This window comes from Rosa chinensis, chromosome 7 (assembly GCF_002994745.2).
Source record: "Rosa chinensis cultivar Old Blush chromosome 7, RchiOBHm-V2, whole genome shotgun sequence".
NCBI classification, from domain to species: domain Eukaryota; kingdom Viridiplantae; phylum Streptophyta; class Magnoliopsida; order Rosales; family Rosaceae; genus Rosa; species Rosa chinensis.
The window spans coordinates 67,062,642-67,195,820 of NC_037094.1; the positions used below are offsets into that span (position 1 = coordinate 67,062,642).

The 133,179-nt window shown below is 39.8% G+C and overlaps 9 protein-coding genes and 1 long non-coding RNA gene across 18 annotated transcripts; 6 read left to right on the forward strand and 4 right to left on the reverse strand.

Moving 5' to 3' along the window:
• Window positions 1-7,889: 7,889 nt before the first annotated feature.
• On the forward strand, window positions 7,890-13,649 carry LOC112175799. 3 transcript variants are annotated; one of them, XR_005802776.1, is made up of 4 exons: window positions 7,890-8,267; window positions 11,665-11,752; window positions 11,874-12,155; window positions 12,474-13,649. It is a non-coding gene; the product is annotated as an uncharacterized LOC112175799 (long non-coding RNA). The 3 variants fall into 3 exon arrangements; XR_005802777.1 differs by having other exon boundaries at window positions 11,670-11,752; XR_002926647.2 differs by lacking the exon at window positions 11,665-11,752 and having other exon boundaries at window positions 7,892-8,267; window positions 12,474-13,648.
• Window positions 13,650-17,285: 3,636 nt separating this feature from the next.
• Window positions 17,286-19,342, forward strand: LOC112180199 (DELLA protein RGL1). The gene has a single exon (XM_024318717.2). The coding sequence runs from the start codon at window positions 17,286-17,288 to the stop codon at window positions 19,245-19,247; it is 1,962 nt and encodes a 653-aa protein (XP_024174485.1). The 3' UTR covers window positions 19,248-19,342.
• Window positions 19,343-35,853: 16,511 nt separating this feature from the next.
• Window positions 35,854-42,960, forward strand: LOC112175251 (histone-lysine N-methyltransferase EZA1). Of its 3 annotated transcripts, XM_024312910.2 has the most exons (16): window positions 35,854-36,010; window positions 36,342-36,703; window positions 36,809-36,973; window positions 37,061-37,145; window positions 37,245-37,394; window positions 37,487-37,534; window positions 37,713-37,784; window positions 38,417-39,132; window positions 39,555-39,705; window positions 40,340-40,560; window positions 41,196-41,327; window positions 41,623-41,710; window positions 41,827-41,874; window positions 41,987-42,115; window positions 42,216-42,293; window positions 42,364-42,960. In XM_024312910.2, the coding sequence occupies exons 1-16, from the start codon at window positions 35,948-35,950 to the stop codon at window positions 42,550-42,552; spliced, it is 2,697 nt and encodes an 898-aa protein (XP_024168678.1). In that variant the 5' UTR covers window positions 35,854-35,947; the 3' UTR covers window positions 42,553-42,960. The 3 variants fall into 3 exon arrangements, 2 of the variants coding, with proteins under 2 accessions (XP_024168678.1, XP_024168680.1); XM_024312912.2 differs by lacking the exon at window positions 35,854-36,010 and having other exon boundaries at window positions 36,545-36,703; window positions 36,804-36,973; XR_002926375.2 differs by lacking the exons at window positions 42,216-42,293; window positions 42,364-42,960 and having other exon boundaries at window positions 41,571-41,710; window positions 41,987-42,080.
• Window positions 42,961-43,059: 99 nt separating this feature from the next.
• On the reverse strand, window positions 43,060-46,966 carry LOC112175252 (protein trichome birefringence-like 6). Of its 2 annotated transcripts, XM_040512223.1 has the most exons (6): window positions 46,885-46,966; window positions 44,453-45,752; window positions 44,137-44,329; window positions 43,860-44,050; window positions 43,614-43,772; window positions 43,060-43,516 (listed from the first exon to the last, which is right to left on the reverse strand). In XM_040512223.1, the coding sequence occupies exons 2-6, from the start codon at window positions 45,163-45,165 to the stop codon at window positions 43,231-43,233; spliced, it is 1,542 nt and encodes a 513-aa protein (XP_040368157.1). In that variant the 5' UTR covers window positions 45,166-45,752; window positions 46,885-46,966; the 3' UTR covers window positions 43,060-43,230. The 2 variants fall into 2 exon arrangements, with proteins under 2 accessions (XP_040368157.1, XP_024168682.1); XM_024312914.2 differs by lacking the exon at window positions 46,885-46,966 and having other exon boundaries at window positions 44,453-45,842.
• Window positions 46,967-46,993: 27 nt separating this feature from the next.
• Window positions 46,994-49,420, reverse strand: LOC112175253. The gene is made up of 2 exons (XM_024312915.2): window positions 48,851-49,420; window positions 46,994-47,681 (listed from the first exon to the last, which is right to left on the reverse strand). The coding sequence occupies exons 1-2, from the start codon at window positions 49,287-49,289 to the stop codon at window positions 47,134-47,136; spliced, it is 987 nt and encodes a 328-aa protein (XP_024168683.1). The 5' UTR covers window positions 49,290-49,420; the 3' UTR covers window positions 46,994-47,133.
• A 3,307-nt stretch (window positions 49,421-52,727) lies between these two features.
• Window positions 52,728-57,662, reverse strand: LOC112175290 (histidinol dehydrogenase, chloroplastic). The gene is made up of 15 exons (XM_024312966.2): window positions 57,489-57,662; window positions 57,240-57,375; window positions 56,698-56,819; window positions 56,548-56,600; window positions 56,312-56,384; window positions 56,073-56,174; window positions 55,903-56,004; window positions 55,708-55,779; window positions 55,563-55,625; window positions 55,441-55,482; window positions 55,111-55,170; window positions 54,881-54,991; window positions 54,389-54,559; window positions 54,024-54,114; window positions 52,728-53,376 (listed from the first exon to the last, which is right to left on the reverse strand). The coding sequence occupies exons 2-15, from the start codon at window positions 57,367-57,369 to the stop codon at window positions 53,093-53,095; spliced, it is 1,476 nt and encodes a 491-aa protein (XP_024168734.1). The 5' UTR covers window positions 57,370-57,375; window positions 57,489-57,662; the 3' UTR covers window positions 52,728-53,092.
• Window positions 57,663-60,704: 3,042 nt separating this feature from the next.
• LOC112176470 (non-lysosomal glucosylceramidase) lies at window positions 60,705-71,046 on the reverse strand. Of its 3 annotated transcripts, none has more exons than XM_024314405.2 (20): window positions 70,848-71,046; window positions 69,840-69,919; window positions 69,084-69,188; window positions 68,614-68,670; window positions 68,427-68,497; window positions 67,886-67,985; window positions 67,267-67,334; window positions 67,077-67,177; window positions 66,897-67,000; window positions 66,768-66,821; window positions 66,477-66,532; window positions 66,273-66,311; window positions 66,015-66,159; window positions 65,108-65,286; window positions 64,951-65,018; window positions 64,320-64,392; window positions 64,190-64,251; window positions 63,166-64,093; window positions 62,241-62,531; window positions 60,705-61,234 (listed from the first exon to the last, which is right to left on the reverse strand). In XM_024314405.2, the coding sequence occupies exons 2-20, from the start codon at window positions 69,912-69,914 to the stop codon at window positions 60,961-60,963; spliced, it is 2,850 nt and encodes a 949-aa protein (XP_024170173.1). In that variant the 5' UTR covers window positions 69,915-69,919; window positions 70,848-71,046; the 3' UTR covers window positions 60,705-60,960. The 3 variants fall into 3 exon arrangements, with proteins under 3 accessions (XP_024170173.1, XP_040366372.1, XP_040366373.1); XM_040510438.1 differs by lacking the exon at window positions 70,848-71,046 and adding an exon at window positions 70,654-70,703; XM_040510439.1 differs by lacking the exon at window positions 70,848-71,046 and adding an exon at window positions 70,172-70,193.
• Window positions 71,047-91,867: 20,821 nt separating this feature from the next.
• Window positions 91,868-93,442, forward strand: LOC112175593 (cytochrome c oxidase subunit 5C-2). 2 transcript variants are annotated; one of them, XM_024313285.2, is made up of 2 exons: window positions 91,868-92,022; window positions 93,053-93,442. In XM_024313285.2, the coding sequence occupies exon 2, from the start codon at window positions 93,063-93,065 to the stop codon at window positions 93,252-93,254; it is 192 nt and encodes a 63-aa protein (XP_024169053.1). In that variant the 5' UTR covers window positions 91,868-92,022; window positions 93,053-93,062; the 3' UTR covers window positions 93,255-93,442. The 2 variants fall into 2 exon arrangements, with proteins under 2 accessions (XP_024169053.1, XP_024169052.2); XM_024313284.2 differs by lacking the exon at window positions 91,868-92,022 and adding an exon at window positions 92,802-92,885.
• A 9,087-nt stretch (window positions 93,443-102,529) lies between these two features.
• On the forward strand, window positions 102,530-105,389 carry LOC121048898 (disease resistance protein RPV1-like). Its single transcript, XM_040511956.1, has 4 exons — window positions 102,530-103,238; window positions 103,498-104,611; window positions 104,728-105,003; window positions 105,203-105,389. The coding sequence occupies exons 1-4, from the start codon at window positions 102,610-102,612 to the stop codon at window positions 105,215-105,217; spliced, it is 2,034 nt and encodes a 677-aa protein (XP_040367890.1). The 5' UTR covers window positions 102,530-102,609; the 3' UTR covers window positions 105,218-105,389.
• Window positions 105,223-106,958, forward strand: LOC112178452 (disease resistance protein RPP2B). The gene is made up of 2 exons (XM_024316595.2): window positions 105,223-106,693; window positions 106,852-106,958. Exons 1-2 carry the CDS (start codon window positions 105,223-105,225, stop codon window positions 106,956-106,958), a joined length of 1,578 nt encoding a protein of 525 aa, XP_024172363.2.
• The last annotated feature ends 26,221 nt before the right edge of the window (window positions 106,959-133,179 follow it).

A 133,179-nucleotide genomic window follows, 5' to 3' on the forward strand; every position in this document is an offset into this window, starting at 1 on the left:
AACTCATGTAACAAGACTCGTCTCAGCAACTCCCAGAACAGATGTTCTTAGGGTACTAAGCATAATAAGGATGAATCATGGAGAGAGTCTCGAGTAGTTGTCTACATTATTTCATGTATGTACATAGATCACTCACCAACTCGTTTCTTGCCAACCTTGGAAAGTTCACCACAACTAAGGTTTGATTACTTCGAGTGATGGGATACAATTATCCAGTCTCGTTTCTTACAAATCCTAGAAAGTTCACCACAACTAGGACCTGATTACTTTGAGACGAGGAAGCATCTGAGCATTTTAAGTTGTTCTTCTACTTCACTGAATCTCGGTTGACAGTAAACAAAGAACATGCCACTACATAGGCTAAGTGAAAGTGCATAAGGGATTTAACTGAATAAGATACTGAATATGAGTACACAATTGTTTTGTCCAGAATAAGGCATTGCAACACTGGACACAACTGAATATATGTACAATTTACTAATGACAGTGGTCAAAGTACACTAAGATCACAAAGTTCTCCCCTACCAGTGGACAAACATTATAGTGCCTTAACACTTAGAACATATTCCCAGAGCATTTCTCAATTTCTCAAACCTAGTAGTGTCAAGAGGCTTAGTGAACAGATCAGCAAGTTGACTTTCAGTGGGCACAAAGCTTAACTCAAGTATATTTTGCTCAACCAAATCCCTAATCAAGTGATACCGAAGATCAATGTGCTTTGTTCTAGAGTGTTGAACATGATTTTTTGTGATGTTGATGGCACTTGTGTTATCATAGAAGATGGATAACTTACCTTGAGAAAAGCCGTAATCCTTGAGCATTTGTTTCATCCAGAGCATTTGAGTGCAGCAGCTCCCAGCAGCGACATATTCATCTTCAACAGTAGATAGAGAAATGCAATTTTGTTTCTTGCTGTGCCAAGCAACAAGATTGTTCCCAACGAAGAAGCAGCCTCCAGAAGTACTTTTTCTATCCTTTAAGTTTCCTCCCCAGTTAGCATCAGAATACCCTGCAACTTCCACGTTAGTGTCAAAGGTATAGAAGATGCCACAGTTAACTGTACCTGAAATATATCAGATGATTCTCTTGACAGCTTCCAAGTGTGATTCTTTGAGATTTGCTTGAAATCGAGCACACACTCCCACACTGTATGAAATATCAGGTCGACTGGCAGTGAGATACAACAAGCTGCCAATCATGCTTCTATAGAGAGTGGAATCGATTGATTTTCCATTTGAATCTTCACTCAGTTTTGTAGTGGTGCTCATGGGATTGTTAACCACTTTCTTGGATGCAAGGCCAAATTTCTTGATGAGATTTTCAGCATATTTGGTTTGAGAGAGAAAAATACCTGCATCAAGTTGCTTTACTTGCAGTCCAAGGAAAAAGGTTAGCTCACCACACATGCTCATTTCAAATTCACTTTCCATGACAGATTGAAATTCATTGACAAGATCTTTAGATGTAGAGCCAAAGACAATGTCATCAACATACACTTGAGCTATGATAAGATCATTTTTCACTTGTTTTACAAATAATGTTTTATCAATTGATCCTCTTGTGTACCCTTTTCCCACCAGATGAGTGGAAAGTCTTTCATACCAGGCTCGTGGAGCCTGCTTTAAACCATACAATGCTTTCTTGAGTCTATAAACATGATTCAGATTATGTGGATCTTTGAAACCTTGAGGTTGTTCCACATATACTTCTTCCTGCAACACCCCATTCAGAAAGGCAGTTTTGACAACCATTTGGAACAATTTGAACCTTAAGTGACAAGCTACAGACAAAAGTAATCTCATTGATTCTAATCTTGCAACAGGGGCAAAGGTTTCATCAAAATCAAGACCTTTAACCTGTGAATAACCCTGTGCCACTAATCTAGCTTTGTTCCTGATTACATTCCCTTTCTCATCATTTTTATTTCTGAAGATCCACTTAGTGCCTATTACATTACAGTTTCTAGGTCTTGGTACCAAGTACCACACATTATTCCTAGTGAACTGATTTAATTCTTCCTGCATAGCACTAATCCAGTCATCATCTAGTAGGGCTTCCTTGGTATTCTTTGGTTCAATTAGAGAAACAAACCCACACTGAGATATGACATTCATTGTGATTTGATTTTCTGTGATAAAACAAAGTAAGGCATTACCTCGACTTACCTCCTCTACACTTACCTGTGAAGCAGCTTGGCTTCTTGTTTTGAGGCCATCCGAGATTTGTCCAATAATATCTTGACGAGAGTGATCTTTTTGGACTTGCTTGAACCCTCTTTTCATTTGAGGAGCTGGCTTGAAGATGTTGTCATCATTCTCTTTCTGGTCATTAGTAGCTGATGTGTCGTCTGATTCTGAGCTGAGAGTAGATGATGTATCTGTAAAGGCTTCCTCCTGTCTAATGTAGTAATCATCAATAGACACGTTAATAGATTCCATAAAAATCCTAGTTCGTTTGTTATAAACTCTATATGCCTGACTATTAATAGAATATCCAAGGAAGATACCATCATCACTTCGTGCATCAAATTTTCCGAGTTGCTCTCGATCTCTCAATATATAGCAAGGGCTTCCAAACACACGAAGGTGGCCTATGTTTGGTTTCTTACCTTTCCACAGCTCATAAGCTGTTTGGTCAGTCCAGGTCTCAAAAAGACTTTATTGATGGTGTAACATGCACTATTGATTGCCTCAGCCCAGAAATTCGAGCTTAGACCAGCAGAATGCAGCATCGCTCTTGCCATATCTAACAGCACTCTATTTTTGCGCTCAACAATTCCATTTTGTTGTGGAGTGATAGGGGCTGAAAATTCATGGGAAACACCTAACTCATGGAAATAGTTAGCAAAAGCAACATTTTTAAATTCAGTTCCATTATCAGACCTTACTCTTACCAAGCACATATTCGTGGACTGTTTTTCAATTATCATTCTCTGGTTTAAACCCTTAAAAGATTCAAAAGTTTTAGCTTTGTCTTTTAGGAAATTAATCCAAGTGTACCTGGAGAAGTCATCAACTATCACAAGCATGTATTTCTTACCTCCAATGCTCTCTATTTGAGCTGGTCCCATAAGGTCCATGTGCAGCAGTTCCAACACTCTTGTGGTAGTAGCAGAGTTTATTGTTTTATGAGGAGATTTGGTTTGCTTCCCAGTTTTGCATCCACCACACATCTTGTCGGTCTTACCACTTAGTGCTGGTAGACCTCTAACACACTGCTTGGTGGATAATTTGAGTAGATCCTGATAGTTCACATGTCCCAATATTCTGTGCCATATTTCGAAGGTCTCTTCGGCAGATCTCACAGACAAGCAAGCCTGTGCATTTAGTGATTCATTAGCTTGAATGTGATAACAATTATCTAATGATCTCTTACCTCCCATAATATTTTCACCCTTTTTATCAAGGACCACACATCTTTGCTTGTTGAACCAAACATCCTCATAATCATCAGCCAAGTGACTGACACTTATTAGATTGGCAGTTAAACCCTCAACATACAAGACATTTTTTAGATTTGGAATTCCAGGAGTATTGACTGTTCCTCGTGCAAGAATTTTAGCTTTCCTTCCATCACCAAAGGTAACTGAACCAGTAGTGCTTTCATCTTCGAATGAGGTGAACCAAGCTTTATCCCCAGTCATGTGTCTGGAGCAGTCGCTGTCCACATACCAGAAATCCTTTCGCTTATCTGCCAATGCAGTGAGTGCTACCAGGCAGGTTGTCTCAATATGTGTTGGAGGAATATCTGTACTTACATTTCCCATGAGACAGATATCATTAATAGAGTCAATAGAATTAGTGTGATTAGAGTAATGATTATTCAAATTCTTTCTAATCCAGACAAGTTTATCTCTAGTTTGCATGTTTGCCTTAGTGATCAAGTCAGTCAATTTATTGATAAGCTCTTTCTGCTCTTCAAGTTCACAATGCAAAGATTTTATAGACAACTCTTCCTTACCAGATGGAATTGATTTAAATCTCTCATTACATCTAGGTCTAATATGTCCCAGTTTACCACAGTAATGACATGTAGGAATAAAGGACTTAAAAGTTGAGTACCTGTTATGATTAGTAGGAATCCTCTTATTCATCCTTACCTGAGTGACATTCTGAGAAGGTTTTGGTTCCTTGCTAACTCTTGTGATAGTGTCCTTGATGACCATGGTGATTGGATCACTTTTCTCCACTCCTGGATTAGACTCTTTCACAAAGCGTGTACCTTTGGAGCTTTCTCCAGAATATCCAAGTTCGAATGTATCATGGTGGGCTTTTCCTGAACTGAATAACTTTGATGCAGTTCCAGAACTTATCTCAAACTTTGTGAACTTCTCTTGAGTGGACTTCAGTTCTTCCTGCAATGATTCATTTTCAGTTAGCAGGTTTAAGTTTAAAGCATGTTGTCCTTTTACCTCAAGTTCAAGGATCTTGATTTTGTTTTTCAGTTCAGCACATTCTATTTTCCAAGTCTGAGGACTTTTGTTACTCTGTGAGTTATGTAGCTCGTCTGTGAGCTTGTTTCTTTCTTGTTGCCAAGTGTTTTGAGAAGTCCTCCACATATCCTCCAACTTCTCATTCTTAGCCTTCAGCATCATAATTTCATCTTCCAAGCCTGCATTTTTGAGTAATGTGGCTTTTGATGCTTTATAGAGTTATTTGCAGCGGACATTTGTCTCGTCATCTAAGAATCCTTCATCACTTTCAGACTCGAGTGAAAAAGATGACACGAAGGCTACATTTTCGACCTCTTGATGTTCATCATCACTCCATGTCAAGAGAAGGGATTTGTTGTTGCTATTTCCATGCTTCCTGTTACCACAATCAGTAGAAATATGGCCATAGCCACCACATTGATAGCATTTTATTCTTCCAGACTTATTTGTTCTAAAGTTCCCTTTACCATTGTTATCATTGTTAACAAAATTTTTCTTGGGAGCATTGACATTTTGAGAAGAGGACTTATATCTAAGGAACTTTTTGAACTCTTTAGTTAGAAGAGCAAGATCAAGTGATTCATCTTCCTCTTCTGTCCCTTTCACAGCCTTGAAGGCCACACCTTTGGATTTCTTTTCAGGTTTTAGCCTTAGTTCATAAGTTTTTAGATTTCCAATTAGTTCATCCAAAGGGTATTCATCAATGTCAAAAGAATCCTCAATACTAGTGACTTTAGAGTGAAACTTTTCGGGTAAGGCTCTAAGAATTTTCTTGACAACTTTATCTTCATCAAAAGGGGTACCTAGACTACGACATTGACCTATAATTTTTAGAATTCTACCATGGAAGTCATCTACCGTTTCATCATCTCCCATGGTCATAGTTTCAAATTCATAGATCAGACCTTGTAGCTTTTGTGCACGTACCTTTTTGTTTCCTTCATATGTAGTCTGCAACAGATCCCAAGCTTGTTTTGTAGTGTCGCAGTGACTAATCCTCAGCTTTTCATGTTCAGAGTCGAGCAGTGAAAATGCTATTTTTTGCTTTGAAATCTGCATGAAGATCGCGTACCTCCACATTAGTCCAGTCCTTCCGTGGCTTAGGAATGGAGACTGATGAGCCCTCACCTTTTGCTGGAATTATAGGCGTCTTCCAGCCATTTTCCACAATGTTCCATACATGTTCATCTTGCGCATACAAGTATGATTTCATGTATATCTTCCATTGAGTGTACTTTTCACATCCTCCATCAAACCATGGAGGACTATTAACAGATCCACCAGCAGCCCTATCTCGATATTGTTCCATCGTCCCTGCGAACTACTAGAAAATTCTAGAACCCGCTTTGATGCCAATTGAAAATACCGAACAGAACAATATTGTACTATAATCAATAAGGACACAGAAATTGCTAACGCAGTGTAAACCTCTCCACTGAGGAAACTTCACTGCGTGGCTTTTAACATAGCCAACACGAAAAATCAATCCAATATGAAGCAAATGAGTTTACAGTATACAAGTAGTGTTGTTCAGAACAAACACTTTCATTTAGCAACAAATGCTAACTTGATTGATAACTGATCTAACTTTTTACTTAATCATCACTCTATCAATAAGAACCAATCTGCCAAACTTCCTTGATCTCAACGTCTCACTGATCTTGACAATGAGTGATAGAATATGCAAGAAAACATAACATGTAAAGAGAGTTTTATTCAGAAGAACATTCATATAAACATGTGATACAAAGGCAAAACAATTTTGATATCGAAAAACTCTGCAAAGGAATGTAGATTCAAAACCTTTTATATGGGAGCAAAGCTCCCCCTCACTCAAATCTTTTCTTAATTACCAAATAAGATAAATATGGAAAGAGGTTAAAACTGAAATCAACACTTCCTATTTATCTGCTATGCATGTCAAAAATCTTTAATGCAAATGTGTATACCAAATCAATTTAATCGACATGTATATCAATTTAAATCATCTAGCATGATATGTAATGAATATCACTTATACTCAAGATCAGTGAGAGAGATCCTCCTTGATTTCCTCTTGACGATTCGATCGCATCATCTTTTATTGTCTTGAATCACCGGTAAGTTTGAAGAACTTGTTCTCCTAATAGCTTTGGGAAAGTATGTGTTGAAGGGCAATAGCACAATATGCTTATAGCAAGAGGTGGAAATTGTAATTAGCTACATTTGTAACTTGTCGCGTGATTGAAGTGTGTTGTCACAAACAAAAATAGGAGGTGCCATAAAGGAGTTTGTTAACCCAAAGTAAATATTCTCTGTATTACAACCTTAAATATTTTCAGCTATCGGGGCATGTATTTTGGTTTAATAAATTCAGTTTATTTGCTATCAAGAAATTAGGGATTCTGTAACTTAAAATTCTTGCTTATTTCAATTTTTTTCTCATTTGCTTCTCCAAATCATTTAATCACTTTAGTCTATAATGTTGACTCAAAGTACTTGTGCTACCTACTCTTCATTCTTTTATTCTTAGTGCATGCTAGATTGGTGGTAGATGAGATAATGGGCTTGAGATTTCCTTTACTTTTTATTATACATCACCTGACCTAGTATTTTTCATCCTACTGCAGATACAAAGATGCTAGTAAGACTTCATTCAAGTCCTCAACTCGGTTAGTATATGATGCAAGACTACCCAAAAACTTAGGAAGATTAGAGATGCTCAAGATTCAATCAAGTTTTGTACAAGTATTTTCACTTTTTGTTAGACTAGTCTGTAGCACTTAAATGTAGATATGAAACCATCTAAACAATGGATATGTTAATTCCTGTGTTGGAATGAAATAGTTTTTGGAATTAATGGATGAGTTTCTGGAATCAAGGATGTGTTGTTTTTATTGTGCAGAATGTATGTTTTTCTCTTCTATAGTTGACAATTTAATACCAACAGCAAACCATTGTCTAACAAATGAACATAACAAAAAGAGAAACAAAAAACTATTGTGTGAACCATCCATCTACAATAGTTTTCAAACCTATTTAATTGTCCAACTTGATATAACACAACAAAAAATTAAAATAATTTGTTTTCTGAAGTTAAGGAAGACCACAGAGAATAGGAAAGCTATTATTGTTTGACTTGATTTCAGACAATAGTTTATTACAAGATGCTATATTATGAAACAGTGATCACTACAACAAATTTGGGCATTAGTGACCAAATCCTAGGGGCCAACTTGTAATTGGTCATTTTTTTTTGAAAGGTGTAATTGGTCATTAATATAATAGAATTAGTGATCAATATTAGTCATTGGTCACTAAAACAGTTGGCGCAAAAATTTTCAGATTCCCGCCTAATCATTTGAATATTAGTGACCAAATGTATAATTAATAGTGACCAAGCTAGATCTGGCCACTACATGTTTAATTACATTTGAACAAATACGCTGTTGTTTTAGGGTTAGTGACCAATTTTTTTTTTTTTCCAATGAATTTTCAGGCGGCAAACTTTTAGAGTAGGTTTGATATATAACTCGCATACCTCGAGGTGAACGAATCGAAAGTTGGACTCCATCGCGTTCTTCCCTCGGCAACGACTCTGACTCCGTCAGATTGAATCTTCGCAAGGTTTTAGTCTGTCGTTTGTTTCGCTCATCCCTAATTTCTTCATCCCAAGATCTATGAGTTTTCATTCTTTTTTTAATTTCTGAAATTTGAGGAAGCTTGGTGTACGAATCTGAGGACAATTCGAGAACCGGAGAATCACAATCAGCGGTTGCAGGTTTTGATAATCTGAGTGCTTTGGTCACTAGCAATGGATTCGAAGCTTTGGCACCGAATTTTGATTGCGATTCAGGTACGATTCCATGTAAAATTGTAATCCGAAGCTTTCTTGTGCCTGTTCTGTTGCTCAGAAAACGATACAAAATTAAACGAACTTGAAATTTGAACCGCTGGTTGTTTATTTTGCTCTCAATGAACTTGAAGATTTTGTTTTCCGTAGAGATGAGCCAAAAGTGTAATTCCTCTTTGGCATAATTGGTTATAACTCATAACTATTCCAAAAAATGTACAGGGATTCCATTTTTGTAGCTGTTGTTTCAAACTTGCATCTGCATAAATTAAAGAACACTTTTGTGTGTGGTGATTATGGAATTGTTATCTTTCTGGCTGCATTTCAATTAGTTTTATTGTGACAAAATGGTATCAGAGAGGGAAGTAGATTCCCAGGAATAATAACCTGTGGGAAGGAAGGAATTTTTGGAACAATGGTTGATAATGAAATGGTTTCACACTTCAGTGGTATCAAAGATTTTATCCTGGATGTGTTAAAGCTTTAAATAATCAGAAGTTAAGTATATTGATTTCTGTCATTCCAATGTGATTCTATTTTTAGTGCTCCAAGTGACCTTATAGTTTGTTTCCAGTTCTCATGTATGGATATTGATTTATTTTGTTGGTGTGTTCCTTCCATTTACTTGTTATGGAAAACTAAACTCCCTTTAAGCCTCCTATATCTGTTGTTTTCTTTATATTGTGAATATGTTGAGATTTACTTTGTTGGCATTGATCGTACTTGTTGAACTCATTATAATTATTGCTGTTGAATTGGGTTCTTGGTGAATCTCTGAGAGGCTAGTCTAGTGTCATTGCCTCTGTTTGGCAGTGGATAATGGGATTTTTGATGTGTTTTCAAGAAGAACATGGATGTATTCAGTGTTCTGTGTTTGTAAGCATATCACCTTTTGCATCAGCAAAATTCTGCTCTGATCTGGGTTGGTTAGAATATTAGTAATAAAAAGAATATGGTGTTAGAAAATCTTAGATCATGATTTCAAAGCTTTAATAATTATTATGCCATAGATCAATGCCTTCATGCTTTAAGTGTTCTGTGAAACATTATTGAGAGATCTTATGTAGAGGTACGGGTCTTCACCTAGTTGGAATCTGCAAAATATGGAATTAAAAATTAATTCCATAGTAGCATTGCAATTTCAACAAGGAAGTGTTCTATGTAGATGTAATACCATGATCATAAAATTTGTCTAACCATGTGGTTTACTTACCTTTTGTGCAAGTAGGCAATCCATGCCAAATCTTATAATAGTGTTTTGTTTTTTTGTTGAACTGTTGGAACAACATTATGTCTTTCCCCAGAAACCTATTCTTATGGATGGTAAATATATATTTCATTATAAATTTAGTGGAGCTGTTGACTGACTGAGCAGGCAGACCAAAATGGTGTCATCAGTTTAAAGGTCAACCCCCTAGGATCACCTAATATGCTCATTAAATTATCACCACCTTGAAGCTAAGAAAGTTATCTCTCTGTGCCACCAGAAACTAAGGTATCTTCTGAGTCTTAAGTCCTGTTTTATGTAGAACTATGAAATTCAGTTCTGCATAGACTTCTATATGGACTTTGACTTCAATGAAAAAAAAAAAAAACAAAGCTTTCTTTACATTCAAGATTCTAGATATATCCTGTGGCTGTATGCTCTCGTGACAAATGACTGTTATGATATTTTAATGTATTGAAGACTGCTTTTATCTGGACATTTGATTATATGGAAGGATATCTGTTGTGCCAACTCTAATCATGTCTTAATTTTTGTAGTGATTACTGAAAAAAAAAAAAAAAAAAAAAAAAAAAGGGATGTTGTGAGTGGTTAGACCTCAGTATTTTCACTCAATTTGATATCAGGGTTAATGTAGGTACAGACTTTTAAGTTTTGCTGGAATGTTTGTGCATTTCATAGTATAAAATCACTGTAAGGCCATGACTTCGAGTTTACGTGGCATGGATCACTTGAACCTATCTTTTATTCATTATAGATTGAATTCCAGGCTTTGACATTTGTTTGGACCCTCTAAGCATGAGTGATGAATTTGATAAGAAATACTATTTTGCTTCGTACTGTTCTATTTTTCTCTGCAGCGATGTGTATGATAGATGATTTCATCTCAGTTTTCTAATCCTTTCGAAAGCATATATAGACTAGCTATTTTGTCTGGGATTGTAATTGATTGTGCAATATATACAATGATATAAATGTTTCCATCTTTGAATAAGCATCATGGTGGTTTTGTTGACTGTGAATCCATGGTAGACAATAGGCTAACTGAAACACTAGCTAGGCATCCTAAATGTTTGAGCCAACTGAGGTGTATTTCAAGATGTTCCTTTGGGTTATCAAGTTTTCAGAAGTTCCTGGGTATTCTAGTTACTTGTCCTTAATTGTCAGATGGCATAAATAGATTTATAGCTTACAAATTTAAAAGAGAAATAGTTCTATTGGGTTCCCTAGGCGTTGGAAAGCTGGAGGTGAAGTTCTGATATCGTTGGCCAAACATAGTTGTGTTCTTCATTTGGTTTTGCAATCTGGGGAGTTTAGAGGGGATAGACTTGCTAGTGTATTAAAGTGATGTGATCCAATTTGTTTATTTAACCTCATTTTGTAAAGGCTGATTGGTTTTGAATTCTAAAGACTAGGGGTGTGGAAAACACGGTACAAACCGGCCAAACCGGTCAAAACCGACCGGTAAATATGGTTTGGTTAAGGTTTTTCAACTTTAAAAATTGAAAGCCGGTTCAATACCGAACCAAACCATGTATGAATTGGGTTGGTTTGGTTTCTCTTTTGCTTAAACCGTGGAACCCGAACCGACAGGTATGTTTGAAATATAATAAGAAAAAGCGTTAAATATAAATATATACATATATTTATATATATATATATATATATTCATTTGTCCAGTCGTTGTAAGTAAGTTCTAAATATCTAATTATAACTTTATTCTCAAATAATATACTACCATATCAAATCTAATGCCCAAAGGCCTAGAAGTCTAATAAATAATCGCTAAAATTAATTTGATCCTCTCATATGACATATCTCAATCTCTCATTCTCTAACCTTATTAATACTACCCTATTAAGCTAGTATTTATAGCTAAGCCATCAAATAGTTCAATCACCTTGGATCTATTCTAGATTTTGGTTTTTGAATATTAGTTTTGGATTTGATTATTGTATTTTAAATTTAGATTATGCTTATTTAATATAATTTTTATTATTTAGATTGAATTTTACTAGAATTTTTTTTTATATATAAATAGTATGTTAATATAATATAGGTTAAAACCGCCTAACTGACCGAACCAAACCATCTTTAATTGGATTGGATTGGATCGGGTTAAGCTTTTTTTTTTTAATGATCGGTTGTCCAAGATGCTTAAACCGCTCACTTTAGTATAGAGACGGTTTAGAGTCAAAACCGAACCAGCTCAATCCGTGTGCAGCCCTACTAAAGACATTTAGACGAGACATTATATGCAAAGGTCCATTTTTTTCACTCTTCTTGCCTCTCTTCCCCTCACTTTCCCTTGTTTTATGTGATTTTAATGCAGACCACAAAGTTGTTGTAAAGCTCTTAACTTTCTTCTTTTTCATTTGTATTAGGATTTGGAAAGTGAGGGAGGCGAATCAAAGGGCAGATGAAGCGGAAAAAAGAGCAATGCAGCTTGCAGATGAATTGATGGCTGTAAAGTCTACTGCAACTCAGCAAAATGAGGAGGTAGAGACGGTCAAAGCTGGTGCAGCTCAACAAAATGAAGAGTTAGAGGCAGTGAAGGTTAAAGCCGCTCAACAAAATGAAGAGTTGGAGGCACTAAAGGCAAGACAAAATCAGACTGACACACTTTTACTCAAATTGATGGCACAGTTGTCCTCCCAAAAATAAAGGTATGCATACATATTCACTTGTGCTATTGCAATTGCATAATATCATAGAGACATAATTTTACTGTAATATACTAAATACTGGGCATTTCTTTTAATTTGTCTCTGTTATGATATTATCTTGTTTAAGCTTCCATCAATATCTCAGTTCCATTGCCTACATGTTGTTGCAAAATCAAGATTGATAGGTTTTAGTGAAGTTGTTACATAGAGGATTAATTGTATATGGATATGACTGATGGATATTTTGCCATTGCTACCTTCAGATTGTGTTTTGCCCATGTGCTCTTGTTAATTAATCTAGATATACACTATGTACAGGGGTAGCATTGAAAAAATCAGCAGATGAAAAGGGCATCAAGCAACATACATATCATTAAAGGCTTTTGAACTTCTAGGAAAACTTGTATGTACTTCCTTTTATTTTGAAATGGCTATCAAGGATGGATATTGGCATTTGTATATGGATTAATTTCAGTTTACCTATCTGAACTTTCACTCATTCTTCATGTTAGTCCCTGAACTTCTAATTTCATCAAGATTACCCCTGAACTCCCAATTTTAATCACCCGTGTCCAATTTTCAAAGCTCCGTCCAATTTGAACGTTAAATCTGACGTTGGGGCCCACTATAAAGGCTAAAATGGTCATTTTAAGACCAAAAAAAAATCATAACAAAAAAATATATCTTCTTCTTCCTTCAAACTTCTCTCTCACTCTGACGTCTTCTCTCTCATCTCTGACCTAATCTAACCTCTCCATTCCACAAATTCTCCACTTCCTCACCGAAAAACTCCAAACCCAAAATGGCGTGGCTGCTGACATCAGGTCGAAGCCCAGATCGAGTCTCCACTAACCCAGATACCCGTGATGGAGACCGGGCCATTTCTCCTTCCTTCGGCCACGAATCGGCGGCAGACTGGTGGCGTTAGCTTTGTCTTGACGTCACCGTCCTCTCTGTGTTCTCTATTTCTTCATACAATTTCCGGTGAGAGAGAATTGAAGCCCAAAACATTTCTGGGTTCGCCGATGGGTTTTCCGATTCCGGTCAAATCGTGGCGGTTTACCGGTGTCGAAGCTTTCTCTCGTCCTTGACGACTTATCCGTGGCGTTCGTTGTCTAGATAACAAGTTTTGAGGGAGAATCGAAGAAGATAACTTTTCTAAGTTTTCCGGTGATGCTAGGCTTCGAACCCGGTATCAAACTTCATCTCCTTGTCGAGCTCTACAAGATGGTATAATCAATTTACAGTTTTGTTTAGGATTCAAGGAATTGCAATTTTGGGATATTCTGTTCTTTCGAGTTTCACTGTTCATGGTGATTATCCGACTTTGCTTGGTTAATTTTCGATGACTTATGGATCACAGAACATGATTTTGGCTCTTAGATACTAGATTTGCAGAAAAAAATATTTTTCTGTGTGTTGGAGCACTATGCTCTGATGAAATGTGGTGATTTTGAAGTTCTGTTGCCAATTTTCGAGCAATTATCTCTACTGTTGTTTAAATGCAGAATTTGTGGTGACAATAAGAATTGGGTGGAATTCCAGAATCTGGCCATCGAGAATTTGTGTTATGAAACTATGGTTGTTTGGATTGAGTCTACATGAGGCAGCGGACCATGAGGGAGTGGACTCCAAATTGAAGGTTGTGCAATTGTATATGCAGATGAGGATGTACGGCTTGGACATGGTTGGTGAAACAAAGAAAATTGAAGATTTTTTTTTTTTTTTTTTTCTGTTTTCTTCTCATTTAGGTTTGACAAGGGGTATTTTAGAAATTTAACAATTCCATCTCTTGCCACGTCATCACTTAAAGTCCAAATTGGACGGAGCTTTGAAAATTAGACACGGCTGATGAAAATTGGGAGTTCAGGGGTAATCTTGATGAAATTAGAAGTTCAGGGACTAACATGAAGAATGAGTGAAAGTTCAGGTAGGTAAACTGAAATTAATCCTTTGTATATTTAGAAAGTTGGTATTTCAAGATGGAGGTTGATGTTTATTATTGGATTGATATAATCAATCCTTGTTAACCAGCAATTTTACAGTACATTTTCATATGGTGGTTTTGGAATATTGAAGGCTACTATTGAGCCGTTTATTGCATAAAGAATTGACCATTGCTCACATATTTGATTTGTAGTGACATTGAATGACCAGATTTGTTATAGTTAATAATGCCAATAGAACAGCCAAGAATAATGTTACCAAATTACCAGTGACCTACAAATATGGTCACTAGAACCATGCAAGGGCATGGCTTTAAATGAGCAGATTTTGTAATTTAGTGACTATTGGTAATAGAATTTAGTGATGAATATGTAGGTCACTAAAGCCATTATTATTTGTGACCATAACATCGTGGTCACTAAAGACATGTTGAATTAGTGACTATAAAATTGTGGTCACTAAAGACATTTTGATTTAATGACCATAAAATCTTGGTCACTAAAGACATTTTAAATTAGTGACCAACTTACAATGTTGGTCACTGAATAGAACCAGTGAGGGACTTACAGTGACCACCCATTAGTGACCAAATTTCCTAGTTTTAGTGATCACTGTCATGGCCACTAATGCCCAGATTTGTTGTGTTGATATACAATGGCTACACGCTTATTCTATCGTCTTGTTTGAATTCAATCAATAGTAAACAGCTAGTCAAATGATGTACAACCTTCATTCAGACAACAGTTTATTTACAAGCTAATGTTTTCTGATTGTTCTTCAGAAATTTCTCTCTTCTAGCATCTGTTGTCTGAAATTGATTTGAACAAGGGTTAAGATACTCATCGCTGTTGTTCTTTCTGGTGTTCAGACAATAGTCATGTAAGTCGTTGCTGTTGTGAAAATTTCCTCGGACGACAGTTACCTCCTATTGTCTGATTCACCCATCAGACGACATTGGGATAGACAACAGTAACGTGTCTTATCAGACGACAGTGAAAAATTGTCATCTAATTCATTTTTTGGCCTAGTATATCCTCATAAATGCACATGGGTTCATCTGTGGTAGACTTCAAACCACATGTTCTTCGAATGTGTGCAATTATGGACCTTAATCATATGCATTCATGAATTGTTTCAGAAAAGCAATAATCTATGCATGATTCGAAGAAGTAGCGACAATGGTCTGTCTTGTAGACCTCCAAGATATCGTAGTGCTTCCCATGGTAAAGACATAACCAGTTTGAGAACGACCTTTGTGAGGGTCAGTGATATACCCTGCATTAGCAAAGCCTATCAAAACGTCACCATCATTGTGATGGAGAGAGGGAGGACGCCAGCCACCTACGGCGCTCCCCGATCTCTAGCCGGTGGCACATGGTGTTAACAACGGCCTTCAGGCCAGTGGTGTCTGATTCCATTCTGATGTAGAACGAATGGCAGTTCGAATTGAAGAACAGCTTGATCGTGCAAAAGGAGGAAAACCCAAGTTACTATTGCAACTTTGGCATTCGGTGTCCGATTTGCGATTGCTATAGATATCCGCAAAGGGAACAACGCCAGGAGCAAAACCTGTCGCTTTGCCACGACGTGTGGGTTTTTTTGGGCTTTCAAGGTCGTTTAGGGCCTTAAAACTGCAATTTACTATTTTTCAAAATTTTCGGTTTCCTAATTTGTTTTGGATTTGTTTTATTTTTATCCGTGAGCTTTAGAGTTTCATTGTTAGTCGCCCTAGGGTTTCTTTTCTTATATATATGCAACCTTAAACAGCTGCAGAACCTATATTTTATCTTTTTATCAATCAAATTGAGAATTTTCTCTTTTATCTCTGGTGGACTCCAAAACCTTTGTTTTAGGTTTATTGTTTGTAAAGCTAGGTGATCTTTCCGACTGCGTCACATTCTTTTGTCCTTTCTTTTCTCTCTGTAGGAATAGAACAAGTCCATATCTATTGTATATTTTGTCTGTGAACTTTCTGATTTACAGCTAGCATTGTAGTGATGAATTATGCTGCTACGATGCATAATCCAAAAAGTTTGAGGCTGACTGGCTAAAACCGTTTCTAAATGGAGTCTGGGCATAGTTCTTTTTCAACATTCTACTTTATATAGGGTGTATTTGTCACAACCCCGATGATTCGTATGATCCATATATTGTTTGAGTTTTTGCCACAGTTCACTATATTCTCTACAGCCAAACAAGTAAATCTTGTTTAGATGCTTTTTTTAGAATTGCACCAGAATTAGAATTCGTCACGATCAAAAGCTATGAAAATTTATCTTTTGAATTCCAAATCCATTCAGGTATGTGGTTAAAAAATGTTTAGTAGACAGTGACATGCTTCAATTGACTGAGTTACATATGGTAATTAAGCTGATAGCTGAGTTACAGACGGACTAATTACTGCTTCACTTTTGTACTTTCCCATAGTAATATTCCTCCTGTTACCACATATCTGCTCAGTTGTAAGATTAAATTACTACTAATAATCGGGCTACGGACGGACTAATTACTGCTTCATTTTTGTACTTTTCTACTGTAATATTCATCATCTTACCGCTAAGTTCATGCAATTGTATGATTAAGAAACTGATAATAATTGAGTTACAGCTGGTAATCTGATAATAACTGAGTTACCGACGGACAAATTACTGCCTCAAATTGGTGTTTTCCTTTCAACCTTTTTATCTGTCTTTTTGCTGAGCTTGTCTTCTTTACTTGACTCATTCAAGGCAGTCACATCTCCCATCTTTATTTAATCCTTCATTTCCTACTCCTATCTTGTTTGATTGATTAACTTTGTAAATTTATGTTGAATATCATCATTATATATGCTAATTGGTAATTACATTTCCTTGTCTTTTTGTCTAAGAAGGACTAAAAGGGTCTTTTTTAAGATTAATCTTTGGCATTTCATGGCTGGGCATTGTGTTGATCGACATTATCGGAGATGTCACAAACATTAGTTGCATTTCTCGCCTGATTTTTCTAATAATTTTCCTAGTTAACGAGTAAAGGTATTTGAATTGAACCATACTTGTACTGATGGTTATTACCAATCAAACTTACACATGCACAAGTTGATGCAGATATACATTCTTGGATATTAATCCGAAACAGCAATTCATTTGAGTAGCATATTCTGTGGTTTGTGTAGTTTTTGATCCGCAGAATATAATCTTTGAGATGGCAAATGCATTATTCTCGTTCACACCATTTGATTTCGAAATCCAAGGCGGTTTGAGTCCCCCCCAGCTTGAAGATTATGACAAAGAAGAAACAGTAATGTTCAATGTTGGCAAGCGAGACCATTTGTTTGGACTAGAAGATCAGTTGGGAGGAATGAATACTCTTTCTTCTGAACATGGTTTCTACCAAGACAACGATGCCAAGACAGGAGTAGTAGTATGCCATTTGTCCAAAGATCAAAACCAACAAAGTGATCTTGAAAACCAACAGCAATCCAAGACAGAATTTTTGATTCTGGATAACTTCGACTTCGAGACTGTTTCTTCTCAACATGGTTTTTATCATGCCAATAAGGCGGGGAAGGATCACCAACACCACCATTACCAACAACAGTCCAAGTCAAGTTTTTCAATTTTGGAGAATTTCAGTAACTTTGATTTTTACTTCCCCTCCGGACAAGTTACAGAACCAGTTGAGAATGATGCTCGGTTTACACACAGCCAGATCAGAGGCTCAGACATTTTCGAAATGAACACGCAATTGCTGCCTCCTCAATCTTCTCTAGGAACACTGGAGCTCCTAAACAGTTATGGAAGCGCGTTCAAGAAGTTGAAGGGAGAAAGACAAAGCAGTAGCAGGGCAGTTAAGGGTAATGAAATTGATCAAAACAGCAGGTACGTTGTTAATGGTAAACAGAAACTGTCCACCGAAGAGGTCATGAGGGTTGCTGGAGCAAGGTATGTGCAATTCTCTAGTCAGGGGTATGAAAATTTGTACATGTCTATGCACCCTTTTGGCTATGCGCTTTCAGGTCTCTGCGAAGAAGAAACAAAAGATGTAGAACTTGTTCACTTACTGTTAGCTGCAGCAGAGAAAGTAGGGTACCAACAATTTGAAAGAGCAAGCAGATTGCTTCTGCAGTGTGAATGGATTCCATCCTTCAAAGGTACTCCTGTTCAGAAAGTTGTGTGCTACTTCGCAGAGGCACTCCGTGAGAGGATCGAAAAAGAAACAGGACAGTATACTTCTAAGGGACATGAAGAATTGTCTCAATATGCACATGGTTTGGGGACAAACCTTGCATACATCGCATGCCACCGAGAAGTCCCTTTCCATCCCGTACTGCAGTTCGCGGCAATCCAAGCCATGATAGAAAATGTTGCAAATGAGAGTAGGATCCATTTGATTGATCTGGAAATCAGGAGTGGTGTGCAATGGACAGGGTGGATGGAAGCAATTGCAGAACGAGAGGAATGCCCGGTTAAGCTTCTTACTATTACTGCTGTGGGAGTTGGAGGCAAACAGAATATAAAGGAGACAGGGGAGAGGTTGGCAAGTGTTGCAATGTCCTTGAACCTACCCTTTAAATTTAAGGAAGTTATTGTATCAGACATGCAAGACATTAATAACCAGTTATTCGAAGACATTGAAGATGATGAAGCTGTGGTTGTGTACGCACCATTAATACTGAGGACAATGATAGCAAGGCCTAGGTGCTTGGAGAACTTGATGAGGGTGATGAGAAATATCAACCCTTCTTTGATGGTGGTCATTGAAGTGGAAGCTAACCATAACTCCCCATCATTTGTGCACCGTTTCATTGATACATTGTTTTTTTATAGTGCATTTTTCGACTGCCTTGAAACCTGTATGAAACAGGAGAAGTACAGGGTGATCATAGAAGGCTTGTTGCGTGAGGGAATCCGGAACATAGTGGCGGCGGAAGGGAGTGAAAGGGTTGTTCGAAGTGTGAAGATGGATGTGTGGAGGGCCTTCTTTGCAAGGTTTAGCATGGTGGAAATGAGCTTTAGTAACTCATCATTTTATCAAGCTAGTCTAGTGGCTAAAAAGTTCTGTTGCACCACACTAGATAGGAATGGAAAATGTCTCACTGTTGGGTGGAAGGGAACCCCAATTCATTCTCTTTCCGCTTGGAAGTTCCGTCTTGAAAAAATGTAGCATAGGCTTGTTCTAAATACTGAAAGCAGAAAACTTTTTTATCCTTATGACATGTAAATAACAAGTTTTCTGCGTTATTGTGGTATGTATGTATACCCAAAACAACCGTGTTAAGATTGAAGGTTCAATTATTTCTGTAGTATGAATGATATTGAAAGAGACAAGACTAATTTGGCAAGGCAAATTACACCTCCTGTTATTTGGGGGCCTCTGAATCTATGCACATCAAACTTGTCTTCAGTGGTTAAGTTAGACATGCATCTGCTAGCTTTTAATTATGGTTGCAGTGCATCTCTCCCCAGCAAATCAGCAAGCTTATCTAAAACTATGAACGTTGCTCACTTGCTCACATCATTGAGAGGTCAATGTAGCTGCGTATGGCATGGCAAATTTGGGGCATGGCAATCAGGCAGCTTCTCTGAGTCATTTCGACCATTCTTACTCATTCTGTTTTCTATTTTATCATTTTATGGCAAGGTTGTTGTAGTAGGGGTTACCGTTCGTAATTAATCTAGTTTTCTCCAATAAAAATACAGCAAGCCAAGGTCTCATGCAAAAGTATTAGCTAAAATTTACCTGGACAGCAAAAGAAAGGGAGGCCAGCCCCGGTAGGAGTCTCATCGGCGTAACCAAACTTGCTTCCCACCGAAGGCCAGGAGCTGGCTATTCTCTCTTACTATTTGTGACGAGTCGTGCCTTTTCAAAAATGCTAGCCCAAATTGTTTTTAAATTGCTAGACTTATTACATTTTGTTAAAGTAAAATGACAATTGGAATTGGTCTACTCATTTCATTTCATAGTCCCTTTATATAGGGATAGAATTACAACGGAAATATCGATTACATTAATGATACTAAATGTTGATTGATCCGTAATTGCGCTGATTGATGGTAATCACTGATTCATTGATTCCCTCTTCGTCATTTGCTTTGACTACGGCACACAATATGTTTTTCCTTTAACACTCCCCCTTGTACCAAGTCAAAGACAAAATGGTGCATGAGTTGTTGCCTCACTAAAAACCTTGCCAAGTAACAATAAAAACCCTGTGGGACAAAAAATACTCCTTGGTCGAAGGAAAAGAGCACAACGTACCTTTTACATTTGAGGATGACGTGTGTGTTAGACTCCCCCTGACGTCTACACCTCCCCCTGATACTTTCATTAATCAAGGAAGTTTGGAAAGACTTCGCATTCCTATGTTTTTCACATGTTTCTCAAATGTGGCCTTGGGCAATGATTTGGTGAACAAATCTGCCACATTCTCCTCAGACCTTACTTGATTCACTTGAATCTTGAAGAGAGTCTGTTGTTGCTGATTGTAGAACAACTTTGGCGATATGTGTTTTGTGTTATCACCCTTAATATGACCTAGCTTCATTTGTTCGATGCATGCTGCATTGTGTTCATAAATGCAAGTAGGCTCTTCAGTGGTAGAACTCAAACCACTAGTCCCTCGAATATGTGCAATGATAGTTCTTAATCATACACACTCACGAACCGCCTCATGTAGAACACCGATCTCTGAGTGGTTCGAGGAGGTAGCCACAAGGGTTTGCTTGGTTGATCTCCAAGATATCACCGTGTTCCCATTGGTAAATACATAACCAGTTTGGGAACGATCTTTATGTGGGTCAGAGACGTATCCAGCATCAGCAAAACCGACCAAAACGTCATTTAGTGTTTTAGTGTAGTGAGTGGCGGTTTCACCATCAACATTTCCTTTAGGGATTGCAGTTTCATCTGCGGTCCCTCTTGTCTCTCTGTAGGGAAAGAACAGTCCCAAGTCAATGGTTCCTTTTAGGTATCGAAAAATGTTCTTGATACCATTCTAGTGACGCTGCGTTGGTGTTGAGCTAAATCTAGCTAACAAGTTCACTGAGAATGCAATGTCTGGTCGAGTACATTGGGCTAAGTACAATAATGCGCCTATTGCACTTAGATAGGGAATTTCAGCTCCCAACACCTCTTCGTCATCTTCCTTTGGACTAAATGGATCTTTCTTTGCATCCAATCTTCGACCGATCATGGGAGTGCTAGCAGGATGCGCTTTGTCCATGTTAAATTGCCTGACTTTTGGACATACGTAGACTGGTGGATTAGTATTCCACAAACTCGGTGTTCTAGTTCAAGGCCTAGATAGAATCGAGTTTTCCCAAGATGCTTCATCTCAAATTCGGATTTCAAGTAGATCACGGTTTCTCTTATTTCATCAAGAGTACCTATTATGTTCATATCATCGACATATACAGCTACAATTGCAAATCCGGAACTTGTTTTCTTTATGAATACGCAGGGGCATACTTCATCGTTCTTATATCCCTTCCCAATCAAGTAGTCACTTAGACGGGTATACCACATCCGCCCCGATTGTTTCATTCCGTAAAGTGAGCGTTTCAACTTAATTGCAAACGCACTCCGTGGTTTAGAGTCACTTGACTTGGGTAATGTAAGGCCATCAGGCACTTTCATATATATCTCTGAATCTAGATCCTATAGAGATATGTACATAGTAACCACATCCATCAACTGCATTTCCAGTCCTTCAGAAATTACTAAGCTAACTAAGTAGCGGAATGTTATAACGTCCATTATGGGAGAGTATGTCTCCTCGTAGTCAATTCCAGGGCGTTGTGAGAAACCTTGCGCCACAAGGCGAGCCTTGTAATTCCAGGACTTCATTCTTCTCATTATGCTTTCTAACAAAGACCCATTTATGTCCTACAGGCTTTACACTTGGTGGGGTTAGCACTACTGGACCAAATACCTGTCTCTTTGTTAGAGAATCTAATTCTACCTGGATTGATTCTTTCCATTTAGGCCAATCTGCTCTTTATTGACATTTTACAACAGAGCGTGGTTCGATATCATCGTGCTCTATGATTCCTTGAGCAACAGTATATATCATCAATGTGTATGGAAGATCTTTCTATCAACTCATACGCACTCTCATAATCCTTTTAGATTTCTTTGTTCTCTGGAATTATTTTAAACATCGGAGCGTCCTCAGTATTGATTCATGGACATAACTATAATCAGAGACAATCTCATGAGAGGGATTCTATACATTGATGATTGGTTTGTGCCTTACTCGCCCTCTTCTTCCTTGGGTGAGTGTCAATCGAACCAAGTGGCCTCCCCCTCTTCCTTTGGGGAGCCACGGCCTCAACCACACTTCCACTAAGTGTGGTTGCAGTGCCTCTATCTATAGCACCGTGCCCCTTTTTGGGGACTTCTAACCTTGCAGGCATATTTGCAGCTGGTATATGTGATCTCGTCACTTTTGCGATATCAGTAAACGCATCAGGCATCGATTCTGCTACGTTCTGAAGATTGATTATTCTTTTCACTTCATTTTCACTTTGTGAAGTGCGGGGATCAAAATGAGATAGAGTGGGGACAAACCACTACAGGAATATCTCCCCCTAACGACGGGAAGACTGTCTCATCAAAGTGACAATCCGCAAATCTAGCGGTAAAGAAATCGCCTGTCAAGGGTTCCAAATAGAGGATAATTGTTGGGGATTCGTATCCAACATAAATACTTAATCGTCTCTGAGGACCCATTTTAGTGCGCCGTGGGGGCGCAATAGGCATATATACTGCGCAACCAAATATGCCTAAGTGTGAAATGTCAGGCTCATATCCAGTTACCAACTGGTACACAGAAAATGGTTGGCTAGCAGTGGGTCTGAAACGAATGAGTAAAGCTGTGTGCAATATTACATAACCCCATACAGATATAGGCAGGTTGGTGCGCATAACCAATGCCCTAACCACCATCTGTAGCCTTTTGATGGTGGCTTCTGTGAGACCATTTTGTGTATGTACATGGGGTACAGGATGCTCTACATCGATCCCGATAGACATGCAATAATCATCAAATGCTTTTGATGTAAACTCTCCAGCTTTATCAAGCCTTATAGACTTGATAGGGTGATCAGGGTGGTGAGCCCTTAAACGTATAATCTGTGCTAGGAGTTTTGTAAATGCAGCATTTCTTGTGGACAATAAAACGACATGTGACCAAATTGTCGAAGCATCCACCAGAACCATAAAGTACTTGAATGGTCCGCATTCTGGATGGATAGATCCACGGATATCTCTTTGTATCCTTTGTAAGAATGGAATGTTTTGTTTTGTATCTTTAGCATAGGAAGGTCTCAATCCTATTTTTGCTAAAGAGCAGGCTTTGTAAAACGAGTGATGTGCCTTTGAAATAGTCAATGAGGCATAATGAGAGGGAGGTAGTGCTTCTGGTACTTCAGAAGGCAATGGTTGCATTTGAGCAGTACTAAGACCGACACTTTGCAGTGTGGCGGACTTTTCTCCCATTTAATTTTTCACTCGAAAGAAGGGATGTCCGTATGAGTTCTTTAAAATAAGATCATCATGTCACGACCGGGGTGTCCTAGGCAGTCATGCCAAAGCCTGTATGAGTCAGTGTCCCACATTTCATTGTTGGTGACAGCATATGATTTAATGATCCGAACCGTAGTGAGGTACAGTCCACTAGATTGACTCATAAGTTTCTCTAAAATGCGTTTCCTTCCACATTCATTAGAGTTAATATCAAGGTATTCAGTTCCATTCTCACAGTGTGTTTCTACTGGATAACCGTTGGTACAAATAGCTTTGAAATTTAACAAGGTTCGATTAGCTCTTGGTGCATATAGAGCATCTGTGACTTGAAATGTTGTGCCATTAGGCAGCAAAAATTTGGCAGTTCCTTGCCCTTTTATTACTTGTGATGATCCAATCATCGTAGTCACAGAGGAATTATAGGCTATTGATTCAATGAATAATTGCCTATTTCTTAATATTGTGTGGGTAGTCCCACTATCAATTAAGCACTCAAGTTCTCCTCCATTCATTCCTACAAATAAATGGGAGGTATTTAGAAAATATAGCTCATATTCTTTAGAGTATTTCTATTTGCGTAGAATAGTATTCTTTTCATTCTAATAATTTTTCTCTAGATGTATTACTTTACATCTTTATAGTGCTATGTTGAACCATGTAAATATGTGTATAGTAAATAAATTTGAATAAATTCAATGCTTCAGAATAAAATTCAAAATTTATTAATAAGCCAACAATAATCAAATCAAGGTCTTGTTCAGAAATCTTATTCATCAATCCATAATTGAAAATAACTTTAAGACCAAGCAATAGTCTAATTAAAAATGAGGCATTATGCCTTCACAACTGTCTTTGGAAAATACAGCAGATCAGTCAAGATTGAGAGCATCTATTGACTTAGCAAGTTCCTCTTTGTCATTGAAGTCTGCAATTGTAAGGTTGACATCTAGATTATGACCTCCTTCTTCCATATAGTGAGTCTCTTGTTCTTTAGACTCTCTATACCTCTTGTAATTGGCTACTACTCTGTTGTTTGCTTGGCAGTTCTTGTACCAATGCCCAATGAATCCACACCTATAGCATGGTTCATTGTCAACTCTTTCCTTTTGCATCTTGTTTCCACGATCCCCATGTCCCTTTCCACGTGGTGCATTGTTGCCACGTGGGTAGGGATCAGCACGTCTAAACCCCCTTGCATTGGAGTTATTTCCACCTTTCATTTTTCCATAATTAGCCTCGGGAATTTTCTTTGTCCCAGTGGGCCTGGTATTGTTATTCAAGAGAACCTCATTATGTCTCTCAGCCACTTGCAGTAGGCTTATTAACTTATTAAAAGTTGTGATTCTTTTGTTGTCATACTCCAACCTATACTGGTTCGCTAGTATAAATGCTGAAGTAGGAAAGGTGGTAAGAGTCTTGTAGATCATATCATCTTCTGTGATTTCCCTTCCACAGAAATTGAGACGTGCCTTAAGGAGCAACATGTCCTTGTTGAAGTCATTGACCCTTTTGTAGTCAAGCAAGCGGATTCCATTCCACTGAACGGCCAGTTCTGGGAGCAAAATGTCATGAATGTTCCCAAAATGTCCCTTAAGGGCATCCCACAGTTCTTTGGGTGTCTTCAACTGAAGGCACTCCCAGCGTAGGCTAGGATCAATATGTCGCCTCAGAAACATTAAGGCATTTGCTTTCACCTGATTAGATGTTCATCATCTTTGGGGTCGATAATGGTGGCAGTGTAGTCTTTTTCCACAAAGGCAATTTCTACATCGGAAACCCAACGGTGGTACTCAAGTCATTCTGAGTCCAAGATGTCAAATTCAGGTCGAGTTGGATCAGCCATCTACATAAACAAGAGAGAAAATATAAATTACGCAGTCATAAAGACATCCACGTAAATTATTTTCCAAAAAAATGTGAATTAGATTTCAAGACCAAAATTCGTAATGGTCACATTTTTTTCAATGCTACGTGAAAATGCATTATCACGGTAAGTATGTATGTATAATACTCATGAATTTTCATTATCATGGCAAAACGGATTATATATAAGCATAACACATTTCAAAACATGCTCAAAATTTCATAAATAATATATAACAATATATATATGGGGCATGCTCAAAAAATAAAATAAAATATATAAACATGTTTAAAGATAATCATATAAAGCATAAATAACAAGGCATGCTTGAAATGATCAAAATTATCTAACTAAACATGCTCAATAATAAAAGCATAAACAATAAAGTATAAAGCATGCTTAAAAAAATAGAAAAGATAAATAAAATTCACATGCTTGGTTAAAATCATAAAATAAAATAAAGAAAACATACTTGATTTCGAGAAAACAAAACTATTTTAGTGCACGCGAGTGTTGATGCAGGCGTGGGTAACGATGTTTTTGTGCTTGAGGTTTCTCCCTTTCTCTTTTCAGCAGTGGACCAGGAGGCTTTGTTTTTTTTTTTTTTGGCTTTTCTCTTTTTTTCTCTGGGCTGCAGGCCTGCTTTTTTTTTTCTTGTCTAGGCCGCAAGGCCTGTTTCTGTTTTTTTTTTTTTTTGGTTTGAGCCGCAGTTTTTCTTTACTGGGCCGGGTCACAAGTTTTTTCTTTTCACCTTTTTTTTTGTTGGGCTCGGTCTTTTCTTTGGGCCGGGTCAGTCCTCTCTTTTTTCTGGTTTTTTTTTCTCTCTTTCTTTTTCCTCCTCCGCGTTTTCTTCTTTCTTCTGGTTTGCTCTTGAAGTGCAGGGGGTCTGGCCGGCTGTGGGATGTGTGCTGGAGGTCGGTGGGCTGGAGGCAGCGACTGCAAGGTGGGGCAGCGAGCTGATGGGCTAACGCCGATTTGGGATCTATGCGGGATCGAAGTGATGCAGCTGGGTCTGGGATCTGCAGCAAGGAACCGGGCTACTGTCCGGAGGGAGGATCTGGCAGCCGGTCTGGACGAAGGCGCGGGGGCTCTGGGATGTGCGCAGCAGTGAGCTAGGATCTGCAGGGTGCTGCTGGAGGCTGGGTGCTGTTGTGTGTGAGCAGTGGTAAAGCAGGTCTGGCCGGCTAGACGGTGAGTCGCGGTGATCAGGCGCGGGTGGGCAGATCAAATGGTTGGGTGCGGAGAGCAAATTGCTCTTGGCTGGGTGCTGAGAGCAATTGGCTAGGTGAGGCCGGTCTGTGGAAGGGCGCGGAGGCTGGGCTGTGCGCGCGGAGGGATGGCCTAGGGTGGAGGCTGCTGCACGGAAATTTTTTTTTTTTTTTTTGGCAGCAGAAAAGAAGAAACGTTTTCTTCTTAGGATTTTGGTTTTTTATTTCTTGGCTATTGGCTCTGAGCGTGCTGATAACGTGTTAAAGTAAAATGACAATTGGAATTGGTCTACTCATTTCATTTCATAGTCCCTTTATATAGGGATAAAATTACAATGGAAATATCGATTACATTAATGATGCTAAATGTTGATTGATCCGTAATTGCGCTGATTGATGGTAATCACTGATTCCTTGATTCCCTCTCCGTCATTTGCTTTGACGAAGGCACACAATATGTTTTTCCTTTAACACATTTAGATTTCTAGATGAGAGTTTCTATTGGGACCTCCAAATATGCTCACTTGACCTTATTCTATTATGAATTATTAAATGACATATATAACCTACTATAAAATGACTATTAAGGACAATAATTATACCAAAAAAATTGTTATATTTATTTTCTCTAGACTTTCCAATTCAATAATATTATATTGCATTCTTTATTATTTTCCCTATCTATTTTCATTTTCCAATTTCACTACATACTCATTAAAGCATTCATATATATTTAATAAGAAATAAAACTATTTGTATGATATGCATATTGAACGCATATTGGTCAGGGAGAACAAAATAAATTGTATTATGACATAAATCTAAATCTATCCATTATATTTGCAAAAAGAAGAAAAAAAATAGAGCTAGCAAATAAAAATAAATAAATAAATATTTAAATAATTAATCATGAGGTAGAGAAAATAGAGAAACATTAAGTAAAAATGATTAATCTGTTTTTTTTTTTTGCACAGCTAAAAAAGAAAAAGTAAATAAAAAAATCACATAATAGTTCATGTTATTTTATTTTTATTAATTTTTAAAACTCAATACCTTGTGTTTGTTGTAGAGAAACTGAAATTGAGAGAAATTCGCTCTGTATTCTCATTGATAATAGGGGTCTCTTTATATAGAGGATTACAATGCATAGAATCTCAATCATACAAGGAAAGTAATCTTACATTGAATAGGAATCTAGATCCTTCTAATTTAACCCTATTATCATTAGGTCAAGTAACCTAGAGTTTGGGCCAAACACAAATTAGGGTTTACTTGAACACTCCCCCTTGTGTTGCCCAAACGCGGTGCTTCTCTCGTTGCCTCGTTAAAAACCTTGCCGAGTAACAAAAATCCAGTGGGACAAAAATAACCTCGGTCGAAGGGAAAAAGAGCACAACACACCCTTCACGTTTCGAGACCATATATGTAGACATCTCCCCCTGATATCGAGACCATATATGTAGACAACTCCCCCTGATGTCTGCGTTTCCCCCTGATGACTACGGTCAAGGGAGTTCGGATAACTTCCGCAAACGATGCTACCAACATGTTTCTCGAAAGTGGAATTTAGGCAATGACTTAGTGAGCAAGTCTGCCATACTGACCTCAGATTGAACCTAGTTCACTTTGATCTTTAGGAGAGTCTGTTGTTGCTGATTATCCTTAGTGTTGTCGCTTTTGATGTAGCCTTTGCTTCAAAACAAGCAGCATTATCTTATATGCTCGTAGGCTCATCTGTGGTAGACTTCAAACCACAATTGTTCGAACATGCATAACTATGGATCCAATCCATATACATTCACGAATCACTTCGTGAAGAGCAATAATCTCTACATTGTTCGAAGATATAGCGATTAGGGTCTGCTCTGTAGACCTCCAAGATATCACGGTCTTTTCCCATGGTGAACAATTAACCAGTTTGGGAATGACCTTTGTGTGGGTCAGAGAGATATCCAATATCAGCAAAACCTTCCAAAACACATGTCGTTTTGGGATGGGGACAGTGGACGCAGGCCAGTGTTGGCGGCGTTCTTAGTGTGTGATGGGTCCGAATCCATCATCTCTCTGTAGGGATAAAACATTCCCATATCAGTCGTACATCTAGTATCGAAAGATATCTTTTACACCAATCCAATGGCGTCGCGTTGGCGCAGAGCTATACCTTAGCTAACAAGTTCATGGCAAATGAGATGTCCGGTCTTGTGCATTGAGCTAAATACAATAATGCGCCTATTGCACTTATGTAAGGCACTTCTGCCTCTAGCACATCTTCATCATCATCCTTCAGACGAAGAGGATCCTTTTCAGGATCAAGACTACGGACGATCATGGGGGTGCTTGAAGGTTTGACCTTGTCAAAATGCCTAAGCATCTATCAACACGATGCTCAAGTTCCAAACCGAGACATAATCGTGTTCTCCCAAAATCCTTCATCTCAAACTCAGATTTCTAGTATTCAGCGGTTTCCCTTAACTCTTTAAGGGCTTCCAATAAAGATCATGTCTAACATGAACCGCGATAGAATCCGAAACTTGTTATGGAAACGCGTGGGCATATCCCTTCCCAATCAAGTAGTCACTTTAGTGAGCGTTTCAACCTTATTACAAATGTGCTCCGTGGTCTAGAGCCACTTGACTTGGGTAAATGAAGTTCACCATGAACCTTCATGTATATTCCGTATCTAGATCCCCATAGAGATACGTAGTGACCACATTTGTAAGCTGCATGTTCAGTTATTTGGAAACTACCAAACTGACAAGGTAGTGGAGTTCAGTGACTTCCATTACGAGAGAATATGTCTCATCGTAGTCGATTCCAGGGCGTTTTGTGAGAAACCTTGCGCCATAAGGCGAGATTGCCATCTCTTTTTCTCATCACGCTTTCTAATGAAGACCCATTAGTCAATAGGTTTTATGTCAGGAGGTGTTGGCATTACTAGTTCAGAAAACCTTCCTCTTTGTTAGAGAATCCATCTTAACCTGGATCGCATCTTTCCATTTAGGCCAAATTTCTCTACGTTGGCATTCATTCATCAACGGAGCATGGTTCGATATCATCGGACTCAACAAACTCATGCGCATGCGCAACTACATCATCATTATGATGGAGTTTCTATCCCACATCTCATGTACACCGGTGTAATTTTCATAGAGCTCTATATTCTCAGGAATAGGTTCTGACATTAAGGCGTCCCCCAACGATAACCATAACCCGGAAGATTCTCATGAGACGGATTTTGAGTCTTGATGATCAAAGGATTGGAATGTGCCAAAGTATCATTCGAACCCATGGGCCTCCCACGCATCCTAGCTGGGGCCATGGCCTGTAACGCCAAAGTGCCACTCTTTATGGTGTTGGCGCCATGCCTACCTCCGTGTAGGGTGGCGCAACGTCCTCGATCTCGTAGGGACGTCCATCCTTGCAGGAATGTTTGCAGCATATTTATGTGATCTCGTCACTTTAGTAGGGATCGAGATGAGACATAGTAGGGACAGACTACGACAATTCATGTCGTTCCTGTTGAACATTCGTGTTCTTATCTCCCCCTAACGACGGGAAGACTGTCTCATCAAAGTGACATCCGCAAATCTAGCGGCAAGGAGATCGCCTAGCAAGGGCATTTAAGTGGCAGACGATTGTTGGAAGCTCAAATCCAACGTAGTTGCCCATTCGTCTGTAAGGACCCATTATAGAGCGCTGTGGCAGCGCAATTGGCACATAAATGGCACACTCAAATATGCGTAAGTACGATATTTGTACCCAGTCACTAGCTGTATCGCAGAGGTAGATTGAGTGGCATTGAGTCGTAGACGAATTAGCATAGCTGCATGTGATATTGCATCACCCCTAGCGGATATAAGGAGGTTGGTGCGCATTACCAATGTCCGGACTACCATCGTAGTCGTTTCCGCGAGACCATTTGGGTGTGCTCATGGGAATATGATGTCCAACATCAGTCCCAAATGCAATAACCATCGAAAGTCTTCGATGTAAACTCACTAGCATAGTCAAATCTAATTGACTGAATAGGATGATTTGGGGAGTGAGCCCGTTGTCATATGCTGTGTGCTAAGAGTGTTTCATAAGCAGCATTACAAGTGGACAATGGCACAACACGTGACCAACGTGTTTGCATGTCAACCAACATCATGAGATATTTAAACGTCTACAAGTTGGTTGAATCAGTCCAGAGAATCCCTACGGATTCTATGTAAGAACATAATAAGTATTTTCATATCCTTTGCATAGGACGGTCTCAGTCCTAGTTTCCCTAAGGAACGGGCTTTGTAAAACGAGCGAGAGGCTTTAGAAGCAACCAATGAGAATTTTGGTTAGGCCTGAGCGTCTGAAACACTATTTTGAAGCAAGTTGCTGATTGCAGCATCACCTAGGGCACCATCACCATGATGGACGCCATCCATGAAGTCATGGATATGGACTACGCCAGCCCTAGGCTGGTGGTGGACGGAGGCGGTGCCCTAGGCAGCAGCGTCGGTCACATTTAGTCTAAGAATCAACTTTTGATTCATTCTTCATTTCGCTCGAGAGAAAAGATGTCCGTGTGAAGTCTTTTGTAGACGGATCATCATATCATGACTAGGATGATCTATCCTGTAGTGACAAAGCCAATATGTGTCTAAATCCAAGAGATCTTCTCTCATAACTTTATTGGATAGATCATCATATCATGACTAATAGCTCGAATAGTGACATAAAGTCTACTAGAGAGACACAAAAACTTCTCTAAGATGCGCCTTTGTTCGCAATCATTAGAGGTATTGCAAAGGAACTCATTTCCGTTCTCTACATGCGTTTTCGAATGAAATCCGTTGGCTACTCATAGGTGCGATTTGTCCTAAGAGCGTAGAGAGTTTTTTTTTGCGACAGTAATCAAGGTGCCCTTTGGCAAGGGGAACTTGGGCTATTTCATGTCCTTGAATTAATACTGATGGCCCAGCCATCGTAGTCACAAAGTAATATGCTTAGAATCAAAATTGAGTCATAATGAAAAGAATTTGAAATTTAATTCATAAGCCAACGGAGTACATCATTGTCTCTTAACCATTAGGAGAATCCAACCCAAATGCTAGCTAATGCAAAACAATGGTAGTCGTCGAACTTCTTTTGGTAATTCCAAAATACATGTGACCAGGTGAGTAGAGAGATGTCGGTGGAGCAAGGATCGCTTAAGTACCACTAATCTCAGAACCTTCCTAGACATTACACTTACTTTGGGTGAGCCTACTTTGAAGAAAGACTAAACCATTGGCATTTACTGCAAAGTATATGACAATTGCCTATTACATCTCTTGGAAAAATAAAGATTTAAACAGAATTGGCGATCTATTGATCCCAGCCAGATTTGTAGTCTTCAACCCTTCACTCTAGATCATCTTCTTGATCTTCTTGTTCCACATAGTGAGCTTCTCTTGCTTCACAATATGCTTTGTAGGCGGTGACAATTTCTTCACGAGCTCTACAAATGTGTGCCCAATGATTGGATACTCCACATCGAGAATATACATCTCTTTGCTCAGACTCCATTGATTGAGGCGCTTTGAAAGCGTCATTTAGATGGCTCTTAGTGTTGGTGGCGCCACCAACATGGCCAGAGGCGTTGCCTCCCTATCTCTTTCCACGTTGACCTCTTCGGTTCTGTGTTCGCCTATTTTGGACCTTCCCAAGTAGAGCGATTATATGGACCAGAACGTCCAGAAGTATCCCTAAGATTAGGTTTTCGCTCTTGGCACCCTCTCTTAGGGGCGCGGCTATAATTGGATTCCGGAATATACTCTGTTTCCACGGATCTCGAATTATAGTTCTTCACAAGGGTGTTGTCATGCTTTTCAACGACATTCATAGCTCTAATGAGCTCATGAAACCTTGTGATTCGTTCTGCAATAACATCGATTCGATAGTTCTTAGCAACCATCAATGCAGAGAAGGGAAAGGTTGAGAGAGTCTTCTCAATCAACATCGCATCTGTGATCACTTTACCAAAGAATTCTATTAAGGATTTAATGCGAAGTGCTTCCGAGTTGTAGTCAAGGACTGACTTGAAATCACAAAAGCGGAGGCTATGCAATCTCACTTCTAGGTCAGGAAGCAGGGAGTCACTGACATTGCCAAATCTTTCTTCGAGTGAAACCCACAGCCTTCTGGAGTCTTCTTCATTTATACACTCATACTGGAGCGAATCATCCATATGACGAGTCATTAGGGTGATAGCTTTCGCCTTATTTGCCTATAAGGCTGCTCTATTTACTTCCAAAGCTTGAGCTTGCTCAACAGTTAGCACGTCCTGGCTAGGTTCGAGAATCGTATCCAGGATTCCATCGGCCTTGAGATGCTGGCAAACATCACGAACCCACCTATGATATTCAGAGCCAGTTGTTCCCAATGGAGCAAAGTCCAATTTGTTCAGGTTACTCATCCTGAAAGAGAACAAGAAATTAGGGTTAGTTTCGGAGCGAAAAAAGCTACCACGAAAACAAATAAAATTTATGAGCATAGTCGCTTCTAAGAAATTAGGAATTTCCAAGCGCAGTCGCTTCCAAGAAATTTGATTCCAAGAGGGGTTGGATTAGATCAAAACAATGATGTTTGTGGTGGATCGTTTCTTCTCAACAAACTCTAAGTTTGGAGGACTCTACAAGCTCCAAGCTTGGAGTGAGCACGAACCCCCACAGTTCGGCTTAATTAGGTCTCCCCTATGATGAAGAAAGTGGGGTAGAAGAAGGGAGGTTGCAAGTCCTCGAGAAAAAGAAGCGAAAAAGAATAAAAAAAACTTCAAAAAGGGGAACTTTTAGTAAACCATACCTCTTAGGATTGCAAAGCGTATTCGATCCTCGTTGTAGGATTGCAGACGAGCTTCAGTCCTAGGCGAATCAAACTTGTTGAAATTCGGAGCAGATTCGCTTCTGAACAGCTCCCACTCCGATTGGTGTACAGGTCTCAAAACTTCTCTAATTGGGCTTAAATTTTGAGGTCAGATACAAGAGACATAGTTGAACAACTTTGATGAAGGAATAATTTTTATCTGAAGTCCTGAACTAGACGTTTCGGGGCTTGCAAACTGACTGATATGCACAGGAACGAGCATGCTGAACAGCTCCCACCTCGAATGGTGTACAGGTCTCAAAAAGACTCAAATATCGCTGAAATTTGGAGGTCAGATATAAGAGACATAGATGAACAACTTTGATGAAGAAAGGATTTTGATCAGAGGTCCCGAACAAGATGCTTCGGGGCGTGCAAGCAGCCTGATCTGCACAGGAACGAGAGTGCTGCTGTGCTGCAGGGGGCAGCAGGCATGCGGCAATGCTGCAGGGGCAGTAGGTGGCACACGGGTGAGCAAGGGCTGCAGGGGCAGCGTACGGCATGGCTAGCAAGGGCTAGGAGCTTGCGGTAGTTTTGGTGAGAAGAGTTTTGGTTTTTAGGGCTAGGGTTAGGGCTCGTGCTGATAACGTGTTGTAGAGAAACTGAAATTGAGAGAAATTCGCTGTGTATTCTCATTGATAGTAGGGGTCTCTTTATATAGAGGATTACAATGCATAGAATCTCAATCATACAAGGAAAGTAATATTACATTGAATAGGAATCTAGATCCTTCTAATTTAACCCTATTACCATTAGGTCAAGTAACCTAGAGTTTGGGCCAAACACAAATTAGGGTTTACTTGAACAAAGTTTGATTTTTTTTTATTGGATAAGATATTTATGTTGTCTGATTAAGGAATGGAGATGTAATTAAGATTTATAGAGTAATTAAATCATTGAAATGACTAAGTTTTTTATTATAAAGATCTTAGTTTGTTTGTAAATTATATGTGTGAGGTTATTTGAGGAACTTTAGTGAGGTTTAATGAGTAAATTTAGTATTTAAAAATTTGATAGGAGGTGTAAAAAACATAGAGGCCAAGTGAGTAAATTTGGAGGTTCCAATAGAAAAACTCTTTCTAGATATTTCTACCACGGATAAAAATAAAAATTGACATGAATATGCTTTGAACCTTTTAGGTAACTAATTCAACGTACTCAATTAGGCAAATAATCTTGCTCTGAATCAGTGAAGGAAGAACAAAAATAATACTCAATAGTGTAATTTTCAAATTCGTGCATTATAGGTGAATCATATCATTGTTTGTATAATCTCGGCTGTTGACACTACATCAAGGAATATCATGTCTCACCAAAGCGAATTCTTTCTTCCGCAATTAGTAGAATCACCTAATCACTCACTCGATTTATAAGCCATGTCAATAATCTTCTGGCAAAGGACATATTACAAACCTAGCATGTAGATCACATCACTCTGAGGTGTATTCAATGAATCTATACATGTCATAAGAAAAACATTACACACAGGCCATGTCTCTAAGACTTTGACCGACTCAAAAGTCATATCACGAATCCTTCAGCTTGTGCTACATCACAAAAACTTGAATATAGACCTTGTAATGAAGATATATTGTACAAATCTATACATTGTACGAGAAATAGTGAATGTAATTGATGCATACGTTAATTTGTTTTTCGACATGTAGATCACGTCATAAATGGTTTGACGCACGAACCAGGCATGTAAACCATGTCACCAACATTCTGGCAAATACCAAAATTGACACATATCAATCCCAAATGATTTTGTTACCTCAAATGTCATCTGTTTCACACTCATTCTCTATTGAGTTGCAGAGAAAAATAAGCGTAATAGCACAAGGCATGATGTGCAGAGCTACTGACTCTGCAACTAAACTCAAATTTAGTATCTCTAAATCTTTACCTGTTGGTACCGGAAGTTATTGCTTTTCGTTATGGTTTGCAGATATAGTAATATCCTCATCTTCCATACATGCCAATAGAAAACATATAACTCACGCATACAATAATTTACAATTCGGCATATGACATGTTGTCCGACGCTAAGGACCCGGCATAAAAAGTTAAAAACCGTATCACCAATACTAGTCCCCTAGCTTATGCCAACGTCACAAAATCTCGAATGCAACTAAAGAAGGTGTATTCTAGAAATCTATGCATGCCAAGTTTGGCCAACAAAATTGATACATATAACCAACCAACCAACGCATACAACAAATTATAATCCAACGTGTAAACCACGTCACCTGTCGTCAGACGCTCCGCCGGACCCCGGCAGGTAGTCCACGTCACCAATACCTGACACGTGTCAATCCGAAAGCAGTTTTATTACCTCCAGAGCCTTCCGTTTCTCACGCCGTCTCTGGTGAGTCGCAGAGAGCAGAATGAGCGCAACAGCGCGAGGCGTGATGATGTCCAAAGCTGCCGACTCTGCAACTAAACTCAAAGTCAGTATCTCTCTCTCTCTCTCTAAATCTTTGCCTCTCCGATTGATCCTTCAATTTTTGAAATAAAAAAAATTTAGATGCTTTTCATCAGAATTGGAATTTGTCATGATCAAACGGCCATAAAGCATTTATCTTTACAGAATCCAATTGGAGTTTGGATATGAAAGGAGTGAAATTTCAGATTTCCCATTGTTAAAAATGATAGCTTGTAATCATGGAGCAATGCTTACCGAGATAATTAGCAGTTCACTGTTTTCGCCGCAGCCAATAAAAGTAAAATCTAGTTTAGATGCTTTTGAACTATGTAATACTATTTGATTGATGTGGGCAGAGATCACATGGAGATGAATCAGGAGATACTGTAGGCTTGGCACAGAAGATGTACCAGCTTAAGAAGCAAATTCAAGCAGAGAGAGTGATGTCGGTGAAGGAGAAAATTGAGCAGAATAGGAAGAAGCTAGAAAGTTACGTTTCGGAAATATCGTCAGTAATTTCAAGAGAAAATGAGCCAAGTGGGAGCTCTAGATTGCTTAATTTAAGAATTCAACATCCTCCCTGCAGATTCAGTGGGTTTTCTAAGGGATTTGGTGATAAAGATTATAGTAATAATGAAGATGAGTTACTCTCATCAAGTATTGAGCTTCCAAAAGCTCACAAGATTGATCCTTATACAACTTGGATATGGTTGGACAGGTTTGATACACGTTGCTTTAGCTCTAATTTTGTTTTTGGTGTTTCGGGATTAATGTGAATATGTTGCTTGTTTCTCCCATCTTAAATTTGTCTTTCACAGCACAGGAATCAGAGAATGGCTGAGGACCAATCAGTAGTTGGGAGGAGGCAAATTTACTACGATAAAGAACATGGCGTTGAAGCTCTAGTCTATAGTGACACTGATGATGAGATGACAGAACCTGAAGAAGTGAAACGTGCATTTTCTGGAGGAGAAGATCGAATTCTGTCGTAAGTTTAGATAAGCTTAGCGACTATGTCTGCTTGTTAACTTGTCATATTCTGTGGTGTTTACTTTTTCTGCGTTGAATTTGGTAGGATGGCCTTTCAGGAGCATGGGACAGGAGAAGAAGTAATGAAAGCTGTGAGCCAGTTTATTGGAGCCACCACTTCGGAAATCCAGGTAGCTGTAATAAGATGTGTTTGCATGTTATGTTTTGAAGGATAGTCATCAAGCTTTTGGTGTCTAAGTTTTGTGGCATTATACAATCTGCACTTGCAGGAGCGGTACATTACAATTAAGGAGCGGGACTGTGAAAAACATGAATCAAAAGATTCTGGGGAATCTGGATCAGATAAGCACATTTCTCTTGATAAGAGTCTCAGTGCTGCATTAGATTCTTTTGATAACCTTTTCTGTCGCCGTTGCCTGGTAAGGGTGTCATAAAAAATGGATGGTTAAAGAGAATCATTTGTATTGTGTTATTTGATGTAACTCTTGAGTGCCTTTTATCTATCCAACAGATATTTGATTGTCGTCTGCATGGCTGTTCTCAACCTCTAATCTATCCTGTAAGCAGCAACATTATTCATATGTTTCACTTTACTCTGAATTTCATTTATTGTTTCGGTTACATTGGAAGAGACTTCGAGCCAGTGATACCTGTCACCTATCCTAATAGTTACCAAGTATCTCACCCTCCCTCAATCTGTTGATACTCTATATTTCATTAAATGCTTTGTTTGACAGAGTGAAAAGCAGTTGCATTGGTCAGAACATGAGGAGGACGACAAACCTTGCAGTGATCAATGTTACCTTAGGGTATGACCATTCTTTCTTCATGTGTCAGAGGACATGATCTTTCTACTCCTGATATTTTGTCTGTGAACTTTCTGGTTTACAGCATTGTAGTCTCAGTTTAGTTTCATTTTGATTTTAAATGAAGAAACTTATAATTATGATGTTTTGAGGAATTTTATCAAACCAAGAATACTGGCAGGCACTGGATGCACTGATCTGTAAAATATTAGCTTTGACTTCCAGTGTTCTGTAATTGCTATCTAAGTTTTATATAGTTGTGTTAGTTCTTTTCCTTCTCTTGACTTCTATTAGTAGGGCAGTGTTAATCTAACGGTTCTTCATATCATGAACTTGTACAATTGAAATTCTCTCACTTTCAATTGATTTTTCCATGTGAGACTGTGATGAATTAGACTGCTAAGATGCATAATCCAAAAAGTTTGAGGCTGGCTGGCTAAAACCATTTCTTTTTCTTTTTCTTTTTTTTTGCTCTTTTTTTCTAAATGGAGTCTGGGCATGGTTCTTTTTCAGCATTCAACTTTATATAGGGTGTATTTATCACAATTCTGATGATTCCTATGATCCATATATTGTTTTGAGTTTTTGCCACAGTTCATGGGATATTGAAGTATGACTTCCTATCCTTCTTGCAGTTAAAGGCAGTTGACAACCCGTTGGAAAGTCCACATATTGATGCTCTGGGCATAACAAATATAACAAAGTCAGAGAGAGAAAGTGCTCCAGCATCATCCTTTAATGCTGAACAACTAAGTTCACGTTGTAGTATGGACATCATACATGATGAAAGATACATTCCTGGAAAATCTGTGGTTGTCACTTCAGAAACTATTCATAGTTCAGATGTCAATACTGGAGCTTTAGGTTTGGATACAGATATGATGATGACTCACAATGAAAATTCAGGGAAACGGAAGGTTGTGATGTACACAGATAAAGTGGCACACGACCAAACTATAGTGCCGGATGATTTGCAGGGGTCTTGCAAGAAACAGAAGGGATTAGATGCCTTGCACTTAGTAACTAGTACACCAATCCTGGTTCAAGATCACTCTACCAGTTCTGAACTTAAGAACTCAGATGGTGATTTACCCAATAAAAATGAACTTGAAATGCCCAACAACGAACGCACCAGACATACTTCAAAGGAACTTGTTTGTTTTGGTAGTTCTTCCCATGATGAATCTATGGACGATGTCAAAGATAAGCCAAAAGATGTAATAGAAGTACTGAAGCAACCATCCAAATCTACAGGACGGCAAGTTGAAGGGCAGTGTAGTAGCAGCTCTGAATGGAAGGCAGTAGAGAAAGAATTATACATGAAGGGATTAGAGATATTTGGGAGAAACAGGTAGGCCTTTTTTTTTTAATTGAAAACCATGTTATATGATCATTGACTTCAGCCTTCCTCTCCCATACTTAGTCTTTGATTGTATCTCTTCATTATAATGAGAAAACTACTGTGTTTTCTCTAAAGAAATGTTACATAGACACTGTGTACCCCCAAAGGAAACTCTTTGGAAGAGAGTCAATTTGACACTTCGGAATATATGTCATCTTGCAGAAGTCCATGTAGTCATCCTACGGACCAATTTGACATTATTACCCTATTGCAATTATCCAAGTTGGTAGGGGAGTTTGAGTTTCGTAGAGAACTCCTGCATAGTTGTGCAATATATTTTTGATCTTCCTAGTTTTGTTTGTTTTGTGTATATGGTTATACTGTGTCTTAGATTTGTTTCATTATTATAATGGGTAACTTATTTTCTGCAGTTGCCTTATAGCCAGGAACTTACTTTCTGGCTTCAGGACTTGCTTGGAAGTGTCCATGTTCATGCATGATGCTGAAGCTTCAATGCCTAACAGATCTGTTGTTGGATTTATGGAAGACAACGGAAACGGAATAGCTGATACGGATCAGAGTGTAAGCATTGAAGAACTTTTTGATTCCCTATTTTCTATAAGGTGATTGTAAGAATCCGTTTTGCCAACTAGGCCTGTGGAACTATTACTGGCTTGAGCCAGCAGGCGTACCTTTCTGTTCATGTAATGACTGCATGAGTCTGTCGAATTCTATTCTCACGTTGCCAGCCAATCTATGTTTGTCAGTTGACCCCTATTCTTTTACCATCCCCCAATATAGCTGTTAAACAGAATCAATCTCCTCCTTCAATCACTCCCAGGATCTCCTATATTGATTTGTTTGTCTAAATAGTTTGTCTACTGCTGATTTTCTTTTTCCTAGGATTATGCATCAGTTTTGATTCTGTTGTTAATGTAATACTTGTAACTGTAAAATACTCACAGCTATATAATACATAGAATGTAATAGCTTAAATTAATCAAGGAATATCAATTTCTACATGGTATCAGCCTAGGTCTAGGATCCTTACCTCTCTCTCCTTTTGCGTCTGTTTTTCTTCTTTGTGTCCAGTCACGCAATTCTCTGGTTTCATGGCTTCCACCTCTTCAACCCCTCCCTCCCAAAACACTGCCCAGTCAATTGATTCTGCAAACTAGAGTTACACTTCTTTTACCTTCTATTTTACTTGTGTTAGGAACAAGAGATGCGGACAAAGTCACGATCATTTCGTAGAAGGGGCAAAGCACGGAGGCTTAAATATTCTTGGAAGTCTGCTGGTCACCCATCAGTCTGGAAAAGGATTGCTGATGGCAAAAACCAGTCCCGCAAACAATATATACCATGTGGATGCCAGTCTACATGTGGAAAGCAATGTTCTTGTCTGCAAAATGGAACCTGCTGCGAAAAATATTGTGGGTATGTTGGGTTTGTCTCTAATGTCCTTAACTGCTCATGCAAAGAAATGCACATAACTGGTGCTAAGATGCTTCATAATAGAAATCATAAGTTTAAATAAAATAAAAGTAATACTAACAATAATAACAATAGTTTGATAAGAAAAGCCACAGCATATTGTATGTATTGTTGGATTTCATTTTCAGACTAGTTTTGATGTGATATGTCTGTGGTTGAAAGTTGTGAGATATGAAATGTAAATTATATGAAAGGAATGATACATACAAGCTATATATTCATGCCTCATACAAGCTACCTGATTCAGATCTTGCCTCAACAAGGTTGGGGAAGAGATGAGATGAATATGAATGACAACCAGTTCTGCCCAACCTTTCAACTAAAATAAGAGGTTGAAGCTGCATCCTGAAATCTACATCAATTTATTTAGTGATGCTAAGCTTGATCTGTTCAAGGGTTTTTCTTTTTCTCAGCTTATAAGTTGCTTCAACTTTTTAAATGGCCCCACTATGTGAGGTTTTGTAGCCGCAAAATGGAAGTTTTGTAGCTTAAATTTCCATTATGCTAGACAGTGAACCTATAAATGAGATGGTAAATGTTAATATGAAATTCTGACCCATTAACTCTTACATCTTCAGATGCTCAAAGAGCTGCAAAAATAGGTTCAGGGGATGCCACTGTGCAAAAAGTCAATGCAGAAGTCGGCAGTGCCCATGCTTTGCTGCAGATCGTGAATGTGACCCAGATGTCTGTCGCAATTGTTGGGTTAGGTAATGAGTTTTATATTTACACTGTTTCTTTGTCGAATTTGGATAGTCTATGCCTGCTGTTTACTGCAGAAAGATATGTCAAATTGCTGCTGTGTATGGACCAGCTGGTTGAGCTGTGTGTAACCATGGATAGAGTTTTTAATCTGAGCTCAATCTTATCTTGAAAGGGTTCTTATTAAAGCCATTGTAGCTTCATTTTTTTTTTTTTTTTAAATATGTAGTTATCCTTTTATGTCATTGCAGACTGTTTGTAATACCTTTGGTGGTGTTTTTGAATCTTGCATACTTGATGCAGTTGTGGGGACAGTTCATTAGGCGAGCCACCAAAACAGGGTGATAGTCAATGTGGAAACATGAGGCTTCTTCTAAGGCAACAACAAAGGGTGAGCAATCTTGGTGTATATTCAAAAAGTTGCTTGTGTGGTCTGCATAATTCACTAGGTGATTTATCATTGATTTCTTCTTCTTCTTCTTCTTCTTCTTCTTTTTTCTTTTTCAGATTCTCTTAGGTAAATCTGATGTTGCTGGATGGGGAGCCTTTTTAAAGGTTGGCAGATAAGTGCAGTTGTATTTGGCTTCATGCATAATCACACACACACACACACACATATATATATATATATATTTACTTGTCACCAAATTGAATTATATGATTTCAGAACCCTGTAAACAAAAATGATTATCTTGGAGAATATACTGGTGAACTCATCTCCCATGAGGAAGCAGATAGACGTGGGAAGATTTACGATCGTGCAGACTCATCATTCCTTTTTGACTTGAATGATCAGGCAAGTGAAGATTGATGTTTTTGACATTGTGTATTCATGGGAAATATGTGATAGCTATAGCTTTACTCTGGGATATATCTCAAGTTTTACTTACTTACAGTGGGTCCTAGATGCTTACCGAAAAGGAGACAAGCTTAAATTTGCAAACCACTCGAAGAAACCTAACTGTCACGCAAAGGTATTTAAGGTTCACCGATCCTACTGTTTGATTAGTTATTAGTAGTTGAGCTGATTTGTGGCTTGCATAGGTAATGCTGGTGGCGGGAGATCACCGAGTAGGCATATTTGCCAAGGAGCATATTGATGCTGGTGAGGAGATCTTCTATGATTATTGTTATCCACCAGAAACAGAAATCCCATGGGCTCAAGCTGAGGGTACAAAGAGGGATGATTCATCTGTCTCCCAAGTCAGAGCGAAGAAACACCAATCTCACTGAATGGAAAATTGGCATGGCTTGGGATGTACATACTGAACATGAGACATATTTCGATTTTGGGGGTCTTTATACATGACAGCAGTTGAGAATTTTTTTGTAAGGAGGTATGCCAGCTGCTTCCCTACCAGTTAAATTGGCTGATTTGGCTCTACATGTTGATATGATCAAGCCTGCTTCTTGACTTCAGAAAGATAAAGATCAGACAATAAGATAGTAAGATACTACCGAAATAAGGCTCATTTTATAAATTTGGGAAGCAATAAGCTAGAAATTCTTCTAGCAGTTTGATATTATACTCGTGTCAATCCCAATCTTCTCGTACAAGCATGTCACCATGGTGATAAATGGAATTGCTTTGTAAAAATTTCTTTATAGAAAAAGAAAAACCTCATATTTGCTTTACTTATATTTATATTTTGCTTCTTTGATGAAACAGAAAGAGCCTTCAATTTGACATTTAAATAATAAATACCCAGAAGTTGGACCTCACTTTAGTTGTAGGTGAAGATAGTGATGCATGCAGGGTTAATTGATGAATTTCTTACAAGAACTACAAAAATTTCAAACATTCTCCTCGCTTGCATTTCCAGGTCGCTCTCATTACAAGCTAGCTATAAGAAATAATGAAAGAATTAAAGTATTTACAATTTAGAAAAATCGTAAGCGGTAACTCTTCAGTTACTGCAAATGAGCATACAACAATTCATTCCACACATCAGGAATGCCAGGAAGACACCAATGACTGCAGTCTTGACTGCCTGAGGCTGATTTTCTTCCATATATAGATGGATGACCATCTATTCTAAATTCTGATAATCCAGTTATGTTCAAGAATGTGATGGGAGTTTTCATCTGCTTTATGACCTCCTCTGCAATCACATTTTTCTCACTAGAAGAAGCACTTAACGTCTCAAGTGGTTTAGTAGCTTCCTTACAACTCCCGCCTGAATTCCATTGACCTCCCCTGTTAAGATAGATTGCATTAAAAATCCAATCAGAAGATGTTGTATGAAATAACCACATTATTAAGTCTATGCAGCATGTAATCTAATCAGGCAAACCTGAAATGGGATGGTGCTGAACTACGAAAGAAAACTCGGGTTCTACGTGGGTTGATGTATCTATCAACCCATGAAGCCCAGGTCATCAAAGATTTTCTGAAAGCTGTAGAAACATCAAGCCTTGGATGAACTTGGCCGCCTTCTTGGTAGTAATTAATCCTGTTATCAACTCCAAATGTCATCATACAACTGAAAATAAATAAAATCTCACGACACTGAGCTTAATAGATCAAAAAAGGGACTGACCCAGCTTTAGTTTTATAATGAGACCACCAATGTGCAGTGTTGAATATCAAAACATCCGCTCCTCTCCATCTAGATGAACCATGATCAATTGCATCAATTCTCAAGATTTGCCTCCTCTTCTGCCCTACTCTTGCCTTGCCTTCATGAACCAAGAAATGGCTCACATAATATTCAACAGTACACTTGTAATCCTGAGATAAGAAAACAACTTCAGAATTGAATCCTAAATAGCTTGCAAATGAAAAGATAAGAAAGAAGGGTCATATATGTAGATTACCACAAATCTGAAACTGTAATTTCCCTTTTCTTTGGTGATTCTGCGCCTGTGAGTCTCATAGACCCTGTTTGGATCCTTTATTGCTCCCATTAACATGCACAACATGGATTCCCATTGATTTCTGTTGATTGAATCACCCACAAAAACTAGTCTCTTCCCTCTTATTAGCTCCAGCATCTTTGTTGCATTGAACCTGTACCACACCAAAAGTACTCATAGTTAAGTCTTTAACATTGCAATCAAACCACATTGTGACTATACCAAACTACCATGCTTTAAAAGCTCATCACAACTAAATGATTGAAGTAGAAAGTACCTTGGAATTTCACAATCTTGGGGCTGCCATCTCCACTTCATGTAGTCTTTATCTAATCTCCCATTGCCCTGACAATTAAAACCTTCATCTATCAAAGGACACGAACCATTTGTGTACAAAGGATAGCTCTCATCATAAACCCACCTCCCTCTTGTAAAATCGCATACTCCATTTTTTCTCTCATCTTCAACCTTCCCACTTCTTGAAATTTCAATCTTTTCAAATGCAGTTGCTTCAGTCTTGTTCTCTTCAATCTTCTTACTACTACTACTTGAGACTAATTCAATCTTTTCCACTTCTCCTGCTCTCACAGGTTCCTCTACTTGTGCCAATGCTGTGAAATTACCATCCATCCCGCCACCGCCTTTCTCTTCTTCATGTGGTGCCACTCTGGATTCATTAAGAAGTGAAATCCCAGCAGACCCAGAAGCATTTTCAGGATTGCTCAAATGGGTGGTCTTCAAGATTGAATCTTTGGGACCATTTAAGGGTAAGTTTCCCCTGAAACCAGTTAAGGACTGAACAGTTATGGGTCTGAAACCCAAAACGAACGAGGACTTGTTGAACTGGAGATGGACTTGTTGGGGAACTGAAGGGGTGGCTTTGATTAGCCAAGTGGTGAAGAAAGTGAGGAAGATGAAAGAGGAAAAGATTGTGAAAGAGAAAACCAAGAATCTGGTGGGTTTCAGTGAGAAGCTTCTCTGCCTCTCCATAACCGAGTTTGTTAATTTCTCAGTTGTGAAGTGAGAATGAGAGACAGAGAGAGTGGGAAATATACACACTCAATTCTCAAAGTCAATAAAAGAGTTGGGTGAGATTTGGTAGAAGAATGGAAGAAAAAGAATTAGGTAAAATGGCAAGGCATGCATCAGATCAAATTTTCCGGTAATGTTTCTCTAATCTGATAATGTGAGTGTGTCGGAGTGGAAAATGCTAAAGAAAGCAGAGCAGTTGCTAATTGTGAAAGTGGGTTGTTAAACAAAGAAAATAAATGATTTTCTGTACTATATCTCTTCATTTTTGAATAGACTACAATCGGATCGGCACGAAATGAATAATGCGTGTAAAATGACATGTATACCCTTTGGAGTTCATTGGAATCAGAAGATGATCGGAGAAGAGATCGGCCAATGCGTTTTCAAAGTTATCGAATTTTGAAGGGACACAGTCGCACACATAGATCAGAAAATGAGAAGGCCATGAACGTTGCTTTATCGTGGCAACTATTGCTTACGAACTCAGTATCCTTCTCTCCTTTCTTTCCTCCAATTATTAGGTAAGAAGTTATATTCTTGTTCAACTGAAAAATAAGAGTTAGTCTGATTTGAACATATTTCAATTTGAGATATGTAATCTATTAAATTTTGACTATTCTATCGGACTATGACTCTTATTATGCTCAAAACACAAAGATATAACAAACAATTCTGATACCATGTTAGACAATTACTTTACGCTATTTACAAACTTAAAGTAACTCAATCAATTGATACCGAAAGTTTACAATTTTCTTGCGGAATTCATATATATATATATATATATATATATTCTTAAAATCTAACGCTTAACGAGGTTCTCCTTTACTTGACACTTTCACCATTGTACTAGTTGAATTTGCTTCCCTTGCAAGGCATGCACTACTGCGTGATCTTTCAAGAATGTAAATCACGAAAACAAAGGGGGGTATAATGTCTTTATGAAAAGCATATGGCAGGAAAGTAAATCTGAGGAACATCATGGTGAGGTCGTGTGGTACGTTAGTAAGTAAGGGGAAATGGTGTCCACAGAGAGCAATAAATGCCAGACAAAATAAAATTGAGAATGTGAGAGATTCCAATCTAATCCTTAATTGCTGGCTCGTGACAAATTTGCCGTTATCATCATCCTGAGCTGTATGCATGGATCTCAACGCTGTAACCGATTTTCCCTGTCCTTTTGAATCTTTTCTATGTAAGTCTCGTACTTCCTTTCAATGGTTCTTAGGTTACAACGCACATGTTGTCACGTAGCAAGAGAAGCAAATATTCCATCTTTGTAGGTGGCTTGTCTTTGTGTTAACCTCCAAGTGTTGGACTACACTATAGGTAATGCGTGCCAAGTTCTAGTTCGTGAAGGTTAGTGCTTCACTAACGAAACTTTGTTGCTGACTCTATTGCTAATTTTGCCCTCTCTTCGGACACGAGATTGGAAATAACTATCTCCGATGATCCGCGTTCCTCTACTGAGCATTTCTTTTCCTTTCTTATTTTGGTCAATAGTGAAATTCGTTGAAGACAGAGAGCAATGACTACCTCCCGTAGTCATTCATAATTTACTTGTGTTGTTTTGATGTAGTCATTTCTTATCCTTGCCCTTGGGCCCAAAACAATGACCAAAATATAAGGATATTTGGACACAAAGAATGTAGAAGAGCACAAGCCCAGACAACTTACAGTTTTTGGAAGAAGTTTTCCTTTTGCTTTTATCCCCTTCACTAGTTCCACTCTTTTTCCTCTTTGCCGTGCAGGAAAACAACTACAAGAGAGAACATAAGACGCAATATAAGAAAAACAAATGCTCTGAAAACACTGAAGATTCATGGAGTTATAGAGATGTGGTTTGTTACTGATACATGAATCAAAGTAAAATTACGCAGACAACAACAGCAAGTAATCTACATTTGACGAGTACTTTTTTTCGTTTTAAGCAGAAAAGACTGCCTCAACAATGGCATGCTTCTTCTTAGGGTATCCCATGGCAACCATGTGGTTGAGATACACCTTCCCGTCCTTAACAGTTGCTGCTGTGGCCAACCGATGCTTAGGCCCTGAGAACTTTCCGACAACTGAAGCCGTCTCCCACCCATCAGTGCTCTCCACTAGTCTACCAGATGGGTTCCCAGCAACTACAATCTGCGTTGGAGATAGTAGCTCTAGACCATCTCCAAATTTTAGCGAACCTTCAATGACCTTAATTTGCTTCACTTCGTCTCCGTTTGATATGTCGATCTTGAACAAATTGCCGCTGAAAGTGTGAATAACAATCAAGTATCCATCTGGGTGATAAACGATTCCATTTAGGCCAACAATGGCTTTGTACCACTCTTTTGGAGTGAAGAGAGGACTTTTGATAGTTGATAGGAACTTGCCATCCACTCCAACCTTCCAAATAAAACTGCCTGTGCAATCTGTCACGTATGCATTACCTTCTGAATCGACTGCAACATCATCTGCGAATGCTTTTGGATCACCTATATCACACCACAGATGACAGAACAAGGAAAATACAATTAATTAGTCTATAAATTAAGCACAGTTGTCTCTACATATTACAGAATACAGATTGCAATCGATAATCATGATTTGACATTAGCATTCAAGAATGGGGCTAGGGGGTATCAAATAATATTTGGAAAAAAAATATATACGATAGAATCTTGTCTTCCTTTCCGACTTCCAACTCAGTTGGTGAGCCATCCAAAGAGGACTTTGGAATTTCTTAAACTGAGTGGCGACAGTACTATAGCAGTTTAACCATAGTCTACCCACAAATATTGACCAACGTCAGAGATGTACAGCCAGGTTTAATTAAATTGAATGTTTTCTAGATTTACTATGAATATTTTGTTCTCAAGGCTTACCGCTTACATGCAGTTTTCACTACCAGTAAATATACAAAATGAAAAAAGAACAAAAAATCTAGTCACAAGTTGCACAAAGTTCTTGATACATGTGCTTCAAGTGATACTGACAACCCCATGCTTATGCCTCGTGAATTAGATCAAATCACAACCCCCACGTCGACTATGTTATTAAAACAGAATACAGGTGTACCTATACGTGTGGCATTTATTAATTTGAGCAATTATTGGCACTAAAATATTCTTAAACGACAAAAACCAGATAACAAAAAAAGACCATACCTGATGTACCAGAATAACTTGATTTGTCTAGACAATAACATAAAGTCATGTTTAACGGGTACGGCTTGTAGCTACATTATAACAATTGTCCTCTGCTGGGTGGCAAGTTTAGACTTTAGACCATGAAACTCAAGAATAAATTCCAGATATCTAATATCAGTAACAGTCAAACCGAAATCAAAGCTCGAGCTACAAGACTTTAATCCTTGTTTTCCCATATTAATTACACTGAGAAAAGGTTAAACTACCAAACTAACCTAGTTTTTTTTTTGTTATGAATAGCTAACCAATCTAGTTATATTGTACTCATACATCTGAACCATAGAAACCTACATGTATTGTATTTTCCTATTTCACAAATTATGTCCAAACTTTTCACCATATATACTTGTTTTTATATAAAGAATTAAAGACATAAAATAAAAAAAGTCGAAGAATAATACAAGTTTACTAAGAACTGGACTTTTTTTTTTTATGGATAAAAGAACTGGACTTACTTGGGCCGCTGAGCTGGGTGAGGAAGAGGCGGTTCCACGTGGAGAGGTCGTAGGCGGCGAGGGCGCTGTAGCGGTTGCCCATGACGTCAGCGGTGGCGACGAGGAGGCGGTTCCTGGGGCGGTCGATGACAAATCCGAGGGAAGCGTTTTTGGCCAAGTCTACGTGTTTGACTAAGGGGAGCTCCTCGAGGACAGCGCCGGGGGTGTGATCGTCGGGGACGGGAATCTGGCCGATGCCGCCGTCCATGAAGGAGACGAGGAAGCGACGGTTGAGATCGTCCCACTTGGCGCACTCGCGGAACCAGCCGGCGGAGTGGTAGTGGTAGACGTGGGTGGTGGGGGCGGCGAGCTCGAGGGAGATGAGGTAAGCGACGGGGACGGCGGAGAGTAAGAAGAAGAGCAAGAGGCATCTGGGAGAACAGCACCAGCAGAGCGCCATTTTTGGAGTTGAGAGTTAAGAGTTGTGTTTGGTTGGGTTTGGGTGGAGAGTGAGAAACTGAGGAGAGTTCTGAGACGAAGTGCCCGGAATGGGGGGGCTATTTCATCTGACGAATGAATTTTGGTGAAAACAACGAGGTTTGTTATTTTATAATTTATATCATTTAACGCTGACACGTTAATGTCACTTCCTTACTAATATAAAGAAATAAATAACAACCAAGCCTTGTGGAAAACAGAAAAGATGATTTTTTATTTATTTATTTATCTATGTGAGATTTGAATTTGTAATATCGACGGTATTAATTTTAGCTGATCAATAAGTCACGGTTTACTAATAAATAAATTTTAGAATATACTAGCCCCTTAACATGTGCGAAGCACATGTCAATTGGTTTTTTTTTTTAATTAAAAAAGTTATAACAATTTCTCTCATAATTTTAGGGAAGCTTCTCATTTTATCATGAGAGGTATTGCAATTTTTTCAAATATAATATACTCTATTGACTATCTTATCCTCATGTAGAAATAATTTATTTATTAATATTTATATTATGTGAGGGCATATATGGTACTTCAAAAATTTAACCATTCACTCAAGAATTAGCTTAATTATATAAGATATGATCAGATTTGAATATACAATAAATTTTGATCAATATTATATATCATTCCATTTAAATGTATATATGTCAAATATTTCGCTTAAAAGATGTACTCAAACTCTGAAATGAAAATATTTTAGTGATATTGTGCGATGAATTTACACAAGAGAATCCAAAGTCAAAATAAGAAAATATGTTTTTCATGGAGGTTCAATAATTATATGCTTCGCACTTGGCTACCCTGTACATTTGCTAAGATGGTTAATGAAAGTCATCTATTGACTTATAAATTGAACTACTTACAATATGAGCGTAAATGTTCATTTAAAAAATCTAAAACAAAAAGTTTTGCTGGCATAATACAATTTTCTTTGACAAAAGAAAAAGTAGACGCAAAAAGAAAATACTTACTCATTGTTTAGTGTATGATTTGATTTTGTTGGTTAAATATTCACATGTACATGTCTTGAATGATAAAAGAAAAAATATCGCCTAATGTCTTGTCCTGAAGTGCGCGGTGGATTCACAAAACTAGTTCATTAGCATCCACTCTATAGAAATATAAAAAATAAAAAATAAAAACAGAATTGTCTTGTTGCATGCTTGTATTACTAAACAGTAATATTCACCTGGTCAATTACTGACCAAATAATTTATGCTCAAAATACCAACTTTCTTCTTGTATCATTCAAAATAATTGATGATGGGCTGCTTTCGTTTTGTGTTCCTTTTTAACCTATAACAATTTTGCTTCATATATTTATTCAATCTATTTTACAAAATTGTTGACAAGCACTTAGGGTTGGGTAGCTCACCCATTGACTATCACTTGGCCTGCCACATACGACCATTGACTCATTTGCATCACATCATAAACATTAAGCAATAAAGTAAGAATAAATCATACTTTTTTTCTTTTATGGAATGAAAACAAAAATTGACATTTGCTTCATGTCTGTTTTTTCTTTCTTTTTAAATTCTAATTTTAATTTGTAAGATTAAGAAACGGTTACTTCTCAAAAAGTAGCCAAGCAGCCGACTCATAGAGATCACAAAGATGAAACATTAATCATTCTAATGGGTCAAAGCTGGACATTTTTTGATGAGATGTGTTCAGGGTTAAAGTTCAATTATGCATAATAATGTTTGTTTTTTTAGCCAAGTAGCCGACTCATTTGAGAATTTTTGGTGAGCTGTGTTCATGGTTAAAGACATGAAGCATACTCTAAGGGTTTTTCTTTCCTTTTTTTTAAGAAGCTCCTGTGATTTGATAGACAAAAGAAAATGACAAATTAGAAGAAATTGATATCTTTTTTTTTCCTGAAATTATTCGGTATTAATCATTTGATATTGTTGCTTGAATAAAGTAAAATAAAAGTGATCATTTTCAGATAGTGCCTCCCATAAAAAATAAGACATCAAAGAGTGCCTCCAAACACCCACCCAATTTGCTGCGATTCGTTCACTTTTAGGAGTAAATTGCTTTCTACTTGCCACATTTGCTACATTTGTTAAAAAAATAAAAACAAAAACTCATATAGTTGGTCAACAACATTTCTCATTTCTAGTTTGAGATAAACAAATTCTTTCAAATCAAATGGTATGTAATTATATATGAGGGAACTCTTCTAATGAGGACCACTAAAATGAAGACTTTATAATCAATGGTTTGGAAGACTCACTTTTCGATTATATTATGGCAAATCAACCGTTAGAATTTTTTTTTTTGGTCAGAAATCGTTAGATGTTTATGTATGCATGAGTAGATCATTTCTGAAAAGATTCTTCTAAATTGCTAATCATTAAGGTACCGAACAAGATCAAATCAATGGACAAACCAAATCTGTCAAACATGAACTGCTCATGTTCATAATTGATCAATCACAATTATGAATGTCTTAACGATTTTTAATTTAGTTGAAAATTTGCATTAATGATCTACACATAAACATCTAAACATTTAACGGTTAATTTGCGGAAATGCTATCGAAAAATAAGTCTAACACAAAAGTCCTCATTTTAGTGAATTAGTGGTCTTCATTAGAAGGGTATACTTTTATTTTATTTTATTTATTTATTTTTTATCCCCACCATATAATAGTATATACATATAACAGAAGCATCAATATTTTCTTAACGTTGAAAGACCCAACAATATCATTGTATTCAGCATGTAATATATTTTCTAGTCTGAATCGACTTGTAATTTCACTCACTTCATCCTCTTGCAAGTCAGTACCCAGGTCTGTGTCGAGAGAAATTGAGATTTACTGATTTAGTGTATAACTAAAATGGAAACTTCCCCAAATGGAAATGTGAAAATGTTAATTATAGTAAGTTTTCTGAAATAGTAACTTTCACTTTTCATATCGTAACTTTTTCATACGAACTCCGGTTTTAGCATGCCACTTGTCCACGAATTCGGTTTAACGTTCTATACAACTTTGGTGAAGGAAGTTTCTTCAAAATGTGAACCGATTAAAAAATCAACTCTAAAACTCTCTAAATAATTTTACAAAAGTGAAAAGAGAAGAATCTTATCTTTTATTGTCTAATTGACTGGTAAACGGGTAACTCTTAGTACGGGGTGTAACAAAAGTGGGAGGTGAGTACCACTAAGTAACCTTGCAGATCTATTTCATTTTTTTGAAGCAAAAGCTTCCTTCTTTCGCGTTTGGTGGGTTACGTTGTGTTTATCGTACAATTGGTCAACACGATCCAAAAAATAGTCCAACACATTTCAGAAAGCAAACATTTGGCTTCAGATACAGCGCACTAGGTAAAATTTTCAAAATGAGAATCACCAATAGAATATAAGAATGAGTTTCCAAGCCTTGGAAAAAAGAAGAATTTGATGAGCATCTATTGCACTGTTTAGAACAAAAGGGAACAGCTTCAAAAGAAAAAAAGATTAATGATTTGTAGTGTTCACAGATGAACCTATTTTGTCCCCACCATTTCAACAACCTGATTGCTTCTACTAATACATGATAAGAGACCCAAAACATCAATCTTTTGGGGTCATATATTCAACCAAGTTTATAAAACATCGGCCTTAACAAGAGATATGTTCAAGAAGCATGAGCCAGTTCCTAGATTACAAACAAAATTTGGTTTCGGTAGTAGCTATATGCTCATAAAAATGGCAATTCATTCCCCCCGAAGGGGAGAACAAATTTTGCAAAAGGATGTGTAAAAATCACCTGCTATTTGGAACCCGCCTGGCTTCAATATCTTTAAGTCTAAGGGTTACGGCTCTCTTGTGGGCCTCTAATCCCTCAACTTCAGCCATCGTGGCTACATAAGGGCCAAGCTTTTGCAGACCTTCCTCTGTTAGAGACTGCACAGTCATGTACTTAAGGAAGGAGTCTAAAGACACACCACCATACATCCGTGCATAGCCATATGTTGGAAGGACATGGTTTGTTCCACTCGCATAATCTCCAACACTCTCTGGAGTCCACGGCCCTAAAAACACAGAACCTGCAGGAGAAGTGAATCAAAGTTCAGAACTTCAGATACCTAATTGCTTATTGATGACCTAAGGGGGCAAAACATGAAGCCAGTAAATGTCATGTCTTCATCTCCTAAAGGGTATAATATCAAATAAATTATGAGCATGACAATCAATGTTCGGAAAGTCAGCTCAGAACATATCAGTAGCAACGGACTAGTATGATAGGCATAGCAAGCTCAAACAGTCCCATTGTAGTGTGAACGTTATGTACAATTATATGTGGTAAAGAATGTTTTTCTAACTACACTACTACCCCTATTTCTGTATGATATTGTTGAGTACTAAACAGACTTTGCCAGTAGATGGAGAACATTGCCACTTTCATTCATCCCATCAGAGAATGGAAAATAAGTTCCAGTAAAAATTATATTAAACACAGCCCAAGCACCAATTAGATAGACAACAGATACGTGTTATATGGAATTGTGTGATTGAGATGCAGACATGAAGTAGGGGATAATAAACAAGCAGGGTCAACAATCCAATGTTCATTGTGAAACTTGCAAATGATTTTTATCACAATGTCAGGTAAACTATGCTTATAATATGGCATTAATATTCTGCAGCAAAAACCAACAAAATATGTCCAAGAAACGGTCTAAGAGAACTGCACCTGCATTCTCAATGAAACTCTCCCACTTTTCTGCGTCATTGACATTGATGATCAGATGCTCAGGTGCATATAAGTTTGAAAAGGACACAGCCTGAGACAAGCATCATCATGCCTAGTTTCAGAATCGCACAGAATCTCCAACAACAGCATATAAGAAAACAAGAATGCATGCATATATATATTTAGACACTCTAGGATTTGCTAGACAATGAAAGCTCCAGAGGTAATTCAACATCTGAGGAAATGACTTGTATGCTACATTTTCCTTCAACACTGATCAGTACCCTTTATTGATTTCCCTGTAAAACTTGTGATTCAATTAGGCTTGGTGATAGACATATCAATATTAGAATGGAGGGACACACCTCAACCATATCACGAGCAAACACTGTGAAACTATGGCTCAGTGCTTTTGAGGCAAAATCTCCCCTTGGTAGGCTGTCGCACTGCTTCTTAACTTCCTCTTCTATAGCTTTAATATCAACACCATCCCCGGAAATTACAAGAACAACTTGACTATCAGGGCCATGCTCAGCCTGAAATTACATTATTTACTCAATATCAGTTTCTCACAAGCATTCCCAAATATCAAATATTTAGATTTCATATAGGACGCTAAAATTTCTGAAAATAAAAATTATATCTACCCCATTATTCTAAATTAAAATATTAAAAAACGATATCATCTGCAATGTAATTGAAGAAGGAAAGGGGGAAAAGTAGTCCTGCAGCTCCTGCTTTAGGCCACTTCAATAAACTGAAGTTGGTTTAATGCTTAAATTATGAACAACCTGAACCTTTCACTATGAAAGTGATCCATCACAAACTTATAGAAGAATTGCAGAACAAATAAGCACCTGAGAAAGTAAATCTGCAGCTACATGAACAGGACTGGCATGCTTGTCCGCAATGACCAAAACTTCGGAAGGGCCTGCTGGCATGTCAATTGAGATCATGGCTTCACTATTCTGTTAACAGAATTGAATAGAGGAAGAGGTCTAGTCAGTTAAATGTAGAATGTTTTTCACTCCACCATTTCACTTTTACAAAAATTATGTGAACAACATTTGATCATAAGTATACGTACTTGGAGAATCATTTTCGCTGCCGTGACATACTGATTTCCAGGGCCAAAAATTTTTTCGACCTGCAAATCATGGGAAAACAAAAATTAGAAAAAGAGGAAGACATAATACAACTTTAATGAAATTAAGAAACTTAGAAGATAAATGACTTTCAAAGAGAAATTACAACAACATAGATAATTTGGTCTTCAGCTTTTTGCTATACTACTGATCCTCAGTTTTGTTACAAGAAATCATAGAACACTTTTAAAGCCAGGACGAGGTCAGAATATATGAGTTAATAACTTAGTGACAATCTGTGGAAAAAGATAATGGATGAGGGAGACTAATACCTTTGGGCAAGATTCTGTACCCCAAGCCATAGCAGATATCGCCTGTAAGAAGAAAATAGTTCAGAGCAGTGTACTAATTTATGTAATGAAAAATCTAGGTAAATTTTGCAGTGTTTGTATACCTGAGCACCACCAGCTTTAAGGATGTGAGTTACACCAGCCTTCTTAGCACAGTAGAGTACTTCCTAAGGGGTAAAAACAAAAAACGATAAGCTCTCAAATCAGAATGTCCTCATTATGCATAGCCCTCAGAGTAAAGAATCACACCTTGCATATACTGCCATCCCGACTTGGGGGAGTCGCAAGTACAACGGTTTTAGATCCAGCAATCTGAGCAGGCTGGTGGACATAATAAAGCAGATGTTCATTAAATCGTTGTAACCTCATAATCGATAATCCAGATAAACATCACAGGATGACCCACTATGAAAAGAAAAGTTTTAAGAAATACGACCAACTTACAACTGCAAGCATCAGAGCGGTAGAAGGTAAAACTGCAGTTCCTCCTGGAACATAAAGACCTACAGAACCAATACTTCTTGCCACTCGTTTACATTTGACACCCTGAAATGTTTTGAGATACTTCAAGGATCTGTTTACACAAAAGGAATTGGAGTAAAATATAGACTTGCCTTCATATTCTCAACAGTTTTCTCTGCTGACTTCTGGGCAAAATGAAATGCATATATATTGTCATATGCCACGTCAAATGCTTCTTTAATAGAAGGATCAAGCTGAAATGAGGAAATGATTAGTTTCACCAAATCACAAATATACAATTATATATAGTTGTATTATATAGGCAATAAAAAAGGATACTTGATAATTAAGGAGATATGTTGTATCTAAAATCATGTCTAAATTGATATACCTCTGGATCTAGAAGCTCAGATACTTCTACAACTATCTTATCCAGTTCAACTTTGTCAAACTTTGCAGTATAGCTGTATGAGAAGACAGAACTAAAGATTTAACTCAACCCAAAAACATTAAAGATATCAAACATAAATTCATTAGTAAAGCACATGAGCCCAAAAAAAAAAAAATTGATATATAAAAATAATAGTAAACCAAGAAATTTATGAAAAGGATCAAAGAAGTACATACTCCTTAACAGCAGCATCACCTCTTTTGCGAATATCATCTACAATTGGGTTGACCTAATCAAGCACAGCATCTCAAACTGATGAGTTACTTCATTTAGAAACACGACTCCGCAAAAGTTTCAGATTCCTTAAGGAACAAACAACGGCTCACCGTGCTGAAAATTGAAGAGAAGTCAATCCTAGGACGAGCCTTGAGGTTCTGAACCTCAGCGGGCGTAAGTTCAGATAGCCTGTAAGACTTCATCGAGCAACTTGCCCCCTTGCAAGCAAACCCTGAGACAGCAATAGTATTAATAAGAAACATTAACTCCAATTCTGCGTCCAAAGCTCAATCGCGTCACACAGGGTAATCTCTAAACATCTATCACAGACTACATAAGCATATATGTAGGCATTCAAGCATTCAGGGACACACACTACTGAGTACTGACACTAGCCACCTATATATACATGATAGTAAGTATACATATATATTAAGTGATACAACCGTAAATAAAAATGTGTGCAGGAGTTATAGGAAGAATTAGTAGAACAAGGTTTTGCTTCAATAGCTGAAAGGTTCATGTTGTCAACAATGTTCAATTTCTTGTATGAGAAATATCATAAAGAGACTAACTTTAACACAATACACATGAGATTGTTACAAGTCAATAAATTTCTGGTACCCAAAAAAAAAAAAATAAGGCCAATTACCTTGTCGAAAAGAAAGAGATGAAGTTTTGTGAGCAGCAAGTAGCGTGTGAAATTGGAGACGCTGCTGCTGCTGCGGCACCGTTTTGACAAAACAGTGGTTGCGATTAAAACACAGAACCTGACTGTCCATCACCGCCTTCAATCAGAACCAACGCGATTACTCTTAAAGTTTCAGTTTTTGAAGGCATTTTGAATAGAGGCGCGAGCTTAAGAATGGAGGCATTAGAATTAAGAAGAAACTAAGATTACCTGAAAAAAAAAAATGGAGAACTCAGCGCCCGGCGGAGTCTGCGGACGGCGGTGATGACGTAAGCTTACGGTAGCTCTTAAGTGTCTGACTAGGGACTAGGGAGTGTGTTTGTCTGTTCGGTGGTGGAAAACCGGGTCTATACTCTAGTGGTTTATGTCCATGAGCACCCGGGTTTAGTGTTTAACGGGCCTGGGTATTACCCCAATTTATTTTGTAATATTTTTTTTAATATAGTTATGAGTTATGACATGGCACTGACGTGTATCGGCCACAAACTTCATAGTGTAGAAAGAATTTTGAACGTAGATCGAAAGGAGTGTAAAGTTGTCATATGGTATATCTGGTTTTATCACAAAATACATTTTCTGATAACTACAAAATTTTAGAGAATATGGTGGTTCCTGTACTATTCATCCGTTAGCCAATTTCTAGGACAACCTCATACGGTGGATTGATTTTGTGTGGGCCCTACACGATCCAAAGTGGCGAAAGCAGATCCGGTGAACAGTAGGATCGGATTGCCTGTGGACTTGGGGCGAGCAAATGTTCTTGAATGTGCTGAAGATGATCACCAACATGTTGTGAGGCGGGACAGTGCATGAGGAGGCAAAGCTTTCTTCTCTCCTTTTACCTCACAGTTATTCTATTCAGGTATTGAAGAAGCAAGCAAATAAGTTATTGTACTTACATGAGCATTTGACTCAGCATAATTAGCTACAATGAGCCACGCTCATACTTCCGCTAGCGGCACCGACAACTATCAAGGGTGTGACCTATGGAAACACCGCCAAATAGGCTATCACCTGAGCTCCAGCTCAGCCCGAAATCATCGCTAACTCACCGCGCAAGATCACCTCACTGAAGCATAAGAAGTTGGGAACTGAAGCACATAGTCCCACATCGAAAACAAGGAAGAGATTAGTCTCTCCCTCACCTATAAAAGATCCACTACACTCTCCTTATTAATTACGCATTTATTACTTACATAACGTTATTCTGTCAACATAAATATATTGACTGACTTAAACATCGGAGTAGAGAAGACCGCCAACCGTGATCTCCCTCTGACGCTCTTTGTATTTTACTTGACAGGTAGCTGTAGCGCTACAACCTCCTCAGTAGCAGTCCAAGCATGGACCAGCCGCTAAATCTCAGACATCAACAGTTATCGTTGATTGTCTTGATATTTTGACTAAGCAAAGTAATTCTATCAGTTAGTAAAGTGAATTGAGCTGATCGACAAGAGCACTTTTCGCCTGTCATTTTTCAAATGATTAGCTTAGATAAGCGTGGATTTTACCGTTTCTTCTCTTTCACAAGTTTTTGTACTGACACGAAAAGTCGAAAACAATAATGTTGATTGAAAATTGTGATGCTCTTGTTTTCTTTTATGATTCTTATTTACCCTCAATAAACTACAACTCACAAAAGCAGAAAAATAGTGATATTGCACTCATTATTATTGATCCTCAATAAAACTGCAACTCACAAAAATTTTAAGTCTACAGTTTGCACTCATTATTGGCACTTAATAAAACTGACTACAACTCACAAAACATTTTATTGAGGGTCAATAAAATTTGGGGAGTGAAATCCATACTCCTTTCTTTTTTGGGGAAATGATCATTTACCCAAATTTAGAGTTAATTAACCCCACTTGCCCAAACACTCTAAGAGATTGCCTACTTACCCAAACACTCTAAGAGATTATTTCCCTAATACCCAATTAATTCTTTTTAATTTATTTTTGGGACTTTTTTGCCATCTCCTTCTTTCTCACTTAGAGAGAGAAGTCATCGAAGACATTGCCGGACTCCGGTGACCAGTGGCCGGCCGCCGACTCCGGTGACCGAAATCCTGCGACGGGTGACTGGAATCCGGCAACCTTTCACCGGAATCCGGTGACCGGAATCCCGAATCCGGCTACCAGACTAATGACCAGATTCCGGCGTCTGAATTTATTGCCCCCTAATAATACCCAGTAACCATATTATTGCCCCCAATAACCATATTATTGCCCCCCAATAACCATATTATTGCTCCCTAATAATCATATTATTGCCTCCCAATAATCATATTATTACCCTCCAATAATCATATTATTGCCTCACAGTAATCATATCATTGCCTCCTAATAATCATATTATTGCCCCCAATAATCATATTATTACCCTCCAATAATCATATTATCGCCCTCAAGTGAATTATGTAAACACTCAAAACCAAAATGAACACACTATAGACACGATTGATCAATTTATATGTTCAATTGTACACGTTCACTTTTTTTTTCCTTCCCCATTCTCTGAGCTCACAGTATACCAAAAAAAAAAAAAAAAAGTGCTCTGGGCACCGGAGTGTGATGCCGGCTCAGCAACCAACTCCGCGACCCCTGCTGCTCAGATCTGGCGCGATCCCGATGCGGCGCTGGGCACCGGAGGTGGGGGTGCCGTTGGGAGGGAAGCGAGGGGAGGAGGATCGGACTACCAACGCCGAGCCGGAGTGCCGACACTCTGGTTCTGAAGATGATGATGGGCTCTTTTCGGAGAAGTCATGGGTTTGAGAGAAAGAGAGAGAATGGGGGATGAGAGAGAAAGAGCAGATCGGGGGAGAGAGAGAGAGAGAGAGATCGGAGAATGGGGGATAAGAGAGAGAGCAGATCAGGGAGAGAGAGAGAGAGGTCGGAGAATGGGGGATGAGAGAGAGAGAGAGAGAGCAGATCGGGGAGAGTGGAGAGAGACAGGGAGATGCACATGTAATTAATTAATTGAGTTAAGGGCAAAACTGTCATCAAATATTAAATTGGATAAATAAGAGCCAAAAACTCTTAGTGGAGTAAGTGAGAGTATATTGGCCCAAATTTGGGTAAGTGGTCACGGCCCCTTCTTTTTTTGGTTGAAATTTTGATAAAGAGACAGAATTCAAGTACCTCTATTATTGACCCTAAATATTTCATGAAAAAAAACCAAACATAAATAGAGGTACTGAAATGAATGAAAAGATTATTTTACCATTGACATTTCTCTCATATAGCTGGCTAACAACATTTCTCATTTCTAGTTTGATATGTAAGACAGATTGTTCATCTTAAAAGAAAAAAAAAATGTAAGGCAGATTGTAACACAATAATATAGATAGACAATAATCTTTCAAATCAAATGGTATATAATTGTATATAAATATACTGTTTTTTATCGCCACCATATAATAGTATATACATGTAACACAAGCTTTATTATTTTCTTAATGTTGAAAAACCCAACAATATCACTCTATAATCTTTCAAATCAAATGGTATATAATTGTATATAAATATACTGTTTTTTATCGCCACCATATAATAGTATATACATGTACCACAAGCTTTATTATTTTCTTAATATTGAAAAACCCAACAATATCACTCTATTCATGTAGGGTAATATATTTCTGGTCTGAATCGAATTGTAATGTCACTGGTAAAAAATTCACTCACTTCATCCTCCTGCAAGTATAATCATAAACAACCTGTAAAATGCTTCTTGATGCTTCCTCTTTCGGCAACTTTAAAAGCTGAGCAACTCTTGCGAATCCAGCCTCATGCCGGAGCAAAGAAACTTGATCTACTTCTGATCTCGGCTCCTGCTTAAGAACCTTAGGTCTTGATAATGCCCACTGCATTGCCCATATGGCCAGAGGGCGCATGTAAACTAATGATCTGAATTCCTCATTGGTGTTCCAAGCTTCAGGGGTCTGAAAAGAGTATCTGTTGAGGAGATATTAACGGGTTAATATTTTTTTTGAATAACGGGCTGGTGCGGCTGCCCTTTTAACGGGTTAATATTAATAAGCAAGAAAATGTAAACCAGAGAAGATGACAGACAAGTCAAAAGGTCCTGTTGCATAATTTGAGACTATATAACAACTCTAAATTTCCAGAGCATGCATTTCACAGTTGACCAACTAACCTTTGCAGAAACATGGAACAAATCAAAATAAAGATGAGAGAAAAGTGTGGAATGTGAAATTTCATAGTTTACACATTTTATAGATACTAGAAAACTAGACCCAAAAGCTTAGGCTAATAGGTGAACCAATAATGTTTATCAAGCTAAAACCGACATTTACAACCCATCTTGCATATGCAAAGCCGAGACTAGAGAGATGTTATGGGAGAATCCAACCCAAAACCAATGGCTATTGGGAGACCCCCTCACGCGTCTCAGACAAACACTTGAACAGATTATATTTGGTTAAATATAGAGCATGTGTGAATAACTGAATATTGGAACTGACCATAAATTACCGTTTGAAAGCTACAACAATCAACCTAAGAGTCTAAGACCAATTCGGTGGAGACCCTCTCATACATTGTTAATCCAAGGCTTAGAACTCCAGATGGGAGATTCCTGCTCTAAACAGGACATGCCTTATCCTTGCAGATCAACAAAGGAGGAGAAAATGGGATTGGATGTTTCAAATTTAGGACCTCGTCCGTCCATAACTCTGATACTATATTGTATGACCACTAGACCCTAGAAGCTTAAATTGTTGGGGAACGAGACAACAATTATATCAAAATACACCTTCCCTCAACTTCATTCATCTGCAAGGTGCAGCTTCACCCTGCACCTTGCAGATGAACAAATTAGGGAACAAGAATCACTCCTGGAACTTCAGCTCTAATACCATGTTAGATAACCATTACCCTCCAAGATTTTAAGTGGTTAGGAATCAGCCAACAATATATATAGAAGCTAAAGTTAACTCACCCAAGACCTTCTTCAGACCAAGCAGCTGCATAGATTCCACCAGCAGTGTTAAATGCCATATCAAGCATATCTTCATGGATCATTGTTGCAGCAACAGCATATGTGACCCCTGACCATACTTCTCTTGACTGCATTGATGTCATGTCAACCTTTCCATCAGGAAGCATCCCGTTAACAGCCCCCAGTTTCCCGCCCTTCACCTTTAAGACATTATAAGTATAAACCTTTTCCAATGCACTTTGTGCCTTGTCTTCATCAACGATTGGCAAAAGTCCACACGCTCTGGTATACCTGCAAAGTAGCTTAATAGTAAGTTGTAATCCATTACCATGCATTAAGAAAAGAACAGAGAACCACATGTGTACCACAGTATACAGTAATCTTAATAAGCTAATATATAAAATTATATATATATATATAATAAAATATAAATTATTATTTTAATAATAATAATAAAAACAACTCAGGTTTTTAATTAAGTTCGTCATAAGGTTCACATCCTGATATTTACAATTCGAGCAATCAACTTCATGTATGATGCAGAAACCGAAAAATAAACTAATAGGCGAACCCTATGCATTTTGTATTTTGAAATCTACAAGGTAAATGGAACTGTGGTTCAATCACAGAGAGATGACCTAATTATATTGGTAATCTTAGAGAAACCTGTAAGGGCAATGGGATATTAAAATAAAATAAAATAAAAACTATAAAAATAGAAAGTAATTAAAGAATAATTTAGCCTAATAATTACTCTTCATCTATGCCTATTACTCAATTCATGCTCTAGCTAGAAGTCAAAGTTTCCGACAGTGCAAGTATGTGAGCTTATGTATGTTTGTTTTTGTGACCGCACTTTTAAATTGGGTTTTGTGACGGTATTTGCAACTATCTAGGTAATCCGGTCACAAGACTTGCAACCTACCATTGTCCAGCCAATTGATCTGCTTGAATTGATGAGCTTGCACTCTGACCACTGTTATCATAATTGAAGTAAGATCCATTCCATAATTTTTCATACACCGCTTTTGCCTTCTGAAACTTGCACCAAAAATAATCCTCAGAACCCTTGTCACCTACTTCACCTGCCATGGCTGAAGCAGCCTGCAGAGCTGCTAACCACAACCCACCGCTATATGCACTCACACCAGAGACAGACCATGTATCATACGTTTGATCAGGGAAGCCTTCATTCTCAATCATACCATCACCATCCCTGTCAAATTGTTCCATATAAGCCATTGCAACATAAACAGAAGGCCAAACAGCTTCTGCAAACTTCTTATCACCAGTGGCAACCACATCCCTGTAAACTTGGAGAACAAACTTAGGATTCAAGTCTTTCCACCTATCCGTATTGTAAAGATTATAAGCATTTACTTCAAACCATGGATCATGGATCCCAATATCATGGGGAACAGCTCCAAGAACCTTTCTTTGGACCGAATTTCCATCACATAAAAGACTCATCTTACTGGGGTCGTGCATCATTACTGCTGCTGCAAAGTCTCTTTGTATGCTGAGTTCAAGTTTTGGAAATAGCATGACCAATGAAAAAGATGAGTAAAAATGGACATCGTAAGTGTTCCACATGTGATATTCAACTCCTTCAAGATAAAGGAATTGACCAATGTTTTCTTCTCCCTCCTGAAGTAGATTTGGTCCAAATGCAGAATTTGATGCCATGGGCGTGTGAATTTGCTCGAGTATTGTAGTCATTCTTCCAAGAATGTCAACAGCAGTATCATTTTGCTGGGGTGAATCAATGATGTTTTTCAAACCTAATGAGGACTTATCAAGGGAAAACTTCCTTCCTCCAATACTTGCTAAACTATGCACAGGAGGTGATCCATCTACAAAATATTATTCAAAAGAAGCATATGAACTACTCTTTCACCACAAGAATCCATTCTCATAAGACAAGATCTGAAGTCCACAAAACAGTATACCTGTCCAAATTGTGCCGCCAGAATTAAGATAATATAGCTCATTGAACAGAGTAACAGGGTACCTGCAAAGAACCTTGTCAGATCTTAGGAACATGAAAAACCAGAAATCAGATTACACATCTAAACTCACCATTCAGGAAGTCTCTTATCTTCAAGAATTGGTCTTTGCCATGCTTCAACTTGGGACTCCCAATTGTGATGCTCTATGTTTGACAGACAACAAAAACAAAAATAATGGATGTAAGGTGACTGACAAACAATAGTGAGAAACTTAAGTGAAATTAGCATTTCCTAATATGAAGAAGTACGAGAAGTTGCACCAACTTTTTTTATACCAGTCAAAATATTATGTCCAATTCCTAGCACCAACATCCTTTAGGGTTGTATGAAAAACCAAGGATCTCCCTTAACTCTTCAATGACATTGAAAGGTAGGGATCACAATACTAGAATGTCGTTGGCTCTATTAATAGAAAGCAATCAAGACGGGGAGGAAAGAAGATCTTCATTAGCGATTATATTCTGAAGAAATTATGCGAAAACTATGAGTATATTAAACATGTCACTACAATTAAAGCAAAAAGGATTTTCATGCGATTTACCCTAAAGAAATATAATGTACATCAACTTTATTAAGCTGAATTTAGTGATAATGTGGGAGGATGATCAAACTTTAAACACATAATGTTAAAGTATTATTAATCCCTAAATATCTGGTAATGTAATATCACTGATATGATATTGTATATAAACAATCATTACCGAGAATAGCATCATGAGCAATATTTGCAGCTGCATTCCCATGTGTGCCATAGAATTTAGTGTAACGCCTGTTCATAAAATTTCTCAGCAAGTAAATATTGTTCCTCTGTATTTGATGTTTCAAAAAGTGTCTGCCATTACCACATTGAGCGCTCACCTGTAATAGGTCTTTCCACCCATAATTATTTCAGGGCAATCCCATGCCAATGAAAATGTTACAGTACGTACTCCATCTGATGGTACTGTCACAGATGCAGCAATGGCTGCCCCAATAGACGATCCTTGTTCTGAAAGTAATGATGTTTCAGCTGAATCAAGACCGTCAAACGATCCATTCTGTAGTAGATGCACAAATATTATGTTAAGAAGGAGCATAAATCAAATAGACCACAAACAGGGCCTCATGCCCGGCACAGTTTCCTATAAGACCATCACCCCAACCCAATGAAAAAAATTCACATAAGGACATCATTATCCTCCCACAGAAAGAAAACAGACATGCATACTTGGGGAGAGAGAGAGAACAAAGAATACAAAGCCAAGCAGGAAGTAGGAATGCCCCCACAAGACAGACAGTTATCTATGGCCATGTTGAGAACATTTTGCCTATTCAATGGAGCAATGTTTTCAATTGCAGTGTCAAAACTGTTGCAACTCTTTATTGATCAAACTACTATTAGCATATTTGTTTTCTCAACAGAAGCCAGATATTGCTAGGGCTCCAGCAAGATGTAGAAAGATTCAAAGCAGGAAACGTCTCAATATACGTGCACCTATGTGTATAGACCCAATATTGATAAAGCTTAGACTAGTAAATAGATAAATACAGACTTCAGCTTCTGACAATTAAAAATATAAAAAAATAAAAGTTATTAAAAACAAAAGTTTACAGTAAATAAATTCTTTTGTCATCAATGTTTGCTGAAAAAATATTATTAAAAACTTGCATTTTGCAGAGTTCCTTAGGGAAAGGAACATAGATCCTAAAGTACACATTGTAAAACTTGCAAGATGAGACCAAGGAAAGTTTTCTATGATATGGAAATGTAAGATACTCTGCTTACCTGTTTTATCTCATTCCACATGTCTTTAGCACTAATACCCTTGGAGTCACCAGATATTACAAAGCAAGGGCACTCTGACACGTGAACTCCATCAGTCTGCTCTGCTGCAATTGCAAACGTCAATGGGGATTTTCCAGTCACACTCCTGTATTGGCAAATAATGGATGTTAAATGTAGAGGATTAGAACAAACAAGTCTTATATTGAGCAAACCACATCAACAATCTCATTTCCATCCATATCAATGAAAGGAACTTACTTGTGATGTAGAAGTACACTATGCACGCCATCCTTCACCCTAACGAGTTAAATCATATTGTTGGTTAGAATAAACTATAGGCACGGCAACAAGAAACCTTTAGGGAACATGCAGAGATACATTATGGATCAACATATGCATGTTATTTGACTCACTTCAAATTGGAAAAGAGAAAAGAAATCAAGATAAGGACAACATTCTTACTCTGCTCTTGAATTTATGTGTTGACCAGAAAATTCAGAAAGCCCTCCAACAGAATTCTGAATGTGACATACCGATACAATTTGAAGTCAGTTGTAATGCTTTCTCATGTGTCATACTTTTTCTTGGAAACTAAATAATACAAAGACTTGGCTATAATATCACAAAAATAATTGTGGTAAAAATGATGGATTCCAACATAATATTGGGTTTTATGTAGAGGTGGTAGCAAGTTCAAGACTGCTAACAACCAGAAAAAAAAAAAAAAAAAAAAAACAACAACAAAATACTTACTGCCCATGTGAAAAGCAAAGTGGTATCTGCAGCAGTACTTCCGGAATTATATAGCTGACAAGAAAAAAATATATTCATACAGCTGCCTCAGGTTTTTCTCCAAATATCTTTTAAAAGAACCATTCTTACAGTGAAAGTAAAAACTGAGACAGGGAAACTGCTCTCCTTGTAATTATGGGGAATAATAGGTGAAATTTGACGACAGACTATTTTGAGTGCCGGGTCAGGTTCACCTGCAATAGAAGAAACAAATGAATCAAAAGTGAAGCACGTAATAGACTCAAAAGTCTAAGATTTAACGTAGCTTACCCTCATAAACAGACCAAGCCCTTGGGAAAAGGGCATGATAGGTAGATTTATCCCCTTTCAAATTCCAGTCCCAAGATCCAATCCCTGAAGCGTTGTTTCCTCTGTTTATGTACACATTATCATTAAAGTATTAGTGTTTTCTCTTTTTATTTTTAAATGTCTTCTTTCTTTTTTTCTTTTAAGAACTTACTTGACCTCTGGGTTCCTCGGACAGAGTACGGTAGAATACTTTTCACCATTGCTGCGGGAAACAAATACCTGAAAAAAAAAAAAAAACCATCTGCAATCAGTTTTACTAACCCAAAAACAAAAACTCTTGCTATCATTAGTTTTAGGTTAGGGTCACTTCCAATGATTTTAGCACATTGCCAGACTCTTACAGATAAAAAGTTTCTCAAATGCAGCAGAGTGGTATCTTAATAAACCTAGAAAATGATGTAGCTAAAGAACTTCAATAGTGATTGTATACATCTTTACATGACTATAACTAGTCAAAACATAAAAGGATAAAGGTTATAAAACGAGCAAAACTATTAACTTTGACCAGAAATTGTGAATGTAAGAACAGAGAAATACGCAGGTTCATCTGCACACTCAGACTAATTCAAACTCTTTCGTTAGACCATCAGTGTATTACATGGACATGTCTAGTGTGCACTGTGCAAACCACTGACTATATGACAAACACAGTTCTTTATTAATTGTGTATATTATCTCCTTCCTCTCCTCGAAAACATAGTCAAGAAATGTAAGACACAAGGCACACAAATTGCAGTATTTGTCTATTTTTATTATAAGAATAAACTTACAGAAAATTGATCTGCTAAAACTGGATCCTCTTCACATGTTCTGGGGAGTAGCTGCCAGCGCTGAAACTCACCTCTTATACTTCTTCCGATGCTTCCTCCACTGAGAAGACACAAAGATTGTATGATCGAAAATTGAAATGATTCATAAAGGTTCACCAACCAGACAAACACAAAATCTCTACTGATTGGGGAACACCAAGAATTTTCTCTCAATGACAACCAGTCACCATATTGACAATCTGGGAATAAACTTATCTTCTATACTTCCATTCCATCTTGTGAAGTTATATGCCTTCTCAAATGATAATATATATATATATATATATATATATATAAATATATATGTATATCTTTGATTAAAAAACCAGAGTCAAGTATGATATACAAATAAATATACATGTAAGTTAACTGAAATACACAAAACCAAAATTCTGCAGACACATACAAGAGGTGACAGATACATAGAAACATGTTTTACTTCTATGACACACAATTTGTTATTTTGGGGCGCAGGGGGTGGGGGGAGAGAGAGAGGGGTTACCCAATACCACCCAGTGGTACACCATGACTAGATGATCGACTGCGCTTAGCAAATGGATCAATCATAGCCTCCTGAAGAAAAGAAAAAAATAGGTGCAAAATTGGCATGAAGAACTTGAGTTGGATGGATTCCTCACCAATAAGCTATTCAAAATAGTAATTAAGCATTTTCAATTAAAGATATTTACCCTTCCTTTAGCAGCTTCTTCTCGTAGATGGCGCCATAGACGAAGACCAATTGGAGCCTAATAACAAAAAATATATATATATTTATAAGAAGAAGGTAGCATTGTTGACAAAAACAGTAAGAGAAAGTAGGTCTGACATTAAAATGGCAGTCAGATATGCTGCATCAAGACCTAAGAGAAACATGCATTCATATCAGCAAGTGAACAGCATGTATCTAGGAGTAACAATTGAAACTGTCATATTCAGTTATTTAGATTTACAATTCCGGTGATGATATAGATTGAATCCTTAGCAAAGAAGGTGTTATTCAAATCCGCTATCCTATAGTAAATTTAACACTGATGATACTAGATTGATTCTTTTTTGGGCCATAGAGGATATGCACTACCAATAGTATCCAAGTGTTGACAAGGTGAGCATGCTTAAGTCCAGATCCAATAGTTTATGCCAAAATATCTTCCAAACTTACCAAATGAATAACTTCTTTCAAAGTTAGATTGAACTGCACGATATCATTTCCCTTGCTGTTTAATTTTCGCTGCCACGTCAGTGATGCAGGTTTCCCTGGGTCAACCTGACATACAAAAGTATCAGATATTAGAAGGAATGTAGAGGGGAGGGGAAAAGCTTCAAGTCTTAAACAAAAGTCAATCAACAGTTTTTGGTCACTTGTGAAATATCAAAATTTCAACACACCTGCTATGTTAAGAAATCAAAACTGTCTATTTTCATTGCACATACCAGTATTTCAACAGACTGGCAGCTCATCATGAGTATGAACATGAAAGGTGGATCTTCAATATAAAGGGGTGAAATGATAAGCAGGTTTAATTTATACAGTTAACCACATTAAAAAAGGCCCAGAAGACTATTGGTTCATCTTTTAGCTCAAATGCAATATCACAAATATGCTTGCGCTATAAGATGCACAACAACTGATGATATTGAAAGCTTGAAACTGAAGTCCTCCATAGACATCTTTAGCAGCAGTGCATAATTGGAACGTGACAAATGTACAACTTCCCATGACAAAACAGAATTGCATAGATACTCACAGGTAATGCGGAAAATGCAAAGATTCCTTAGATAAATCATTCAAGTAGCTATAATTTCACCATTCAAAGAAACCTTCCATACACAAAGAATATGCTTAATTACACTTGTTTCAAATATAAGGAAAGTTTGCTAGTTTACTTTTTCGGAATATGATGTTCACAAAGCCTACCTTGCCAATTGAAGACTCAGAATGTTGCTCATCTCTTTCAGCGAACCCATTCTCCAATATCTCCTTGTCACCCATATTTCCTGCATTAAATAAACAATGAGCTAATCAGGCTGAGCTGCTCTGCATAATTTTGACTCGTAAATTTCAGGCTCTTTGATTTTAAGTAAGCACTTTGATTAATCGACAAATATTGAATTCTACTGTTACTGTATGGTTCTTCATTCTAGACAACTACTGGGCTGTTCCAAACTAGGTCCCCTTAGGAAAAAGATCCTCTATTCCCTTTTTCATTCCATCCCTCTCTATTCCCTACCCATTATTTTGACACTTATCCCTTCATCTACCAACTCAACAGTAGATAAACTCTGTTAATCGAACCACCATCGCAAAACTCAAAATCAATCACAATGTAATTCTGCTATCAGTACAAGGAAGATTACAGCAATTCCAATAAGTTACAGACTCTCAATGGCCTTAGTTTAAAAACAGCTAAACAAGAACGACTGCACATTTTAGTCTCTCTCCAGATGCCGATCCAAACAAGCGACTCACACATTAGACCCTTTTTCATTGCACCATTTCAATCAGATTCCTGGTATATAGTGTCAGCATCAAAAAAACTCTACGCCACAACCATAACGAAATTACGGCTCCAATTTACCATCTGACAATTCGAAAACTGATATTTACAAACTCCAGTTGATCACACATGCTTACAAATTCCCAGTTGATCAAAAAAACAAAACAAAACCCAAAAAGTAAATAAAGCCAAATTTGCATTCAACCAATCCATCTCTTCAGAACTAAACAACACCTCAGTAAGAAATTCGGGGACCTAATCTAACGAGAAACATCGCATTTTGATACGAAAAATCAAGCCAACTCCAAATTCTGAGGAGTATCCCAGAATAAAAAAAAATAAAAAGAAACACTATCTTTATTCAACATGCATGTCTCTTCCAATCCAATCATCTTGTTGGTTAGAAAACAAAGGAATGCACGACTAACCTGACTGACAGATAGTTTATTCCAACTGGGCTTGCAGAGACAAGTTTCGACGAATTATGGATTTTTCCAGAGAGTCTGGTGATCTTAAAAGATGTGAGTTTTGACCGTTTTGTTGAGTTGTGTTTGTCTCATTCTTTCGTTACGGGTGGCACTCGGTCTATCTGGGCTGATTTTGATTTCTAACAAATAAAAGCAATTCTAAAACGAAACTATAGCGCGTCGCATTTTTTCCATTTTTTTAAAACCAAACTTTCAAATAATGTGGGTGTATGGTATTGAGGGGACCTTCGTTTTTAGCTTCCCACGACGTTATATCTATTTTTGTGGTCAGATTGATACTGGTTCAGGTTGACAAACCAATCATAGAACTGCCTGCCGCCTGCTATATATGTACGACCATTGACTAGAACCTTCGTATGGTACAATCGAAGCAATAAACTTTGTGGAAAATACAGCACGATTTATGTGGGAAAATAATATAAAACAACATTGTTTGTTCGGCTTAGTCTTCCATGCCACAGCATCTCTATCCAAATGACACTGCAAAGACTCGTCCTCGGGTCGGTGGGTTAGGCATTGAGGACTATCAAATAATTCAATTCCACCCCAAAAAATACTAATTGTATTGATAAAAGTAACAAAGCTAGGCATCTGCCGGAAGAGTTTACGTATCCAGTTAAAAATTACATATTCTAAATTGTAGATGGATACAACCAAAAAATTAAAATTGTAATTGATAGAGCGGTAGATTCCATCATTTGAAAATTTATATAGAATTTATAATTATCTCATTATAAGTATCAATAAAAATGACAAGACATCTTCCGAAATAGTTAAAGTGTCCAAATAAACTTTCTTAATTTGTTGCACATTCCAAATTCTAAATGGTATAACCAAACAATGAAAATTACAATTAATAGAATTGTAAATCATGGACTTGTAGATTCTATCATCTCAAAATTTCTTCAGAAATGGTGCAGCTATTGCCACCCTACTAACTATTTTGTTCACCCTACAAGTTTTTGATTTATTGAAAAACTAAAATACCTCAATATAAAATTACAATAAATGAAAATATCTTATTAAAAACATCGTACAAAACATATACTTAAGCTTCATTTTTAATATTTTCATTCATCGTTAAACCATAATTCTGTCTTAGCATTCATCTTTTTCAATCATTTTCGTGTTATGCTAATAACTTTAATGCCTCAAAAATATATCATATTAACGCTAACTTGGAGCCTAAAAATGAGATAATTGCGTTTTTGTTTTCATGTTTCTTTGTTTATGATTGTAGAACTGAAAATTACACATGGGCGTTGTCCCTTCACTATCACTCTCACTTTTAAATTAATCACTTGCTGTCAAATTGACCTACCCTTTTCATTTATTATTGTTTTGGAATCCGTGCCGTGCAAACCGCACCTTTTTCGGTATGTATATTTGCCCTTGTTATGGGTTTAAGTGGGGTTTGGTTATAGCTTACGATGACACCTGTTATGCAGGTTTGTGTTCTCTTTCTAACTGCTTCCATTAAAACTTGAAGTTTTGCCTCCTTTTGTTGTCAAATTTTATTGTGCTTTGCTTAGTTATTTATGGCTACTTTGGGTTTTGTTGATAAAGATGTTTGCTTGAAAATTTGAACCAAATTCTTGTTTCAGAGTGGTGCCCACTTGCTAATATTGAAGGAAATTGGGTTTCTTTAATTCTGAGTTGTGATGGAAATTAGCTCTGCTAGGAGATGTGCATGAAGGGTGTTTGATATAATGCCTCTATGAATGAGTATACAACTGGAGGTTGTTGCTAATATTGAAGGAAAGTGTGCTTTGTTTAGAAATTTATGGTACTTTGGGTTTTGTTGATAAAGAAGTTTACTTGAAAGTTGAAACCAAATTCTTGATTAAGAGTGCTGTCCACTTGCTAATATTGAAGGAAAGTGGGTTTCTTTAATTCTGAGTCATGATGGAAATTAGCTCTTTTAAGAAATGTGGATGAGGGGTGTTTGATATAATGCCTCTACGAATAAGCATACAACTGGAGATTGTTGCTAATATTGAAGGAAAGTGGGTTTCTTTAATTATGACTTGTGATGGAAATTAGGCTTGCTAGAAATGTGCATGAAGGGTGTTTGATATAATGCATCTATGAATGAGTATACAACTGGAGGTTGTGGCTAATATTGAAGGAAAATGTGCTTTGCTCAGTTATCTATGGTACTTTGGGTTTTGTTGATAAAGATGTTTACTTGAAAGTTGGAACCAAATTCTTGATTCAAAGTGCCGCCCACTTGCTAATATTGAAGGAAAGTGGGTTTCTTTAATTTTGAGTCATGATGGAAATTAGCTCTTTTAAGAAATGTGGGTGTTTGATATAATGCCTCTATGAATGAATATACAACTGGAGGTTGTTGGCTTGTTGCTAATATTAAAGGAAAATGAGTTTCTTTAATTATGAGTCGTGATGGAAATTAGCTCTGCTAGAAAATATGCATGAATGGTGTTTGTTACAATGCCTCTATGAATGAGTATACAACTGGAGGTTGTTGTTTGCTCTCAGTTTGAGTTTTTTAGATGTCCAGTTGAATATTTCAATGAAATACTATTGGAAAGTTTAAGCTTTAACTTTCTATACTTTTTCCGATACCTGAGTGAATGTATCAGGTAAAAATTAGCTCTGCTAAGGTAAAGAGAATAAGAACCTGCATAGTTTTCAAGTGTCGTAGTAAGCTATATTGGAAAAGGGTATTTTAGATACTGTAAATGGGTGAACAAAGGAAACTTAGAATTAAAAAAAAAAAAAATGTAGGATGAGAAGAGAATGTAGGGTGAACAAAGTAGTTAATAAGGTGGCAATAACCGCACCCCTTCAGAAATTATAACAATTTCATTCAAACTCATAGTATGTATCATGAAAGTGCTCCACAAGAGTTTAAATGTCCAAAATAGTTTAGATTTCTTAATTTATTACAAATTCCAAAATTTAAATAGAAGCAACTAAATAATGGAAATTGTAATTAATAGAATTGTCATTAATGGAGTTTATAACTCCATCATTTCAAAATATCTCTAGAATTTACAATGGAGAATGAAATTAACACTCCATATAATTTGAAAAATAAAGTAAGATGGAGCACAAATAGATATCACTTACTATAGCAAAATTATGAAGAAAAAAAATTATCAAGGGGCGAAGAGAGAAGTATGGTATGTAGTTTATAAAAGTACAAACAAAAAATTTTAAAGAAATACACAATTCTCTAAACCTAGTGTAAAATAGGGATGCTGATGGCTTGATGCCACGTGTGCTATGCTATATCTTTGACAAGTATTATCTATACTATATTTTAGAGAATAAGGCTTGCTCACCATAACTAATTATTTTACTTTTATACCCCTAAAAAATTAAATAGCTTCATGTTTAAGGATATCTCTATTTGTGTTTGATCCAAACTCTAGGTTACTTGACCTAGTGGTAATAGGGTTCAATTAGAAGAATCTAGAGATTATCTTTCCTTGTATGATTCTAACTCTATGCATTGTAATCCTCTATATAAAGAGGCCCCTATTATCAATGAGAATACATAGTGAATTTCTCTCAATTTCTGATTCTCTAAAACACGTTATCAGCACGAAGCACTAACCTTGAAACCTAATATTTGTAGCCTTCAAACCCCAGAAACCTCCGCCGCCCACCTTGAATCTCTCATCTCCAGGAGCCCAGAACCGGCGGGGCTGTCCCCAGAACCGGCCGGCAAATACCCGAACCGGCCCCCAGAAATACCGATATCCTTCCTGCCCGGTTCGAAGCTTTCCTCCCTGCCTACTGCTACCAAACTGCACCAGAAGCTGCAGCCAGACCCCAAATCACCGGAGCAAAAAAATCACCACCGGAACCGGCCTAGAACCACGCGAACCGGCCTCCTGAACCACCGAACCGCCGCCTACATCATCAACCTGTGCTTCAGTCAACATCAAAACCTATTCCTGAGAATATAGAGCTCTATGAAACTTACACTAGTGTACATGAGACGTGAGATAGAAACTCCATCATAATTGATGATGTAGTCACGCACTTCGTTGCACATGAGTTTGTTGAGTCATATGATATCGAACCACGCTCTATTGATGAATGAATGCCAACGTAGAGAGATTTGGCCTAAATGGAAAGATGCGATCCATGTTAAGATGGATTCTCTAACGAAGAGGAAGGTTTTCGAGCTATAGATGCCAACACCTCCTAACATAAAACCTGTTGACTAATGGGTCTTCGTTAGAAAGCGTAGTGAGAAAGAGAGATTGTAATCTCGCCTTATGCCGCAAGGCTTCTCAAAACGCCCTGAAATCGACCACGATGAGATAGATTCTCTCGTATTGGATGTCATTGCACTCCACTACCCTATCAGTTTGGTAGTTTCAGAATAACTGAACATCCAGCTTACAAATATGGTCATTACGTATCTCTATAGGGATCTAGATACGGAATATACATGAAGGTTCATGGTGAACTTCATTTACCCAAGTCAAGTGGCTCTAGACCATGGAGCGCGTTTACAGAGAGGTTGAAACGCTCGCTAAAATGACTACTTGATTGGGAGGGGATATGCCCACTTATTTCCATAACAAATTTCGGATTCCATCGCTGTTCATGTTGGACATGATCTTCATTAGAAGCTCTTAAAGAGTTAAAGGAAACCGCTGAACACTTGAAATCCGAGTTTGAGATGAAGGATTTTGGGAGAACACGATTATGTCTCGGTTTGGAACTTGAGCATCGTGTTGATAGATGCTTAGGCATTTGACAAGGTCAAGCCTTCAAGCACCTCCATGATCGTCCGTAGTCTAGATCCTGAAAATGATCCTCTTCGTCTAAAGGATGATGACGAAGATGTGCTAGAGGCAGAAGTGCCTTACTTGAGTACAATAGGCGCATTATTGTACTTAGCTCAATGCACAAGACCGGACATCTCATTTGCAGTGAACTTGTTAGCTAGATATAGATCTGCGCCAACGCGACGCCATTGGATTGGTGTAAAAGATATTTTTCGATATTTGAAATGTATGATTGATATGGGCTTATTCTATCCCTACAAAGAGATGATGGATTCGGACCCATCACACACCAGGAACGCCGCCAACGCTGGCCTGCGTTCTCTATCCCCATCCCAAAACGATATAAGTGTTTTGGAAGGTTTTGCTGATGTTGGGTATCTCTCTGATCCACACAAAGGTCATTCCCAATCCGGTCAAGTGTTCACCATGGGAAAAGGACAGTGACATCTTGGAGGTCTACAGAATAGACCCTAGTCGCTATATCTTCGAACAATGCAGAGATCATTGATCTTCACAAAATGGTTCGTGAATGTATATGGATTGGATCCATAATTACGCATGTTCGAACAATTGCGGTTTGAAGTCTACCACAAGATGAGTCTACAAGAATTTAGGATAATGCTGTTCGTTTTGAACAAATGAAACTAGGCTACATCAAAAGTGACAACACCAAGTATAATCAGCAACAACATACTTTTCTCAAGATCAAAGTGAATTAGGTTCAATATGAGGAAAATATGGTAGACTTGTTTACTAAGTCATTGCCTAAATCCACGTTCGAGAAACATGTGGCAAGAATTGGCTTGCAGAAATTATCTGAACTCCCATGATCATAGTCATCAGGGGAGGCACAGACATCAGGGGGAGGCATAGACATCAGGGGGAGATGTCCACATGTTTGTCTCGAATCGTGAAGGGTGTGTTATGATCTTGTTCCCATTCGACCGAGGTTATTTTTGTCCCACTGGGTTTTTGTTACTCGGTAAGGTTTTTAACGAGGCAACGAGAGAAGCACCGTGTTTGGACAACACAAGAACACAAGGGGGAGTGTTTAAGGATATCTCTATTTGTGTTTGATCTAAACTCTAGGTTACTTTACCTAGTGGTAATAGGGTTCAATTAGAAGAATCTAGAGATTGTCTTTCCTTGTATGATTCTAACTCTATGCATTGTAATCCTCTATATAAAGAGGCCCCTATTATCAATGAGAATACACAGCGAATTTCTCTCAATTTCTGATTCCCTAAAACACTTCATATATTTTTCTAATTGTTAGGAATTAAAAAGTCAAAACTTAAATAATAATTAATAAGAAAATTTATTATTTTCTAAAACTAACTACCCACCTCTAGACGGATGACCACCCACTTCTCCACACTTATAGGGTGTGAACAGTTTTAGTGTTATTTATATTTAATTGTATTTAAATCTAGTTATGACTCTTATCCCTAATTAAAGATTTCAAACTACCAGGTGACGTCTTCATTGGAGAGAAGAAATAGAAATGACGTGCAGGGTATCATCCCCAACCTTCTTGCCCTCTCCTTCAGAAAAAAATTCTACATAACCCTAAAACGAAAGAGACTTCCATAGCTTATCTTAAGTTTCGAGATTAGGCAATTGCCTAGACTTGACCCCCCTGAATCCGCTCCCGACTGCAAAGAATCGTTCTCGGGTCAGTGGGTGAGGCATTGAGGACTATCAAATAATTCAATTCCACCCCAAAAAATGTTAATTGTATCAATGAAAGTGACAAGGCATCTTCAAAAAGAGTTACAAGTGTGCAAGTAATAGTTACACTTTCTTAATTTATTACACATTGCAAATTGTAAACAGATACAACCAATTTATGGAAATTGCAATAAATAGAATTGTAATTGATGGAGTTGTAAATTTCATCATCTCAAAATCTTTAAAAAACTTATATTTATCTCATATTCTCATTCCAACATAGCATAAGTATCAATGAACGTGACATGACATCATCTAAAAGAATTCAAGTGTCCAAAATAGTTAAACTTTCTTAACTATTACACATTCCAAATTCTAAATGGAAACAACTAAATATTGGAAATTTTCATTAATAGAATTGTAATTGATGAAGTTGCAGACTCCCATCATATCAAAACTTTTCCATAATCTATAATTATCCCATTGAAACATTGTATTTTGTTTTTTCAACATTTTTCGACCTAGCCGCTCTGCTAGGGTTACTTTCTAGGGTTAGAAAGCAAATTTGCAGATCCATGGACGTGGATATGCTAAGTTGGAATTGCAGAGGGATCTGTAATGATGCTACAACATGAGCGTTGAAGGATCTGTGTTCACAAAAAGGCCACATATTGTTTTTTTGTGTGAAACGAAAATCAGCCGCGTTGAAGATTTCGACTGGCTGCGTAGGGCTCTTGGTTTCGCTCATGCCGAAGCAGTGTTTAGCGAGGGTCATTCTGGAGGTTTGGGTTGTTCTGGACCGATGATGTGCATTTGCAGATAGGTACTAAATCTGCGCATCATGTTGATGCGCTTGTCATTGGTGATTCTAGGACTCCATCGTGGAGGGTTACTGGTTTTTACGGTTATGCTAGAACAGGAGAGAGGGATCGATCTTGGCAGCTGCTAAGGGAACCTCGACTCTCTCCCATGGGTTGTGATTGGGGACTTCAACGAAATTTTAAACAATGGTGAAAAGATAGCTGGTCCTCTTAGAGCAGAACGTCAGATGAGGGGATTTTGAGAGGCTTTGGGATACTGTGATCTGCTCGATTTAGGGTTTCATGGAGCAATGGCAACGTGGTGGAATTCGGAGACACTGTTGAGGTTGGATAGGGCCGTATGTACCCCTTCCTGGTTTGATGTTTTTGGTCATTCTAGACTCTTCCATTTGCCTCCATCTGATTCGGATCATGTTCCTCTACTATTGAGGGCTAGTACAACTCGTCTTCCTGTAAGATCCAAGTCTCATCGATTTAAATTTGAGGCTTTTTGGTTGCAACATCCGGACTGTGATAGCATGGTTAAGGATGCTTGGGGAACAGATGTGGCTGGGGCGCCGATGTTTTGTGTAACTAAGAAAATCATGTTTACCCAGATCAAATTAGATAAATGGCAGAAGGAGGTGTTTCGGGGTAGGCAATTGCAGATGTTGGGGATTCGATCCCGGCTGGAGGAATTACTTGAGGTTCCTATATCTGACGTGACCCAACAAGAGAAGAAAACCTTGTCGGATACTCTCCAGAATTTGCTATTTCAGGAGGAGCTGTTCTGGAAGCAGAGGGCTAAAGTCACCTGGCTTAAGGAGGGGGATCGGAATATCGGATTCTTCCATCGAAGAACAGAAAATAGGAAACGCAAAAATATGTTTCAAGGGTTGTATGACGAGGACGGTAATTGGAGGGAGGATGATGCTGGTTTGGAGGAGGTTATAACTAGCTATTTTACTAAGATGTTTTCAGCATCAGAAATTGACATTGGAGCCCTTGATCGTACTTTGGAGGCGATTGTTCCATCAGTCACCTCCCAAATGAATGAGGATCTATGTGCCCTGTATACTCGGGAGGAGATCAGGTTTGCTCTTTTCCAGATGTATCCAACCAAGTTCCCGGGACCAAATGGTATGCCTCCACTCTTTTTCCAACACTATTGGGACCTTATTGGTCAGGATGTGGTTGCAGCGGTTCAGAATTTTCTCCATACAGGGTTGATTCTCAAGCAAATTAATTTCACGCATATTTGCCTCATTCCAAAGGTCGACAATCCTGAGACTATGTCAGACTTGAGACCCATTGCCCTATGTAATGTCGTTTACAAGATTTGCTCGAAGGTGATTGCTAATAGATTGAAGGTAGTCTTACCGTCGGTGATTTATCCTTTCCAGAGTGCTTTTATTCCAGGGAGGTTGATTACAGATAACATTTTAGTGGCAAATGAGATGGCTCATTTTGTCCATAATAAGAGGGATGGAGATGTCGGGTACATGGTTCTGAAGCTGGATCTAAGTAAGGCTTATGATAGAATGGAGTGGGTTTTTCTGGAAAAAGTTATGCTCCGTTTTGGTTTTGCACGGCGTTGGATTGATGTTGTGATGCAGTGTGTATGCACAGTACGGTATTCTTTCTTGGTGAGGGGTAGGCCACGGGGCCTTGTATTGCCTACTAGAGGTTTGAGACAGGGGGATCCCTTATCTTCCTACCTCTTTCTTCTTGGAGAGGAAGGTTTTTTAGCCTTGTTGCAGCAGAAACAAGTGTCTGGTTTGTTACCCGGGATTGAGGTGTGTCCTAATGCTCCCGCTGTGAATCATTTGTTATTTGCGGATGACAATATGCTCTATGCACAGGCTTCTATTGGGGCATGTCAAGAGCTCTTGGAAGTATTGACAATTTATAGGCGAGCTTCGGGGCAATTGGTTAACTTTTCCAAAAGCTCGGTGGTTTTTAGCAAGAATGTATCCGAGGAGGTGAAGGAGGAGATCTTGGGTACCTTGGGTGTGGAGGTTGTTGCCTCACATGAGAGGTATCTCGGGTTACCCACTTACGTGGGACGCAAGAAAACTTCAACCTTCCATTATATCAAGGAAATGTTGGGGAAGAAGTTGTCTGCTTGGCAAGGTAAGCTGTTGAGTGGGGCAGGGAAAGACATTTTGATACGTGTAGTAGCACAGGCACTTCCTACGTACGCTATGAGTGTCTTTCAGTTGACCAAGAGTTTCTGTGATGACTTGGAACAAATGTGCTCCAGATTCTGGTGGGGCAGTACATTGGATAAACGGAAGATTCATTGGAAAAATTGGTATGTGTTGTGTAATCCAAAGGAAGAAGGTGGGTTAGGGTTCCGGAGCCTATCCAATTTTAACTTGGCTATGTTGGCCAAGCAAGCTTGGCGTATTTTAACTAATCCCTTGTCTTTAATTGCTCGGTTGTACAAAGCAAAATACTATCCTGACTGCTCTTTTTGGGAGGCATTACCGCATGCTAATCCTTCATACTCATGGAGAAGTATCTTTTCCACAAGAGAGCTGCTTCAAGAAAACTGTGTTTGGCAAGTGGGTAATGGAGATTCAATCAATATATTTACGGATTGTTGGGTATCGTCTTTACCAGGTGGTAGACCGGCAATTTCGGCGTTGGCTATTGCAGAGGTCGCAAAAGTGGATGATCTATTGGTGGCTCTGGGGGTGTGGAATGTTCCCTTGATTAACAGGTTGTTTTCGGACGTGGAAGCAGCGGCAATTACGGCTATTCCTTTAAGCAGTAGGAATGTGGTGGACTGTTTGGTTTGGAAGTTATCACGGGATGGGCAGTTCTCGGTAAAGACTGCTTATCGCTACGCTTTTGCTCATTCCTCAAGTTTTTGCCCTTTGCCTTTGCAGGTGGGGAGTGCTTTCTGGAAGAAGTTTTGGAAGGTGGCTATACCGAACAAAGCAAAGATATATATGTGGCGAGTGTGCCTTGACATTCTACCATCTTTAGGCAGTTTGGCTACGAGGAGGGTTGTGTTGGACTCTCAGAAGTGTGTGCTATGTGCTGCTCATAATGAAACGATGCTCTATCTTTGTAGGGAGTGTCAGTTCACAAAATCGGTCGTGCAAACCAATGTTGTCCTTCAACGGGTATGCTATGATCCTTATATTGCGTATGGGGATGTTCTTTGTTGGCTACAGCGGTGTGCCCAAGCTCTTTCTTCTCTTCAGTTTGGGGAATTGTTGTTTTTGCTTTGGGGAGTATGGAAGGAATGAAATGACAGGGTCTGGAAACAGAAAAGAAGGGAGGCCGGTGATGTGTGTTTGGGATTGATATCCCGTTTACAGGAATTTCGGTTTCATAACTTGATGCCTCCCCGCAGGCGCATTGCTACTTCAAGGGCAGTTCGGTGGGTTGCCCCACTGGCAGGTTTTCTGAAAATAAATGTGGATGGAGCCTTCCATCATCAAACTAGTGCAGGTGGATTGGGTTTTGCGATCAGGGATGAATGGGGTACTATGTTGGCAGGGGGGTCGTGTCCTTTGCGTGGTTTGATTTCTCCTAAACATGCGGAGGTGTTGGCGTGCCTCCATGCTTTGGAATTCGCTCGCCATTATGGTTTTGGTCCAGCACTCTTGGAGACTAATGCTATGGAGGTGCACCGACAACTTATGGCCTGCAACTCGGCCAATACTTCTGCACTGGGTAGGATTTACGAGGATGTGGGGGTCCTTCTGGAAGGTCAGCCTGGTATGCAGGTGTGTCATGTTGGTCGTCAAGGCAATAGAGTAGCACATCAGTTGGCTATCCGAGCTTGTGGTCTTGGTGAGGCTTAATTTTATTTTACTGTTCCTGCGTTTCTTATAGCTGTTGTCATAGCAGATTTATGTACTGTGTAATTTCTTTCTATTCAATAAAGAGTTGACATTGTTGGATTTGTTTTAGGGAAACGAGAATTGAGAGGAATTTGTTGTGTATTCTCATTGATAATAGGGGCCTCTTTATATAGAGGATTACAATGCATAGAATCTCAATCATACAAGGAAAGTAATTCTACATTGATTAGGATTCTAGATCCTTCTAATTAAATCCTATTACCACTAGGTCAAGTAACCTAGAGTTTGAGCTAAACACAAATTAGGTTTTCCTTGAACACTCCCCCTTGTGTTGCCCAAACGCGGTGCTTCTCTCGTTGCCTCATTAAAAACCTTGCCGAGTAACAAAAACCCAGTGGGACAAAAATAACCTCGGTCGAAGGGGAAAAAGAGCACAACACACCCTTCACGTTTCGAGGTGAACATGTAGACATCTCCCCCTGATGTCTGCTTCTCCCCCTGATGACTACAATCATGGGAGTTCAGATAATTTCCGCAAGTCAATTCTTGCCACATGTTTCTCGAACGTGGATTTGGGCAATGACTTAGTAAACAAGTCTGCCTCACTATCCTCATAGTGAATCTAGTTCACTTTGATCTCGAGGAGAGTCTGTTGTTGCTGATTATGCTTGGTGTTGTCGCTTTTGATGTAGCCTTGCCTCATTTTTTCAAAACAAGCAGCATTATCCTAAATGCTCGTAAGCTCATCTGTGGTAGACTTCAAACCACAATTGTTCGAACATGCGTAATTATGAATCCAATCCATATTCATTCACAAACCACTTCATGAAGAGCAATGATCTCTGCATTGTTCGAAGATATAGCGACGGTCTATTCTGTAGACCTCCAAGATATCATGGTCTTTTCCCATGGTGAACACTTAACCAGTTTGGGAGTGACCATTGTGTGGGTCAGAGAGATACCCAACATCAGCAAAACCTTCCAAAACACTTATATCGTTTTGGGTTGGGGATAGGGAACACAATCCACCATGTGTAGCGTCCCTGGCACTTGATGGGTCCGAATCCATCATCTCTCTATAGGGTTAGAACAAGCCCATATCAATCATACCACTTAGGTATCGAAAGATATCTTTAACACCAGTCCAATGGCGTCGTGTTGGCGCAGATCTATATTTAGCTAACAAGTTCACAACATATGAGATGTCCGGTCTTGTGCATTGGGATAAGTACAATAATGCGCCTATTGTACTAAGTAAGGAACTACTGCCTCTAGCACATCTTCGTCATCATCCGTTCGACGAGTAGGATCCTTTTTAGGATCAAGACTCCGGACGATCAAGGGGGTGCTTGAAGGCTTGACCTTGTCAAAATGCCTAAGCATCTATCGACACGATACTCAAGTTCCAAACCGAGACATAATCGTGTTCTCCCAAAATCCTTCATCTCAAACTCGGATTTCAAGTGTTCAGCGGTTTCCCTTAACTCTTTAAGGGCTTCTAATGAAGATCATGTCCAACATGAACCACGATAGAATCCGAAACTTGTTATAGAAACGCGTGGGCATATCCCTTCCCAATCAAGTAATCACTTTAGTGAGCGTTTCAACCTCTTTGTAAACGCGCTCCATAGTCTAGAGCCACTTGACTTGGGTAAATGAAGTTCACCATGAACCTTCATGTATATTCGTATCTAGATCCCTATAAAGATACATAGTGACCACATTTGTAAGCTGCATGTTCAGTTATTCGGAAACTACCAAACTGACAAGGTAGTGGAGTGCAATGACATCCATTACGAGAGAATATGTCTCATCGTAGTCGATTCTAGGGAGTTTTGTGAGAAGCCTTGCGCCATAAGGTGAGATTACCATCTCCTTTTCTCATCACGCTTTCTAACGAAGACCCATTAGTCAACAGGTTTTATGTTAGGATGTGTTGGCATCTCTAGCTCGAAAACCTTCCTCTTCGTTAGAGAATCCATCTTAACCTGGATCGCATCTTTCCATTTATGCAAAAAACTCTCTACATTGGCATTCATTCATCAACGGAGCGTGGTTCGATATCATCTGACTCAACAAATTCATGCGCAACAAAATACGCAACTACATCATCAATTATGATGGAGTTTCTATCCTACGTCTCATGTACACTAGTGTAAGTTTCACAGAGCTCTATATTCTCAGGAATATGTTCTGACGTTGAGGCGTCCCCCAACGGTAACCATAACCCGGAAGATTCTCATGAGACGGATTTTGAGTCTTGATGATCAAAGGATTGGAATGTGCCAAAGTATCCTTCGAATCCACGGGCCTCCCACGCATCCTAGCTGGGGCCATGGCCTGTAACGCCAGAGTGCCACTCTCTTTGGCATTGGCGCCATGCCTACCTCCGTGTAGGGTGGCGCTACGTCCTCTCGTAGGGACGTCCTTCCTTGCAGGTATGTTTGCAGCATATTTGTGTGATCTCGTCACTTTAACATGGATCAAGATGAGACATAGTGGGGACAGACCACGATAATTACTGTCGTTCCTGTTGAACATCCGTGTTCTTCTCTCCCCTTAACGACGGGAAGACTGTCTCATCAAAGTGACAACCCTTAAATCTAGCGGTAAGGAGATCGCCTTGCAAGGGCATTAAGTGGCAGACGATTGTTGGAGTCTCAAATCCAACGTAGTTGCCCATTCATCTGTAAGGACCCATCATAGAGCGTTGTGGCGGCGCAATTGGCACATAAATGGCTCACTCAAAATGTGCGTAAGTACAAAATACGTGTACCCTGTCACTAGCTGTAACGTAGAGGTACATTGAGTGGCGGTAGGTCGTAGATGAATTAGCATAGCTGCATGCGATATTGCATCACCCTAAGCGGATGTAAGGAGATTGGTGCGCATTACCAATGTCCGGACGACCATCGTAGTCGTTTCTGCTAGACCATTTGGGTGTGTACGAGGGAATATGATGTCCAACATCAGTCCCATTGTAATATCCATCGAAAGTCTTTCGATGTAAACTCTCTAGCATAGTCAAATCCAATTGACTAAATAGGATGATTCGGGGAGTGAGCCTGTTGTTGTATGATATGTGCTAGGAGTGTAGCATGAGCAGTATTTACAGATGGACAATGGCACAACACGTGACCAGCGTGTTTGTTTGTCAACCAACATCATGAGATATTTAAACGTCCGCAAGTTGGTTGAATCAGTCCACAAAATCCTTACGGATTCTTTGTAAGAACAGAATGAGTATTGTTATATCCTTTGCATAGGACGGTCTTAGTCCTAGTTTTCCCAAGGAACGGGCTTTGTAAAATGAGTGAAAGGCCTTAGAAGCAACCATTAAGTATTTTGGTTAGGCCTGAGTGTCTGAAATGCTATGTGAAGCAAGTTGGTGATTGCAATATCAACTGGGGCGCCATCACCATGATGGATGCTATCCATGGCGTGATGGATATGGACTGCACCAGCCCTAGGCTGGTGGTGGAAGGAGGCGGTGCCCTAGGCAGTTGCATCGGTCACACTTAGTCCGGAAATCAACTTTTGATTCATGCTTCATTTCGCTCGAGAGAAAGGATGTCCATATGAAGTCTTTGTAGACGGATCATCATATCATGACCAGGATAACCTATCCTGTCGTGACAAAGCCAATATGTGTCTAAATCCAAGAGATCTTCTCTCGTAACTTGATTGGATTAATAGCTCGAATAGTGACATAGAGTCCACTAGAGAGACACATAAATTTCTCTAAGATGCGTCTTTGTTCGCAATCATTAGAGGTAATGCAAAGGAACTCATTTCCGTTCTCTACATGCATTTTCGCATGGAATTTGTTGGCTATTCATAGGGTACGATTTGCCCTAAGAGCGTAGAGAGTTTCTGTGACAACTGTAATCAAGGTGCCATTTGGCAAGTGGAACTTGGGCTATTCCATGTCCTTGAATTAATATTGATGGCCTAGCCATCGTAGTCACAAAGTCATGTGCTCAGAATCAAAATGGAGTCATAATGAAAAGAACTCGAAATTTTATTCATAAGCCAACGGAGTACATCATTGATTCTTTGATCAAAGAAAATCTAATACAATAAAAAGTAATATGGCAATCGCCTACATCTCTTGGAAAATAAAAAGACTTAATCAAAATTGCCAGTTTCTGGATCTTGATCCTTATAGTCTTCCACCCTTAGATCTAGATCGCCATCTTGATCTTCTTGTTCCATGTAATTTGCTTCCCTTGCTTCACGATACGTCTTGTATGGGTTTGCAATATTCTGGGGTGCGGTACATGTTTTGGCCCAATGTTCAGTTGATCCACATTGAAAACAGACATCATTATGGTCAGGCTCCCTTGATCGAGGCGTCATTGGGGCGCGATTTGGACGACCTATGCTCTTGGTGGCGTTACCACCATGGTCGGAGGCTCCGCCTCTCTCTCTCTTCACACGTTGACCTCCACGGTTCCGTGCACGCCTCTCTCGGCGATTTCCTTCCTCTTTAGGGTGAACATATGGACCAGAATGTCCAGAAATGTCCCTACTCTTAGGGTTTCGCTCCTTGCGTCCTCCATTGGGGGCGCGACTATAGTTAGACTCCGGAATAGGCTTAGTTCCCACGGGTCTAGCGTTATAGTTCTTCACAAGAATATTGTCGTGCTTTTCAGCTACGTTCATGGCGCCAATGAGCTCATGAAACCTTGTGATACGTCCTGCATTTACATCAATCCGATAATTCTTTGAAATCATCAGTGCAGAGACGGGGAAGGTAGAGAGAGTCTTCTCGATCAACATCGTATCAGTTATGGCTTGGCCACAAAACTCCATCAGAGACTTGATACGAAGAGCTTCCGAGTTATAATCAAGCACAGACTTGAAATCACAAAAGCGGAGGCTATGCCATCGCACTTCTAAATCAGGAAGCAGGGAGTCACGAACGTTGCCAAATCGCTGCTCAAGTTCTACCCATAGCTTTCTTGGGTCTTCCTCATTGAGGCATTCATTTTGGAGCGCGTCATTCATGTGCCTTGTCATGAGAATTATGGCTTTAGCTTGTTTTGCTTCAAAAGCAGTAGCTTGCTCAATGGAGAGCACGTTCTGACTAGGCTCTTGGATGGCTTCCAGAAGTCCATCAGCCTTAAGATGTTGGCGCACATCTCGGAGCCACCTATGGTATCCTGCGCCAGTTGTCTCGAGTGGAACAAAGTTCAACTTGTTCAGGTAACTCATCCTGAAAAACAACACAAGATTAGGGTTAGTTTCGGAGCGAAAAAGGCTACCACGAAAAACTATTAAATTTCTGAGCGTAGTCGCTTCTAAGAAATTATGAATTTTCTGAGCGTAGTCGCTTCCAAGAAAATCTGATTCTAAGAGGGGTTTTGGATTAGATCGAAACAACGATGTATGTGGTCTATCATTTTCTTCTCAACAAACTCTAAGTTTGGAGGACTCTACAAGCTCCAAGCTTGGAGTGAGCACGAACCCCCACAGTTCGGCTTTTGGTCTCCCCTATGTAGAGAAAGGGGGGTAGGAGAAGGGATTTTAGAAGTCCCCGAGAAAAGAAGAAGAAATTGAAAAACTTCAAAAAAACGGGAACTTTTAGAAAAGTTTACCTTGAAAAATTGCCGGAAATCTTGATTGAAAAGTTAGCAGGAAAAGTGTCGTGCGGAAAATTACTGTAGCTGCAGGAAAAGTGACTGGAAAAGTCGCCGGAAAAATGTTGACCGACGTTGACGACCGTTGACCGGAGGTGCTGACGTGGCAGGTCGGAGCTGACGTGGCAGATTGGAGCTGACTGGGCGTTGACGCAAGCGCTGATGTGGCAGTGCTGACGTGGCGCTTGAGGTGGGTGACGTCAGTGGGCCAAGCTTCTGGGCCTGCGCTGTGTCTCTGGGCTTCGCAGATTCTGGGCCTTGCTGTTGCTGGGCCGTTGACCGGGGAATTCTGCAGGTTGAAGGTGAGGTGGCGGTTCAGGGCAAGGGAACTTCTGGTTAGCGGTTCAGGGATTTTTCGGCCGGTTCCGATGGTGAGATTTCCGGTTCCGGATTTCTGGGGTGGAGACTCTGCAGGTGGTCGAGTATGGCTGCAGGAGGTGGAGATGAAGGCTTTGAACCGGGAAGTTTTGCTATTTCCGGTGGCCGGTTCGGTGGTTTGCTGGCCGGTTCTGGACTGCTGGAGTTGAGATCTTCAAGGTGGGCGGCGGAGGTTTCTGTGATTTAAAGGCTACGAATTTAAGATTTCAGGGTTAGGGCTCGTGCTGATAACGTGTTTTAGGGAAACGAGAATTGAGAGGAATTTGCTGTGTATTCTCATTGATAATAGGGGCCTCTTTATATAGAGGATTACAATGCATAGAATCTCAATCATACAAGGAAAGTAATTCTACATTGATTAGGATTCTAGATGTAATACCCCGAAAAATCCAAATTAAATTCCGTGGATTTTTATATTTGATTTCACGGTATTAGGAGTGAGTATGAAGCTTGGAGAAGTTGTGGAAGTAATTCGAACGGTTTTATTTCGAAATCGTACGTATTTAGGGGCGTCTCAAAAATCGACTTTTTATACGTACCGAATTTGGGAAAACTTCCTTCATGAAAGTTGTAGAGCTCGTCGATATGATCGCGTGCATATGTGGAACGCAAATATCGGAGTTCGTATGAATTAGTTATGATTTTTTGAAAATATTTCCAGTTTAGTATAAATTTCCAAAAATAGAATTTCCAAATTCATTATTTTGGGTTTCCATTTCGGGAAACCCCGAAGAAAACCATTTCTCTCTCTTCCGCTCGAGGCCGAGGACGACGGCAAAACAGAGCAAGGATCGCCGGCCGAGTTCTCCTAGCTCCGGCCACCGTTTGCCTCCAAACCACCTCCATCAGCTTCGCCTCACTCCTCCGAAGCCATCTGTGGCAACCTTTCACGGCGGCACGGCCCCTAGCGGCGGCGGCCCGGTTTCGATTAAAGCTCGATTTTGGTCAACGCCGGTTTTCTCCTAGCTCCGGCCACCAAAACTTCCGATCCTTAGCTCCATGAACTCCCCTCAACCTGCTGATCATCATACTAGGAGGATTGCACCTAGAGTGACCGGTTTCACGTTCGTCGGAGCTCGGTAAGTTTTCGATCCGAAACGAAAATCTTTCGATCGGTATATCTCGAGCTGTAGTGCATCGTTTTGATTGATTCTTTTTCCAGTGGGTTCCCCTTGATGTTCTTAATAACTCTCTAGAAGGAATCGAGGCCTGAAATTGAAGTTTTTACGTCGAAAATCGAGCTCGCCGGATTCTGGAAATTCTCGCCGGTTTCTGGATATTTTCCGGCCACCTTCATACGGTTCAAGGTAATTTTCGACCCCTTCCGGTCATTTTCAGACTTCGTGCTAGTTATGAAAGTTGTTCAGATTGATGAGAGGAAGAGGAGCAGCCAGGCCCTGACACCAGTGGCGGTGGTCGGCGGCGGCTCTGCCTCTTTTCCGGCGTCCCTTTTCCGGCCACCTCCGGGGGTCAAAAATGTGATTTCTTTACGGTTTTAGATTCTACGTTTCGATACGATCGTTTGCATATATAATTCATAATTTTTGGATATCGTATGATTTAGTTATGAATTTTACGGTTTTTAATTAATTTCGATGGTTCGATTAATGATCTGTGAAGATCGGACCGTCCGATGGACTTGTAGTTTTGATATGTTGATCGTACGACTGTCCCAGTGACCATGTGTGGTCATGGGCGAAGATCCGACCGTTGGATCTTCGTATAATTGCTAATTAGTGATTCGTGAGAATCTGACCGTCGGATTTTCATAAAATTTTGTGGAGATGTTTTTAAGGACGATTCAGGAAGATCCGACCGTTGGATCTTCGTGATAATTTTGGAGGATGATCCTAAAGGCGATTCGTGAGGATCCGACCGTTTGATCATCATATAATTTCGATCTGACCGTTGGATCGTCGTTTAATTTTGTTTATGAGTTGTTGGCTAAGTTAAGATCATATTGGATTAGGTGATCGACGGGATGATTTGGCGGATGATTCGTATAATCGTGGTTGTGCTGCTAAGAAGACGCAGCTGGATTAGAGGTGAGTAAACCTCACATGGTTCATATTACGAACCGAATAAATTTAATTACTTTATTTTTGTCGCAATTGTGTGAAAATATCGCAATTATGTGAAAATATTTATGGAATAAATATTTGTTTTAAATCATATGGACTTGATCAACTACGGTCCATAGGTAAGTAAAATGATTTTATTATACAAATGAATTTCACGGTTTTTATACTTGAACTATAGTTGGTATTAGTAGTCATTCCTGAGCGGATGATTACGTATATATATATTTACGTGAAATATATATGTTGATTGGCATGTGAATAGCATGATGAAATGATTGAGAATTGATTGGATATTATTCAAGCTATTAATCTCCCATTTAATTGTTGAATAATGAAATGTTGATCATGTGATGTGAAAGCTATTTTATATGGCCAATGGTGAATATGTGGAAATTATTTTAAGAAGTAAAGATTTGTCTTGAAATAATATGTCTCTTATGTGGGTGTACATATGCATATTTACAATCTAAAATTTATAAAGATTGTATGTTGTGAAATTGATTATGTCTGAAAAATATAATTATGAAGCCGGGTGATTACAACAACCCCGTGCTTAAGTGAATTACTGGTAAATGTGCTTCGTGGTGCTTCGTGGTTATGCTTCGTGGGGGTGCTGCGTGATTGTTAAGCTGTGGGCCCTAGTCCCTTCAGATAGTGCACTATTATACTCTTAGGAAGGGTGCTTACTTTGAGTATACATGCCTTGGTGGTGGCCTTGGTATGCTGCGGCTTACCCGTGCTTTGGGATTATGGCCCTAGCACGTGGATTTATGATTTGATACCAGTCAACCTGGTTTTCCCGTGTTTTGGTATTATGGACCCTAACACGTGAATTTATGATCTGATACCAGTTAATCTGAAAATTCACTAAAAAGACTTATGTTATGTTGATCAAATATCTATCCATGATATATTTGAATATGTGAAAATATGTGAAGGTGTTAGGGAAATTGATCAAATATCTATCCATGATATATTTTGAATATGTGAAGGTGTTGGTAAAAAGAAAATCAAGCATGCATTGCTTTAATGTTATTTCACATATTAATGTCGCAATATTTGTTGGTTGTGATCAAGCATGTGTTGCTCAAATGTTATTTCACATATTAATGCTGCAATATGTGTTGATTGTTTATTTGAGTTATAAGAATTGTAATTAAATAAATCAACAGTTCTTTCTTGTTTACTCACGAGCTTTGCAAAAAGCTTACCGGGTTTGGTGTTGTTGCAATCCCGGTACACTATTCAAATTGTGTAGCGGGTAATCTCACAGGTCAGGAGAATCAGGGCAGTGATCGTGCGGTTTAGAGTATTAGTGATAGATTTACAGCAATTGTTTTGTGAGGAGAATTATACTCATTTGAGCTTACAATTTGATTTGGTGAGAGTGTGCTGTAATAAGTAGCTTGAGGATTTGGTTTATGTAATATTAAGAGGTGTAAGGTGTGGTTGTTTCTGAGAGAAAAATTCAGAACGTTATTTGTATTGATATTAGTCATGTTCCGGATTTGAATCCTTATTTCAAAATTCGGGGTGTGACACTAGATCCTTCTAATTAAATCATATTACCACTAGGTCAAGTAACCTAGAGTTTGGGCTAAACACAAATTAGGTTTTCCTTGAACAGGATTAAAAAAAAAAAAAAAATCTCATTGAAACGCAACATATGTAACAATATAAGTGACAAGACATCCCCCGAAAGAGTTCAAGTGTCAAATAATAGTCGACCAATATCCAAGCCCAGCGGGCCTATGCTTTGAACTAGGCCCAATGAAGACCCAAACCCAACCACACATATCCAAGGGCAAAACAGAGATTTAACAACGGCGGACAACGAATAGCCTACTTTTCGTGGCTTCTGAATAACTCGTCATTTGCGAAGGATTGAAGAAAAGCCCCAATTGGTGGATTCACAATCTCTCTCTCTGTCCTGCTTCTCAATCTCATCAGGTGAAACCCTAAATTCAATCTTGGCTTACTCTTGTATTCGATCTTCTCTTTCAACTTTCGACTATTTATCGATCTGTTTAGCTTATCAAATCGTACACATAGGGTTTGTAGTCTCTGAATTTTGACGCCTTATTGTTCCCAATGTTTTGCTATCGAATCCAATTATTTACGTTTCTGATGGGTTATGTGAGGATTTGATTTGCCTGAACATGTAGGAAAATACCGCAAAATGATTCCGTTTGTTTTCTTTTCATCAATCTGAAGTCAAATGGTTGTTGAGTATATAGGAATATTAGCAAAAGTTGAAATTTTTTTAGCTGAAATGTTTGATGCTGCGCGGGTTGGAACCTCACTGTGGCATTTGACTCGATTCAAGTGTTCTTGGATTGGCTAATTTGAGCATTGTTGTTTATGTTTGTTCTTTGATGCATGTACTCACGGCCACGGGTTAGCTTATTGATAAACTAATGCCTCCGGTGTTGCTTTAGAAACCTTCCCCATTGTGGGACTTACCACCACACCTTACGGCCACGAGATGACCTGTTTGGCACCTTTTTGTTTTTGGTTTTGGAGTTCAGTTTCTACTGAAACATAGTGGGAAATATAAGGGAAAAAGCGGGGAGAGAGAGATGAAGAAGAATGAAAACACTAGCTTTCAAAAGAAAATGAATTGAGAATTGTTTCCCATGTTTAGTTTTTAGTTTCCATTTTATGTACCATTCCATTTGCATTGTCCTGCTTCCTCACTTACATTATGCCCTCTATCTTTAACTAAAAAGGAAATCTGAAAATGAAAAGCCAAGGGCTAACATAATGGGGATTTGCACTGATACTAAACCCTACCGCTACTATATTGTATCAGGGTAATGTCTACTCCTACTTATCTTATCTAAATAATCTAAATAATATTGAATGTTCTTTTGAATTCAGTTGATAGTTCTGTTATTTGTTTTAGTTTATCATGGCTTCTTTATGGTTTTGTGCCTAAGAATCCAAAGGAACTGAAAATATTAGACTTTCTGAATTGCAGATTAAGTGAAATGGCTGGTCACAAGATTGCTCATGCCACATTGAAGGGGCCAAGCGTTGTCAAGGAGATAGTTATTGGGGCGGTGCTTGGTTTGGCTGCTGGAGGCCTTTGGAAAATGCATCACTGGAATGAGCAGAGGAAAATAAGGACATTCTATGACTTGCTGGAGAAAGGTGAAATCAGTGTCGTTGCTGAAGAATAGATCTTCTGAGTTTCAAACATGATTTTGTGGACTCATTCAAAGTTTGTTAATCACTCTCTACTTTCCATTTGGCTCTTGAACTTAAGATGATGAGCTTAGTCTGGGTTCTGAATAAGTTTCTCAAACTGTTGTCGCATACATTATTGTTTTAAATGGAAGTTGATTAATCTTCTTCTTGTCATTTAATACGTCATCGTGATTGTTTTCATGGCTTCTCGAGCGGAGCTTATTATATGTTATATTTCCCCTACTCTTCCTCTCTGTTTCATGTAATGAACAGGTTGATAATTTTCAGGAGAATGAATGGCACGACTTGTTATTTGGTTTATTGATCTTTCTGTTCTCTCGGAATATTCATCAAAGATCACCAACTTAATAAAAAGTTAAGGGGCTGTGACCACTTACCTAATTTTAGAAGAAACATTGCCCACTTACTCCTCTAGTGACAGTTTTGCCCCTATTAATTAAATTTAAACCCATCCATCTCCTCTCAGTCTCTCTCTCCTTCCCATACTCTCTCTCTCTCTCTCTCTCTCTCTCTCTCTCTCTCTCTCTCTCTCTCTCTCTCTCTCTCTCTCTCTCTCTCCAGCCGGCAGTGGCGACCACGCCTTCAACACCTTCTTCGTCTACCTCGATCTCGGCGCCGGCTAGCACATCCCAAGCCCCATCTTCGTCGACCTCTGCCAATCACCGAACACCGTTCTGGTGCCGATCACTGGTCTGGTGCCGACCATCCTCAATCACTGATCACCGATCTGAGGTCGGCCGGAGATGGGCTGCAGGTGAGAGACTGGAGAAGAGGACCTGGGGAAGACGAAGGCGGAGATGGGACCGGTCGGAGATGCGCTGCGGTGATGGGCTGCAGGTGAGCGACTGGAGACTAGAGATGGGCTGCGTTGGGGCTGGGACCGGTCGGAGAAGGGCTGCAGGTGAGAGACTGGAGAAGAGTCCGGTCGGAATCGTGCCGGAATCAGGCTGGAGAAGCATAGGTGTCCACAGGGGAAGCCCAACCCGAAACAAAGAGACCCCAACCCGTCGCAGGGAAGCACCGGCTAAAAAAACAGCCGGCCTCACACGTTGATGGGTGCCCAGAGCATTTTTTTTTTCGGTATCCTGAGATTGCAATGTAATTGTGGGGTTTGTTTGATGGTCTACTGGGGGGCGGTAGACACATTATTGGCCACCAGTAGACTTTGATACGAGGGACAGGGATAACTATAGTGTGGTGTTTTGATAAATTACTTGTTATTTTCTGTGTATTAAAGTCAAATTATCTGTGAATCCTACAAAATGGTGCATTTTTGGTGGTCTATTGGGAGGCAGTAGAGACATTGGAATTTGTATTGTGGGGCAATAATATGATTATTGGGAGGCACTAATATGATTATTGGGAGCCAATAATATGATTATAAATTGATCAATTGTGCCTGTATTGTATTCATTTTGGTTTTGGGAGTTCATACAATTCACTGGACGACAATAATAGGATTATTGGAGGCAATAATATGATTTTTGGGAGGCAGTAATATGATTATTGGGGGGGCAATAATATGATTACTGGGGGGCAATAATATGGTTACTGGATATTATTAGGGACCGGTCGCCGGATTCCAGTCACGGTCACCGGATTCCGGTCACCGTTCGCTGGATTCCGGTCGCCGGATTCCAGTCACCGGTCGCCGGCGCCCTGCCACTGGTCACCGGAGGCCGGCAAGGTGAAGGATGACTTCTCCCTCTAAGTGAAAAAGAAGGAGAGGGCAAAAAAGTCTCAAAAAAAAATAAAAAAGAATTAATTGGGTAAAGGGGAAATAATCCCTTAGTGTTGAAGGAAAATCAAGTTTAGTGTGCCTTATCAAACTAGGAATAGGAATAGGAGAGAAGGTTCTAGATTTCCCAATCCTACACGGATTGGTATTCCTTGTAACATTAGATTATGCACTTTGTAATCCCTATATATAGGGCTCCTATTCTCTATAATGAAATACACTTCTCTCATCAATCTCTCTCAATACCAATATACTTAAACACGTTATCAGCACGAGCCCTAAACCACAAAAGCTAAAACCCAAAAACCCGAAAAGAATTTCTTCTCCTCAAAAATCTGCGCAAGCTCCTAGCCCTCGATAGCCTCGCTGCGCACCTGCCCCTGCAGCGCACCTCCGCAGCCCCTGCTGCCCCGCAGCCCCCGCTGCGCACCTGCCCCTGCAGCGCACCTCCGCAGCCCCTGCTGCCCCGCAGCCCCTGCAGCGCATCTGCTCCTACCGCGCACACCTGCGCACGCTGCTGCCCCTGCAGCGCTACTGCCTCTGCAGCTCCTCTTTTCTTCTGCTGCAACTCGCTGCCACTGCAGCATCTCTGCAGCCCCTGCTACCCCACGTCGCTGCAAACTTCTACACAACTTGCTTCGCTCCATCACGCCTGCATCGACATGCGCGTGATCCAAATACAAGTAGGTATTCAAAAGAGTAAGTTTTAAAGTTCCTATAATTCGAAGTTAAATATTTCTTCTTTTTCTCGGGGACTTAAAAACCTCCCTTCTTCTTCATCCCACCTTTCATAGAACGTGGGTTCGATTCAATGCGGAATCGTGGGGATTCACGCAATTAACGAACTAAGAGCGTTCGTAAGACTTCGGACTAAGAGCGTCCGCAAGCATCGATTTATGACCTTATAAACATCATTGTTTCGGTCTAATCCAATTTTCTTGGAAATCGATTTCTTGGTAGCATAGCTCGGAAATCTTAAATATTTAGTTGTCGTGGAAGTTTTAACTCCGAAACTAATATATTTCTTCTTCTTATTTCAGGATGTCGAAACTTGACTTCCCTGCACTTACCTCAACTGGCTCGGAATATCATAGTTGGGCCACGGATGTTGAGCACCATCTCACTTCAAAAGGGATCCTACCCTTAATTCAAGCTCCTAATCCTACTCTCATATTTGAGCGTACGGCTACGAACAATGCCACCGCCCTCATCTTGATGAGGCGCCACATGGATAAATCACTCCGACTGGAGTACATGGCAATCAAGGATGCTAGAGAATTATGGGTCGCGCTAGAAGAGCGATTTGGTAATATCAAGGATACCCTCCTCCCTGACTTGAAAGTTCAATGGGGCAATCTACGATTCGCCGACTTCAAGTCTGTAGCTGAATATAATTCAGAAGTTCTACGCCTCAAAACCATGTTGGGGTTCTGTGGACAACCAGTCACAGAGCAAGAACTAATTGAGAAAACTCTCTCCACCTTCCCCGTCTCAGCAATTTTGCTCTCAAAACAATATCGAACGGAATTCGATACTAGACGGATCACGAGATTTCATCAGCTCATTACTATTATGTCTGTAGCTGAAAAGCATGATAATATCCTCGTGAAGAATTATAATTCAAGGCCTATCGGAACTAAGAGCGTTCAGGAGGCGAATTATAATCATGCACCCAAAGGAGGGCGCAAGGAGCGGAACCCTAACAATAAGGGACATAACGGACGTTTTGGTCCATATAACCGCCCTACAAAGGAAGGAAACCGCCACAATGGAGCGGGAACACGTGGCAACAAAAGCCAACGTGGGAGAGGGGGACACAAGGCCGCCGGCCATAGGGGTGGCGCCAATGTCCAACACGGACGCCAATCTCGTCCTCATGCACAAGATGCATCTCAATTCAAGGGAGGAAATCGTAATGATGCATGCCATAGATGTGGATCTATTGAACATTGGTTCAAGCAATGCAATGCAAGCAAACAATTAGCTGCACATTACAAGGCATATAGGGAATTTCGAGAACATGAGACCTATCTTGCCGAAGATGTAGAAGAAGAAGGTGATGATGCACACGCCAATCTCACCATAGCGGACTTTAAATCTGACAAAGAATTGCACAAGGATGCTGCAGATTTTGATTAGTATAGTCCTTTATTTTTTCCAAGAATCATGTAATGGCAATTATGCCTTAAATCAATAACATGACTTATTGTATTAACTTTTTCCCTCTAGGCGTACTCAAGAGTACTTGTGATGTCTAGGCAAGGTTTGATCTGAGAGAACGGTTTTAAAAGTGAGCAACGCTCCACCAAAATCTCACCTTACCTTACCTGGTCACAACAAAATTGAAATTACCGAACGGATTAAGTGACTACGATTTGTCTACTATTTGATTTTATATTGGATTAGATTTTAGTCAAGAAACTTTGATGTAATCATTGGCTATCATTAATAAAGTATCGACTTATTTTATTCAAATGTCTTGGACATATTCTAAATTCGAACTTTATTATTTTTCAGTATGTTTCCCGGAGAGCTCGAATGCCTCGTGGATAGTGCCACTACACATACCATCCTTCGAAACAGGCAGCTATTCCTATGGATGGCGCCTACTCGATCTTCTGTGACTACGATGGCTGGACCATCTCAATTGATTCATGGTCGAGGACCAGCTCAATTTATGTTGCCTAATGGCACTACTTTGAATGTCACCGAAGCTCTTTATGCTCCTAGGGCAGGAAGAACCCTATTGAGCTTCAAAGATATAAGAGCCAATGGTTTTCATGTGGAAACACATTGTGAGAATGGACAAGAGTTCCTTTGCATCACCTCTAATGACTACAGACATAAACGAGTCTTAGAGAAACTTATGTGTCGCTCTAGTGGGTTGTATGCAACCACTATTCGAGTCATTGAATCCAACCATGTCATGAGAGATGATTTATGGGATTCCGACACATATAGGCTTTGGCACGACCGTTTGGGACACCCAGGTCGTGACATGATGATCCGTATATTAAAGACTTCACACGGACATCCCTTTTTCAGAACGAAAGGAAGTAAAACTCGAAATTTGGATCAAGGAGGAGCACCTACGCCTCACGGCGCCTTCCCCCTTCAAGTCCGGCCACCACTAGCCGGCGCCGCCATCCCCCTGCGGCTCCAGGGTGGCTTTGACGCCACCCCTGCTCCCCTGACTCCAATTTCTGCTTCTAAAGTCAAAAGTGACTTCATGGCTCAACCAACATCCTCATTGGTTATTTCTAAAGCCCATTATTCGTTCTGCAAAGCCTGCTCTTTAGCAAAGTTAGGATCGAGACCATCCTATGCAAAGGACACCAAAGAAAATATACCATTCTTGCAAAGAATCCAAGGTGATATTTGTGGACCTATTCAACCACCATGCGGACCATTTAGATATTTTATGGTGTTGGTTGATGCATCGACACGCTGGTCACATGTCATGCTATTGTCCACAAGGAACGCTGCATTTGCTAAACTCCTAGCACAAATAATTAAGTTACGGGCTCACCACCCTGATCATCCCATTAAGTCTATAAGATTAGACAATGCTGGGGAGTTTACATCAAAGACTTTTGATGATTATTGCATGTCCATTGGGATTGATGTTGAACATCCTGTTCCTCATGTTCATACCCAAAATGGTCTCGCAGAAGCCACCATTAAACGACTACTAATGGTTGCTCGAGCATTGGTGATGCGCACCAATCTCCCTATTTCTGCTTGGGGCTATGCAATATTGCATGCAGCTGTGCTTATTCGTCTGAGGCCCACTGCCACCCAACCCTTCTCTGCGTCCCAGATGGTTACTGGGTATGAGCCTGATGTCTCACACTTACGCATATTTGGGTGTGCAGTCTATGTGCCTATTGCGCCGCCACAGCGCACCAAAATGGGTCCTCAAAGACGATTAGGCCTTTATGTTGGATATGATTCTCCAACGATTATCCGCTACATAGAACCCTTGACAGGCGATCTCTTTACCGCTAGATTTGCGGATTGTCACTTCGATGAGACAGTCTTCCCATCGTTAGGGGGAGATAAGAACATCAATGTTCAACAGGAACGACCGGAATTGTCGTGGTCTGTCCCCACTCTGTCTCATCTTGATCCCCGAACCGCACAGTCTGAAATTGAAGTGCGGAGAATTCTCGATCTTCAGAACGTAGCAGAATCGATGCCTGATGCGTTTTCTGATATCGCTAAAGTGACGAGATCACACATACCTGCTGCAAACGTGCCTGCAAGGATTGATGTCCCTAAAACTAGAGGACATGACGCTAACTCAAGAGGATTTGAGCATGGCGCCAACGTCCCCTCTCACAGTGATGGTGACGTTGTGGCTAGGCCCATGGCTCCTGCCAGGAAGCGCGGGAGGCCTATAGGTTCGATGGATTCTCGCCCAAGAAAGAAAGCGAGTTTGGCACAGAATAATCCATTAATCATCGATATAAATAATCCATCTCATGAGAATATTCCGGATTATGGTTATGTCCAAGAGACATCATTGGGGGACGCTCCAATGTCAGAACCAACTCCAGAGAATAGAGAGATCTCCATAAATTACACTAGTGTACATGAGATGATGGATAGAAATTCTATGGCGATTGATGATGCATTTGCATATCATATTGCAAAAGGAATTATAGAATATGATGATATCGAACCTCGCTCTGTTGAAGAATGTCAACGAAGAGCAGATTGGCCTAAATGGAAAGATGCGATCCAGGTTGAATTGGATTCACTAACAAAGAGACAGGTATTTGGGCCTGTAACGCAGACACCCCCAAGTGTAAAGCCTGTTGGCCATAAATGGGTCTTTGTTAGAAAGCGTAATGAGAAAAATGAGGTGGTAAGATATAAAGCCCGCCTTGTGGCGCAAGGTTTCTCACAACGCCCTGGAATCGACTACGAGGAGACATATTCTCCCGTAATGGACGTTATAACGTTCCGCTACCTTGTCAGTTTGGTAGTTTCCGAAAAACTTGACATGCAGCTTATGGATGTGGTTACAGCATATCTCTATGGGGATCTAGATTCAGAGATATATATGAAGGTTCCAGATGGACTTCAATTACCCAAATCAAGTGGCTCTAAACCACGGAGCGCGTTTTCAATAAGATTAAAACGCTCACTATATGGATTAAAACAATCCGGACGGATGTGGTATAATCGTCTAAGTGACTACTTGATTGGGAAGGGATATATTAACAATGAAATATGCCCATGCGTGTTCATTAAAAGGACAAGTTCCGGATTTGCAATCGTAGCAGTTTATGTCGATGACATGAACCTAATTGGAACTCTAGATGAGTTGAAGGAAACTGCTAAATACTTGAAATCCGAATTCGAGATGAAAGATCTTGGGAAAACACGGTTTTGTCTCGGTTTAGAACTCGAGCACCGTAGTGATGGAATCTTGATCCATCAGTCTGCATATACTCAGAAAATCCTAAGGCGCTTTAATGAAGATAAAGCAAAGCCTGCAAGTACTCCCATGATCGGCCGTAGTCTTGAGCCCGGAAAAGATCCGTTTCGTCCAAGGGATGAGGACGAAGAACCCCTAGAGGCCGAAGTGCCCTATTTAAGTGCAATAGGCGCATTATTGTACTTAGCTCAATGCACAAGACCGGATATCTCATTCGCAGTGAACTTGTTAGCTCGACACAGCTCTGCGCCAACACGCCGCCATTGGATTGGTGTAAAGACCATCTTTCGATACCTAAGAGGTACGATTGATATGGGCCTATTCTATCCCTACAGAGAGAAAAGGAATGACGGAAAATTGGGATCGGACCCAAAAAGGCAAAACGCCCCCGTCCATGGAATGGCCGCCGGCCATGTTGCCGGCGCCGGCGCCGCCGCCGCTCATGGTGGCCGGCGTCCTCCTATCTCCCTCCATCAAAACGACAATGATGTCTTGATGGGCTTTGCTGATGCAGGGTACCTCTCTGACCCTCACAAAGGTCGCTCCCAAACAGGTTATGTCTTTACCATGGGAAGCACTGCGATATCTTGGAGGTCTACGAAACAGACCCTTGTTGCTACTTCCTCAAATCATGCAGAGATTATTGCTCTACATGAAGCTGTACGTGAATGTGTATGGTTAAGGTCTGTAATTCAACACATTCAAGGAAGTTGTGGTTTGAAGTCTACCACAGATGACCCTACATGCATTTATGAGGATAATGCAGCTTGTATTGAACAAATGAAGTTAGGTTTCATCAAGGGCGACAACACCAAGCATATATCGCCTAAGTTCTTTTATAATCAGCAACAACAATCACTTCTAAAGATTGAAGTGAATCAAATCCGATCAGAGGATAATGTAGCGGACTTATTCACTAAGTCGTTACCTAAATCCACCTTCGAGAAACATGTGAAGAGCATCGGATTGAGAAAGTTATCCGAACTCCCACGATTGTAGCAATCAGGGGGAGATATCGACATCAGGGGGAGTTATGATGTCTACATGTTCGATCTCGAAGAGTGAAGGACGTGTTGTGCTCTTTTTGTCCTTCGACCAGGATTATTTTTGTCCCACAGGGTTTTTGTTACCTGGCAAGGTTTTTAACGAGGCAACGGATGAAGCGTCACTACCAAGTTTGAGCGGCACAAGGGGGAGTGTTGAAGGAAAATCAAGTTTAGTGTGCCTTATCAAACTAGGAATAGGAATAGGAGAGAAGGTTCTAGATTTCCCAATCCTACACGGATTGGTATTCCTTGTAACATTAGATTATGCACTTTGTAATCCCTATATATAGGGCTCCTATTCTCTATAATGAAATACACTTCTCTCATCAATCTCTCTCAATACCAATATACTTAAACACTTAGAGTGTTTTGGGTAAATGGGGTTAAAAAACAGTTGGTGGAGCAAGTGGGCAATTTTTAGCCTAAAATCGGGTAAATGATCATTTCCCCAAAAGTTAAATATAAGCATGACTTTCTTCATCCTCGACATTTGGGGGCATGTCCCTAGCGCAGAAGGCAAGATCCTAATTGGGGTTTTTTCTGGTCCAGGATCTCATATTTTTTGTTTAGATGCGGGTCCAGGATCTCATATTTGTTGGGGTATCATGTTTGTTTTTAGGGAATATACTGTCCGAGCACGCTGTGAAACCACTGATCAAAAACACCAGTGATCGAAATTCTTGATATTAATAAGCCTTTACAAATAGTTTTCTTTGGCAAGCAACAAATGAGTATAATACCACTGATCAAAAACACCAGTGATCGAAGTTCTTGATAATAATTAGCCTTCACAAATAGTTTTCTCTGGCAAGCAACAAATGATTATCATAGAACAAAGACACACACCCACACTTCATACCGCACCTTCTCTCCCTAACAGTTCCGAAAGATGGTAGGTTATGATGATCACTTTGTCAAAAACTTTCACTCTCATCAGTGCCGTATCGCATCACATATTGACAATTGTATCTTTTAAGTCCGTTGGTCAGTCACTCTCGAATTGAAGTCGCGCTGAAGCAAGTCTCTTCACAACACGGTTCAATTGTGCAACACACAACATTCCAAGCTTGGTCAATCACCCTTGAAGTTTCTATATAATGAAGCTGCCGGGGAACTGCAAGGGGCATCGAAGGTCTCTGTGCATGATCATTAAAACTCCCAAAACTTTGTTGCGTGGGCCTGTTAAGTTATCAAACAATATGGATTTTCCATTACCAAAGAGAAGAAAAACCAATACGGATTCAATTACTCCTTCCTCTTCTCCTCTTACCCATTCATGTCCATACGATGTTTTTTTGAGTTCTAGAGGTGTGGATACACGAAACAACTTCACAGGCCATTTGTACACTTATTTGGTTCAGAAGGGAATTGAAACCTTCATAGACGACGAAGAGCTTAGAAAAGGAGAAGAAATATCATCTGCACTTCTCAAAGCAATTCAAGGGTCAAAGATTTCTATAGTCATATTCTCTGAAAACTACGCATCGTCAGGGTGGTGTTTGGATGAACTTGTTAAGATCCTTCAATGTAAGGAGTTGATGCATCAATTGGTTTGGCCAGTGTTTTACAAGGTGGATCCGTCCGATGTACGGTACCAGAAGGGTAAATATGGTGAGGCACTTGCTAAACATGAGTGCAGATTCAAGGACAACATGGTCAAGGTGCAAAGCTGGAGGACTGCTCTTAGGGATGCAGCAAACTTATCAGGGTGGACTTTCTTAGACGGGTATATTTCCATATTTGAACATGGTTTCTTTTTAATTTTTAACAGTCCAAACCCTCATACAGAACATACGCACACGCTAATCTCCAAAATGTCTCAATAGTACTTGCTCATTTGTTTAGTTGATCATGGAAGTTCTAAGCCAGGTGAGGTTATCCGATTTAAAGTTCTTTAAAAAACATTGTTGTTTCATAAAATTTTGGATCATTTTGCCATCGCAAAGTTGCATCTGACAAAATATTTTTGACAAGTAAATTTGCAGGCATGAAGCTAATTTCATTAGTACGATTGCTGATGAGATTTCAGCACAAGTATCAAGACGTAGCTATTTAAATGTGGCAAAGTATCCTGTTGGAATAGAGTCTCCTGTACAAGAAATGCTTAAGCTTTTAGATGTCGGGGGAAGTGATGTTCGCATGGTTGGTATATGGGGTATTGGCGGGTTAGGCAAAACAACAATTGCTAAAGCTGTTTACAACTCAATTGCCCACAAGTTTGAAGGTTGCTGTTTCTTAGGAAATGTTAGAGCAGATTCAGAACCCTATGGAGGCCTAGTTCGACTACAAAATAACCTTCTTTATGAGACTTTAGGGGACCGGAAAATGAAGATGACTGATGCTGATAGAGGAATCCAAGTAATAAAGGAAAGGTTAGGTAGAAAAAGGGTTCTCTTAGTTCTTGATGATGTGAATGAATTGAACCAGTTGGACAAGTTAGCTGGAGGATTGGATTGGTTTGGTTGTGGCAGCAGAATTATCATCACAACAAGAGATAAACGTTTGCTAATTGCTCATCAAGTCTATCCAATATACACAGCCAAGGCATTAGATAAAGATGAAGCCCGTAACCTCTTGATTTTGAATGCCTTCAAGGATAACAGAAATCCAGATGAGTGTGTGCAATTCCCAATTGATACTGCTGTGCTCTATACTCACGGCCTTCCATTAGCTGTAAACATTTTAGGTTCACTTCTCTGTGGGAAGAGTATAATTCAATGGCATGCTGCATTAGATAGTTACAGAAGATTTCCTAACAGCAATATCCAAAAAGTCCTCCAAACAAGTTATGATGCATTGGAAGATCCGTTGAAAGAAGCATTTCTCGACATTGCATGTTTCTTGAAGGGTAAATATAAGGAGTATGTGATGCAAGCACTAGAGGCTCTAGAGGGTTCTTACCTCAACCCTATAGATGCTATTGAAGTACTTGAAGAAAAGGCCCTTGTAAATACTGATAAATTTGGTAAGATTTTGATGCATGACTTGCTGGAGGAAATGGGAAAAGAAATAGTTCGTAAAGAGTCACCCGAAGATGCTGGAAGACGTAGCAGATTATGGTTTCATGAGGATGTTTGTCGTGTTTTAACCGAAAACACAGTAAGTAAAGAACCTGTATCCTTCTCTTTGTGTGTGGTGTGTGTGTAGAGTATCTTGATCGTCAAAAATAAAGTATATAGTAATTGCTCTGCTCATCCTATTTTTGCTCATATCAGGGCTCAAATAAAGTTAAAGGCATCAGAGTAGAGCTACCAAGAGAAGATGAGATATGCTTGAGTGCTAAATGCTTTAAAAAGATGAAAAATCTTCAACTTTTTATAAACATTAATGCAAGCTTCTCTGGAGAGGTTAATTATCTCCCAAATCAGTTGAAATTCCTTGATTGGCCCGGTTTCCCAGCACAATCTTTGCCATCCAACTTCAATCCACAAAAACTAGTCGAGCTCAATATGCCAAACAGTCGCATCTCACGACTTGGGCAAGGACTCAAGGTATTCTAGACGGTTAACTATCCATTTGGGGTTTTGAAGAACTTTTTTTTTTTTTTTTTTTAAGGAAGAATTTGAAGAGCTATATTTTGAATTGTTATAAATTTTTTCTGAAGCTCATCACATTATCTTTCCTTTCTTGAGTTGCAGAATTTGCAAAATTTGAAATCTTTAAGTTTTGAAAGTTGCAAATTCCTAACAGAGGTCCCTGACTTGACTGGAATGTTCCCAAAGTTGGAGAGGTTGAACTTAAGTTTCTGTATGAGTTTATCTGAGTTGCATCCTTCTGTTGGATTCCTTGATAAGCTTGTCTACTTTGATATTAAGGATTGCTATAACCTTAAGATGTTTCCAAGAATAGTCAACATGAAATCTCTGCAAGAAATTAGTTTTGAAGGCTGCAAGAGGCTCAAAAACTTCCCAGAAATTGTAGGAAGGATGGAATCCTTAAAACGCATGAATTTGTCTAGAACTGCCATCAAAGAAGTGCCTTCATCAATTGGATATGATCTCTTCAATCTTCAGGTTTTGTATTTACAAAAATGTGAAAACCTTACGAATCTGCCGCTCAGCATTTATGAGTTGCAAGATCTAAGGTATCTTCAACTCAAAGGTTGCACAAAACTGGTGTTAATTCCATTTCTGAATAAGGAGAAATACTGTGAAGTTCTTGCTCCAACGTCTAACTCAAATATTTCACATTACGGCAAGGCAACTTCTATCCAGGAGGCTGATGATGATGCTGATGATGGTCAAGGCAATTTAGCGTTTCCTTCACTACGTTACTTCTTTGTGGGAGGATGCTATACTTCAGACTGTGATTTCCTTGTGACGCTTGGTTGTGCCTCCACCTTAAAACAGCTTGATTTTTCAGAAAGCAATTTCGTTAGTCTTCCTGCTAGCCTTCCAAAATTTATCAACTTGGAGTGCCTTAACTTGAGTGGGTGCAAGAGGCTTCAAGATGTTCTGGAGCTTCCACCAAATTTGAAACGGTTATATGTGAGAGGTTGCGTGTCATTGGAAAGAATTTCAAAGTTATCAAACATTTTGAAACATCAAGAATCGCAAATGTTTGAGCAGCTGGACTTGAGCAATTGCTGGAGACTTTGTGACAATCTGGTGCAGGAGGCAGAGAAAAAAGGTTTGTTAGTGAATGATGGTGATCATCAGGTGGAGGTTGATCTGTTCTCTCTTTTTCTCTCTTCCCAGAAGTCTGCATTCAGGGTTGTATTTCCAGCAAGTCATGAAATTCTAGAGTGGTTCAGCTGTCAAATGGATTTCAAAGGGAATGGACTATTTGAATTTTATATTCAAGTCCTTCCTAATTTCAAATGGGAGAACACAGGATTAGTTCTATATGTTGCTGCCGATGAGATGCTAAATTGGGGATTCGAAATTCGTATTAATAAAGTACTGGTGCGGAGTAATTTAGATGATCGTTTCTGTAAAGGATTTCATGAAGCTGATTCGGCCCGTGTGTGGCTGCATTATATTCCGTTCGATAGAATTGATATGCGTCTGTTTGGTTATAGGCGTCCGCTGCCACCTTTTCAATGTCGAGTTACTATTTATCAAACTCTCAATTCTAACGTGGTTCCCTTGAAACGCTGCGGAGTTCACCTGGTAATGCCACCAAATGAAGTGTGTATGAAACTATCCCAGACACAGAATCTCAGGAATAGACTCAAAGCAGGTCTCTTTTTTTTTCGTTGTGGAGACTTTATTTTTACAGATTAATTATGGTGTTTTCTCGGTTAGGACTTTTGGCTGCTGGATGTTGTAGAATTGATTATGCAGTTTTTCTTTCTCTATTGGTGAATGGTTGATAACTTTCCCCTGTTTTCAAAACAGAGGTCTATGTTGATGAACTCGAATCAAGTGACTCAAACAGCAAGTTGGCATATAGCTCAAGAGAAGAAGGGCCGTCAGGACTCAAGAGAGGCCGAATTGATCTTTAATTTAGTCCTTCAAATCCCTCACCATTCCGAATTTGTATACCGGTTAAGAATTTTTTTTTTGGTTTTTTTTTTTTGTGATAAACTGTTATGAACTTGAGATAAGACGTACCAAACATCCTACAGCTGCTACTATGCATACGTTTCTATTTTTGCGAGCGTCAAACGTATGAGTTTCTTTGCTATTGGTGGTTGATAACCTTCCCCTGTATTCAATACAGAGGACTATGTTGATGAACATGAACTCGAATCAAGTTTGCTTGATTAGAACTAATGACAGCAAGTTGGAAAATAGCTCTGGAGAAAAGGGCCGTCAGGAGAGTCCAAATTCTTCCCCATTCCATTAATCTTGAAATAACTGGTGCTCCCTGGATATATAGAAGTATAAGGTTAAGATAAACACATATCGATCTACCCCTCAACAGCTGCTATATGTATGCATGTGTTTTTATGTATGTAGAACGTATGTGTTTTTGTGCATGTAGCTAGAGCCTATGTGTTTTGGTTTACCAGTATGATGTCAGACTTCCTTTTGTAGTCAGTGACATGAGCTGTTTTCAATTTTTTTGCAACACATCCAAAGCATCCTTGAAACGAAGAAGAGCTGTTTTTGAAGTGAAATGGCTGGTCACAAGATTGCTCATGCCACAATGAAAGGACCAAACGTTTTCAAGGAGATAATCATCGGGCTGGTGCTTGGTTTGGCTACTAGAGCCTTTGGAAAATGCATCACTAGAATGAGCAGAGGAAAATAATTAAGGACATTCTATAACTTACTGGAGAAGATGAAATCAGTGTTGTGACCGAAGAGTAGATCTTCCGAGTTTCGAATATGATTTTGTGGACTTATTTAAAGTTTATTAATCATTATCACTACTTTTCATTTCATTGGCTCTTGAACTTAAGATGATGAGCTTAATCTGCGTCTCAAACTCTCAATTAGTTTCTCAAACTGTTGTGGAATAGAGTACTGTTTTAAATGGAAGTTGATTAATCTTCTTGTTGTTTAATTGCTTCATTGTGATTGCTTTCATGGTTGCTCAAGCTGAGCATATTTTATGTTATCTGGTGAGTTTCCCGTACTCTCAAGCTGAGCATATTTTATGTTATCTAGCGGTTGCTCAAGTAGAAAAAAATATTTCAATTTAGGGTTAATTTGATAATTTTATTCATTCCACAATGGAGGTATATATACAAGTATAAAGGAGTAGTCTAACTCTAATAGGAAACAATCTTTTCATAATTATAGGAAATCCTAATTACATATAGATTTACAGCGATTTTAGACTCCCCTTCAAGTTGGTGCATAGATGTCTATCATGCCCAACTTGCCAACTGAGCTGTCGAATATCTTTCTGGATACTCCTTTAGTAAAAACATCAGCTAATTGTTCATCTGAGTTTACAAATGGAAAGCGAATTACCTTTCTGTCAAGATTTTCTTTGATAAAATGACGGCCAACCTCCACATCCTTTGTTCTATCATGTTGAACTAGATTATGTGCAATCTCAATAGCAGCTGTATTATCACAATGCAAATCCATAGGCCTTTTAAGCTTGTAACCCAGGTCTTTTAGGACATTACGGATCCACAACATTTCACAGACTCCAAGTGCCATACCTCGAAATTCAGCTTCTGCACTCGATCTACAACAACTTTATGCTTTTTGCTACACCAAGTGACAAGGTTCCCTCCAACAAAAGTGAAGTACCCAGATGTAGAACATCTGTCAATTTGATCACCAACCTAATCTGCATCTGTGTACCCAACAACTTTCAATTCATCTTTTTTTTTTCCTGAAATAGTAACGTGGCGCCATCTTCAAGTACCTCAAAATACAAAAGACTTCATCCATGTGCTCTTCACTAGGACAATGCATAAACTGACTGACAACACTCACAACATAAGCAATATTAGGTCTAGTATGTGGAAGATAAATCAACCTTCCTATAAGATGTTGATACTGTTGGAAAACTTGGTCAATGGATGCTACTTCCATCACGACTCATTGGATTTCATCTCCTCCAATATCATACAAATACAATATATACATAACAAATAATTATCATCATTTTATTGTCATAATAGATTAAAATAACAAAAATTATAAAACTTATCTCTTGAATTTGTAGGCTTCCAAAGGACACTTCATTAAAAAAGAGTTTAATGTTGAGAGTGTAAACACTACCTTTAAGAGTAGATTTTGTCCATCAGAGACAATGTCTCGGTGCAGCAGGTTAGTGGCGCCCTACTCTCCAGGGTACAACAATCGTTAATCCTTGTAAGCGTACACTCGCAATACTTGGATCCTAGAACCGCTTGATAATTTCATTTGGTATAGGAAAGAAGTAATTTTGAGAGCATAAGACTCACTAGAATATGAGAAAAGAACTCTTGAGCATAATGTATGGTGATCATACACCCACAGGTAAAAGGGAACGAGCTATTGATTTATCTATAGCTCAACAAAGAAGACTAGAAATTAACATATGACGATGATGATTAAGGTCCTGGGTTCGAGTCACCATGGGGTAGGAGGTGAAATCTTTTGAACCTCTTTAGTTAAAACGTAAGAAAAAAAAAAAGGTATGATAATGATGATCATCAATATTCATAATGTTAGCTATTGTAATTGATATGGAAAAGCTTACTGGTCAACAATGGATAATTGACATACCTCGCAATTGTAACGGATGTAGTTAAAATATATTAACTTATGAAATGAGATATTATTGCCAAACACCAATTAATAGGCTATGATTAAACTTAATAAATAAATATTGTATTTTGAAATATTATATCAAAAATTCCAACAATCCCTCACATATTTCAAAATACGAAAAGTCCAATGAGAGAAGTGAAAGAGTGCCAAAGGAAAGTGAGAATACAATGCGTTTGAACTGGTGTCTTTTCAACTATGAACCAGCCATAGGATAAGATAGCCATAATACACAAAAATTTGGTGAAAATAAAGATTTTCTATGAACCAAAATTTCTTGATGTGAATCCATATCCGTACTGGAATAGGACACACCACCCATATTAAGGGCTATGGTACTTATTAGAAACAATGTTCATCCTTATACATTCCAGTTAAAGCACTATCTATGCATCATAGGGATGGACTCCAAGTTTTAATTTGATAGTGCATCATTGATCAATAAGTTACCCATATGAACCTACTTCCTGAGATCGTCATTCACATAGGTTGGGTTATCATCACTCTTGACCTTTGTTATAGGCATAATCTCATCCCCCTAGACGTATATATTAACCACTAGTTTCGGCATTTAGTATAGTAGTTTTGTTAGAATATTGGCCAAAATCAACTATGACCTACAAACCTCATTGAATAATCTCAACAATCAGTAATCTTCGTTGGATTTTTAGTTATCCTATCTCATTTAAATATAAGAGTCTATTCTTTCCTTATTTTCCTTGACCCCCCCCACATTCTTGAGTTTATCTGAATTAATTTTAGACTTATATATATATATATATATATATATATATAGTTTGAACCCAAAATGAGCATTTTGGCTTGACGTGTCTTGAAGAAATTGAGCCAATATTAGTGGCTCAAGCTATATATTGTCGACAAGTTCGAAATATATTATTTAAAGGCTAAACAAAGCCTACCTGCAGAATTATGGAAGATTACTCAAGCTGCAAGAAAAGGAAATGATGGAAGCATGGAAATGAAAAGTCAACTTTAGCACATTTTCCTACTTCGGATAGGAGAAACCGAGCTAAACAAGGAAGGAGGGGCGGTAGACTAACCAAACGAAATCCAAATAAGCTAAAACTTTCCAGATTCATTCTAGACATCCCAAGGATCATTTCTTATGCATGGTGAAAGAGCTAGTTTGGAGTGGAAGACCATCAAACAATCAGTCCAATTTTCTGAAAGACAAAAGGGGAAAACCGGACCCGTAAGGAGTTCAGTAGCGTTTCCGGCCCAACCACATGGAAGTAAAACTCTGATATTTTACCAGAATGATCTACACTCATGATGGATCATTTGATATGAAGAAGTTAAAGGCCCATTCTGAATTCTTGGTGGAGATATAATTAAAGGAATAAAGGAGCAGAAAGTGACTCAAAACCACTCCAAAACCCACCATAATTCCATTTAGTGCTCCACTATCTCCATTTAGTGCTCCACTATGATTCGTTTAAAGCTAACCACTATGGCTTGGTAGCCTATATATAGAGGCTACAACAAGTAACAAAGAGACAATTCATCAACAACAATCTCTAAGATTATCCAAGCCTCTCCACATCAACCCCTCTCTTTCTCTTACTGGTGATCACAGTACTCCAGTCCTAGTCTTCTTAGGAGTCGACTGTCAGTGCCACCAAACTGTCTGTCAAAGTGCTTCGGTCCTAGTCTCCTCGGGAGCCGACTGTAGTACCGTGACCACAACGGTTACGAAACCAGCCAAGCAAGGGTAACGCCCTCGCAAACCAACTAAGCTAAAATCCCGCTTTGGCAAGTTCTCTCTACTTCCCTGTGATTTCGCTCTGCTCAACCTACAACGTTGAGTATCTACTTGGTGACACAAGATAAAGTCCTCCAGCACGAGGCACAAAGAATTCCGCGACGAGGTTGGTGCTCTCCTCGTCCACAATCGCTCTAAAGAAGTCAGGTCAAGGGAAACCCCCGACGACCGCACCCGAACTGTGCTGGCACGCCCTCGCAAGAAAAGAGACTGTTGACCAGCTTAAGAAAAAAACTGGAGCCAAACATTTTGGCACGCCCAGTGGGACTTTAGCTCGCTACTTATTCAATTCAGACTTCCAGAAGCCATTGGGAAGTCAAGCGCAAACCCTTATCAAAAGGTTTACTTTAACTGCCCGAAACACAAGACCTCTAGTTACACACCGCACTCGCGTGCAGACTATAGTGGTCTTTCTGAAGAACTGGTAATCCAAAGTTTTCCCTCAATCCGATAGACCGAGATGGCAACCGACGAAGAACGAAACCCAACCGCTACCAATGATTTGGTTAGCGGCGAGTGGCGAGCAATGGGTTTCATACCTATCCCCCTTCCGGAGAATGCGAGAGTGGAACAAAAGCTTGAGGTTTTTCGAAAGAATAATGATTCTTTTTACGAAAAGATGTTTAAAAACCTCGCTGAATAAGAACAGAGGCATGGGGCCCTGTCAAGCACGGTCCGGAGACTCGAACAAGAATCGCTGCAAGCACGCGGTAGCATCAGAGATTTGATGCAACTAAGCAAGAGAAACCACGAGCAGCTCATGGACTTGATAAGTGCTCAGAGTCAAACCATTGCTTCAGAAGTTGAGAAAATTCGCAAAGAAAGATCCAACGTTGCGACCCAGGAGGCCATGCAGAAGGCTGACCTTGATCAAGCCAGAGAGGTTCTACATAAAACACTGGGAGATCCTAGCGCCATTCTGGGCTCTCTAGGTCAGTCCCCCATATCTGGCAAGTATGTACCGCCAAATGCTCGAGACAAAGTCATCAATAGAGGCACGTTAACCCACATTCCAGCTACAACTACCACATCGGCCAGGAGTAAGGCAAATACTCTGACGATGGTGAAAAAGTCGATAAGGCACTAATGGTCACGCAGAAAAGTGGGACTTTAAATAGCGCCAGGGGAATCGACCTTGAGCCTGTCATAGTTGCCCAATACGACAGCGATGGATACGAGTTCGTATTCGAAGAATCTCTAGGGGTTGACCAGGCTGAAATTTCAGCGAAGGTCACCGCGACCGCCAAGAGTCAAACAGCAGCAGGACTTACGTTGCAGACTTTAGCCCAACCCAAGACGGCTCGTGTAGGCGGCATATCATGGACTGGTCAAACATCACAGGTGGCACCCTTGATCCGGCTAGTTGGTGAAACAATATTCCACGTCCCTCCTCTACCCCTGGATCCCGGGTATATAAGGAGAGAAGAGGTTAAGGAGATGATTAGGGCAGCGAACCAGAGACCTAACTTGGAGGAGGCCTATCAGGGGCCTTTCCCACCACACATTATGCACTCACCTTATCCTAGGGAATATAAGAACATCACGTTCTCTACTTTCTCAGGAGAGGAAGTCGAAAGTGCCACGGCCCATTTGGTCAGGTTTCGAGTACAGTGTGGCCAATACCAGAATGATGACAGTCTGAAATGTAAGATCTTCGCCACTTCTTTGTCGGGGGCTGCCTTCACCTGGTTCGCTAAGCTGCAACCAGGATCAGTTGCGAGTTGGCCCGCGATGGAAAAGCTATTCAAGGAAACTTTCGAGACTATCGAGCCTGAGGTAAATCTGGCCTCACTTACTATGATGGCTCAGCAGCCAACTGAATCTGTTGTCAGATACCTTCAGCGGTTCCAGATACAGAAGGGGAAGTTGAACGTGATTCTACCGGAGAAAGAGTTGGTGAAACTAGCAATCGAGGGCTTAGAACCTCGCTAGCTTAAAAAGTAACATGGCTGTACGTTCAACTCTGTGAGAGAATTAATCACAGAGGTGGGAAGTTTTGAACATCTGCTCAGGGAAATGGACGCCATGAGAAACTCTTCCAAAGAAACATACATGCCTGGGAAGCATAGGATAGTGGCGGCACTGAGCCAACACTCAAGTTCCTATGACCTTTACTTTAGTGGTGAGGAAACTGGCGCGGCAGAAGTTGAGGAGTAAGAAGAAGATGAAGCAGCAGCGCTGGAACTTACTGGAAAGAAGGCTTTAATGCTAAAGCAATTGGAGTTGTGCAAAGAGCCGGTGAAGCTCAAGTCGTTGGTTTTCACCAAACCAGAGTTCGCGAGTTATACTTACCACGCGAACAAAGCGCATGAAATCTTGGATGAAATGACCACCGCGAAGATGGTGAAAACTGACTTCGGCCCATTTCCCAAACCAGAGCAGCTAAGGGGGAAGAAATACTGCAAACTCCATAATATGTGGAATCATAATACAGCCGATTGTGTTAAGCTGAAGGATCATATCCAAATCTGGTTAAATAATGGTAGTTTGCAAGTAGAGGCGCCAATAATAGCAGCAGCGTTGGTGGACCTAGATCCCTTCCCAGATACCAGAACCAACATGGTGGACGTGGCATGGGGTACAAAAGATCAGCGGAATCAAATTCCAGACCACGCGGCTAAGGATTTGAAAAGGGTTGGAGACAAAGCTGCGAAGCGGGAATCCAAGACTCATTTACCCATCGTCATATTCTCGCGGTGCAAGGAAGAATGTGACACTCAAGCGCTACATGAGGAAACATCCCAGATTGTTCGCTTTGGATCTCTGCCGCCAATAAGGTTAGTATCATCTTCTAGAAACTTCTAACCATGCAGCCCAAGAGTGCACAGTGGTTCAGAAACTCCTTCTCCAAGGGACTCAAACTTATTTAAAAGGTTGAAAGCCGCAAAGGAAGAAGGGCAGGCGGATAAGCGGCAAGGGGTTTTAACCAGACCTTACATTCCACTGATGTTGACGTCTTCCATTAAAGAAGGGAGATGGTATACACATAAGACAAGGCGGTGGAGATGAGCTCTTCAAGGAAGAGAAAACTCTAGCGGAGGTTTGGAGAAGCAAAGCGAACCTTGGAAGTGCTAGATCAAGGACTGATCAAACTATCGCAATTACTGAAATCTCCAGAAGAGTATTAGAGACAATTGGAAGCACTGGCCTCCAAGAGATTCGTTTCCCCGTGAGTTCAGAAATAGCAGCCCAAAGTATCACGCGAAGAGAAAAAGCCACGTGCCCCCAAGAGCAGCGCTCAGGAAAAGTCCCTAGTTCCAGCGAGGAGAGAACCGCCCCCAGCTCGTAAAGTCAATGTTTGGCGGAGAATATCTCGCGAAGCAAGAAATAGCGAGCCTTCAATCTTTGACAGGCTGGGGGGCAAAGACAATCGGTCAGCGACTGTGCAGTGGAGGCCTAAGAAAGTTCAAAGCATAGTGGTTGCGAAATCCGAATAGGCTTCATCAGCAAAGCAGGGGCCACCGAAGAGGGAATATCCCTTCGTAGCAGATCAGCAAGAGCAAGCCATGATCCAAGAAGGATCACTGGCCGCTTACATCGCAAGCAAGTTCGTGGTAAAAGTTGACTTGAGCTCTCCCGCGGCGGAATCAGAAGAAGCAGACATGTTGGACATTACATGTAACATAGTGTATGTCCTATCATCAAAATATGCCTTGCCAGTGGCAGCTCAGGAATGCCAAGCAGAGGATGATAAATCATTGGACAAACAAACGTTCGAGTTCACTTCAGCAGCGTCATCTCTCGCGAAGAAACCCACGCCGAATGAGGTAGAAGTAGCAGAGGTTGCAGACACCAATGTGAGGTTCTGGACATGGGTTTTAGCAAGCCAACGCTAGCAATGGCGTAACACATGAGGCCATTGTATATCACCACCGATGTGAATGGCATCAAGGTTGGCAAGATCATGGTAGACACAGGCGCCGCAGTCAAAGTCTTGACCACCAGAACCATGCAGCTGCTAGGAATCAAGAAAGAGAAGATCCAATCCACATCCCTGACTCTAAAGAACTTCGCGGGGACTGTAACCTTTTCCTACAAGACAAGGTGGGTCCAGCAGAAGGGGTTTACGCTTTCTTTGTTACAGATTGCTATGCGGCATATAGCGCAATTCTGGGCCGCTACTGGATCCACCGGAGTTATTGTGTCCCATCCACCCTTCACTAGGAGCTGATCTTATGGGACAGAGTTGCGGACAAGACATAAATTGTCAAAGCAGACCTGCGACCTTTTTTGGTGTCCGCCAGCTACGTGGTCGTAAGGTATTACCTAGAACCAATCTTTCCTTTACAGGTCATTGGTATTGATAATAAGGGCCACCCTACCGGGATGATGGCCTCTGAATTGGCACAATGGGGGCTCGCGGTTGCAAAAAACCACCTCGAAAGGCCTGGATATGTGGTGCCATCTCCAAGTTTTAATTGATGGATCACGACCTCATGGAGGAAGAGGTAGCGGCCTCTCGTTCTTTGTATGATAGATTGTCTTCATATTTGATCGAAAAGAGGCCTATGCACAAGTAGCAACATTGGAATACATCGACGAAGAATTGTCCGATCAGGAGGAGGAAGAAGAGCCTATCCGATTGGCTCCAGCAGCATTGGATGATACACTGCCAAAGGTTAGAGATCCTACAGAAAAGGTAAATTTGTGCAGTGAGGCGAAGCCAATAGAAGTGGCAATAAGAGCAAAATTAGGGCCTGATGAAAAACAGGGGCTCATCAATTTATTGTGGAAATATAAGGATTGTTTCGTGGAGAAATATGAAGATATGCCCGGATTATCTCCTAACTTGGTCTGCCATAAACTGCCGACTATCCCAGATCAAAATCCTGTGAAGCAGGAGTCCAGGCGAATGAACTCAGAAACCTAGGTGTTGGTTAAGGAGGAAGTCGAGAAGATGCATAAGTCAGAAATCATTAGGGTAGCCAAGTATAATCAGTGGCTATCCAATGTTGTTCCAGTTTGAAAGAAGAATGGCAAAATGAGGGTGTGCGTCGACTACCGCAATCTCAATAAGGCCACTCCCAAAGACGTTTAACCCATGCCGGTAGCAGACATGTTGGTGGACGCAGTAGCTGGTCATGAACTTCTCTCCTTCATGGACGGAACTGCCGGTTACCATCAGATTCCAGTGGCGGAAAAAGATAGACACAAAACTGCTTTTAGATGCCCAGGTTTCGCAGGAGTTTTTGAATACGTGGTCATGTCTTTTGGTTTGAAGAACGCTGGAGCCACGTATCAGCGAGCAATGAACCTAATCTTACATGACATCTTAGGGAAGATTCTAGAGGTTTATATAGATGACGTAGTCATTAACTCCAAGCAGCGGTGTAATCACATTGCGGATTTGCGAAAAGTTTTTGAACGTATGTGGCGTCACAAGCTAAAGATGAACCCTGAGAAATGTGTGTTTGGGGTTCAAGTAGGTGATTTTTTGGGATTCATTGTACAACAGAGAGGCATTGAGGTATCAGAAGATAAAGCTAAAGCAGTTATCAATGCCTCACTGCCGCGAACAAAGAAGGAGTTGCAAAGGTTGTTGGGAAAAATCAATTTCCTACGACGGTTTATTTCCAATTTTGCCAACAAGATTCGACCTTTTTCTGCTCTACTAAAGCTGCAAGGACAAATAGAATTTGTGTGGGAAGTGAAGCATCAAGAGGCCTTTGATAGCATAAAGGCCTACATAACCAATCCACCAGTTCTCGTTCCTCCGAAACCAAACCAACCGCTCAAACTCTACATCTCAGTTGCAGAAGCTTCAATAGGCAGCCTACTGGCACAAAACGACGAAGCGGGAGTGCAGCATGCCATTTTCTACCTTAGTAGAAAGTTAACAGATTGCGAAACTAGGTACACACAAATGGAAAAGCTATGTTTAACGTTATACTTCTCTGCATGTAAGCTGTGCCACTACATGTTGTCATTTACCACATGCATAATCACTTAGACCGATTTGGTCAAATATATGTTCTCGTGGCCCATTCTTAGGGGCCGAATTAGAAAATGGATCTTGGCTCTTTCAGAATTTTCTTTACAATATGTGCCTCAAAAGGCTATGAAGAGTCAAGGCATCGTGGATTTTCTAGCACATCATCCCATGCTGGACGCTCCAGAGCATTGCTAGCTAGAGGTCGCGACAAATTTATGGGGGAAGGCATGTCATATACATTGCTCCGAATTTCACCGATGGCCAGGCAGCAGTCATGTTACAACCATGGGTATTGTACTTTGATGGTTCCCGAACAGATACCATGGCCAGAGCAAGAATTACACTGGAGAATCCGACTGAAGATCACTTTTCGTACTCATTCCCGTTGGAGTTTCAATGTACCAACAACCAGGCTGAATATGAGGCCTTAATCATAGGCTTAGAAGTACTGCTGGAAATGGGAGTCAGAGACGTACAAATACTTAGAGATTCCCTCCTGATCATCAATCAGCTACGCGAAAAGTTAAAATGCTTTAGCTTCGCGCTGGTCCCTTATTTAAACAGGACACTAGAACTGTTGGACCAGTTTGATGATGTGGATCTTGAGCACATTCCTCGCGAACGAAATTTAGCCGCGAACGAGTTGGCCCAGCTGGCAACAGGGGTAACATTGAGATATGGCGTGCGCGAGAGAATCCTTATAGTCGAGCGTCGCAAGCTTCCTTCATGGATAGTGAGAAGAGATCCTCCAGACGATACCTTAGTCGCGACCTTGGAATCCATTAACGTGGATTGGTGCATCCCTTTGATCAATTATCTCAAGCATCCTGATCAAACCATGGATAGAAGGATTCGCTATCTTGCCCTCAACTACTTCCTCAGAGGTGATGAACTTCGCAGATGAGGAGAAGATAGCGTGGATTTCAGATGTGTTTATGGCCGCGAAGCGAAACAACTCATGAGCGAAGTTCATTCTGGCATTTGCGACGCTCACCAAGTAGGTCCAAAGATGCGATCGTTGCTCAGACGACATGGATATTTTTGGCCCAGTATCTTGAAGGATTGTATCGCATTCGCTAAATGTTGTTTGGACTACCAAGCTCATGGGCCGGTCCAGCATGTCCCTAATATTCCAATGCAGCCCATTATACAGCCTTGGCCCGCAAGAGGATGGGCGCTTGATTTAATTGGGATGATTCACCCACATTCATCACTTCAACACAAGTTCATCATCGTCGCGACTGATTTCTTTACAAAGTGGGTTGAAGCAGAACCTTTGAAGGAAGCATCTGGTGGCACGTTGCATCAATTCCTATTCAGAAACATCATCTGCAGATTTGGGATCCCAGAAGTTTTTATTTCGGACCGGGGGGCAGCTTTCATGGGTGGTGAAGTTGATAAACTGGCAAGAGAATGGGGAATACAGTTCATCCATTCCAGTCCTTATTATGCTCAGTCTAACGGTCAAGTGGAGGCCAGCAACAAGATCATTATCAATTTTCTGAAGAAAATGTTGGAAGCTAATCCACGATAGTGCCATGAGACACTTTATGAAACTCTTTGGGCCTACCGTACCTCTAAGCGGAATCCCACCGCAACAACACCTTATGCTTTGATGTTTGGCCATGATGCAGTCCTGCCGTTGGAAGTCAACGTCCAATCATTACAAGTTCAAGAGGAACATCATCTCATTGGAGAAGACTACATTCAGGCTATGTGGCAGGAACATGAAGACCTTAGCGAAAAGCGCTTGGAGGCTTTAGATAGTTTGGTCATGGAAAAGCAACGAGTCGCTCACGCCTATGTCAAGCGGACACGGGGAAGGAGTTACAGTGAAGGAGAGTTGGTTTGGAAAGCAGTTCTTCCGCTTGGCGAAAAATTAGATGGTTGCAGTAAATGGACTCCAAGATGGGAAGGCTCGTACACCATCTATAAAATCTTAGAGAAATGAGCTTTTCATCTCAAAGACCTGGATGGAGATGTCGATCATAACCCTATCAATGGGAGATACTTGAAGAAATACTTTCCCAATGTCTGGGACTCGGAGGAGTCGTGTTCAGTTTCTTCGCATATGACATGGGGGCAATTCTAGTGTTCCTACATCGCGAAGCCCATTCATGAAGGCCTGTTTTTTAGGCCCATAATCGTTTCTTTGCTACGCCTAGCAACACTAGGGAGGCAACACTACACTATACTAAGCCGAGTCAGCGGCTCCAGAAAATTTTTACAATACTAAGCTGAGTCAGCGGCTTCGGAAAATTTTTACAATACTAAGCCGAGTTAGCTGCTATGGAAATTTTTTACAGCTTTGTCTCTTCTCTAGTAGAGAAAACACCTTCGCAGGAAAATAGGGTCGAGCCGTAGGAGTTGAGACTGAGCTCAAGGGAAATGCGAGAGCCACTGCTGTAGCCGCCACCTCCCTCGGAAGTAGTCTTCATGTTGCCAAAGATGTCCTCACCGTGCATGGGGAACAGAGGAAGGGTTTCAATCTCCATGTCCATAGATCCATAACCACCATAGTTCCTCATCTGCCCGTTAAAAGCAATCACACCAGCTGAAGAAGCAAAAGCAGATGCAGAAGATGCGAAGTTAATATACTGATCCACAGGTTTCCAATTGGTACCATTACCATTACCAACAAGCCTTGAGCTTTGCATGGGCACATGATCATCCGAAGTGAACCTTTTCTTCTGCCTCTCCTGAGCCTTAAGGTTTTGGAACCAATAAAAGACGTTCTTGCCCTCGATCTTTCCTTACCGTTTCAGCTGGAGACAGATCCTCTGAATCTGCTCTACAGTTGGGGACCTAACTCCTTTGTTGTAGTAAAGCTTATTAAGGATTCTTATCTGATCTGTAGCGGGAGTCCACCTGGTACCACTCCGCCTGCAAAACATGTTAGTACTACTCCCAGCTGCTTTGTTGCTTCCTGCATCCTCAGTTGGTTACCGGGTTTGTGGTTCCATTGGTGACGGGTTGAGAGAATGCAAGAATGGAAGAGTGGTGATGATGAATGATCAAGAAAGATTGTTGTTAGAAAGATTGGAGTTGATGAAATGGTTTTGGGATTGGGGATTTGGGTTTATAATGAGATATAGGCATGTGATAGTCGAAGAGAAAAGAAGGGATTATTGGTGCATGGGGGAACCAAACGGTTTTCGATGAGGTAACTGTGCCATTTTCAATATTATCTTCTCACAGTGGGGAACCGAATGGTTTTCAAGGAGGTAACTGTTCCATTTTCAATATTATCTTCTCAAGGTGGAGTTTTCAATAGTTAGTTAATGCGAAGTTAAAGATTCATTAACAAGATAAAACCAAGAGTGTTGAGTTGGTGCCAGCAAGTGGATCCAAAAAATAAATATTAGAATAAGAAAATAGTATTGTATTCATAAAGTGGCTTTGCGGCCAAAAGCAGTACATATACAACTATGGGGGCCTATATTTGGGGCCTTGCGAGACACAATTATGGACTCCTCACGGATATTTGAATATCAGGATAAGAAAATATTATTGTATTCATAAAGTGGCTTTGTGGCCAAAAGCAGTACATTCATTACAAAGCCAAAGGTGGCTAAAATACAAAACATGAATCTTCGGATATTTTCTGAATCTTTCTTCAAGTGGAAGCAACTATGGAATCCAACGTCGGGTTGAGCCGCGCTATTATCTCCAGGAGGGGCAGACTTCAGGGAAGGAAAAAGAGGAGGAACGGAGCCCCCCTGCCCCCTTTACATGGAAGCGGCAGAGGAATCCAACATAGGCTTGGCCAACGCCATTATCCATGAGAAGGGAAGACTCCAGTGAAAAAAAATGGAGCCTCCAAGCCCCCTCACTTAGAAATAGCTATGGAATCCAACGTCAGGTTGAGCCACGCCATTATCTCGGGGAGGGGCAGAGAGTGAAGAAACCGAATATCGGCTTGAGTCTTTGCACCCCCTTTAGCCTTGGTAACCACCATTAGTTAGACGTGAAGTATGGGAACAACCATTCTGTAGCTTGAACCCATTCCTTTAAAGAGTCCATCCCTTCTCATCCCTCCAAGATTCTATCAAGAAGAGAAAAGGGGAGAAGGAGGTGATAACCAAAGCCCCTTCTATCTGGAGGGCACAACAAGGGTCGGATCCAGAAGGAAGGAAACAGAGGAGGAAAGACGAACCACAAAGTGGCCTTCCTCCCTTCCCCGTTTCGCTCCACGTGTGGAATTCTAACAAAGATGATCTCGCAGGATCAGAGATCCCACACTTGGAGTCCCCTCATGTTTCTAAACCAATCTGAAGCCTGGCATTTTCCATCTAGACTTCCAGAAAGCCGAAACAAGGGGTTGCCTGAGATTACGCCATAAGGCCTAACCTAGGCTTAAGAGTACGCCATAAAGCCTAAAATTTAGAGGCTAAAGGCCATTTCATGAGGGGAAGATTTGTGAAGAAGGAGAAAGAGAAGCAAGGACTGAAAGGCTAGGCCATTTTTTGAATATTTTAGAAGATTTGTTGTGAGTATTTCCTACCCAAAATACAACTATTTATAGGGACTTCAAGCAAATCCCCACCCTTGGATGGATGGTTAAAGAGTCAAACCGATGTCAGTAAATCGAGATTAGTGATTCCAAATCTCGGGAAAAAAGGGACTAGTAGCATGTGAGGAGCGGTTTTTGAGGAGTTAGCTATTATTAGAGGATTAATAGCATGTGAGGAGACCGAACGGTTTTCGAGGAGGCCTACAGAGATTGGCCTGCGAAGCTCAATTTCAAGCAAAGTTCCTCCACGCGGAGGTTTACAGCAATGGCACCAGCTTCGGCCTGAGTGGCTCGTTCTCTGATGCGGGCCAGGTTGAGGCCCATTTCTTCAGAAGCAGCCAAAGGTTCATCAAGTTGAGCTTCTTCTGCAACAATCGCATTCTCAACAAAGGGTAAACGGGCTTGGAGGTCCTCGATCCGAAGTTTGAAGTCGGACCTTTGGATTTGTAGTTCCCGTAGGCGAATGGCTCGCTCATTTAAAATACTGCGGGAGATGTCCATTTCTTGAGAGAGGTTATTCAAAGCCTCTCGAGCGTCGTGAGCCTGGGCGTTCGCGGCCAATTGAAGTCAGCGGGCCCTACCAAGCTCATTCAGTAGAACGTCAATGGCACTAAATTGATGCAGGGTCAATGCCTTCTCCTGGCAAAGATACCTTAGGGCTTCCAAGACTCGCGAGAGGATGTCAATCTCCAATAGCCGAGGACCCAGATGTTCGTGAAGCACCATCTTTGCCTCATCCATAGCAGAATGAGGAGTTACCTCCAACACCCTCATCAATCTCTCGAATTTGGTGAGAGGAAGAGGAGGCGGTGGAGGCGTCACAGGATCACGAACCACCAATGCAAAAGGGTGGACAGTTTCCTCAATTTCTTCATCTTCAACAGGTTGGTTTGTCCCTTTAGCCGCGGGAGAATCTGGGAACTCAACTCGCTGCTCACCATGGGCAAGTTGAGCAGATTCAAGCACAAAGCCCTCAGCTTCAACGACTGTCTCATTTGTTCACGAGACTTGGGGGGCACCACTACCGTCAGCATCATTTTCCATCTCTGGGGCGACTGTCCCGCCGATAGGACCCTCAGCGTTTGCAGCCACCTCTTCGGTACAAACAGAATCCTGGTCAGGTTTAGAAATGTCAGAGAGCGGGCTTAGATCTAAAGGGAAATGGAAAGCATTGGCCAACAATGGCTTACCTCTTAAGCTGTCGGGTCAATATCTGGTACATGGTCACCAAGAGGAAGAGGCCCCGCTTCATTCACATCTTGGACCTCTAGTGCCGCGAGAATCTCTATCGTCATCAGTTCCTTATAAATGGCAGAAGTCTCATAGTGGCTTTCCACGCTTTTATTCTCCAGGGAATCGTCATCAGAGATCGTTATTAGAATGGCAAGACCTTGCAAATGCTCTGTAGATGTGGGAGATGGAAGAGGTGCCACGGGGTTAGTTGATGCTTGAATTAGCGAGAGAGTTGGCTCTTCTGCAGTGGCTCAGGATCCAGCCTGGCTCAGGCGAGAGGGATCAGTGTTCCTTTGATGGACCTGTCAAAAGATACATAGTGAAGATCCTGCCCAGATTCTAAAATTTAAATAGGATAAGACGGGGCCGGAGTTTACCAATCGCAGTCTCAGAGGTTCGTCATCTTCAAAACTCTCTTGGACGAATTGAGCTCGATTGCGTTTGCAAGCGAAGACAGCAGTGGCCTGTACGAGAAAAGAATCATAACTCAAAAAGGGGGGAAGCACCAAATATACAAGTTTGGGATCATTCTTAACCAAATTACCTCAAAGGGATCTTCATCATGAGAAGACTCTCTATTAGGAGTCTCCTCTGCTATTGCCTTTTGTTTCCCGGCCTGAACTGAGGCTGTCCTACTCTGGGTTGTTTGCTGCAAAACACACTCAAGAATAAGAGCGGGAAAATCAAGACGAGGAAAAGGAATGGTAATTAAAGACAAAAACTTACTGTTGCCCTAGGCTCGTGGATTTGTATCCCTGGAAGTGATGAGCGAGAAGGTAGAATTGGTCGAGGGGGTTGTACTGCAGGGTTGGAGAAGCGCTCAAGAATCTCGCGGTCCTCCGGACCAGGACTACTCATGCCACAAAAGATTATGACGAAGAGTTCGTCATATGGCAGGTCCCAACAGTTCACGGACACTTCCTTCCACCAATCAGCATAATCATCGTCGACATCGTTAAGGGGGTACATCACTCTGACCCAAGGGGGAATCACTATCAAAGTAAACTGACTCTAAAAGGGGGCAGACCCAGGCAGGGCAAATCTCCGCCAATAGGTGTAGTAATTGGCATAATCAACCAAAGGCTAGGGCACCAACTGGACCAACCCAAATTGGTGAGCAAAGTGGTTAGGGGCATAGAGCTCGTAACTTATGCGGTCGGTGGCAAGACAAAAATCCAAGCAGGAGATGGCGCGACGAAAGGCCAAGAGGGCTCTTTCACTATGATCCCGTCCACTAGGCAGAAAGCCATCATCAAGGGGAGGAGGGAATCGCCTAGAAAGGACTATTTTTGGGTCTAGCATCTCTTCCAGCAAGTACAAGTAAATAAAACACTCGGAGTAGGGTGGAACTCGATACCTTACGTAGCGGCAAAGCTAGTTCCCCAAAAGGGAATTAACTTGAGGTTCCTTTGGAATATCACCGCGACAGAAGCAAGGGAAATAAATCTGCAACCAAAAGGCAAAGATCCAGAAAGGGCCACTAATGTCGGTATAGAAGGGGCGCATTATAGCTCTATAAAGGGAGCGGTATAATGCACCCAATACAGGTTGCCCAAGGCTAACGCAAATACCATTGTGGAGAGCAGTGGCCAGAAAATTCCAGGGCCCAGTAGGTTTGTTGGAAGAAGTGCAAAAGATAAATTTACAAAGCCAGAATTCCAGGAATGTGATACCTCCTGTATGGTCACACTAGGTTCAGTAATAGTCGCGCCAGAATGGGTAGGATTTGCTGCGATGCCCCCGACCAGCCATATCCATTCATAAAGAAAATTGAATGCCATCAAACTGACCATACACATAGGGTCAAAGTCAATGGGCAACCCCGTGATGGTAAGAACATCTAGCAGAGTTATGCTCATCTGCCCAAACCGGAAATAGAATGTATTACTGGAGGTGTTCCAAAAGCAAAGAGCAGTGGCTAATGGTGTAGGGTTAGTATTATGGGGAAGACAAAAGCATAGATCGATGGTTTGGGTAATACCCATTGCATCCTATTGGGCCAAATCTCTCGCTCGGACCTCTTGATACCAAACATTTTCCTCGGGAGTGATGGTAGGCCAGAAGCCCACTTTCCTCCTTGGTCCCCAACTGCTAAAATCACCGGGCACCTGCCGAAGAGCCGCTATGGGACGGCGGATGGGAAGCCCATAATAGACCATAACATCATCTGGCAAACGATCGCGAGGTGTGGGACCCAGACTCGCTTGACTATCAACTCCACCAAAGCCCATCAGTCGACTTCTCTCCTCTCCGATCTGACTTCTGCATCGAACACCCATGTTAGTCCGCCAGGTGAATGCGGCTTTCTCAGTAATTTCATCTGCTTGATCGATAACGAATGGTTTCTTGGATGCCATTTCTTGGTCGCAAGGAACACTTATCCATTACACCTTGATTTATAACTCATATATTTTTGGAGATTAATTTATTAGCTGGGCCAGTGAGTGACTCTAGTTGATAATTAATTAATCATTATTCCATCTTGTGAATTGCATCTGAGGTGGCAGTGAAGAGATGGCATTGCACCTTTCCCTACAACCGCAGGGCCAGCATAGTGGCCTGATGTTTTTTTTTAAAGCATGATTAAAACCCATGCGGTTTTAGATGCTAAAGTTGCAGCAAGTATGGTGGTTTCACCCTTGGTCACATGTCATGATATCGATAGCCATGATCCAATCATCCTCCCCAACGTAAGACTTGCGAAGGATTAAATGACAGCAAACAGTTTGCTATTCTGCATCTTATTTCGCCAAGTACTGTTGGCCTTGATCAAACTTGATCTAGCCAGCGAAGTAGCTCCAACACTTACATTTGAGAAAATCAACAGAGAGCCAGCGAACAAGGCAGATACTGGCTGCTATACACATGTCGAAGTTACCACCAAGGAAGAGAAGGATCCTCATTCGCGATCAAAAACAGTCTCCTTCGCATGAGGGGCACGCTAAAGTTATGATCTCCTACAACCTGCCCAAGTTTCACCAATTCACTGCATACCAGACATCAGATACATGGGGGGCAATAAAGTTGGCAAAGAAAGCGTCAGTTCATGGCAAAAGCAATTCAGATTGTGGAATTCAAGCTTTATGGCCTATTTAGAGGCCTATATGGAATCAGTCAACTAATTTCAGTCAAGCCAATAAAAGTGGCTTTGGAGCAACAACATTATAAGAGCAGTGCTAATTCAAGACCTCTTCAATCAAGATGAAGACCTTTGACTTCGAGGTCTGGGGGGCAATGTTTGAACCCAAAATGAGCATTTTGGCCTGATAAAGCGTGTCTTGAAGAAATTGAGCCAATATTAGTGGCTCAAGCTATATATTGTCGATAAGTTCGAAATATATTATTTAGAGGCCAAACAAAGCCTACCTGCAAAATTATGGAAGATTATGAGAGCTGCAAGAAAAGGAAATGATGGAAGCATGGAAATGAAAAGTCAACTTTAGCATAGTTTCCTACTTCGGCTAGGAGAAACAGAGCTAAACAAGGAAGGAGGGATGGCAGACTAACGAAACGAAATCCAAATAAGCTAAAACTTTCTAGATTCATTCTAGACATCCCAATGATCATTTCTTATGAATAGTAGAAGAGCTAGTTTGAAGTGGAAGACCTTCAAACAATCAGTCCAATTTTCTGAAAGACAAAACTAGAAAACAGGACCTGTAAAGAGTTCAGCAGCGTTTCCGGCCCAACCACATGGAAGTAAACTCTGAGATTTTACCAGAATGATCTAAACTCATGATAGATCATTTTATATGAAGAAGTCAAAGGCCCATTCTAAATTCTTGGTGGATATATAATTGAAGGAATAAAGGAGCAGAAAGTGACTCAAAACCACTCTAAAACCCACCATAATTCCATTTAGTGCTCCACTATCTCCATTAGTGCTCCACCATCTCTATTTAGTGCTCCACTATGATTTGTTTAAGGCCAAACACTATGCCTTGGTAGCCTATATATAGAGGCTACAACAAGTAACAAAGAGACAAGTCATCAACAACAGTCTCTAAGATTATCCAAGCCTCTCCACAGCAACCCCTCTCTTTCTCTTACCGGTGATCACACTCCAGTCCTAGTCTTCTCAGGAGCCGACTGTCAGTGCTACCAAACTGTCTATCAAAGTGATTCGGTCCTAGTCTCCTCGGGAGCCGACTGTAGTACTGCGACCACAACGGTTACGAAACCAACCAAGCAAGGGTAACGCCCTCACAAACCAGCTAAGCTAAAGTCACGCTTTGGCAAGTTCTCTCTACTTCCCGGTGATTTCACTTTGCTCAACCTACAACGTTAAGTATTGACTTGGTGACACAAGATAAAGTCCTCCAGCATGAGGTACAAAGAATTCCGCAACGAGGTTGGTGCTCTCCTTGTCCACAATCGCTCTAAAGAAGTCAGGTCAAGGGACACCCCCGACGATTGTACCCGAACGGTGCTGGCACTCCCTCTCAAGAAAAGAGACTGTTGACCAGCTCAAGAAAAAAACTGGAGCCAAACAATCCGCTTTGTCATGATAATGAAAATTCATGCGCATTATCCATACACACTTACTGTGATAAAGCATTTTCACATAGCATCGAAAGAAAAAATGTGACCATTACGAATCTTGGTCTTGAAATTTAATTCACATTTTTGGAAAATAATTTACGTGGATGTCTTTATGACTGCATAATTTATATCTTCTCTCTTGTTTATGTAGATGGCTGATCCAACTCGACCTGAATTTGACATCTTGGACACAAAATGACTTGAGTACCATCGTTGGGTTTCCGATGTGGAAATTGCCTTTGTGGCAAAAGACTACACTGCCACCATTACCGGATGAACCATCTAATAAGGTGAAAGCAAATGCCTTAATGTTTCTGAGGCAACATATTGATCCTAGCCTATGCTGGGAGTACTTTCAGTTGAAGACACCCAAAGAACTGTGGGATGCCCTTAAGGGACGTTTTGGGAACATTCATGACACTTTGCTCCCAGAACTGGCCGTTCAGTGGAATGGAATCCACTTGCTTGACTATAATAGGGTCAATGACTTCAACAAGGATATGTTGCACTTAAAGGCACGTCTAAACTTATGTGGAAGGGAAATCACAGAAGATGATATGATCTACAAGACTCTTTCCACCTTTCCTACTTCAGCGCTTATACTAGCGAACCAGTATAGGCTGGAGTATGACAACAAAAGAATCACAACCTTCAACAAGTTGATCAGCCTACAGCAAGTGGCTGAGAGGCATAATGAGGTTCTCTTGAACAACAATGCCAGGCCCACTGGGACAATGAAAATTCCCGAGGCTAATTATGGAAAAATGAAAGGTGGAAAGAACTCCAATGTAAAGGGGTTTAAATGTGCTGATCCCTACCCATGTGGCAACAACGCACCATGTGGCAAGGGACATAGGGGTCGTGGTATGGGCCATGGAGGCCCTCCCAATATATGGAGTAGAGATGGTGATGCTGGCCCTAGTGGTCATCGAAACAAGGTGCAAAGGGCACCTACGAACCCTTCAGTCAAACAGGATAGAGTTGGCAATGAACCATGCTATAGATGTGGAGTCATTGGGCATTGGTACATGAACTGCCAAGCAAGCAACATAGTTGTAGCCACTTACAAGAGGTATAGGGAGTCTAAAGAACAAGAGGCTCACTATAAGGAAGAAGAAGGTCATGTCGCAGATGTCAACTTCACTATTGCAAACTTCAATGGCAACAAGGAACTTGCTCCGTCAAAGGATGCTTCAGACTTTGACTGATCTTTATTTATTTTCCAAAGACAGATGTGAAGGCATAATGCCTCATTTTTAATTAGACCAATGTATGGTTTTAAAGTTTATTTCAATAATGGTTTGATGAATAAGAACAAGACCGTGATTTGATTATCGTTGGCTTATTAATAAATTTCAAATTTTATTCTGAAGCACTGAATTTATTCAAATTTATTTACTACACATATTTACATGGTTCGAAATAGCACTATGAAGATAAAGCAATACATCTAGAGAAAAATTATTAGAATGAAAAGATTATCATTCTACTTAAATAGAAATACTCTAAAGAATATGAGATATGCTTTGTATGCATCAAGAGCTAATCGAACCTTGTTAAGTTTCAAAGATACTCGTGCCAACGGTTATCATGGAAAAACACACTATGAGAATGGAACTGAATACCTTTATATTACCTCTAATAAATGTGGAAGGAAACTCATTTTAGAGAAACTTATGAGTCAATCTAGTGGATTGTACCTTACTACGATTCGGATAATTGAATCCGATGCTGTCACCAACAATGAAATGTAGGACAATGACTCATACAGGCTTTGGCATGACCGCCTAGGGCACCCCGGTCGTGACATGATGATCCGTATTTTAAAGAACACATATGGACATCCCTTCTTTCGAGTGAAAAATAAAGTAGGAGAAAAATCCGCCACACTGCAAGGTGTCGGTCCTAGTACTGCTTCAATGCAGCCATTGCCTTCTGACGTACCAGAAGCACTATATCCCTCCCATTATGCATCATTGACTATTTCAAAGGCACATCACTCATTTTTCAAAGCCTTCTCTTTAGCAAAAACAGGATTAAGACCTTCCTATGCTAAAGACACAAAACTAAACATTCCATTCTTACAAAGGATACAAGGAGATATCTGTGGACCATTCAAGTACTTTATGGTTCTGGTGGATGCTTCGACACGCTGACCGCATGTCATTTTATTCTCCACAAGAAATGCTGCATTTGTAAAACTCCTAGCACAGATTATACGTTTAAGGGCTCACCACCCTGATCATCATATCAAGTCTATAAGGCTTGACAACGCTGGAGAGTTTACATCAAAAGCATTTGATGATTATTGCATGTCTATCGGGATCGATGTAGAGCATCTTGTATCCCATGTGCATACACAAAATGGTCTCCCAGAAGCCACCATCAAAAGGCTACAGATGGTGGCTAAGGCATTGGTTATGCGCACCAACCTGCCTATATTTGCATGGGGTTATGCAATATTGCACGCAGCTATACTTATTCGTTTCAGACCCACTGTTAGCCAACCATTTTCTGCGTACCAGTTGGTAACTGGAAATGAGCCTGACATTTCACACTTACGCATATTTGGTTGCGCAGTATATGTGCCTCTTATGCCCCCACAGCGCACCAAAATGGGTCCCCAGAGACGATTAAGTATTTATGTTGGATACGAATCCCCAACAATTATCCGCCATTTGGAACCCTTGATAGGCAATCTCTTTACCGCTAGATTTGTGGATTGTCACTTTGATGAGACAGTCTTCCCGTCGTTAGGGGGAGATAGGAAAAAGGATTTTCCAAGGGAACGACAGGAATTGTCGTGGTTTGTCCCCACTCTGTCTCATTTTGATCCCTGCACTTCACAAAGTGAAAGTGAAGTGAAAAAAAGAAGAATCGATCTTCAGAACGTAGCAGATTCGATGCCTGATGCATTTACAGATATAGCAAAAGTGACGAGATCACATATACCAGCTGCAAATGTGCCTGCAAGGTTAGAAGTCCCCAACAAAGGGCAAGGTGCCTTAGACAGAGGCGCTGCAACCACACTTAGTGGCGGTGTGGTTGAGGTCGTGCTCCCCAAAGGAAGAGGGGGAGGCCACTTGGTTCGATTGACACTCACCCAAGGAAGAAGAGGGTGAGTAAGGCAGAAAACGATCCATTAATCATCAATGTCGAGAATCCCTCTCATGAGATTGTCTCTGATTATAGTTATATCCATAAATCAACACTAGAGGATGCTCCGATGTTTGAAATGATTCCAGAGAACAAAGAAATCTCAATGGATTATGAGAGTGCGTATGAGTTGATAGAAAGATCTTCCATACACATTGATGATGTATTTGCATACACTGTTGCTCAAGAAATCATAGAGCACGATGATATCGAACCACGCTCTGTTGTAGAATGTCAACAAAGAGCAGATTGGCCTAAATGGAAAGAAGCAATCCAGGCAGAATTAGATTATTTGACAAAGAGACAGGTATTTGGTCCGGTAGTGCTAACCCCACCAAGTGTAAAGCTTGTAGGACATAAATAGGTCTTTGTCAGAAAGCGTAATGAGAAGAGTGAAGTCCTGAGGTACAAGGCTCGCCTTGTGGAGCAAGGTTTCTCACAACGCCCTGGAATTGACTATAAGGAGACATACTCTCCCATAATGAACGTTATAAAGTTCTGCTACTTAGTTAGCTTGGTAGTTTCCGAAGGACTGGAAATGCAGCTCATGGATGTGGTTACTGCATATCTCTATGAGGATCTTGATTCAGATATATATATATATATATATATATATATATAATAGTGCCTGATGGCCTTACAGTACCAAAGTCAAGTGACTCTAAACCACGGAGTGCGTTTGCAATTAGATTAAAACGCTCACTTTACGGATTGAAATAATTCGAGCGGATGTGGTAATCTTAAACAACCTCATCTCAGCTCCTTTAATTTTTAGGGGCTCACGTTTGAAAATTGCCTTCTTCAGTTTTTGGTGACATATTCCTCCACAAAAGCCTTGTATGCTTACTAATGTAGTTTTAGTTATATGGAAAAAAATATACATTCTAAAAGCAATAACGTGGAGGAAGTATAATTTCACAATTTCAACAGTTGGATATTCTCATGATGAGAAGAAAAGGCTATGGTGAAAAACTTACATATTTTAGTCATCGTTTCGTCCACGTTGTCAACCCTAAATCCTGAATACCCATCAAACTAAAATGCTCGTAACTACTCATTCGTAACTTCTTTTCTCGATCCGTCAACTATTCACATGTATCCACAATGTAATTATATATGTCGTGTGAAATTGGCACGGTTCGTGGTCGTTATGTCATCGGTCAACAAAAAGAGGATAAACAGAGTACTTTGGTTGACCAAGTGGATGGAAATCAAAACTATAACGACATTGACTAAATTTTTTATAACATGCATAAAATATTCCAATCCTCTCATCCAACGATCGGTTTTTCCAATTTATCAAGAGTTGCTTTTTAAAGAATTTAATTAATAAATATGCAGTTATAAAATAAAATTCGGTTAACCAAATGGATTGAAGTTGAAATGATAATGAAAGATTCAGGAAATATTAGACGCACAAAATGTAGCTGTGGATGCTGATCTACACGGTTAGTATGTTTAGTGGTTTAATATTGGTTGAATTTCTTACAACATATATAAAATATTCCAATCTTCTCATACAACGGTCAATTTCTCCAGTTTCGTATGTCTCGATAGGGTGGCCCTCTGAGGAATATGATATATAAATATAGGGTTATAAAGATAATTATAGTTGACCTAGTGGATCAAAGTCAAAACGAATACAAAATTGGTTGAATTTTTTACTACAACCATGAAACATTCTAATCTTTCCATCCAACGATCGGCTTCTCCAAGTTCATTTTTCATCTTGTTGTCGCTTTTGAAAGGTCCACATCACTTCATACTGAATGTATAAGTTACAACATTAGTAAGAACATTGGTATTTCCTATGATTCGAGAAATCGAATTTGAAAAATTTTATTTACGAAATTCACATGTATCAACAACATGGTTATATACGTCGTGTGAAAAAATTGGCATGGTTTGTGATCGTTATGCCATCAGTCAACCAAGATAACATAAAAACTCTTGGTTGACTGAGTTGATCGAAGTCAAAACTACGATGAAATTTGCTAAATTTTTTATAACATGCATATAATTTTCTAATCCTCTCATTCAATGCCCAGTTTTCCTAGTTGCTTACGTCTTGATAAGGTTTCTCTTTGAAAAAATCTAATTGATAAATATATGGTTATTAAGATAACTTTGGTCGACTAGATGGATTGAAGTCAAAACGAGAATGAAATTGGTTGGGTAATGTCAAATGTATCAATTTTCAATTTCTTACTTTTTAGAACGCAATTGTAAATCGGTAAATTAAACGAAAAATTTAGGAAATTAAAATGATATACATGGGTAAGGTAATGATGATGGTATCAAATGGTCTGATTATGAGCCCCCGTAGATATTTAAGGAGCTAAAATG

Excerpts from the sequence above, each read along its gene's own strand:
- LOC112175290 (XM_024312966.2), bottom strand. The coding sequence starts at position 57,369 with ATGGACAGTCAGGTTCTGTGTTTTAATCGCAACCACTGTTTTGTCAAA. Across the intron at positions 55,483-55,562 it reads TTAAAGCTGGTGGTGCTCAG|GCGATATCTGCTATGGCTTG; the intron begins GTATACAAACAC and ends TTCTTCTTACAG. Across the intron at positions 54,992-55,110 it reads CAGCGAAAATGATTCTCCAA|AATAGTGAAGCCATGATCTC; the intron begins GTACGTATACTT and ends TTCTGTTAACAG.
- LOC112175251 (XM_024312910.2), top strand. The coding sequence starts at position 35,948 with ATGAGCGCAACAGCGCGAGGCGTGATGATGTCCAAAGCTGCCGACTCT. Across the intron at positions 36,974-37,060 it reads GGAGAAGATCGAATTCTGTC|GATGGCCTTTCAGGAGCATG; the intron begins GTAAGTTTAGAT and ends TGAATTTGGTAG. Across the intron at positions 37,535-37,712 it reads CTCAACCTCTAATCTATCCT|AGTGAAAAGCAGTTGCATTG; the intron begins GTAAGCAGCAAC and ends TTTGTTTGACAG.
- LOC112175252 (XM_040512223.1), bottom strand. The coding sequence starts at position 45,165 with ATGGAGAGGCAGAGAAGCTTCTCACTGAAACCCACCAGATTCTTGGTT. Across the intron at positions 43,773-43,859 it reads CATTATAAAACTAAAGCTGG|GATTAATTACTACCAAGAAG; the intron begins GTCAGTCCCTTT and ends AGTTGATAACAG. Across the intron at positions 43,517-43,613 it reads TCAGCACCATCCCATTTCAG|GGGAGGTCAATGGAATTCAG; the intron begins GTTTGCCTGATT and ends CTATCTTAACAG.
- LOC112180199 (XM_024318717.2), top strand. The coding sequence starts at position 17,286 with ATGGCAAATGCATTATTCTCGTTCACACCATTTGATTTCGAAATCCAA.
- LOC121048898 (XM_040511956.1), top strand. The coding sequence starts at position 102,610 with ATGAAGCTGCCGGGGAACTGCAAGGGGCATCGAAGGTCTCTGTGCATG. Across the intron at positions 103,239-103,497 it reads GGGTGGACTTTCTTAGACGG|GCATGAAGCTAATTTCATTA; the intron begins GTATATTTCCAT and ends GTAAATTTGCAG. Across the intron at positions 104,612-104,727 it reads GTGTTTTAACCGAAAACACA|GGCTCAAATAAAGTTAAAGG; the intron begins GTAAGTAAAGAA and ends TGCTCATATCAG.
- LOC112175593 (XM_024313284.2), top strand. The coding sequence starts at position 92,836 with ATGGGGATTTGCACTGATACTAAACCCTACCGCTACTATATTGTATCA. Across the intron at positions 92,886-93,052 it reads CGCTACTATATTGTATCAGG|ATTAAGTGAAATGGCTGGTC; the intron begins GTAATGTCTACT and ends TCTGAATTGCAG.
- LOC112175253 (XM_024312915.2), bottom strand. The coding sequence starts at position 49,289 with ATGGCGCTCTGCTGGTGCTGTTCTCCCAGATGCCTCTTGCTCTTCTTC. Across the intron at positions 47,682-48,850 it reads CACCCAGCTCAGCGGCCCAA|GTGATCCAAAAGCATTCGCA; the intron begins GTAAGTCCAGTT and ends GGTGTGATATAG.
- LOC112178452 (XM_024316595.2), top strand. The coding sequence starts at position 105,223 with ATGTTCCCAAAGTTGGAGAGGTTGAACTTAAGTTTCTGTATGAGTTTA. Across the intron at positions 106,694-106,851 it reads CAGGAATAGACTCAAAGCAG|AGGTCTATGTTGATGAACTC; the intron begins GTCTCTTTTTTT and ends TTTTCAAAACAG.
- LOC112176470 (XM_024314405.2), bottom strand. The coding sequence starts at position 69,914 with ATGGGTGACAAGGAGATATTGGAGAATGGGTTCGCTGAAAGAGATGAG. Across the intron at positions 68,671-69,083 it reads TGAAAGAAGTTATTCATTTG|GCTCCAATTGGTCTTCGTCT; the intron begins GTAAGTTTGGAA and ends TTTTGTTATTAG. Across the intron at positions 67,178-67,266 it reads CCGAGGAACCCAGAGGTCAA|AGGAAACAACGCTTCAGGGA; the intron begins GTAAGTTCTTAA and ends GTACATAAACAG.